The sequence below is a fragment of the Nuphar pumila genome, chromosome 11, assembly GCF_984573655.1.
Source record: "Nuphar pumila chromosome 11, dmNupPumi1.hap1.1, whole genome shotgun sequence".
Taxonomy (NCBI): domain Eukaryota; kingdom Viridiplantae; phylum Streptophyta; class Magnoliopsida; order Nymphaeales; family Nymphaeaceae; genus Nuphar; species Nuphar pumila.
The window spans coordinates 96,064,563-96,208,741 of NC_143259.1; the positions used below are offsets into that span (position 1 = coordinate 96,064,563).

General features: G+C 37.1%; 2 protein-coding genes across 3 annotated transcripts; one reads left to right on the forward strand and one right to left on the reverse strand.

The window, feature by feature from the left end:
* Positions 1 to 18,840: 18,840 nt before the first annotated feature.
* Positions 18,841 to 22,686, forward strand: LOC149822551 (uncharacterized). Its single transcript, XM_089981631.1, has 5 exons — positions 18,841 to 19,258; positions 19,481 to 19,982; positions 20,249 to 20,450; positions 20,619 to 21,047; positions 22,156 to 22,686. Exons 1-5 carry the CDS (start codon positions 18,895 to 18,897, stop codon positions 22,528 to 22,530), a joined length of 1,872 nt encoding a protein of 623 aa, XP_089837757.1. The 5' UTR covers positions 18,841 to 18,894; the 3' UTR covers positions 22,531 to 22,686.
* Positions 22,687 to 25,279: 2,593 nt separating this feature from the next.
* On the reverse strand, positions 25,280 to 96,842 carry NOV (Histidine kinase-, DNA gyrase B-, and HSP90-like ATPase family protein). Of its 2 annotated transcripts, XM_089981629.1 has the most exons (13): positions 96,258 to 96,842; positions 84,392 to 84,729; positions 67,376 to 68,144; positions 55,374 to 55,484; positions 53,891 to 54,068; positions 50,155 to 51,926; positions 36,412 to 36,624; positions 33,884 to 36,151; positions 33,407 to 33,516; positions 29,683 to 30,082; positions 29,279 to 29,596; positions 28,911 to 29,168; positions 25,280 to 26,793 (listed from the first exon to the last, which is right to left on the reverse strand). In XM_089981629.1, the coding sequence occupies exons 1-13, from the start codon at positions 96,816 to 96,818 to the stop codon at positions 25,717 to 25,719; spliced, it is 8,373 nt and encodes a 2,790-aa protein (XP_089837755.1). In that variant the 5' UTR covers positions 96,819 to 96,842; the 3' UTR covers positions 25,280 to 25,716. The 2 variants fall into 2 exon arrangements, with proteins under 2 accessions (XP_089837755.1, XP_089837756.1); XM_089981630.1 differs by lacking the exon at positions 84,392 to 84,729 and having other exon boundaries at positions 96,258 to 96,376.
* Between the last annotated feature and the right edge of the window lie 47,337 nt (positions 96,843 to 144,179).

Here is a 144,179-nt window from a genome sequence, read left to right on the forward strand (position 1 = left end):
CTCTCGATGAATGAAGCCCCCTTTTACACCTCCTTCTCGTTGTTTCCCCCCATCGATCTGAGCTCGACAACAGAGAGATTGACCACAACCGACCCTGCCCTCGCGACTGTAGCCTCCGATCACTGGAAAACCAGCGAAAAAAAAGGCACGGTCCTTCTTTGAATCTTGGTGAGTAATCGAATATGGGTTTGATTCTGTGTATTGGTTTGAGATGAGAATCTAAGGAAACCCTTTAGATGGTTGTTTTCTTTGCTTTCAAGAACCAACGAGGTCTTCGCTCTACTGGGTAGAGCAGTTGGTGCACGACACTTTCTATTGGGTCGTTGCAAGTTCGAAACTCAATAGAATGGTTGTATAACTGGTAGGATTCTGTAAAATTTTTGGGGATATCGAGTGTGTCGGGTGTGTGTGCGTGTGGGAAACCAAAAGAAATCCACGATTTAGAGTTTCTGTTAACCCTAAACCGAAAACCCCAAATCTACGATTTGGGGGTTTCGGATGTGTAGGTTTACTGCGTGTTGAGCATGTTGTGTAGGGTTCTCGGTCGATTTTCTTTTGGGTTGTTTGTGGGTTGATTTTGAATGTGGGTGTCAAATTTTCTGTTGCAGGGTTATCGTAAACCCCAAATCCATGATTTAGGGGTTTCGGATTTCCCTTGTGAAGTAGGATTTCAGTTACCTAGGGGGTTTTCTGTCAACCCCAAACTGAAACCCCCAAATCCATGATTTGGGGGTTTCTGATTCCCATCGTGAAGGGGGGGGGGGGGTGCTCGATTTTGATTTCTTGCTCAAAAGGCGATTGGTTCAGGATGTCTAGTATAAATGATGTTCCATTAGTTCAGACTGCTAAGGGTGTCCAAGTAGTGTGAGTTCCTGTTCGTGGAACTCTTGTACTACTTTTATAGTTTATTTCCCGGGCTTGTGTTTAGTATAAACCCTTACGATGCGGGAAGTGTGTATCCTTGTTTCGTTTTTGGATAAATCTTTAAACAATATCATGTGGTTGTGATTCTCTGTTGTCAATTCCACGTTGTTGGTTTTTTTTTCATTTCATACACCTTATCTGTCTGGGGTTAGGCCAATGAATCTTGTTCTAGTATGGTGCCTTCAGGTTGCAAAACATAATGCTTAATTTATGCTAACTGTTTCAACCACGACTACCAGTCATGGTGCTTGTCTGCTTGGTTATATTGGACATGGTCCATGCTATTTACGTTTAGAATGCTTTCCTTTCTGGTATGGATCCATAGCATTATGTAAACCAAAAATGTTTATGAAAGCTTATGCATAGTCAGTTGGGATTGGTTGACAGACTTAGTCAGTTGGACTGAATTGACTATTTAGCTAGGAGGATGGCGGGTCTGGGATTGGTAAGCCCGACCAACTTCTCTAGGAAATGTAGAATCTTACACTTTTTGACAGGTGGAGATGCAAAATGATTATCTTGGCATTGCATCATTCTGATTATGCAATCATGTGTTGGTTGTTGATATTTTTGTGAGCATGTATGCTTGATGAGTATATGTAATTTATGTGCACACTCAAAGGAGATATGCATTGGTGAATACACGTATGTGATGTAGGTAACACACATAATAAGAATGCATATGATTGAGAAATGACATGCTTATGATTGGGTTTATTTTGCATGAGTGCACATGCATTTGGCATTTTGGCCTAGTGTTATGAATGAAACACTACTTTGGTTTGGTTATGTGATGCATCGATGGCCTAAATATACCATTATCGGCTTAGAGAGCCGTGGGTTGATTCCTTTTCATATATGTTATGATTGCATCGCTTAAACCACACAAGTCGGTATGACACACTACTACATTGTTCTAGTTGTCTTTACGGGCTGGAGTCCTGCAAGGGAGGATGCGGGTCTTCACTTTACTTTTGCATATGGTGTTGCAGACTTAAAGAATTGACTTTAATAAAAATATAAGAAATAAGAACAGTGTGATATATGTTCTGAGATATTCCATCTGGAGAATGGAGATCTTAGAGATCCGGTCTTGGGGAGACTGTGAGGATACAAAAACTCTGTGTGATGAAATTTTATCCCCTGAACCCGATATTGAGGTTCCTTCTCCTGGCCACGGTTTTAGGGAGAGTTCACCACTTTACCTTGAGGTGGTGTGTATGACATAACTATTGTTGTTAGTACCAAGGAAGTGGCACTTGTGGGTGTGGGGTGTCTCTTGTGTCCCCGACATTAGATGTAGAGGTCTAATGTTCCGAAGGTGATTCGGTTGAGGACTAAGTTTGGAACCCAATAATAAAATATAAATTATGTGTTAAGCTACTCTAGGAACCTAACTTGACCTCAGGGATTGTATCCGTTTCGTGTATCCGCGGGCAATGGTAATTAAAAAAAAAGATAAACTTAAAGTTGTATGTATTTAATAGGGCATGCATATGGAAAAAGAGAAACTTAAATGAAGATAACAAAAGAAATTATGCATTGCACATAATCATACATTTTCCTGCTATGTACTAGATCATGTATATTTGAATTGTTCTCTAAATCATGATATGATGGTGGGTGTATGTTATTTACTTCCTAAATGCATGTTGAAAGACTTTGTTACTTAGTTCTTGTTATATGCTAATACTTTATTGTTCCTTCATCGTGAGTATACGAAACCTATTGTATGTATGGTTACTTAAATTCTGCAAATTGTGATATTCTGCACTCGCTTAAATTAGCACATAAAATCTTATCCATGTTCTTTGTCTCACTTGGTTTATTTAGAAGTAGTTGTGCTCAAAATTTCGGTTCTGACACCCTACTTTATTGGATTTTCGCAGGAAGAGGTGATCAGTGAAGTCGACAATTGTTTGGAGGCATGAGAGTCACACTTGGGTCTTGATAGTTTCACGAGTGAACAAAGTGGCTCTTTCGTTTTGTCTTTCAGTTCTATTTTTGCTTTCCAGTTCTTTTATTTCAGTCAGTTCTTTGGCTACTTCCCATTGAATAAACATTGTCTCTGAAATTGATTCTTAATTCTTCAATAACGAATTTGATTCGGTTCTTATGGATGATGATTGTAAGTTCATTTGTGGTGTGTGGGCTATCCAGTTGGAATTGGAACTGTGAGGACCCCGGGTCTCTGGAAAGCTTTTCGTACTATCAAAAAAAAAATCTGTATTTTCAAGGGGTATGAGTTGGGGTTGTTACAAAGACATACATGATAAACAAACAATAAATCATGCATTCAATCATATATTCATGGTATACATCAATCATGATAACATAATGCATTCATTTTAACATATAAGGGCAGTGTGCAATCATGTTAAATTACTTAAACAAGACCAATCCATAATCTTACATATGACTTTTACAGGAGTCTTTTAATAAACATGTTCGACTCCGCATTTCAACATAATATCGAACGAGTGCAACTCGGCATTCCAACATAATAGCAAATGAGTGAAACTCCACATCCCAATATTTTATCGAACTTTGAATAACATGTCTTATATATCTGATCGGGTTCTATGAACCCTAAGCTCCAATATGAGCCAAAACATTTATCGCATGCATACATAACTTCACATCATGCATGAACACATCATAACATGCATTAACACCGCAGTCGCGTGTATCATCGTATTTCAACATGCATTAAATACGAGCATTTGGGTTTTTCAAAAGTCAACACACTCGTATTTGAAAACTGACAGGTGTATAACGGAAAATCAGTGTAGTCAAAACATTTATCTTAAACAATACCCGAGCCTCAAGTCGAGATAATCCAAATTTTCTTAGATGCATATTAAAGGACTCAATTTACGTGCAACCTCAATCTACATAATCGAAGTCCTACAATTTCTCAGTCAAACTATACAATTGCATATTTTAGAATTGTTTATTGCATCAAAATTCATTTTTTAACAACTTAAAGTTTGAACAAGCATGATTATTGTTTTGCAACATGGCGCATGCATATCTAACATTTCATAACGTTCAAAAATCATGTATATATTCATCGAATTTAAGTCATGCATGCGTATTTCATATGTAAATTTTATAATTCAAGTCATGCATGTATATTTTATAAATATATGCAATTCAAGTCAAACATGCATACTTCATATATAAATATATGCAATTTAAGTCATGCATGCATACTTCATATGTAAATATATGCAATTCAAGTAATGTATGTGTACATCATAAATAAATATATGTAATTTAAGTCATTTTTGTGTACTTAATACATAAATATATGCAATTAAGTCATGCATGTATACTTTATATATAAATATATGCATTCAAGTCATGCATGCATACTTAATAAATAAATATATAGCATTCAAGTCATGACATACTTCATACATAAATATATGCAATTCAAGTCATGCATGCATACTTTGTATGTAAATGTATGCAATTCAAGTCATGCATTTTGTCTTCATATGTAAATGTAGGTAATTCAAAGCATACTTGTGTACATCTTACGTAAAACTTGTAATTAAATATTATGCATGCATGATTCATATGTAATTTAATAAAAAAACATGCATTTTCAGTATTATATATATATATAGAACGTATATTTTATGTACATAATTATATATTTTAATATTATATAATTGCTATATAATTGACGTAAAACCCTACACTAACTTGCAGAACTTTACAACCATGAGTTATCGTATTTTTCCTATCTCGTAATGCAAAAAATCTCTAAAATACCAAGAGATTTTTCTACGAGAATGTACTATATGATATTTTTCTCTGTATTTGTGTGAAAAAACACAGAAAGAGAACATCGATCAAAACTCTAAGGAAAATATGCACACAGGACCTATACTATCGATCATACGATTAGCAAGGCCGCCGACGTGAAGTGGCAGCGGTGGAAAACATGTTGACCAGCGCGAGGCTTGACTGAACCGAGCCACTATCAGATGCAGGTGGCAGAGGCACAAACAGGCGGCGTCGGCGTTGTCCTAGTTGCGTCTGCATAAAACCAGCAAAAGGACCGAAGATGGTGGTGCTGGGTTATGAGGCGTCTGCAAAAAAATCAAAGAGGAAGAAGATGGATGAGGAAGGTGGGGGTGCAAGCGTCAGTGGCCTAATATCTGCAGAAAATAGGAAAAGAAGGAGAAGGTGACATCAGGTGTGGAGTCTGCAGGAAAGCAAAAAAAAAAGGAGGGAAGATGGTGGTGTTCTGGTGACTGTGGGTTATGCAGGGTGGCAGTGAGATGCTCAGGTGCTGGTGGTGCGGTTGGGCGTCTGCATCGAATAGAGGAGGAGGTCTGAAGGGGAGAATAGGAGATTGAGATCGGTTTATGTAAATGACTTGCTTCAAAGGGGGTTTCTACTCACGGTTCATTGTATCTGGTGAGTAATCCCTCCTCCTATATATAAAGAAGGGTTGTTGGGAGTTTACTTCCCTTTGGGTAGCCGTTTACCTCAGCAACTGATATTTGTTTCACCTGGAGCTTATCCAGAATGAGGGAATAATTCTGGATAAGGCCCTGATTCAGGGCAGTTTCATCCGTCAAAGGAAGAGTGGCCATGGTTACTAACATCTCCCACTTGGCCATGTGAAACAAAAAACTGGATGTAGGATTTGGCTTCCCACTATTGGAGTATTTTCCTTGCATCAATATCCTGGAATGAGTTCTATATTTGAGTTTCTCATCCAGACATATGTCTATATTAGACATATCTTAATCCCATACAGGATACACGTTCTGAAAACATTTTTTCTGATATACCCTTTTTTAAAGGATCAATAATCAATCAAATGTAGGTAAGTAGCTGACTTTGATTTCATTTCTTTCAATCATATCATGAATGTAATAGTATTTTATCATTATATGTTTACTTTTTGAATTATCAGTTCCACTCTTTATAAGAGAGATGACAACCTAATTATTTTAATAAATTTGTACTGGCTCGTTGGTTATTTTCTAATTTAAATCATTAATGAAGCGACTTATCCAAACAACAAATATGGCAGTTGCATTGCATGCATTATATTCAACTTCTTGAGTATGCTGATCTACGCAGCCTTATTTTTTACAAGACCAGAAAACTGCTCTTCCTCCCAGGAGAAAAACATATCGAGAGGTGGATTTACTATCATCCCTACTGCCTGCAAAGTCAGCATCAGAATATCCAATTAATTCTAAAGAATCACCTTGAAAACATAATTTCATGTTTATAGTCTATTTTAAAGATTGAAATATTTTTTTTACTGCTTGCTAGTGTGGCCAACCAGGATTACTCTGGTAGCGACTAACGAGGCCAACAACTAAGTTGATATCTGGCCTGGTGCAAAGCATAGCATATATCAAGCTTCCGACAACTTGAGCATAAGGGCCATTTAGTCTTTCATGTAATCTGGACTATCATTTTTACTCAACTTAACACCTTTTACCAGAGGTGTTCTAACTGGTTTATAATCACTCATTTTTAATTTCTTGAGTATATGATTTAAATAACTTTCTTGACTCAAGCTTAAAAGTTTGGAGCTTCTATCATGAGTGATTTTAATTTCAAGAACGTAGTATGCTTCTCCTATGTCTTTCATTTCAAATTGTGAATTTAACCATGACTTAGTTTTGACAATCATATCATTATCATTTTTAGTCAGAAAAATATCATCCACATATAGTGAGAGAATAACAAATTTACTCTCACTTTTTCAAACATAAACACAGTGACCAACTTATTTTCCACAAACCCTAATGACGTAATAGCTTTATGAAACTTTAAGTACCACTGACGTGGTAATTGCTTGAGTTCGTATAGGGATTTTTCAACCTATATACATTATCTTCTTTGCCTTTTATTGTATAGCCTTCAGGTTGCTCCATAAAAATGGTTTTCTTAAGCTCATCATTAAGAAAAGCGGTTTTAACATACATTTGATGTAGATCTAGGTCGTAATGAGCTACTATTGCAAGAATTATCCTTATCGAGGTGAATTTTATAACCGACGAATATGTATCACCATAATCTATTCCTTCTTTCTGAGAAAAACCCTTAGCAACTAATCTTGCTTTAAATTTTTCAATGTTGAAATCAGATTTGAATTTCTTCTTTAATACTCATTTACAACTAATGGCTTTCCATTCTTTAGGTAAATCAGCCAATTCTCAGACCTGGTTTTTCTCAATGGACTCAATTTCCTCATTCAAGACTTTTACCCAGTTTGTTGACTCACGTGAGTTTATTGTCTCAATATATGATAGGTTATCTTTCACGTTATCCATGTCTAAAGCATAACACAGTTCCTCTGATAGATAGACATAATAGTCATCCAAGTAAGATGGAGCTCTAGACCTTTTGTATTCAATCTGAGACGGTTGAGAAGAAGAAGAAGGAGTGATTTCAGAAGGTTTGCTGTTACTTATAGGTTCTTGTATGTCATCAAAATCATACTGCAGATCAAGAGGATCGTCTTCATTTATTTCTGGAATAACTTCTTCCATGTTTTGATCTTCCAAGAAGATAACATCTCTACTTTCGATTAAACCCTTATCTAGGTGATAGAATCTATAGCTTTTAGATCCTTTAGGATATCGGATAAAAATACACCTTATAGATCTAGTATCCAGTTTATCTCTTGATCGTTCTACAGCTTTTATATGAGCTACAGAACCCCATCTTTGAAGGTGACTTAGACTAGGTTTTTTTCCTATCCATGACTCATAAGGGGTTGTGACAATAACTTTACATGGAACTCTATTTAGGACATATGTTGTTGTATATAAGGCTTCTCCCCAAAATACTTTGGGTAATAAAGCGTTAGATAACATACATCTAACCATATAAAAAAGAGTCCTATTAAATCTTTTGGCCATACCATTTTGTTAAGGTGTGCTCGGAGTAGTAGTTTGCAGTCTGATCTCATTGACTTTGCAATATTCAACAAATTCATTTGAAGTATATTCTCCTCCCCGATCAGACCGTACAACTCTAATCTTCCTACCAAGTTGTTTTTTGACTTCTTGACAATATTCTTTAAATTTATCTAATGCTTCAGATATATAAGTTATAAGATAAACATAATTATATCTAGAAAAATCGTCAATAAATTATATAAAGTACTGGATTCCTTTATGCGTTGGAGTCCTGAAGGGACCACATATGTCTGTGTGTATGATTTCTAATAATTCAGATGCTCTAGTGGCATTTTATGGAAATGGTTTTCTTGTCATTTTTTCATAAATACAAGGTTCACATCGATGAAATGATGATTCATCAAAGTCTGGTATTAATTATAATTCAGCAAGTTTTTTAATCTTTTTTTAAGTTAATGTGACCAAGTCTTTGGTGCCATACGTTTACATCCACATTAAAGACAATATCAATATAGGTGGAAGTCAAAGTGATTTTATTCATATTGAAGTCACAAATTTTGAACAATCTCTGGTTCTGATCAAAGACCCCATCAAACAGGACTCGACCATGTTTTCCTATAGTGACCTTTCCTGATAAAAAAATGAACTTCAAAACCCTTGGCAACAAAGACCGTGACAGACACTAGATTACGTCTCAGGGATGGTACAAACATGACATTGGACAATAAAACATTATTTTTAGAGGTTTCAATCTGATATGTCCCAACATCCATAACATCAGGGTAGGTGTCGTTGCCCATGTACACTCGATGTTCACCAAGCCCGTAATTCGCATCACATCTTCTAGGGTCATGGTGATCTCAAAAGAATCAAACTGGAATGTGTTCATCTTATTATTCCACTTATTCACCAGGTGGGTCATGGTGTTCCAACACATTTTAAAAGAATGATGGTCTAGAAGGCCGCTGAAGTGCATATTTCGTAATCAATCTTTCTGATATTTGCTCAGTTGTCTATACCACGACAGAACTACAGGACACTGACAATGCCTTCTGAGCTTTTCACTGGGTTCTCTACTTCTCTTGTGACCTCCCTGTAACACAAAATAGAATATTATTCGTATCAAATCAAAATTAGTCTCATTTGTACTTTTACACGTCGTTGTACACAATAATCGCTATAAATAATAATCGTTGTACACTCGCTATACATAGTAATCGCTATCACAATAATCGCTATACATAATCATACCTATAACAGTAAATCATTCACAGTAATCATTATCACAGTAAATCGTTCACAGTAATCACTATACATAATCATACCTATAACAGTAAATCGTTCATAGTAATCGCTATACATAATCATACCTATAACAGTAAATCGTTTATAGTAATCGCTATCATAGTAAATGGTTTACAGTAATCGCTATCACATTAATCACTATACATAGTAATAACTATTACAGTAAATCATGACAGACAAGATCAATTTACGTACCTTGATCACACTTTTCTCCACTTCATCCCCTCCCTCTATCCTCTGCCTTTCTTCTTCATTCCTTCGCTCCTTCGGTTCCCTACTCTGCTTTTCAATTTCTTCCTTCATTCCTATTTTCTTCTTTTCTTCCTCCTATTTTTTCCTTTTCTTTTTCTCTTCCTCCTGCTTCTTCCTTTCTCTTTCCTTCTATTCCTCCTTCTGCTTTTTCCTTTCCCTTTCCTTCTCTTCCTTTCTCTTTCCTTCTATTCCTCCTTCTGCTTTTTCCTTTCCCTTTCCTTCTCTTCCTCCTTCTTTCTTTCTCTTTCCTTATCTTCCCCGTCCTCCTTCTTCCTTTGCCTTTCCTTCTCTTTCTCGTCCTCCTTCTCCTTCCTTCGCCTTTTCTTCTCTTCCTCATTCTGATGCTTCTTCCTTTGCCTTTCCTCTTTCATCTTCATCATTTGCCTTTCATTCTCTTCCTCCTTCTTCTTCAATTGCCTTTCCTTCTCTTCCTCCTCCTCCTTATTCTTTCTTTCCCTTTCCCTCTTCTCCTCCTCCTCCTTCTTCCTTTGCCTTTCCCTCTCCTCCTTCCTTTGTCTTTCCCTCTCCTCTTTCCTTTGTCTTTCCCCCTCCTCCTCCTCCTTCTTCCTTTGCCTTTCCCTCTCCTCCTCCTTCTTTCTTTGCTTTTCCTTCTCTTTGCCATCCTTCTTCTTCATCTTTAGTTCTTCCTCATGCTTTCTTTGATCTTCAGCCTTAATATCTGATGGATATTGCTTCACATAATACAATTCCAATGCTTTGTCCCTTTCTTTATCATTCTCAATCTTCATTATATTTTGGTACCTTTCATAACGTGAATATAGATGGGATTGGTGGATCATTTCAGTAACTCTCATGAAATCGAACAGCACAAGATTTCTTGTTTGACGAGCTTTAGACATTGCTAACCTGTACAACACATAAATTTAACCGCATCATTATATGTTACAACCGTCTCCCCAAGTATATAATATTACAAATTATAACATTCGTTAAATAATCACCAACATTACAAATCGTTGTAATATTTGGCTTTATAAGTAAACATCGGTGTAAGATTTAGCAAACTTAAGTACAAATTGAAATAACTTCATAAATACACATCGCTACTGCTTTAAATGTATAAATTATTGCTGCTTCAAACTTACAAATCATTGTAGAAATTGCAACTTTCATAAGTACATATCGTTGTAACGTTTGGGCTTCATACGTAAACATTGTTGTACGATTTATCAAACTTAAGTACAAAGTATGGTAATTTCATTAAATTGTTACTGCTTTAAACGTATAAATCATTGTTGCTTCATAAGAATAAATCATGCTAACTATTTTTCGACGCCCAGAAGGTGGATAGGTACAAATCGATTTGTTTCAGTATGAAAATATGTATTATTTAGCATAAATAGTAAAACCAGTTGTAAGATTTAGCATTCAGATTTACAAATCAATTCGTTTGCATAATGAAACCTTACACGAAACTCATCAAAATGATACGAGTTTTGGTAATCTGATAGTGGAGGAGAAACACCTAGAAGGTAGATGCAGTCGATGATGGCAACGATGCTGCCACTGCACAAACGATGGCAAATGATGCTCCGGCGACAGCAGACAAAGGCAAAGGTTGCTCCGGCGGCAACAGATGACAACAAAGGGTACTCTGACGGCAGCAGACGACGGCAAAGGGTGCTTCTGTGGAAGCAGACGATGGCAAATGAGGGTCTGGTGGGAGCAGATGACGACAAAGGGAGCTTCTGTTACAGCAGATGATGCAAAAGTTTACTGCTTAGGGCAAAAATAGAACATTTGGACTTTGAAGAGTTAACATCATTCTCGAACCGGTGTTTCACTTTTCTAGATGGAGGTTCTCGAACCGTTGTTTCACTTTTCTAGATGGAGGACATTTTTGTCCTTTTTTTGAACCGTCGTTTCTTGGCGAGAATGGCAGAAAAGGGTACTTAAGTCTTTGCAACTGCACCAGACTCCGATCCCAAGTGATGCTGACACACACGGGGATACGAGCCCCACAAGCTTATATATGTGGCGCTTATTCAGACCCCCAAACACGCACTGTAGCAAACAGTGCGTCTTCGGGGGGAAACATATAACCTGCTTTAGTTAACTACATAATATTGTTTCTCTCCTTTTTCTTTTCTTAGATTTTCCAAACTCTACGGTTAGGAGATTGGTTGATGTGAGATTGTTGTCTTTGTTTCTGCAAGATGGTAATTCAATTTCTTCTTCTTAGTCTTGTAGAAAAATCTCTCTTGGCATTTTTGATATTTTTAGCATTAAGAGGTAGAAAAAAATTATAACTCATATGATTGTATGATTCTATTACATAAATGTTAGTATAGGGTTTTATGTCAATTACATAGCAATTGTATAATATTAAAATATATAATTATGTACGTAAAATGTTCGTAGAGCATGTTGAGGTATATATATATATATACACTGAAAATGCATGGTTTCTTATTAAATTATGTATGAATCATGCCTGCATAATATTTAATTGCAAGTTTCACATACGAAGTACGCAAATATAACTTGAATTGCATATATCTACGCATGAGGAAGGTATGCATGATTTGAATTGCATATATTTACATACAAAGTACACATGCATGACTTGAATTGCATATATTTATATATGAAGTATGCATGCATGACTTGAATGACATATTTACGTATGAAGTAAGCATACATGACTTGAATTGCATATATTTACATATGAAGTATACATGCATGACTTGAATTGCATATATTTACGTATGAAGTATACAAACATGTCTTGAATTGCATATATTTACGAATGAAGTACACAAGCATGACTTGAATTGCATATATTTATGTATGATGTACGCATGTATGACTTGAATTGAATATATTTATAAAGTATGCATGCATGACTTGAATTATAAAATTTACGTATGAAATACACATGCATGACTTGAATTTGATGAATGCATACATGATTTTTGAAAGTTATAAAATGTTAGATATGCATGCTCATGTTGCAAAACAATAATCATGCCTTTTCAAACTTTAAGTTGTTAAAAAATTAATTTTGATGCAATAAACGATTCTAAATTATGCAATTGTATGGTTTGACTGGGCAATTGTAGGACTTCAATTATGTAGACCGAGGTTGCACGTAAATCGAGTCCTTTAATATGCATCTAAAAAAATCTAGATTATCCTGACTTGAGGCTCGGGTATTGTTTAAGATAAATGTTTTGACTACACTGATTTCCTGTTATAGCCCTATCGGTTTTCAAATACAAGTGTGTTGACTTTTGAAAAACCTAAATGCTCGTATTTAATGCATGTTAAAATACGATGATACGTGTGACTGTGATGCTAATGCATGTTATGATGTGTTCATGCATGATGTGAAGTTACGTATGCATGCGATAAATGTTTTGGTGCATGATGGAGCTTAGGGTTTATGGAACCCGGTCTGCTATATAGAACATGTTATTTAATGTTCGATAAAATGTTGGGATATTGAGTCCCACCCGTTTGATATTATGTTGAAATGCAGAGTCAAACCCGTTCGATATTATGTTGGAATGCAGAGTCAAACCTGTTTATTAAAAGATTCTTGTGAAAGCCATATATAAGATTATGGGTTAGTTTTGTTTAAGTAATTTAACATGATTGAACACTGCCCTTAGTTGTTAAAATGAATGCATTATGTTATCATGATTAATGTATACCATGAATATATGATTGAATGCATGATGTATTATTTGTTTGTCATGTATGTCTTACTTCTTTATAACTATGTGATGTTATCGTACCTACCAAACTGGATATAGTCTGATTCCTTATCATTTCAGGTGAAAAGTAGATTGTAGTTATGAGCAATGACGAGATGACACGAACCAATCTTGAAACCACATTCTGTCTATGTTTGTTTCTTGAATGTGCTTGATGCTTAGAGATGTTATTTGTTATATTAAATAATTTTCAATTCGGTTATGTTTTGAAGTCCTGTTTGGAATGAATCATCTTTGAAATTCTACCTTCTTTATTTTAAAATCTATATGTGTGAGATCGGACCCAGAATGAGATCAATCTCTTGTTGTGCTCAAGGTTGCTAACTTAGATCTTTCAAATAATTTTTCGTTATGCGATCGATTTGACTTTGAAAAATAATCCACTACAAAAATTTTAAAAAATTTCTAAAATTTTCAAAGTTAAAAATTTTGGAGCTTTACCTGCATAGGCTCAAATCCATCACCCAAAATAAAGCTAAGTGATGGTCAACCAACAAACCCAATAAAAAGAGGAGGTGTCCATTAAACAAAGCCAATAAGATGTTGTCAACCATCAAAATCAATAGAAGGTAGAGGTGGGCACCCAACAAAACCTATAAGATGTGGCTACTCAACAAGGCTAATAAGGAGGGAAGGTCATCACCCAAAGATGAATAAGAGGTGCAAGTGCCCCCCAACATGAGTATGGGTGGGCAACGGGCCGAGCGGCATGATGGGCCAAGCCGACTTGGCCTGCCATGGGGTGGGTTTGGGCCAAGGGTTTAGGCACAAGCCCATTAGGTAGTGGGCCAAAACCCTGCCCATTATATACATGGGCCGAGCCTGGGCGGGCCTGCGGGCTATCGATCTGGCTCGATGGGCTTGAGTCCTTTATTAATTTTTAAAATATAAAAATTTTAAAAAATTAACTATTGCATAGTAAGTTGGTAACTATTATTATTTACCTAATTAGTTACATTAATTTTATAGTAACTAGAAATATAATTAATTGGGTGCATGTAAAGTCAAAAACTTATTAATTATTACTATTTACAAATGGATTTGGGTCGGGCTAATCCGGACCCGACCCACTTCACATTGGCCGTTTAGGCCAATGAGACGGGCCGTGGGCTGCTCTTCTAACTCGAGCCCATTAAGAATCAGGCCAAGACCCTGCCCGTTAGTAAACGGGCCGGGCCTCACTTAAAGACCGACGGGCCGAGCTCTAAACGGATCGGGTTCAAGCCAGACCGGCCCAATGCCCACCCCTAAACAAGACCAATAGAAGGTGGATGTGACCACTTAACAAAACCTATAGGATGCAAGATGCCCATCCAATAAGACCAATAGGTGGTGGCCACTCAACAAGGTCAATAGAAACAATTTCACTGTGTTATTTAGGGGTGTCAACTGGTCGGATCTGATTAGAACCCAAGTGGGTCCAAACCCATATCTGACTTTGAAGTGCAAGTACCGGGTCCAAACTTGGCTCTAATTCGGTCGACCATAAGAAAAGCATTACCTGGGTCCTATAAAGATTACATGAACGAGACCCACTCCATACTGTATAAAATAATCTTTTTTCTCTTTTACATTGAAAAATCACAGTTCTTAATTAATCCAAACTCGGATCAGCGGGTCTAGTATGAAATTTCATAAACCATACCTGACAAAATGTACTAATTGGACTCTTTGGGTTCAACCCCGATTCTAATTGGACCTTCCTCTTTATCATGAAACCCTAACCCTATACGGTTTTTGTCGGTGACTAGTGAATTGGACGAGTAACCTAGAAGACGAATAATCAAGAACACTAAGCTAGGAACTCGGCCCTCAGAAAAGACAATAGGTAGCCAAAAATCTAAACCAAACAGGTTCAGCTGAGACGTGACCTAAGAAATACCTACCACCATAATGCATGAAAATGAGTAATATTTTTATTTTTTATACATCTTCATGGTTAAATCTGCCCTACTATCACTAACAAAATCACAGACAGAGACATATATGTAAATAAAATAATCCCGCAAAAATGGACCTGTTAACAACGTTTTTGGCTTAAAGACCCAACACTAGATTCGTGAAATGCAAATCTATGTCCTAAACAATATTTCTATCAGAAAAATTTAAGATTCAAAAGAAATAAATCATTATTTAAAATCTACTTAGAACAAACTGCTATTACAAGTACACGAAACAGTCCAATCAACCTAATAGGCCACTGAAACTAGATTCGAGTCCATAAAAAAAAAACAAAAATATTAGAATTTTCAACTACAAAAATTACCATAAATCTTAAATATTTTTTTAAATACTTAAAAATAGTTTCTGAACAAAAAAAAAATCTAGAATTATCATATAAATTTTGAAACCTCAAAATTAATATTTTTGTCCTGCAAGGCTGGTTCAAGAGATGTGTTGCTGCATCAGTTCTCCAGAGCTTAAAAGGCTTTCATCCTTTGAAGCTTGCTCATCATCAGTTGGATCGCCATGATTCCTCAAAAAGATGTTTAATATTAAACACATCAGAGGTATTATAATGTGATGGCAATTTCAACCAGTAAGCATATTCGTTAATTATTTCAACAATTTTTAGGGGACCAATGCAATGATTTTGCTAAAATTCCCAAGCATATCATTAGGCAACGTTTTTTTAGTCAATATAAGCCCAAACACAATTAAGTTTTGGGCATTAATCACAATTTGCTAATTTTTTTTAAAAAAAAGCACATAAAGTGTAGGCATTAATAAAATACAACCTTAAGTTTTGAATTTTTTTAAAAAGGCACCTATTTTTTTTTAAATTTACTAGTTAACTCTTCAAAGACTCCTTCCCTCTTTTTTAGGTGCATTTTTTTTTTAAATTGTGATGTTGAGAGTAAAATAGTAATTATACATCACAATTAGCAGCATAGTAAATTTCTGAGACTTTTTAATTAACTACGATATTTTTAGGTGTGTTTTTAAAAAATTTTGAAAACTTAGGTTCCTTTTTTATTAATGACCAAACTTTAGGTGCCTTTTTGAAAATTTCTCTTTTGTAAATAACTCACTAGGTTTAGAGTCCAACCCATAGTGGGTCTTCTCATTTTCAGGGGGGATGAGGGCCATGTGGCGCAATCTGAATGCTCATATCAACGGTCAGGATTGGCATACTACCTAATCTGCCTCGGCCAAGGCCCGAACCAGGCATGGATGCTTAAGCGCCAACTGGCTCCAGACCGAAACAGCATTGCTTTTTTATTTAAGATGATCCACTTTCACAGGGACCGAAACAGAATAAGATCCCTAATTGGATTCGGAGCAGATTTAGGCTTTACCGAATCTGACCTAATCAGATATTGCATAATTGGACTCAGAAGTAGGACAGTTTGATTGTTAAGCTCTTTACTCTGCCGACTATGATTAAATGGATATGAATTTAGTCACATATTTGATCCAAATCCGAACAATTGACATCCCTACGGACACACGCTCGGGCAGCACTCAGGCCAGGCCCTTTAGGCCTGACCTAATTAACGGGTCAGGGGCCAAATCGCCACACATAGGGATGTCAAATGTTATAAAATGCATTGAGTTTGGCTCATAATATGACCAAATCCAAATCCGATTAGTCAAATACGTTACAACAGGTCCTATCTGATTGACTATCTGATTTGGATTCACTGTGCAGTTTTGCATTCAAATCTAAATCCGAACCGAGCTCAAACCCAGTGGATAGTCCAATCTGATTAGATATAAAACATATCCGTTTAGCTATTCGGATCTGGATTTGGTATATCTTTTCTCATCCAAAAATGAATTCAAATCCTTATCCCATTACGCAATCCAGTTAGAACCAGTGCCCCTAGATCCAACCCGAGTGTCCCACCAGTTTACGTCCTTAGTCCGCATGAGAAAATCTTGGTTTGAGACTCCTCACTGATGGGAGGTTTCTGGGGGTGTCAACAGGTCAGGTTTGGTTCGGACCCAGGTGGAACCAGATCTGGCCCAGATTTTCGGGTATGGTATGTCCTGTTCTGGGTTTAATCGGACCCACTATAAGAGAAACCATACTCAGATCCGATAAAAACTACATGAACCAGACCCGGGCCATACCCAGTAAAATAATATTTTTTATCATTTTTATATTGAAAATTTGCAGCTCTTCATGGGAACTCGGGTCAGGCCCAGTCTGGTGTAAAGTTTCAAAAATTATATCCGGATCCATATATTCATCGGACCATGGAGTCTGGACCCGAGTCTTAATCAGGTCGTCTTATTTATCACCATACCCTGACCCTATATGGTTTGGTACGGGTCGGGTCCGGGTAAACCCGGCCCGTTGACACCCCTAGAAGTTTCCGCAGGTTAAATATGAAAAAATAAATAAATAAAACAATCAGCTGTCTCCCATAAGATCCAGAACGTCCATATTTGGTCAGAGTTCACGAGCTGGGTTCGAGCAGTGACGCCAATAGAATAAAAGCTCACAACTGGGTTCCACCAAAACAACGACGGACCGTCCCTGGGTTCGGGCGACATAATGATTCGGAGCACGAAAGCCGTCAGATATACGTGCCAACGTGTCTACCCTTCCTCTGGCCGTACACGTGTCCGCTTAGAAGGTGTTGGACTTCTTCACTCTCCGAAATACGCGTTTTACCTCCGTTCCTCCGCCCATTGGTGCCTGGGAAACCGTCCTTTCTGTAAGAAGGAAAAGTCCCTCCCTGTGTTCTTTTCACGCTAAGAAACTTGAAGACTATCATTTGTATCAATGGGTCGGGTATGACCCGGTCTAAACCCGATCCTGATCCAGTAGCTTTATGGTTTGGTAACAAAAGAGGGGTCCCATTAAATATTTGGGTGGTCCGATTAACATATGGACTCAGGAAATTTCATAGCAAGCCTGGGTCCGAGCCAAGTTCTGCAATTTTTTGTTCTTTTCTCTTGAATCTAACCGTACTGTAATCTACATGCTTGGTTTTATAATAACCCTCTGTTGAATCATCCGATTTTGATGCATAAATACGATATTTTAAAGCTTTAAAAACAACTCATAATCTTCATCAATATTCAAGCATTAAAAAAATGCATTTTTCCATCGAAAATACATTGATTCCTAGCAATTTCACCATGCCAAGAATATCCACATGGTTGGATTTACAAAAGAAAAAGTGTTGAAAATGCTCATATTTTTTAGTTCTCATATTATAGTGATGAAATTATTGTTTGTGCAAACTCAGTATGTAGGGATTAATTTCTAATCCATCCCAATTATCCATGAAACTTGATCCAGACTCGCTTGGATAAGATCTGGACCGGATCCTACCGAACCTGGATCTTCAACCCAGGGCCCCACCTGAGGTCTGATCCATGTTGACCCCCAAGGAAGCATTCACGATTGAGTCAACGACGTAGACCGTCATTCCCAATATTTTTTCATGCATCAAGTGTGCTTTCCACCACACATCTTGATGAACAAACGCCGGATGGACGGTTAGGAACCCCTCTAACACGTTGTCATGTAGAACGTGGGCCTCGGGTCCCACCACGAGTTCTGGCAGACGAAGTGACTTCAAAGGAGGAGATACTTGGTATCACTGCCATCACCACCACCACCTTTTCTTAGCTCACCGTTTTGGGTGAATACTGGGGCAAAACAACAAACATGAGCTCCTTGTTTCTCTTGCCCACACCTCCCCAAGCCTTTGCTCTATATTTCCCACCTGCACTGCCTCCCAACCAACACGAAAAACCATTGTTAGTGCTTCTCTGCAACCATTGTCTGATCTTCTTTTTCCCTCATGAGTCCTCTCCTTGTTGAATCAGCCCTGTTGGCTCCGGCCGTCGGCACGCCGGAACCCGACAAAGGGTTCGATCTCGAAGCTCTAAAATCGGCTCTGATCGATACGTTCAGCGACGAAGAATACGACGGCGATGAAACCGAGATAAATTCCGGCGGGTTCGATCCGTCCGGCTTGTTCGATAAGGACGCCGATGACCACGCCAAGAAGTGCGCTTGGCTGCGCGCTCAGGTCATCGGCAACGACGCCGAGTTCGAGACTCCGTTCGGCTCAAGACGGATCACGTACGTCGATTTCACGGCCTCCGGCAGGTTCCTGCGCTGCGTCGAGGATTACCTCTTCAAGGAGGTTCTGCCTTTCTATGGTGAGTCCCAATCTGAGTTTACCACAAGAATAAATCCATATTTTAGGTGGTTTTTTTTTTTTAGTGTAACAATTGCACGTCAATTTTTTATTTTGTTGGAAGGTGTTCAAGTACAACAAACCCCCCCCCCAAAAAAAATAAAAAATAAAATAGAGAGAAGCACGTGTGCCTTCTGGATCCCACACGTATGGTGGTCCTTACGTGTAAATAATGTTGCAACAGGGAACACGCACACTGTGGACAGCTACGTAGGTCTGCGGACGACGAAGGCGGTGCAGGAGGCTTGCGAGTACGTGAAGCGGTGCGTCGGGGCAGGCAAGGGCGACGCCCTCATGTTCTGCGGGACGGGGGCCACGGCGGCCATCAAGAGGCTGCAGGAGGTGATGGGCGTGACGGTCCCCTCGGTGGTGCGGGGTTGCGTGCTGAGCTGCCTCCCGGAGACGGACCGGTGGGTGGTCTTCACGGGTCCCTACGAGCACCACTCCAACCTCCTGTCCTGGCGCCAGAGCCTCGCCGACGTCGTCGAGATCGGCCTCGACGAATCGGGCCTCATCGACGAAGCCTCCCTCGCCGTCGCCCTCCAGTCGCCGCTGTACGCCGGCCGCCCCAAGCTCGGCTCCTTCTCCGCCTGCAGCAACGTCACCGGCATCTGCACCGACACCAGGGCCCTCGCCCGCGTCCTTCACCAGCACGGCGCCTTCGCCTGCTTCGACTTCGCCTCCAGGTTTTGGTTTTTACTTTAGATATCCTTTCCTCAAAATTCTCATTTACGAATCGTATCTTAAAAGACACGATCCGGTAAATTTTCACTTATCTATCGTGTCTTGTCTGACACGAATCTGACACGTGACAGCACCGGCGTTTTGTGTGGGTGGGGGAAATAGGAAAAATGTTTGTCTGAATAAAAAAAAAGTGCCGGACGGTGTCCAGTCGTATCCGTATCAATGTGATGTGGAATACGTGGCTGACGTGATTGTGACTGTTTTGCAGTGGTCCTTATGTCAATATCGAGATGAGGTCGGGCGAAATCGATGGGTACGACGCTGTTTTCATCAGCCCGCACAAGTTCGTGGGCGGACCTGGCAGTCCGGGGATTTTGGTGATCAACAATGCCCTTTACCGTCTCAAAGGCGCCCCGCCGTCCACCAGCGGCGGAGGGACGGTGCGTTTCGTCAACGGGTACTGCGAACAGGTACTGGGAAAGAAAAGGACATCACTGCCTCTATGACTCGTCGCAATGACGCAAGTACCCTCGTTCAGAGAATGGGTAGAACCGGGTCCAAACCTAAAAGGACCAGACCCATCATCCATTCCATATCGGTTGCTAACGAAATGAAGCGGGGCAAATTTTGTCGTGCAGGACACGCTGTACTGTGAGGACGTTGAAGAGAGGGAGGACGCGGGGACGCCCGGGATCGTGCAGAAGATAAGAGCGGCACTGGCGTTCAGCGTGAAGGAGTACATGGGGCACGAGCTCATCTGCTCGCGGGAGCGGTCGCTGGTGGACGCCGCACTGGACAGGCTGTCGAAGAACGGGCGCGTCCGCGTGCTGGGCAACACAGCGATCAAGGAGCGCCTGCCCACGATCTCCTTCCTCCTGCACCCCGGCAGCGCTGCTGCTGCTGCACCTTCAGGGAAGCACCTGCATTGCCGCTTCGTCACCAAGCTCATGAACGATCTCTTCGGGATACAAGCGCGCGGTGGGTGCGCGTGCGCTGGCCCCTACGGCCACGCGCTGCTCGGCATCGACAGGGCAAGGTCCAGAGCCATCAGATCAACCATTGAGAAGGTACGCATTGCCTCATGCTGAAAATATTCGGGTCAATAAGAGGATACACTGATCTACCCTTCCATCTTCTGTTAGGCCCCCACCTAAAAATGTACAATGTGATTGCGCCTGATGTGTTACCCTTTTCGAATACAGCCCATCAGCTGAGGGAGGATCAAGTGCAATGTAAGTGTTGTAAGTGTGCTGCTGCACCTGATCACCCTTCATCATTGCTTGGGCTCTGACGGGCTGTATCTCAAAGATGGAGGGTGATAAGGTAGAGCAGTACATTAAAAGTGTAAAATCACATTGCACTTTGTGCACCTGTGTTGGGGCCAACAGCAAATGGTGGGTGATCAAGTGCAGCAGCACACCAAAAGTGTTCAATCACATTGCACATAATGTCTCTATTAGTATCATATAGAAAGTCGTAGTTGGAATAATTCCAGGATCCAATCCAATTAATTAGTAATAAGATGGCGTTCAGGGTTTGAAGTTAGCTACGAGATAATATTGGCTACCCTCAACTGTACAGTACGCTCTTGTGGGAAACAACCCATCTTGCATTTTCATGATTTCTTTGTGGGTCAAGCCTAATAGATATGATATATATGATTGGTTTAGTTGAAAACGAGTTTAGGAATATCTGATCACATTAGGTAAAAAGATTTTTTTAAAGGGCTTCAAATTTCAACTGTCCACAATGCATCAAAATTTTATGATCGACAAAATCATGTTTTTACTAGTAAATTTGATCAAAAGTGCATTTTTACTAGTAAATTTGATCGTGTTCAACGTATCTGTGGGGTCAAATTGATCAAATAAAGCCTGCGCCCATGAGTTTGAGCCAGAGAGTACAGTACACTAGAGCGGAGCCAATATTTTCTCCATGGCTCCCTTGCATATCTAATTGGCTGGGCTAGACCAGCCCATCACAGACAGTGCACATCACTAAACTTGAGATGGTAGGAAGAAAACTCTTTCTTTTTTTAGCTTGCGTCCAAATATGTCTTCTTAACTTTAGTAGCTGCCATCATCTCACAGAGTTGATGTTTAGTGTCTTAGTGAACCAGGATAAAGCATACAGAAAATTCGAGCGGTTACTGAATCAACACATGCTTTGGTGCAGGGTTACAGTGCGGTGAAACCGGGATGGACCAGGGTGAGCTTCTGTTACTACACATCTGTAGAAGAGATAGATTTTGTGATTGATGCGATCGAGTTCGTGGCTGCTTATGGTCACCGGTTCCTTAGCCTGTACCGCTTTGACTGGAAATCCGGCGACTGGAGTTTCAAGAAGATAGGATCTGAATACAGGCATATGATCAAATTACAGGGACAGATAGAAATCCAGGCAAATGGTGAAGAATCAGGAATCGCAAATATTAAGTATGCAGAATACCTGGAAGTTGCAAAGCGCATAGCCATGGCCCTCCCGGATTTTCCGACCAATCGGCGAGTGCCGGAAGAAATAGATCCACGGCTTGTCAACTTCATTATCTAGTCCACAGCAACAGAACTGGCTTTACGCGAACCACATCTATGTAAATGGTACAATAACACCAAGAGATATCACCTCTGAAGCAAATATACAAATTTTTGGTTTGTTAAATAAACGGATTATGTTTACTTGGAGGATTTATTGGAAGTTCAAACACAAGTTCTTTTGAATATTTAGACCCAAGTCATTCCTAAAAAAAACATACACCCGAACCATTTCATTTCCATGGACTGAAGAAATTGTTTATCATGTACCTTCTAATTTCCAATTCGAGCACCATTTCCTCAGTTCTGTAGGACTGAACCGTCAGAAATAGGATACCAAAGTCCTTCCATGGAGGAAGGGGGAGGTGGGTCGCGTAGTGCATGGTTCCTCACCCAAAGACAGTCTAGCATAGGCGGGGGCTCGACCAAAGGGAATCCAGAAGAGGCATGACCGGACAATCATACTGTTTTGGGTAGCCATTCCATGATCCAATCCAATAACAAAAGATTAAGCAGCTCAATTAAACCTTGTATTAGAACAACATTTGATAACCATCCATGATTCAACGAAAGCAGCTTACCAATCATCAACAAGCGGTTGGTTAATACCTCATGAAACTGCCCTGATTCCCAGCAGGATCAAAGCTAGTGTGGCTCAGTAGTTATGGTGGTCTGAAAAACTAGACACTGGATGCAATTTAAGTATATCTGAATATGCACAGCTCAATTTTCAAGCCAAAGCATGCAGTAAGGAGAAACACCTATACGACATGCACCATAATCATAGGGACATGTCTGTTATGGTTGCATTGCAACATAAGCAAGGACTTACCTTGCAACAAATCACCAATTTGGAGGGTAAGGTTCAAGACCATGGCGACTTAACAACCCACCAGCCATGGACCAAAGAATCAGCTTGACTAAAAAGCAACTTATAACTTTAGAAGCAGAGTCAAATAGCATCGTGGTTTTCTGTTCTGTTTTAAGTTCGACTGGTTGAAAGCATGTTGGAATCTGGTCTTTCATACTATTGTTTGGAAGCTAATAGTTCTTTCATAATCAGATTTGTCATGGAGCTGAAATGTACCCACTCATTAAAATGAAGGAATGCTCAAACACTAATGACTAGTGGGACGATATGATTGTTCCAGAAGGTCCAATGTTTCATGACTTTTTAACAATCATCGACGACAATTAACTATGGATTTGATTATGATTGTTCCAGACGGTCTCTCTCTAGCTTTCTGGATTGGTACCAAGTACAAACGTCTCATGCATCCAGCACACCATAAATGGTGAAAAGTGCACCAAAAGGGAGAGCTAAACTCATTCCTGCAAACATTTCCTTGTACAGATGAGAGTTATTATTGATGTTTCCAGTGGCACGAATGGTACCGACAATATAGTATATAATATGACAATAATTTCTAAAAGACCTACATGCCAAATAAATGGCGATAAGTGGTTCAATACTTCCATAAAATATGGTGATTGACTCTTAACTATATGTTTCTTTATAATTATTAACATGTTAAAACCTCATATTGTTGTTCTAATAGTCGATATAGACATGTAATAAAACCGTATTTTAACACGTAATAAGATCTTAAGTTACAATATAATTCAGTTGCTATTAGAACATCTGTATTTACAATTTTTAGAGTTTGTTATTGATACTCAATAGTATGTTTTTGTATATATAAAGTTTCATATAATCACTATGGCAGAAGGGCATTTATAATCACTAATTCATTACTATCTGAAGATCAGGTTGTTATTACTAAATACTAGTAATAATCAGTCTAGGAAAGAAGACAATCCTTCTTCTAGCAATAACTTGCTGCCTGAAAACTAATCTAGACTGATTACAGACATCTAGAATAGGAAATTCCAGTGGGAGGATAAGCTGTAATTCTTAATATCACACCCTATTTACATACTTTACCTGGTTTTGCTCTATCAACTGCCTTGGCACTTTGTCATCTCTCTTGTCTAACACCATTTCTCTTCAAACAAAAAGACATTTCCGACATGTATACACAAATTTATGATCCTAGATCTTTTTATTTTTTTATAACAAATTATCATCATCATCCCCATTCTTGTTATATTCATTCGAAGTCACTGCATATATATTGTAGTAATGTCATGTCCATGCCGGTGACATCACATGTAGGGGAGAATGATATCATTAAAGCATATGGAGATGCAAATGAGGGTGAGATGGAAGACTTCTTTTCTCTTTTCCCTTCAGTTTTAAATATTAACTTCACTGTTCAGAGGTCAAGCGAGAAAAGAGGAGAGATCCAGATTTCTTGAACATGTCAATATTACAAGAGAAAACCTGAGAGTTGGTATATAAAAAACAGAATGGAAAATGGAATGTAAAAAGGTACAATAAACTGAAGATATTTTGCTCTAAAACAAAGAAATAATAGGTTCAATCCTTACCTGAACATGAAAGCATGACTGTTGATGCATGGGCAAGAAGAATAAACAAAACTGTGAGCAGCAGCACTTGGAGGGTATCCAAATGGGGTGCTATCCTGAAATTCCTTTTGGGCTCCAGTACCATGTGAAAAATAAGGTTGGGAGAAGCGCAGACCAGAATTTGCAAAAATGTGACGCTCACTGAACCTCAAAAATGTGTATAATGTACATGATTCAATAAATATCACCAAGATATCCCCCAAGGACAGAAGAAATTTAGCTTCTGTTGTGAAACTCCTTTGGGCCCAAAACACCATGTGAAAATTAAGGTTTGGAGAAGCAAGAACCAAAAATTGCAATAAATACACATTCCCACTGAACTTCAAAAATGTGTATAATACACATTATCCAACAATAATCACTAGGATATCGGCTAAAAGAAACATATTATATACAGAATTACAAATAATAATAGGTGCACCATAGACCACCCGGTTTTCCAAAATCACCCAGACGTCATGGCATCATACTTTTATATGCATAAATAAAATCAAGTTGGATAGGCCCATTATTTTTCAAGGTCTAATGAATTATGCATTATACCTGCACATATATCATCAGAATGGAAACTCTTGGATGCTTACTGCAGCAAGTAGGAAAAACCAGCATGACAGAAATGTGTGCTCGTCACTGAAAAAAACCAATAAAACGAGTGCAAGTTTCATGTGAAATTGGGTAAAATGGTTTGTCCAGCAGAAAATGGATACACCTACGTTTAATGGTTTCTAGGCATTAAGATTGCCAGCTTCAATATATCCTTCTGACATAGTTTCACAGGATTCTTGAAGAGGGAGACCCTTGCTTGCTTTAATGGGCCCAATACGACTCGTGCAATGCTGTATGAGTCACCATTTTGCATTGCAAAGTGCCACTCTTTTGCTGATATCTCAAACCAATCTTTGTCAGCAGAGCTGGTAGCTTTAACTTCGATATATTCCACCAAATCTTTTTTTTCATCAATAATTATGTCATAGGGAAGACCTGTCTCCTTTTCTTGATTGACCCACTTTATGGCAGCTGGACCATGTTTTTCTGCGAAGTACTTAAATGCAATTAATTCGCCAACTCTTCCTGTCCTAAGCATATGCCTCCCACTTGGGTTTCCAATGCGAAGCTGATCCCTCTCACTAAATGCTGAGGAGTCAGTGTCTAGACTTATTGTGGAATCCACATTAACTAGCTCACTTAACTCTGAAATTCGTTCTTTCTTTTGCTCAACCTTTGGAACCTCAGTCTCCAGCAAAGCCTCAGTATGATGTGAACCCTTTAAAGCTAATGCAACTCCAGCTGTGGAGTCATACTGCACAAGTAAATCATCAATCTGAATGGTAAGGTTATCTTCAAATATATTTGCTTGATATGGGATAGTAGTTTCAGGCTCATTATGTTTATGTGCATGCCGACGAAATTGATTAAAGCTTGGACCTGTCCTCCAATCTGTAGGGGGCCAATGCAAACTGGTGCCAGGTTTCTGTAGTTTTTGTTTTGAAATTGATGAGGACTGCATGGTGGGTTGTGCAGTTGATGATGTGATGGCAGTATCATTCACCTGAGATGGTGAACCAGATGTGAAACTCCAGACCTGTTCATCATCAGGAAGCTTTGGGACCATCTGACTGTTGACAATAAATGATTCAAACTGCTCTTCAGTGGTTCCAGATTCTGCCATGCTTGTGATCATGTGAAGAAAATTTGCAAGGTGTAGGTCCGAAGAACCACCAAAGAAAAGGCGAGAAAGCTCCAAGAATATGGAGTGATATTCTGCATCCTTGGTTAGGTACAATGTGTTTCCCTGAAAGGCGTGTTTTAGATGATTAATATATGACATTTTAACTGTAATAACAGAAAGAGACCAAGGAAACTCATAAAGGACTAGAAGGAATCAAAGACAAGAATGCAGTATGAAAACCACAGTTAGATCCCTTAGCAAGCATCCTGATCCATCCCATAACAAAGCGAAACCCAAGCGTTGAGCAGAAAGATTTATTCAAAAAAGTGTTACATTAACGGACACAAACCACAGTTAAACAGCTTCAGAACAGTTGAATGATAATACATTCCAACTGGAACAAACAACTTTTTATAGGTAGTTGTTCCACTGAGCTTATGGCACCTGTTTCTTTCTTTGATTGCGGTACTTCATAAGGGTGGACTCCATCCATTGAATTTATAGTTTTCAACTCTTCCGGCTGTATTATCGCCAGTAACCATCTGGATGTTTTCATAAATTTGTTCAAATTCTTTCCTGGAATAGCTAGAATTGTTACCATCCTATATTTTCTTTTTCATTCCAATTGTCTGATTCTTTCAAATATCCTCTATAAAAAAGGACTTCCTGACTAGGCATTAATCCATGAATTTAGCATAAGTGCTTTTATGCTTGGAAATTTGTAAATATTCTTCTCATAATATGTCACGTCTTGGAATAAATATTTTGACTTGACGGAGATTAACATCTGTAATCCTCGTGCATATCAGAATAGCCAACAAATATGCAAGGAATAGAGTTGGAATCAAGTTTCGTTCTGACTTCCACGAACACCCAGAAACCAAAACCCTTCCTAAAAGAAAAATGGGCTGATGTGACCTCCTAGATGCTTTTTTTTTTCAATCAGCAATTTAAAAAAAAAAAAATCTGCATGTGTTTGATGTAAACGGTTGCACGGTTATGACCAACTTAATCAAAACCTGAAGCTAGTGCAGTATTGAGATCAGGAGCATGGGAGCACAAAGGCGAAAAATCTTCAACAGAGAGAGAGAGAGACTCATCTGTACGTACAAAAGTCAGTTGATATTAATTATTCATAAACTTTATATACATCTATAACATAAATATAATATAATGTGCATTTCTGCACACAACTGTTGCTCCAGGAAGAAGTCCAACCTAAGGTTCGTCCAGATTATTATCTTTGCTAGTTAGATATAAATCAAAGTACTCATTTATGCACACATGCATGCAGGAATATAGCAGTTTAAAACTACAATTCTGCATTGCAAAATTGCAATATATAAACAATTACTATGAAATATAGCTATAATATCAATGAAAAGAACAAATGCAGCAGCAAAATAAAAGCTCTACCACTAAAGAAACACAAACGAAGTCAGTCACAATGTTGACCATATCAAAAAATGGCTTAATTGTCTCTGAAGTTCAGTGGAGTGTCTACTGTGATGCATCAACAAGGGCATTCAAGTGAAGCGTCTTTGTGCCATGGTGACCAAACACGTTCGTAACATAATGGTTAATAAGAAGGGCACAAAAGCAATAGACGCATGCTGAGGCTTCCACAACAAACAAATGGCAGGTCAAAGTGCAATGCAACCAAGACAACTAACTAGCACACCCTTTATATAAGTCTCTCAGGCATAGTCACCAATATAATTGACATTTTGGAAATCCCACAATATAACCATAAGTGTCTCAGGCAGTCACCAATATAATTGGATTTCGGAAATCCAACAACCATAAAATATTCAGTCTATGGAACTCCGATGAAAATTCCAATAATATTACCATGATTTTCTATAGGTTTTATTTTTTACAGCTTCCTAACATTAAAATTCCAATTTATCACAAGATTTTCCCTTGACAAGAAAATCCTGTGAATGAGCTTTGTAACTGTCGTTTCAGGTGAGGCACAATAAGGGCATCCACAAGAACAGTCAGAACAATACCTTTCCTTTGCAGCCAAACAGTTAATGAGAAAGGCACATAACGTTCATTTGAAGCTTCAATCAACAGACAAGCATTTTATAACTTAAAAAATGATATTTATGTGCAGAAAAAAATTGATATCGTGAAAACCTTTCACCAACATATATAAAGTAGTCAACCAAGATAAGGAAAAACTATATGGCGTAATTAAAATTTAAACCATGAAATGAGAATAGCCAAATCCATACATGCAAGAGACAGCTGCATTCAAACCGCTTCTTTGAAGTATTTTCACATCCTTTCAACATGCGCCTATAAAACAAGCTTTCAACTGTGATAACCCTTAGCTGACTTGGGCCCTGAAACTCAGACTTTCTAACAGAGATATATGTTTCAGGATGAAATTTGTATAGGTAACGTTGTGCATAAGGGAGAATCCAAGCAATAAGCAAAAGCTTCTCTTCACACTCTATCAAACCATAAAATATTGCTTCACGAGTAACTATCTGCCAAAGAATCAAAATAGTGAGACTCGAAAGAACCTAACAAATCAATTGGTAAAATTGTTCCATAGAACACAATTTTGCAAAACTTTTGAATAGAATAGTAAATACACCTCTGATAGAACAGGAACCCCGATGGTTTGCATCAAAGCTGCAAGTTTCGTAAGTATCAATCGATTTTCCTCACTATTGAGGTGACCGAGATACAAAAAGTAAATATTATTGTGGTAATTAAATTGCCGCTTCAAGTCCTCGTCATCACACCAACAGATCAGCCCAAAATCTGGATGGAGGGAGACCCATTTGTCCTGCACGGTAGGGAGCACAGTATTTTCAAATCTAAGAAGGCATTCTTTCAAGTAAGAAATTTCTTCTGACCCCACTGATCCAGATTTGATATCATCAGCCCATTTCAGAAGGACACACAAAACCTGGCAAGGGAAAAAAACGATAAATATAATATCAGCACCTTATGGACTATCTGAAAAGCAACTGTATCATCCAGCATGGAACTTACAGCATTCGCTGCCTGTGAAGGTAATGCACAGCTTGATAACTTTAATAGAATCTTCAGATAATCAGTGAATTTCGGTGTTTCCTTTACATGGCACTCTTTCACGAAAAAGTCATGAAGATGAGGGTATACATGACACAATGCCAAACATGACGCATACTTCAAGTCACCAATCAAGGCATTTTGAAAGTTTAACTCCCTTATTAGGTCCATACACCCAGTTGAATCTCGCCAGAAGACTTCTTGAGGAAACAAAAATGTTCCACCTAAGACCTCCTCACTTTTTGAGGAATTACAAACTGGAACAAAAACAAAAGGGCCCGATAACAGCGCTAAAATTTCCACCTTCGCAGTAGACATCTCATTCCAAATGAACGAATAAAATCTAGACATTTGCCCAACACTGACAATAAGAACACAACTGTTAATTGTATAAATACAATCAGAATGAAATGAAGAAAAAAAATTAGGTGAATCCATCATACATGAATCACCCAAAAAAAATATTTAAAAACAAAATTTAAGAGAAAATTAATAACATCAGAATGATTAGCAATAAGTAAATACAAGATAAAATATTCTTCTCAATTTCTTACTTGATTGCAAACTATCCCTCCAGACAGATTGTAAAACCAGATGAGGACAGTAGCTAATTGGTGAATTATCATCCTATATTAGGGCATCACAGACAACTAGCCCCAAACTAAATGGTCAACCAGACAATGACTACAGAGTATGGCAGACAACTTGTTCCATTCCTCATAGTCAAGTAACAGGTAAGATCAACTGTACTAAAAGTTACTGGAATAAAAAAATACTGCATTCTGTTCCTTATAAGAGCAACAAACAAGGAAAAAAATAAATAGCATGGGAGAATATCTCCCAGACATCATTTGAATGTATAGCCTTAATCAACAATCGTCTTCTTCCAAGTAAGTAATTTCTGAAGTTAGTAGGATTTCTCCCCATGCACACATGAACAACCCTTCACTAGAACATCTGAATACCAGATATTCTAGTGTTTCTGCATCATTACATAGAGGAAAGGGCTAACCATATTTTACTAACAAAAGAAAAAAAAAGGGGGGGAAAGGCAAACTCATACTTTAATTTCATGCAAACTGCTTTATTTTAGTTATACTGTACATGAACCTTTATATTCTTACATTTTGCAAGCATTTTACTGCTTTTATATTTCACTATCATGACCGAGAAATTTATTATTAATAAACAGTGACAACCTCAATGCTTGACTATCCAAAAAAAGTCATTTCAAATATTTTGCTTAATTTCTAGACTGTGATTGAAGTCATAGTGCAATTTCGCCTGGCACGAAAGAACCATTTTATCAGTTCTTTTCTACTTCAAATAAAACCACCTTATCATGAATTGAAAGAGACACTTTGAGGGGGGAAATTGCTAAAATTAGCTTTTTTAGCTAAATACAAGAATATTGGCTAAGCAAGGGTGTTTGATAACATCAAATGGGTCAATTGGTATTAAGTTAGGAGCTTACTAATTCACTGTCCTCTAGGGACACTAATTTAGAAGTCAGTTGATGTATTTGAGCATGTAAAGGATGCAAATTTGCTTTCAATCTATTGGATGATATGGTTGAGAAAATAGGAGATCAATATTATGCAAGTTGTAGGAGAAAGTGTAGTTAAACTGACCAGGAATATTTCACTATTTTGCCTTCGAGGGTATTTTGGTAAATTTTTGTTGTGGTCTCCATGCTGGGTACTTTTGTAATGTTGTTACTGCTTTGTTTTTATTGTAATAGGTTTACAGGTGGCCGTATCTGTAATTCTGTGTCATTTTTTGTCTTTGAGGGTATTTTGGTAAATTTTTGTTGTGGTCTCCGTGTTGGGTACTTTCGTAATGTTGTTACTGCTTTGTTCTTATTGTAATAGGTTTACAGGTGGCCATATCTGTAATTCTCAGTGTCATTGTTGGCATTCTCAAGACTCGGGTTTTGGATGGGCCACAATCAATTCGGCAACTCGGGCAAGTCATGGTTTTTATTTAATTTATTAAAATAAATAATAAATATATAAGTGCATAAGTTACTATAAATAATAATAATAATACAGTCACACAAAAGTTTGTGCCATTCTATATATGTATACATAATAAAAATAGTAAACATATAAAGAATGGCACAAACTTTTGTGTGACTGTATTATTATTATTATTTATAGTAACTTATGCACTTATATATTTATTATTTATCTTTACCACATATATATATATACACTTAGTTGTCAAAGGTGCTAGGCGGTGCGCCCCTAAAAAGACTAATTCTAAGCGGACTAGGCGGTACCCCAAATAAAAAAAAATAAAAAACATACAAAATATGTAAACAAACTACTAAAATTAATAACATGCGTGTATACAACATAAAATCAATCAACAATAAGCAATAGACAAATAATAATATATCGTCGAACACTTTAAAGTGTGAATATTCTGTGTGTGAACTGTGGGTGCATGTGAACTTGTGAAGTGTGAATTCTGAAAAAGAACAATAAAACAGATCGTATGAACTACGCACTGTCACGCAGATATATAACTTGGAAATATAGCTCACAAAGAAAAATCATAACTCAGACATCAACCAAAAATGTAACACAGAAATATAACTCACAAACAGTATATAAACAGATTATATATAACTCAGATACAATCAAACACAGAATTAGCAGTCAGAAGAAGAAAACAAGAGCATTCCAAGGAAAAGATATGAGCAATGGATAAACAAAGGAAACAAAATCAATATTATTGTATTTAAGGAAGTAGATAAAAATGATGAATGACAAGCAATGATGTCTTTGTCAATGACGATAGTGACTCCCCTCATGTGTTTACATGTGGGGAAGACAACTCAAGCTTCAAAGAACATCGAGGGTCCAAGCACTCATTTGAAGAAAAACAAAAGAAAAAAACACAGAAAAAGGCAAAGTAGTAAGTGCTAAGTGTTGAAGTGTATACAGAAAAAACTGAGGAAGACAATCAAAATGTAGAAGAGGAAGATGCAAGAGTGCTTGTATTTTCTTATTCTTTTAATAATTTTAAAATTGGCATATGTATTACTGAACATTTGGATTTGGGTTTGGTACTTACTTTTAATCCATACATTTGACAGTCTTCTCTATAATTTTGAATCACATATTCACAATAGTGATGAATGATTGGTAGTTATAACGTTACAATTTGTATCCTTGTTCTTTCATTATTTTCAGCAAGTTTTTTTCACTTTTCAAGAGGAAAAAAGATTGGATCTCCAGTTGTTGCCCAGGCATCAGTTTGTCCTTGGAGACTTGATGCTTATGCCTAGCATTTTTTACTACTTTGCTTCTACTACATGTAATTGCAAGATTATATTCATTTCCCATTCTAATGATTGATACTTTAAATGCCATATGACATCAGCATGAAGCTGTAAGAGTGCTGTAAAATGAAAACAATTGGCATCAGAATGAAGCAGAGATCATGAACCAAAACATGTACATGCCCTATCAAATAGTTGTCATACATGAACCAAAAAGGTTGCTATCAAAACCCTTCCCTTCCAATGACTAATCTCATCAAAATAACAATAAATATAGAAAGAGAAGGCAATATGAAGAATACCTAACCACAAAAGAATGGAACACCTTCCAAAAGCTTATTATACTTCTAAATCACAAATTAATATAGGTGATAAACTTCAGCAGGAAAGTAATACCTGGCATTGAAATAATTAGATGTTTGCCAAGTGTGGAGCATCACCAGAGCATCATCAATTGTAACTTGAGTCTTGAATCCAATTGCATCCAGGAAACTTTTATTATTCACCTGGCCAATGCATAAACAAAAAGAGAAAGGAAGAAAAAGATGAAAACCAAGCACAAATAGGAATTTATCATTAGGCTACCAACCAGTTGCCTGTTGCAGACAACATAGCAGGTTGTTAATGCTTATAATCATATCAACTAATAGCCAACTAGGGATGCAAACAGATCATATTTCGGATCCCAAAATACACTGGGAAGTCGGATCCGGGACAGCCAAATTTTGCAAATTTGGCTTCCTGAATCTGACCCGTTTGCAACCCTATAGCCAACCACAAATAGGAACAACATATCATACACATCTTTGGAAGAAAAACCTCCTTTTTAAATATAAACATCAGTAACATCATCTAACAAAAGAAATGACCAACCTGGGGAACAGCATAAGATGCAACTGCTCCAAGAATAGAATGCACAACCTCACAATTGTAAAACAGGTCAGTGGGAAAGTGAAGATCTTCATCGACACTAGATGCTATCCACCTAAATTGATGCATGCTTTTCACAAAAGAAGATTTGATTGGTATTCTTTCATTAGTTGAGTTAACTGCAAGGAAGCCTGTTACTTTTGTCCTGAAAATGTCGTCCCAAAGCATATCTATAGTGGACAAAAGATGCATGCATTTTTCACGATCTTTGTTTGTGGATAAGGCAGATAACAAATCCACCAATTCAGGGCATTCCCAATCTTCAACGATTGTCCCTGCCGAATCCAGGTGCCTTACCAATGTGGAATTATTTGAAACAGGGTCAGATAACTCCATCACCTTCTTACTTACATGACTGATTTGCACAAAATCAGTTACACCCAATTGTTCAAAAAACTCTCTCCATTTTTGGACTTCAAATGACAAAGATTGGATACTGGGATGCCTCAAATATATGCAGTCTATTTCATTCCATTTAAACTCTGTTTCCCCTATCAACTTCATCACGTCAACAGGATTTTTGAACTCCTTGCTGAAGTGTATTGGTTCCAGCAGAGGGCATTTAAAACCATTGTTTGTTAAAACAACAGCCTTCTTCTGCAGCTCTGAGATTATGTAAGGCCTTTCAAGCTTGCAACTGCTGCAATTGGACTGAAAGTGATGCATGATAAACCTCAAGTATTCAACCATCAATTCCTTCTCCCTGACAAGTATTTTATCATCAGAAATCCCGGGCAAGATGTGTGTCCTAACTAATTCATGCGCTGACAGCCGTTGAACCCCAATTTTAAGAAGCATCTGTACAAGCACAGAGACTCGTGCCTCTCCAATATCAGTATTCCTAATTCCCTCAGAAAAAAGAGCAGGATCTACCATTCGAAGCTTGGCATACAGATTGGGAAAACCTTTACAGAGCTGATCACCTTCATAACCACTAGATGAGGTGTCACAGGATAACCAAATTGGCCCTTCTGAAAGTGAACTGTATGAACCATGTGAGAGTGGAAGAAATGGAATTCTTTTAAGATCATTGATATAATGAAATTCTTTCTTAGAATGGAAAGCAATTTGCGAGTCAGAAGAATAGACCAATAGGGAATCATGCAAAGCATACAACCATGCGGCTAACCAACTCAGACCAAATGACTTCACAGCATCATCGGTGTTGCATATAGATTTTATAATATCAATTAGAATATTGGGTCCATAACTTTGAACACCCAATGCCTCCGACAGTGAATCTGACAGAATAAGTTCCCTATGCATATAACCAAGCCCAAGATGGTTATGCAAAAGCTTCTCTGGCAAAAGTGACCGAACCTCGTCATTCCAGCCCCTTAGTGCTCGACAAGGAGGAACCCATTTCACATCTTGTGAATCTAAAAGCAGGCAATTTGACATGCGCAATCTTGAAATAATTAATTGAGGAAGATTGGAGAAAAACCCATGAACTTCACCTATGAGTGGAACAAATGCCATGTAGACTGAAACAGCTTTTCCTGGACTATCCTGAAAGCAAGGAAGATCACAAAAGGATCTTTCTGCACTAATGAATAAGCCCGGGAACTCTGACAGTAACCACTGGTTCCAAGGACTATTTCCATCCACTTCCTCCCTAGAGGATGGCAGCACAAAATCACCCTGAAGAATGAACTTTAGACCATATGTTCTAAGAGGGAGGAAAGCAAAAACAGGCTGCTGAAGTAGTTGTGGCTCATACTCCCCATTACCAGATTCTCTCATTGTAAAAGCTAGTGCTATCTTGGTAGTCTGCACACCAGGACGTAAATTGTTCACCTGTAGCTGTGATTGGACAACCAACCAAATCATCTTTTCATCTCCATGAGTAACGCTAACAATGCCATTACCAACTATCTCTCTTCTAAAAACTGTAAGTGAATCACTTAGCATGTTCTTCAGCTTTATACATTGGAGACGATGAAGAAATAGCAATAGAGAAGGATGGAGATCTGAAAACATTGACAATATAGATCTCATAGCAGCTGCTTCTTTAAATACTGATTTGAATGGAAGCACGATGCAAGTATTCCAGGAAGTACTGTCTGTCTGATTATCAGTAGATACATGTGTCCCAAGCAAGTTCATATCACATGGAGGAATAACAGTCGGTAATACAAACCCTATCTGGCCTTCACTTACGTCAAACTTGACATGAAATCCATTTGAATGAATCTCTGGGGCATCCGTAACCTGCCAGTACCAGAACGCAGTACATCAAACCAACAAAAACTTACAAGACAAAATCAATTGTACAAGCAACCTCAAAAATTCTAGAGCTAAAAAGATATTTATGTGATATTGCAAAATTGGACTAATGGCTAGGTGATGTCACATAATCACATGGCATTAGTCAAACGAATAATAATGACATTTGTGACAATATGCTGAGTAATAGTAGTGCACATTCACAATAACAGAAATTATGTGTTGTAGAAAGTCATTTGACCCACCCGAAATACTGATTTGAAGCCAATACCCTTATGGCCAATGTATCCTGCAGCAGATTCTTTCTTGGTTGAGTTTCCCACATCACAAAGTGCCTTGATATTCTGAGCAGTAAAACCCTGCTCATTATTCAATACAACAATTCCACTAGGCTGAACAACAAAAACAAGTGTAGGATCCACATCTTTTGAGTATATGTTATCATCTGCGTTTTGAACCTGCAGCAATTAGTGAAACATCATCAAACTGGACAGGAATATGAAAAGAAAGGCACCAGACATAAACCATCAACAGACCATTTTGAACAGTTAATCACAAACCCTACTGTGCTTAATAGGAATCCCAATTGGATGGATTTCGGATCCAAGTATAACCATTATCCTACCTATGCTGTTGCTTATGGTAACTCTCATATGAATCAGTCAGATCTGGTAAATTTAAGTCTAGAATTTTTAGATCCAGGACCAGATTCAGAAAAACATAAATTTTTCATATACAAGCCAGAATCAAGTCGAAATAAACTTTTTTGCCTTTTCTAATGGAAAATAGATACTTTTCAAGTTTACCCCCTTTTACCAGACCTGGTATCACAAAGTACAAGATGGATCTAGATCTAGGGCTTTGTTATGAGAGTCAGATCTAGAACCAGATTTGCTTTGCCAGCAGCCCATATAGTTTGGCTTAAGCATGATCCAACCCATATTTGACCGATTTTAATTCCTACTGTATTGAAACGAGATTTGCTCTCCCAGCAGTTCACAAAGTTAGGCTTAAGGATGAACCCAACCCATATTTGATCCATTTGAATTCTTACTGCAGGAAATTTCTCAATAAAGAAAGAAAAATCAGACATACAATATCTAATCGGAATGGAAAGCATCATAAAGTCAAGAAGAAACAGAAACTTAGTAATTCTTCACCCACTACATATTAAAAATAAAATGAGGAGTATATAAGAGGCGCCTGTGTTCGGCAGAAAGAGCAGGTTTAAACCTTAAGCAGCTAGGAATGGGTGCAAACCTAATTTGAGGACACATAGGAGCCCAATATAAGAAAATGAAATATTTAGCATCTGGAAAGGAAAAGCATGATCAGAGACAAATAATAAATGGCATATTGGCATGTGAAGAAAGACATACACTCACATCACTAACCATGGCCCCATATATGTGCTTGTGTGTGTGAGAGTGAGTGGGGTCATGCTTATTGATGTCAAGGCAGCATGCCATTATTTCCCACTTGCCATGTCTACAATCATATTCCTGCTCCTAGCTACTGGACTTTAGCATGATTATCATTGGGAGATGGTATTTGGTTGCTTGTGTGTAGGGGCGGGCAACGGGCTGGGCCGGGTGGTCAATCGCCGGGCCGGGCCAAAAGCCCGGTTCAAGCCGCGGCCCGTTGGGAAAACCCCCGGCCCACCTGTTAGACCCGTGGGCCTATTATATATATACACACACACACATGGGCCGAGCCAAAAGCCCGGTTCAGGCCGGGCTTGGGGGCTGGGGCGAGCCAGCCCAACCTCTACTTGTGTGTATGTGTATATATTTATATATATTATATATTTATAAATTTATATTTATATATAGAAAAAAATATGAAAAGAGTTGGTTTTGTTTTGTTTTTTTATATATAAAAACGTAAAGAAAATATAATAGCTTTTAAAAGTATGAATAGAAAAAGAAAAATTATATTTAAAATATAAAACTACAAAACTATCTTGATATTATCGCAATAATATCATGACATAGAAATTGTCAAATATTTTACAATTATCATGATATGCTTTGCTTTTGATCTTTTTCCACTCACACACGACAACTTAAAGGCAAGTGCCCAACAGACGTGTGCACAAAAGTGCAAAAGATAGTCTTCAGCAGCAGCCATGACCAGTCTTTATTGGCAGTTGTAACCGCTGCTAAAGACTTTTTTCTGCCAATGGGGCATGCAGTGCACATCCGTTAGCGTTCAACGATAAAGAGATTCAAACTATATATAAAATCAATTGTTAGATCTAACTGTACAGATGCGTTTAACATGGTTTATTCACAAAGTAGGTTTAATCACATCCAATACCACCATAAGATTCAAGATGGTGAAAATCAACAGCTCACAGTTTACAAAGATAAGGATGGTCTAAAAATGGCCCAAAACATCATGTCAAAGTCAAGTTCAACATATGAAAATAGTAAATCAAACATGCTAAACATGATCCAAAGATCAGTTTCTGCTTTCAAAGATTAGATATGCAGGCAGCTCAAAGACCCAATGAGGATGAAGAGTTGTGTGGAATTGCGACAAAATCAGGTATTTTTTTCAATAGCATCTTTCGATAGATCTTTTGTTTGAGCCATCGGTTGAGCCTTTTCCAAAGGGAGCTATTGGTTTTGGCTCCTCTTAATGGGCAAAAGTTTCTGCTTGGATGGTTTCTGTGGACCAAATCTACACCCAAAACAACGATAAAAGAAGCATCCATTTTAAGCAAGCTGCTACTATCATGTGCAAATCAGCGGACGAAACACCAGCACATCTTATGTGTTTTCTGACCCAAATTCCAGCTTCCATCTAAATATGCATGGCCAGATATCAAGTAGGCCCTGGAAAATAAGAAATGCATAAGGGTGATTATGGGCCTTATTAACTTACAGGGAAGTGCATGATGGTACCTTGTTTGGAAATAGTGGTTGTTCCCAGCCTAGTGACCTGTGTAACAGACCCCTAAAAGGGCATCACACCTGTGTCACACCTAGTGTTGTAAGTATCAATGTGAATCGGCCGATTCATATCAAAGTGTCCCAAAATCAATTTGATAAGGGCCAATTCAGCCCTCAACCGATTTTTAATATTTTAATAGTTTTTAAAATGTTTTAACATTTCAAATAATTTATTTTTATTTTTTTAAGATTTTTTACATTACAAAACTAAAAAAAGGCCAATTTAGCTTGATTCCGTTCAAGTCTACATAGGCTGATTCTCTTAATTGATTCAAGACCAAAACCAATACTGACAACATTGGTTGCAGCCATGTCAGTGCAACATTTGGACACGGTTTCCATAGTATTAAGTGCAGCCAGCTACACCAAGGTCTAGTTCTATTTGAAACTAGACTCGGTCAACCCAGATGAGTCAAATTTTGTCCACATTTTAAATATATATATAAATATGTGTAAATAAATAAGTATATATATATATGCACCTCCACACCCATGTGTGAAAATGTCTATAGAGAAAATATGTGCAAAAAAGCACAATATTCTTTATATGAGAAGTGTGCACAAAGGCACAAGGGGAACACTCACAAGTGCACAAAGGCACATATACACATGCACAAAGGCATAAAAAAACTTCTTTATTGAAATACCAAAGAAAGCTTTTTCTAAAAGCTTGAAACAACTAAAGGGGGATGACCCCTATATATACAATGAAGGAGTCATGGGGGGGCTCCAACATATACGTTGGAGCCCCTCCAACAGTTATAAATATAACCGTTGGAGGGGGCTCCTACGTATATGTTGTGGGCCCCCTCATGGCCAATATGAAAAATAAAAAAAGAAAATAAAAGAAAACATAAAAATAAAAATAAAGAAACAAATTACAAACATATTCTCAAAAGAGAATATGTGTAAAAAGACAGTTATACCCCTATCAGGTATTTATACATATTTATATATATAGATAGATACATATGCATATCTATATATATGCATCTCTCTCTCTCTCTCTCTCTCTCTCTCTCTCTCTATATATATATATATATATATATATATATATATATATATATATATACAAAAGAGGTAATTACATATTACAATTTAACACCATGTTCTTTAAAAGTCATATCACACCTGCACCCGCACCCGCACCCATGTGAAATTGCTGGTGACACTTCAGGTTAGAGATCAGGGACAGAATGTTTAATTGGAAATCTTCTAACACAAAGGCTCTTCAACACCATATTCAAAGGGATATTCACTGGTGCATAGTAAAAATGGCTAATTTATCTTGGATCGGCATTTCAAGAACAGGGATTATTACATATTTGTGCTGTAACTCTCTCCAAGTCATGGCGTCTTGTCACTTGGATTGACAAAATGTTCATGTCTTCCCAAGAAAACAGAGAGAGAGAGAGAGAGAGAGTCAGAGGGATCTATGTAAATCAATAGGGCCCCACCATAAGTAATGGAGTAAAATCCCTAGGAGCATATCCTCCCTAGAGTGCCCTAGGAGCATATCTTCCCTAAGAGAGTGTATGTGTTTCTGCGTATAGAGTGACCTAGGAGCATATCCTCCCTTGTCTTAGCCTTCGGATCAATTTAGACATAACAGCTGTTAGGGAGTAAAGCCTTGACAAATTTAACCAAGACCTAGACAAGCAGTTCTATTTTCCAACCAAAACATACAGAATTGCACAAACTTTTCAATTTCCCTTGGCATAAAATTTATTCGTTGATTTAAAGTTACATAATGAAACCATGTTGAACCTAGGTTTCACCCAAGTGTACAGATGAAGTTCAGCTTGGACACAAGAAGGTCATGGCCAAGTTTGATTTGAAAACATTGATAGAAGTAGGAGTGATAAAGGAGGCGAACAAGTTGAGAATTCCTTGTTTTGGCACAATACAACCTCCAGCTCGAGCCTAGGCTCACTCCAGCATGAGCTCAAAATAAGCGCAGACTAGGGATGGCAGTGGACCGGGGGAAAGTGGGGCCCCGCCTCGCCCCATTTGGACCGGGGATGAAGGGTATGAAACGGGGATGGAGGCAGGGACGAAGGTTAAAATCCATCCCCGTTAGGGGATGGAGGCTGGGATGGACGTACACTTTTTCCCGCCCCGTCTCATCCCCGTTTGAACCGGGGATGGAGGACATGAAATGGGGATGAAGGCGGGGGTGGAGGTTAAAATCCATCCCCGTAGGGGATGGAGGTTCTAATCTTGAGGCGGGGCGGGGGTGGAGACCTTGTCCCCCGCCCCGCCCCGCCCCACTGCCATCCCTAGCGCAGACAGCCATTTGGAACAGAAAACATTATTTTTGATAAAGTATGATAAAGAAGATAATTGAACTCCATGGTTCCAGTATATAAGTATATGCACAACAACAAATTCATTTACACATTCTTATCGTACAAGATCCTAATACTAAATCCTCTAAAAAAATATTTATGATTTATGTTCACAAGCTTACCCAAGCTTAGTTGTCAAAGGCAGCGCCTAGGCAGAGCCACACCCCCGAGCTTTTGGATTTGGGCGATGGGGCTCTTTTATGCCACCTAGCTCGCCTAGGAGGCACCTCGGTTGTTGTCGACTAGGCGTGGGACATTTATGTCCTTTTTTTGCTTTTATTTTTATTTTTGTTGACCCAACCCTGGTCGCCAAGAGGCAACAGTAAAAGGCATAGCGCTCCTCTCTCTATCTATCTATCTCGGTTTGTTGCAACAAGAAGAAGAATAAGAAGCATGGGGTCATGCCCTTCTCTGAGCTCTCGCCCTCCTCTATCTGTTTTCTTTTTGGACAGGTACGCAATTTTTTTTCTTCTCCTTTTCCTTATTCTTTTTTTTTTCTTCTTCTCTTCTTCCTCCTCCCTCTAGTTTCTTCTTCCTATTCTCTTTTTCCCCCTTTTATTTTTTTTCCTTCTTCTTCCCTTTTTTTTGCCCCATTTTTTTCTTCCCTTCTTATTCCTCCTCTGAGCTCTCGCCCTCCACTTCTGTTTTTTTCTTCCTTTTTCTTTTTATCTTTCTTTTCTTCTTCTCTTCTTCTTCCTCCTCTGAGCTCTGCCCTCCACTCTATAATATTCTTCTTCTTCTCTTTTACTCCCTTTCTTTTTTTTCCTTTTCTTCCTTCTTCTTTCATTTTTTGTTTTTCTTTTTTTCTTCTTCGTCTCTTTTATCACGAGCACCAAGGATTAGGGGAAACAAACAAGGGAGAAGAAGAGAGAGCAAAGAAGAAGGGATAACTTCATTAGCTTCAAAAGGAATTCAAATACAACATATAGGGGACATCCCCTTAGGGTTACACAAGAAGACAAAAACAATTGACTACAATACCTAAGGCTATGTAACAAAAATACCCCTTTATTAGAAATGTATGTACAAGATACTTAAAGCAAAGTAATATGGCATTTCCTCAACAATCCTCCTCATACTTGAAGTGATGAGAACATAATCAAGCCAAGCTTGAAAAGGAATGATTGAAAAACCTTCAAGGGCAAAGTTTTCGTCAAACAATCAGCAATCTGACTCTGAGTCCCAATATATGCTAGAGATATGACTCCATCGAGATATGTGAGTAAAGTGACAATCTATCTCAATATGCTTAGTCCTCCCGTGAAATTCTGAATTTTTTGCAATATGAACAGCACTTTGATTGTCACAATACAAAGTAGTTGCAGTTGATATGTTCACTCCCATATTCTGCAACAATTATCTCAACCAAATAACCTCTGCAATCACCTGAGTCATAGCACGATAATCTGCCTCGGTAGTGGATAGGGAAATCCTTTATTGTTTCTTGCTTTTCCATGATATCAAAGAATCACCTAGGAATACACAGAATCCAGGGGTAGAATGCCTATCCTGAGAAGCTCCCACAAAATTTGAATCACAATAAGCTTTCAACTCCAATGATGATGTAGCAAAAAAGAACAAGCAATAATGCATAGTACCTTTAATATATTTGATAATCCTCAGAACAACTGCCAAGTGGGATGACCTAGGAGTACTCATGAATTGGCTTACCATGTGAACTGCAAAAGTAATGTTTGGTCGTGAGATAGTCAAATAAATCACACTCCCAACCAGTTGCCTATAAACCGTAGGATCACTGAGTAATTCACTATCAGTATGCTTTAATATACAGTTGGCTTTCATAGGAGTGTCCACTTGTTTTCTATTAAATGCAAGTTTTGTTTTACTAATCAAATCTATTGTATACTTGTGTTGGGTCAATAAATATCCTCTCTTAGAGTATGCAACTTCAAGACCTAGGAGATATTTCAATTTTTCCAAGTCTTTCATCTCAAAAATTTGGGCTAGTTGTGTCTTCACTTTGGCAATCATTGTCCTGCCATCTCCAACGATGATCATATCATCTACATACAGTAAAAGAAGACATTGACCCCTATCAAAAGATGTCACAAACAAATCAAACTCATGATAGCTTTGTCTAAATCCTAAGCTCCCCATTGTTGCACTGAATTTTTAAAACCAAGCCCTTGGGGCTTGTTTTAACCCATATAGAGCTCTCTTCAATCTGCACAATATGCCCTCCTCATCAACAACCCATTGAGGGAACTTCATATACACTTTCTCCTCTAAGTCCCCATTCAAAATGGCATTTTTAACATCCATCTACCATAAGTCCCATCCCCTAAGTGCTGCCACTGCCAACAGGGTTCTTAATGGTAGTCATGTGAGCCACTGGTGCAAAGGTTTCAGCAAAGTCTATCACATACTGTTGACTGTAGCTTTTTGCCACAAGACGAGCCTTATATCTTTCAATAGATTCATCGGCCCTTGTCTTGATTTTATACACCCACTTGCATCCAATTACATTTTTCCCATCTGGTAGTTTAACTAGTTCACACGCTTTCATCCTTTCCAAAGCCTACAATTCATCTGTCATTGCCTTTAGCCACTCTAGATCTAACGCAGCCTCAACATAAGATTTTGGTGCATAATAAGATTGAATCAAGAAAAAATGATGAGTAACAGAAAATTATTCATAGGAAACAAATCTAGAGGGAATGGAGGGTCTAGAACTTCCACGCACCTGAGAAACGGAAGAAGATGAAGGTGTTAACTCATTCAGATCGGTCCGGGAGACATTGGGACTTTAGTGAGGCAAGGGCTCTTCCTCTGGATCACGCTGATCAAGAAATGACTATGTAGAAATCTCCAACGGTCTCCTGCTATATGTAACCAATTCCTTGTCATCACCTTTTTCTGAAACTTCTGAGAAAGGTACCACTAAAGACAAAGAAGACTCCATGTTCTCCCTTAAAATGGCACATGTTTTGATGTTCATACTTTTCTGCTCATAAGATCAAAACATTTATAACATTTTTGTCTTTTACTATATCCTATAAAACAACACTTCACAACCTTGGGGGACAATTTACCTCTAAATTGTTGAGGAACAAAACAAAACATGTACTCCCAAATACTCTCAGCATGTCATAATCTAGTTCTTTTTCAAACAATCTTTTATAAGGAGAGACTTTTCGAGCCACCTTGGAGGGCATTTGATTTATCCAGTGCACAATTGTTCTCACTACTTCTGCCCAAAACTGCTTAGGCATTCCACTGTTGAATAGCGATGCTCCGGTGGTTTTCAATATGTGTTTATTCTTCCTCTCTACCACCCCACTTTGTTCTAGAGTATAAAGGCGAGACCTCTAGTGTACAATCTTTTTTTCAAATATCAATTCATGCATCTCATTGCTCACATATTCTCCTCCTGACTCATAACGTAGGATTTTTTATTTTAGCTGCAAATTGGGTCTCAACATACACAAAATATTTTAAAAATGTCAAACAATTCACTCTGATTTCTCATAAAATATATCCATGTATATCTAGTAAGATCATTAATAAACGTCAGAAACCCTCCTTTTGACACTAAAGGGGAAGGACCCCATACATCAGAATGAACTATCTCAAAAGGACATACAGACTCAATTTTCTTAGAACTAAATGAAAAATCATGCCTTTTAGAAAACCTACAACTCTCACAACACTTGACATCGCTAGAGACACCACGCTTACAAGTCCTTCCAAGTAAACCAATGGATAACATAAATTGAAGCCTAGAACTAGATACATGACCCAAGCATTGATGCCACAATACCAAAAAATCCAAAACTGCAACACAAGCTGTACACCCACCAGCATCTCTTGAACTCTTATCTAACTGATCCAAAAAGTAAAGGTGACCCCGCCTATGCCCAGTCCCAATCCTCCTCCCTGACAACCGATCCTACACATAACAACCATTAGGAGTGAAAGTTACATCACAATTATACTGGGTAATTTTACCAATGAAAAGTAGATTCATGACAAGAGAAGGAACAAGAAATAGTTCATAGACATTAAGTTTTTCACACAGATGGGACTCAAAAGTAACAACTAACTTTTGAAATAGTCAACAAGGAGCCATTCGTAGTGTGAAAGGCACCACAACATGGTTTATAATCTATGTAACATAGACACGCCTAAAAGGATGTTGTACCCGTGACGACACGAGTATGGCCACTAAGCGCAGTGCGGATACGCTGGGTCCTGCACTGCGATGGGTCAGGTCCAACGAAGAAACTGTAAGGAAACAAGTTCCTTCAAAGATGTTCACTCAATCACCAAGAGTGGACACTCAAGAGAGTTCCACCAAAATGAACACTCAAAGAACCACAAATGGGTTCACTCACATACACCTACTAAAAGGAAATAAAAACAAAAGATAAAAAATAATAATTTTATTTATCTCAACATATGCAAGATGCATTAAATTGTAGTGGGACTTTGCCCCATATTTATACACAAGTGAAGGAGACCATAGAGTCGTTAGGTCTCCAACGGTTCCCTATGTTGACTTGTGAGCATGTGTTGACTAGTTCAAATGCAACCAAAAAAATAAAGAAACTATTTCTAGTTATTATTCCTAGTTACTATCTAGTTATATTACATATGACAATATATATATACATTTACATTTTTAACACTCCCCCTCAAACTTACAGTTGGATAACCGAAAGTTTGTCCTAGAGAAAGTGAAATCTAGGAGCAGCAAGAGATTTGGCATAGGAATTCCTCTCGTACATAGTGAGAGTCTATCTCAATGTGTTTGGTTTGTTCGTGGAAGGTTCGGTTACTGGTAATATAGATAGAATTTTTGTTGTCACAACATAGTCGTAACGTGATGCTCCTTTACTCTGAACACCCATGTCAGCCAACAATCTCCTTAGCTAGACTACTTTCATAATAGTTGTAGTCATGACTCGATATTATGCTTCAGTTAAAGAGAGATAAACTTTCTGTTGCTACCTGCACCTCCAAGAAATCAACAATTCACCTAAAAATACACAAAAATCAATGGTTGAGTGTCGGTTATTTGTGACACCTCCACATTCAACATTAGCATAAGCAATTAAATCTAAAGATGAAGAGGCAAACAAGAAAAGTCCTCAAAAAATATCTAATAACACGCAAAACAGCTCTCATATGAACAGTGGTAGGAGTGTGTTGAAATTGGCTTGTTGTGTGAACTAAATGCGCAATGTCAGGTCGCGTAATTGAGAAATATGGCAATGCCTAGATAAGTTGTTTTGTATGGTGTTGGATTTTTCAAGTGGTTCCCCATCAACAATCTCATTTTGACATTAACAACTTCGAGAATGTCAACCTTCTTATCATTTGAGATACCAGATCGGGCAATAATATCTAAAGCAAACTTAGATTGAGTCAGCAAATAACCTCTAGAAGAATAAGCAATTTTTATACCAAAAAAAAAATTTAAATCCCAAATCAGTCATTTCCAAATGTGTTTTTAAAAGTTTTTTATCACTCCGTAGTTACTATTCTTAGTTACTATTTAGTTACATTACACATGACAATATATATAATATATATGTACATTCACATGTGAATTTAATATTGTTAAGACTTTAATTGTGTTTAAATTATTTACCTCTTTTTATTTACATTATCAGTTGCATGGTTTGTTTATTCAATTGTTCATTTCTTCTTATTTGTAAATTTTTTATTTTATGTCTATGGTTGTTAACACCGCCTAGGCACAGTCTAGCACCATTGACAACTAAGTACCCAAGCTGAGCTAAGCCAGGCATCCCTTCTTTCAAGCTCAACTGATTGAGCATAAGAAGCTCATTTTGAGCTAATGCAAGCCTATTTTACAAGCCCAAACGAGCTCAATATCAAGATGAACCAAGCTAGCAACAAGCAGCTTGGTTCGTCTACCAGCCCTACCTAGAATCTAAATAAGACCTAAGGGTTCAACATATCCATGGGTGTTCAACTTGGATTAGAGTCTGCCATTCAATAAACCCCTTTAAAGGTCAATTATAGTTGTTGAATCTACATAGCTAGAAAAGCATACCAATAAAAAGCATGTGCACCAGGAGCACCCTCAATAAAAAAAGTACACATATTTACATAAATGTTGAAGTTGATGAACTAATGATAGCTCTTGCACAAAATGCTATATAAACAACAATGTTCAAAGCATCTGAGATGATGTTTTCCTCTGCAATTTCATGTGAATTTACTTATACTACCCATTTTATGATGAGCATTTGGTCACTAATGAACACATCAAATATGATCATTCAAACTATTCCCGTAAAACTTCATTTTTATACACTTGCTCATTTTCTCATATTTCTTGTAAGTTCAGCTGAGCAAAGGAATTTGGTCCACTTTATGGACACTTGCTTGAATATGCTTATGGTACAACTAAAATTCTTAGTAGTAGTTTCCTTCTACCCATGTTCATGACATATTGGTTATCAGTACACAGATCTTTCTTTCATTTCTGACCAAATTAATCATATTCCAAAATATTTTTCTATTAAGAATCTTTTTACGGAAAAAGTCTCTCTCTCTACTATGAGCAGAGCCCAGCCATATGAAAATACTGGTATTCTAGAGATATCTGTCCTTTATTACATAATCTTGGTCTTGTTGCATGCAGGCTGATAACCTTGGCCTCTATAAAAGGAATGAGATTACAACTCATTCTCACCAAATTTAAACTTCACATAGTATCAAAATTGGGCTTTGATTACCCATTAATTATCCATTAACCAAAGGAATATGAAGAACATCAAGCAGGATGCTCAGGCAAAGATAGCTAATTCATTCATAACCCACAGCTATTGATGTCTATATAGAACCCCAATGAAGTTATAGACCGGTCATGGCAAAAAAAATGGAGAGCAAAGTGAATTGCAATTACTACAAAAGATACAATAACTGGCACCTTTTATTTCTCATTGAGTTTTCACATACCCATGAAGCGAAGAGTAGGTGCTTGTGAATCTACAATCATTACAAGAATATATAATGGTTCAACTGACTGGTTTCTCAGTGAGATCCAAATATCCCCAAATTAAGTTAAGAAAATGAGAGGAATACAATTTAGTTTGGCCAATAACATGCAAGTGGGATGAGGTTCAAAGACAACGATGATGGTGACATTCTTGACCACAAAGTTTTCACTGACTATAACCAAATCAATTCCAACTACTGAAGCACCTGATTTAATAAATTAAGATAAAATAAGTAATCTGTGCAGTTTCCCATTTAAAAAACTCCCATAGTATGGAGGTGGAGCCAGGAGAAAGACAAGTTTCGCATTTAAAAAACTCCCATAGTATGGAAGTGGAGCCAAGAGAAAGACAGGGAGAATCACTTGAACTGATAACACTATGGTAAATTACTGATACAAAGAGACATACAAATGGTATACAATGATCAATACACCTAACAAGATATATTTGAAATGGTCTGCTCCGATAAGAAGACTAAGATAAGATAGTAACCTTTAAAACGGAAAAAGTTTTGCCCATCCGTAAGCCTACAAAGAAACTGCTATACAATAATTAACAAAAAAGTAATTTGTTACCCTATAAGCCTACAAGTAACATAGCAACAAAATAATAAAGGGAAAATTGACCACATGAGAATATCAATAAAATATGTGATTCTGATAAAAATGGAAAATAAAAGAGATCCCTGATTAGCGACATTAATAGTCACATGCAAAGTAATGCCGATTTGACCCAAAAAAACTCTTGGTAATGATTGTGAGAACTAAAATATTTGAAAATTGACGATATTCTATTAATAATCGAACAAAGAATATATCATGTGAGATGTTCTCTTATTTATCCAACATTAACAATATCATAAGCACATTTGCCCATTGTACATCAAGAAGCAATCAAACTGCAAACAAATGTCATCCAGAATATTTCAGAAACTTGAGCAGCAATATGAAAACGAAATGAGAAGAAAATAATGGGAGGCAGACGAAAATGACAATTCACTCATTTTGATTAACCACATCTTTATCAAGCTAAAAGCACACACAATCACACTACATATTTTTCAAGGGTAAATTGATAATTTATCTTAGACAATTGGCAGAACCAGTTTCATACTTGGCAAATGCCTGGCAACAAGTCTTGACCAAGGAAAACCTTAATTCACATTTGCCAACAGGAAATGGGAAAATGCTAAGACAAAGTTGGTTAATTCCCATGCTTATCAATCTCAGCATGATGCTCCGATAGCCAGAAAAATCAAGTGCTAATTAGTCCAACAACTGTTAAGTTGATAACAGTATGTGCACTTCTGTTTTGTATGTGCTCTGAATGACAAGCACTATATCCCAGCTTTCCTTCCTCAGAGGCTACATGTAATACAAGATCATAGGTCTCCAAAAGTGACGGATTGAAAAAGAAAAAGAACAATGTTTTCTGCAAACGTTACTGAAACGCTTTTGGCCGCAAGTCCCAACAAGCACATGGAACAGTGTCAGTCCATACCTTTTCCAAGATTAGAAATGCCAAACAAATAAAATGAGGAATACCCACAAATGCTAAAGCCATTTCAAAGAATATACAATTACATAGCAATTGAATGTTTGTACTAATAGTTTTCATCTGACAGCATTGTGCATGAAAAGGGAGAAAAAAGGCCATCTCCAGTAAAACACCATGAAATATATACTTACCAGCTCAAGTAGAAAATGTGAATCTTGTGAATATAAGTCCTGCGAAAGGCAACGTAGAGCCCGTCCTAGGCGAGCATGCTGCTTTTTCAGCAAACTAGCCTCAGCATAACCAAGACTTGAATCTAGTCCAAATTCATCTCTTCGAATGGATTCTATGACATTAAAAGCATCAAGGTCATTGCTGCCTTCGGGGGCAACAATTGGATCATCACCAAATTTCACAATGCAATCTCCATTACCATCTTTCCTACTGTCTGCCTTACAAGCTCCAGCATGAAACTCATCTACATTAGCAAATAGAATGCCACTAGATACACTTCTGTCAATTCTTTTGCACCCATCATCCACACTAGAAGCAGGATCCTCAGAGGATCCATTATTATGGCAACCAGAGGAAACAGCATAGTGATCTAAAGCAGTGAATGCATGGTAATTCTCAATCCAGTCTATTATTCCAAGTGAAAAGCCAAGGTCATGAAGCATCATAAGCTGATCAATTTGTGTGCATTCACGTAAAATGATTGAATAAGCATCTGGGATGGTGGAACGCAGACCAGAAAGGAAGACCTCAGCAGCACAAGCACGAAATTCTGATGGTAGATAAAATAGGAAATCCAGAATAAAACTAGCAGCAATAGTGACTCCCTCGCCCATCAGACTTTCGGTTAAGACATTGTTTATTTTAACATCTGAGCGTCTTCCCTCAAAACCGAAAGAGCTAACACAGGGATTCTTGCTGCAAACACTTTTCATTCTGAGATTAGAGGACTCATGCTTATTATTAACTTCCAGGCGATCTGAACTATTCTTTAATATAACTTCAATTGCATGGCATGCATGGCATTTTAAAAGGGAGACTGGTGCATGATCTATTCCACCATACAAAGCCAAAATGGACGTGAAACTAACTGCCGTTTTCCAGGAGGAAACTTGAAGTGCAGCTTCCAGGAACCCATCCACGGTAGCTGAATGATCAATCCGCATTATTTTACCATCTTTTGTCACTATACAGGACAGCTCTTTAATATAGCATTCACTTGAGAGCCATTCCAATAAAGGACCTAGTGATGGAGCATACAGTATGTCCCAGTGAGACCAAGCAAGAAGATCTAAAAATATAGGTGCTTTTAGCAAGCATTCTATAGCATCTTTTCCAGAGACTGCTCCAAGAGAACCCACCTTTTGCCTAGTTTCTTGAATGGGCTTGTCAGTGGCAAGTGCAAGACTATTTTTAGGTGACAAAGAATCCTTAAATAATGATGTTTCCAACAATACAACAGAATATACAACATAATTAGAAGCATGGCATTTCTTCTTTCTGATAAGATCTATAAATTCTTCATCAAAATCATTTCCTGTTATTTGCAAGCTCATCAAAGGAAACTGCTTCCTAATAAGCATGGAGATGATTTCCTTGGCGAGAGTACTGCTAATATTCACATCAAGGGTGGCCTGAGAAAGAAATTCTAACAACTGCCCTTTACATACTGAAACTGAAAGAGGATGCTTTTCAAGTTCCTCTCCAAGAAAACCATTACGAAGTTCAGATGGAAACAAAGGCATATATTTGTCTAAGAACTCAACAAATCCACCATGACCTAGAAGACCAAATTTTTCAACAGAGAACTGCTTCATTATCCATATCTCGCACTCACGAATCTCTCTTAAAGATATGCAATTTTTTCCCGAAGCACTGTTTCTTTCTCCTCGCATAGTTGTGTCAAGTCTAAAGTACTCGGTGATCATTTTAAATATATCATCAGCATTAACACCTGAAATGCAATGAAAAATAGTCAGAATGATGAATAATTAAAAAATAATCATTGGAAAAAGATACAATATACATGACCAACCTACATACAGGACAAAATCAGAAATCACCTGCTTACCTGTTGGTAGATGACCAAAAACCCTTACGAATCAGGTGATCTATTGTGGAGTCAAGCATGGTTAGGCAGGGTAGACTGTAGTGAACAAAGGATGTTTGACCAACTTAACTCACCACTGGTTCAAAACCCAATAAACAAAATTTGTATGCTCAAGATCAGAAAGTGATTTCTTAGAGTTGGTGTATTTGGCAGGCTCCTAGTAAGTATTGTGCCATTGGTAGATGGTGTATTCTGATTGGTGAATATGAAGAAGCATAAGGTTGGTAGACTAATCAGGGCTAGGTTTAGAGTTTAAATAAGTGATATCACCAACAGGGACTGATGAGAGTGACTTCTCGAGGTGGTTGCTTGCTCTATGATGACCAAGACCAACAGTGGCTTCGAATTGGTGGTTACAATTGAGGTGAAAATGCCTCTCCCTAGGTAACATTAACATCCAGGCTAACAAATGAGGTTAATCATGCCAGGTCTTTAGGAGATTTTCAAGACTTAAACAGGGTTTTGGAAATGGGATACGGTCATTAGCACAAATACTAGATATGTTGTAATTTTCCATAAAAACAAATCATCTGTATTTTAACCTTTTGCAATCATTGGAGTGGCAGGCAGCATAAAAGGGTATAAGCTCAAACAGAAAGCAGCATAAAAGAGTGCAAGTTTCATAATATTAAAACATAGGCTGCAAATAGGATTGAAAACAACAACCAAAATGCACATAAATAATAAAGTAATAAGTTTAAATTGCCTTCAAGGAATGCAATGTTTCTCTTTTACAGATACCAGTGTCACACAGTCCAGAGAACATAAAAAGACTATGAAAATCACAACTAATTGAGTGTGTAGGTGCAAATACATACTTTCTATTGTAAGAAACATATAGAGCTCTAACCTTGGCCAACAGATATCAGCATAAGATAAGACAGTTGTACATTTTTTACCAAGAAAAATCAATCAATGAACTAAAACCCTGCATTACAAAGCAAGCTAGACAACTTGTGATTCTACCAACTAGAAGAAAGCTAATCTCACACAACCAAAAGTGACTCAAACAAAGACCATGAACTTGGTTGTGGCCTCTAAGTCTCAAAAGTCTAATATTCACAAATCTCCATACTCTCTTGTGTTCTCAATAAGTTCATGCCTACTGATTATTCAACTCAGTGGCACTATAAATATGCAGGCTGAGGGATTGAACTAAATCAGCACCCAAAAGCTAATAGTTTTTAAAATCTTTCAATACAAACAGCTTGGCCAATTTTCTGAAGTCTTTACATACAAATCTTGATGATCAAGTTTACCACTGATGTCACGAAGTCAAACATTTATCACACATGGACACTTGACCACATGTGCCCACAACACGACATGGCATAGCACAAAGCACTGGACACAACATGACACTTCATACGCTGTTAAATTTGAGCTTAACAAAGTGAACGGAATGCCTGAGACTTCAGCCTTTTTTATGATCTTGATTCTTTATTTTTGTAGCTGAACATTTTTCCTTTTAAATTTTGTCATTGATTATATGTATTACAAAATTTAACTTGGATTTATCATTGAGCAGCCTACAATCGTTGTTCAAAGATTTGGACTTAATATGATACTCATGTTTTATTGCTTTAGATTATAAATTTTCATGTGTATGTCTTTATATGATGTACGATCCTCACCATGTCTTAGTTTCAAAAAACTCCCATGTCACTGTCATCTCCCATACTCAAGGTCCATGTCTATTTGATATCAAGATGCAGACGAACATTAGGTGGTGTATAGGTGAACTTATTAATGATCGTTTATCTCTAGATTCATGTCAAACCAAAAACAATGAAAAATGAGTTACTTACAAATTTCAAGTGCTTGGAAGTGATCATTGCTGCTTGATGGAACCTCCACTTTCACAGAAGGCTCCAACTCTATGTTTTCCATAGGTTGTATGCTATTTTGTTTGGTAAGTAGATCGTCAGCAATAACTTGGAATGTATCATATAAACAATCCCACATTCCACACTTCATAGAAGTCACCTACAACATCAACATAAACACCATATTCAAGTTTCAGCATTTTCTGATCTGTCAGGTGATGGAGGCAATTATGGAGAAAATGTCACATACTTATATGCCTTGTGGTAAAGGAAAAACTTTCCAGCAAATCAACCTAATCACAAGGTACAATTTAACCCTTTGCATATGATACAACTAACCAGTGAGGTAGACAATTAGTCAAACCAGATGCAAAAAACTCAAAGGGGGAAAAAACATCATCAGAAGATGAAATTTACTACATTTGAAGAAACAAAGAACAGTAGATATAGGTTTGAAACCCACAGAAACTAGCTACGGCTGACTGGTATACAAAAGCCACTTTGAGGAAATAAACAAGATACAAGCAAAATTAAAAGATAACTATTGGTTAAATTGGCATTGCTTCTTGAACTAAACAGACCTAGATATTTCTAAAAGATAAGTTGGGCCATACTGCTGGCCAACTCTTTTTTGTCAGGCCACCCCATCCCATCATCTGGCTTATGTTCTTCATGTAGCACACAGCATGAATGACCATGAAATATGTAGAAAATCTTCCTCGGCTTATTTTTAACCATTTTCCATTGTAGGGATGTAAAAGCTAGATTTAGTTAGTTCATAAAACAGGTAATAATGCAACAGAAACATATTAGATTATCATCCTCATGTTGCCATTCATGAGGACAGCGCATACACACACTGAAAGAGAAATAGAGTGATTAGAGCCAAGCCCCACCATACTATGAGGCAAGTTATTTAGAGGCTTAGCTACTAAATAAGGGAAAATACCACAAACCCCCACGGAAAAAAACCCAAACCATCCTCAGTAACTCAAAAAGATTATAACAGAAAGTTAACTTTGTTTTATGAGAAGAAACAGAAAGTGAACTTGATGGTTATATTGATAAGAATAAAAGAAAGTGGCAAATAAGAACTGAAAAATATATATACCTTTAATTACTAGCGTGATATGAACAGGAAACCAGAAACCCAAAATAAAATCTAAAGACAGACAACACATTTTATTTGCTCTAAATTGTTAGCAGTGAAAACCCTCCAAAGATCACAAGTTAAAATGACAAAATAGCTAACATGTGGCTCCAAAGTTGAACTACTTAGTGACAATGACCATGGTTGCACCAAGTAGAATAAAGATAGCACCTCATCCAGAAGGCTTTATAGGCGCAAAAGACAAACATAAACTGAAAACTTGCCCGATAAACGAGAAAAATGATTATTTAAACTATTATAACAAGTATAAGATGACTAAGTGAACAAGAAGAAAGCAACCCAAGAAAGACTTACTGCAATGTTTAGCAAGCCAAGCCCAGGATAAGATGAAAATATCCCTTTGATCTTTCTCTGTTCGCGTTGCGTAGATGATGCCTTATAGAAGAGCAACATCCTATTGAAAACCTGCAAAAAAGAACAAATAGAACTACCAAAATATGGGTATTGAAAAGAAGACACTAAATTGATAAACCAAATTGGAGAAAACAGCAGAAAAAAGAAGCATGTGACCAAATTTTGTGAAAAACAGGCTTTCAGGCAAACAGATAAAAGGTTATAATACAACAACAACAACTACGCCTTCATCCCAAAACAATTGGGGTCAGCGAAGATAAAAATAAAAATTCATAATATACAGGAAATACAAAACATAATAATATATAGTGTTTCCATATCACAGCACATGTCTATTCCAAAAGGAGTCATAATCCTCACAAATCCAGCTATTAAATTATCTGACATGGAAAAAAATTGCACAGTTTCATTCAAAACCCAATCTTATTTATTAATTTAATCAGTAATCAAAGCATTGCACCAAAAAAAAAGCTCATGTAGGGCACCATATTGAAACGTATTGACATGGACACTAAGAAAACCTGATCAGCACCTCCTATCCAAATATTTAAAAAATGTGAAACAAGTGCACAGGTGCACACAGACACACTCAAACCCTTCCCAATATATACATATGCACGTGCATTTATAAATACATACATACATACATCTGCATATATATTCATATTCATGTATGCATGTAAACAAATATTCACAACTACAAACAAAAAAAGAACCAAGAGACGAAGAGACAAAACAGAGCAGAGAAATATGCACCCATGCACATATTATCACAAGTAAATTCAAGCTTGTGCACTACTGAACAGCAGAGCAACAATTTTCTGATAACTTCATGAATTTGTCAAATAGAAAAGAGGAAAAATGCAATCTGAAGAAGAAAGAATACAGAATTTAGTAGAATACAATATCATTAGTCTGTAAATGAAACATTGCTCAGTGTGAATGCCCTTGGAAGTCCAACTGAATGCATGAAACATGCAAGAGAAAAACAGAGAATTTGACATACATGTTTCTGTCAGTCCTGAAATTATACAGCCAACTTGAAATAAACAGCTTCAAAACTCAATGGAAACTGTCAGTTACTGGATCATGACTTTGAATGAACTCAGCATTAATCTGTGACGTTGAAACTAGTTCTCTTACATATGAGAAGTGTAGTGAAACTAGCGGAAGCACAAAAAATGCAAAGCAATCTTTAGACAAGGAGCCAAGAACACAAGCACTTAGAGTGCAAACATAACCCACTAAGGGGTAAAGTGCCTAAACGGCAAAAGCAAATATTATTGAAGGAGAAGAGAAGTGGGTTGAAAACCCCATAGCATTACAAGAGGGAAAACCCTCTATTTATAGAGGATCAAAGGCAAGAGCAAGGGACCACAAGGGGGCTCCCTTCTAGTCGTTGGGAGCCCCAACGACTAGATGGTGGGGCCCCTTGTGGTCCTACAATAATGAAAAAAGAAAAAGAAAAGATAAAAAGAAAGAAAAGTGAAAAACCTAAAAAGTAAAAAGTACATGGATTTTACCAAAATACCCCTATCGGGTTTTTGGGTGTACAGAAAAAAAGAAAAGAAAAATATGTATATGTATACATATATGTATATATATACTTATATATATGTATATATATACTTATATATATGTATATATATACTTATATATATGTATATATATACATATATATAAGTATATTTATAGATATATGTTTATATATACGTATTTTAACATGCCTCCTCAAATTTTACTGGGAGAAGGCCGAAAGTTTGCTAAGAAGAAACAAAAAACGCGGAGTTGAAAGCGCTTTGGTGAAGAAGTCAGTCAGTTGATATTCTTAAGTAACATATGGTAATGTGATAGTTCCTCTAAGATATTCGTCTCGAACATAATGACAATCCATTTCAATATACTTGGTCTGCTCGTGGAATGTATGATTGCTTGCAATGTAGATCGCGCTGGCAATCCATTTCAATATACTTGGTCTGCTCGTGGAATGTATGATTGCTTGCAATGTAGATCGCGCTTTTGTTATCACAACACATCTTTGTGGAAGATGTAATGAGAACGCCCATGTCACAGAGGAGACTTCTAAGCCATACGATTTTCATAGTTGTCATTGTCATGGCCCGATATTCAGCTTCAGTGGATGATAGTGAAACCTTTTGCTGCTTCTTACATCTCCACGAAATAAGAGATTCACCTAAAAAATGCAAAACCCAGTAGTTGAGATTCGATCATTGGGATTTCCTCCCCAGTCAGCATCAGTAAAAGCAGTTAATTCAAGAGATGAAGAGGAGGATAAAAAAAGCCATTTAGAGATGGTATTCTTGATGTATCGCACAATTCGCATCACGGCCGCCATGTGAATTGTAGTAGGCGCATGCTGAAACTGGCTTGCAGCATGAACCGCATGAGCTATATCAGGATGGGTGATGGATAAGTAAGTAACGGATTCAATCAATTGACGATAGGGGGTGGGATCCTCAAGTAGAACGCCATCCTCCAGTCTCAACTTTGCATTAATAACTTCAGGAGTTTCAACTTTCTTTTCATCAGATACTCCTGACTTGGTACAGCTAATTTCATTTGACATAGAATATATTCTCGCAGAGAGTATGCCACTTCAAAACTTAAAAAATATCTCAAAAATCCAAGGTCAGACATATCAAAAGTTTTCTTTAACATGGACTTAACATCATTTACTTCCTTTTTGTCACTTCCAGTGATGATCATATCATCAACATACAGAAGTAGAATAACAATGGAGTCGCTTGTTTTCTTGACAAAAAGAGCACTGTCAGTATAACAAAAAATAAATCTCAAATTGATTAATACATTACTAGAGCTTGCTTAAGACCATATAAAGCCTTTTTTAATTTCAAAATTTTACCATTTAAATTCATGCCAGGAGGTTGTTCCATATAAACTTCTCCACTCAAGTTTCCATTTAAAAAGGCATTCTTAACATCAAGTTGAAAAATAGGCCATTTTTTAATAGAAGTTATTGCAATAAGAGCTCGAACACTAGTCATTCGAGCAACAGGGGCAAAAGTCTCATCCAGTGTTGTTAAAAACGCACCTCAAAGCGCAAAAAGCGCACCTCGCCTCGAGGCGAGGTGCGCTTTTCGCCTTGAGGCACACTTAAAAAGCACAACAGCCTCAAGGCGTACGCGTCATGCGCCTTGAGGCGTACGCCTTGAGGCGAGGCGCGCCTCAAAGTGAGGCGCGCATTAAAAATCGAATGGCCCGGACCCGAGTTCGACTCAGATCCGGGCCCGTATTCTCGAAAGATCGAGAACCTGTGTCTTTAAAAAAGACACAAGCGCTTCGGGGCGAGGGAAAGCCCTCGCCCCTTCTCTCTCCACTCTGTCCCCTCTCGTCCACCGCCACTGCTATCGTCGGCCACCACTCGCCGCCGGCCACCACCCGTCGCCGATCATCGCCTCTGCTGAGAAGGGATCGGCGACCCACAGCCACCGCCGTGCGACCACTCGCCGCCGCCACTGCTGTCACCGGCCACCACTCGCCGTCGACCACCACTCACCGCCGGCCATCGTTTTCCTTCAGGAACTTCTTCTTCAGGGGAAAGGCGTCGAGGTGCGAAAATCCCTTCTCCTCCTCTTTCTTCTTCATCATCTTCTTATTCTTATTCCTATTATTCTCATCGTCAACTTTGTGGTTTATTGATTGTTTGGAGTAAGATTTGATTGGGATTAGTCGTCGCCTCATCGGTGTTTTTTCCTTTTTCTGTTTTTTGTTGGTGATTAGATTGATGCTCCTAAAATCTATCATGTATAGATCGATCGTGCGGTCCCTTGTTTTCCTTTTTCGGATAAGATGTGTCGGTTTTCGTGAATTGGAATTGTGAAACCTTTGCATGTTTTTTTTTGTTTATTAATTAATGCCTTTATACTGCTTCACGAGGCGAAACTCTCTTTGGATGTACGACCTTTTCTAATTTTATTTGGATAACTGTAGCGATGATGATTTCTTGGTATGCAATCAAATATGCAATGTCCTGAATTGTTTAAGCATGCATTGATTTGGTTTTTATTTACTATGTTGCAATTGTAGATTTGTGGTGTCATTCCTTGAATTTCTTATATTGATAAATTTCGTGCTAGTTTTCTTCTTTAATTCACGAGAACACGCAATTGAAATTCTGATAAATTGGTGTGTGTAAGGAATTTTAGCAAGGGACCTTTTACATTTCCCGTGGGTGTAATTTTTGCTCATACTCTAAATATCTTATCACTTATTGCATGCATTACTTAATCAAATGTTCTGTATCAGTGTGCCTGAAACTCCAAAGCATTTTTCTTCTGAAACGATTTTTTGGGTTTTCTTCTACCCTTTTCGTTTTTTATTTTGTTTCTCTGTCTTTCTTTCTAGTTGCTTTTCGTGATTTATACGTAGATGTGTTTGTTTCTGAACAATATGTTCCTTCGTTTTTATGTTATTTTGCATCTAAATATGAATAAAATGATACCATTTTTATCTTTAAATGTAATTGGTATGTTTTCTTTCCCTGTTGACTGATATCGTTCATTAGAATTAGTGGGTTCCTCTTTTTATTAAGTTTCATCTTTTTTTTTTGGTGTTGATTTGTGTGAACTCATCTGATTCAGATATTTTAAGTTTCATTAAAATATGTATTTTTTATCCCTGTCGAATTGCTGGAATCAAAAGATCTCAGTCCTCTGATTGGGAATTTTCCATATATTCCCCTTTTCTTATGTTAAGCATATGAAATATTCAAACATAATGGTAACCTCTGTTTAGCATATTCAATATATGTTTTTTTTTCGACATTTTCACAATTTCTTGGGGTTGATCTCCGGAGAAGTTCTTGATATACCTTCTTGTTGAATTCTAGGGATGGTTATTTTGTTGGTTTAACATGCTCTTCTTTCTTCGAAAAAAAGGAAGACAGATTTCGTTGGTGTTTTATTTGTGTTTTTAAGGATATTTTTTGTCTTTTGTTGGTGCTTTTTTGTGATGGTATTCATTTCAATCGATGCAAAATTTGTTTGGAGTGCCTTGGAGTTTGTTGGTGTTTTCTTTTTGTTTTTGAGAAGAAATCTGGGATCCAAACCACCTCCACTCTATCTCTACTATGTGTGTATGGCTATAAGTGTGCATTATTGAATGAACTTTGAGACCCAATTAAAAAACTGACCTAATTATATTTATTATTTTTTTCTCGTCAATTATGTTTTTTTCTAGGATTCGTATATAGCTTATACACCAAGATTGTCTATTTTGCATTTGTTTTCATGTAATGTGGTCAGCAGAATGCATGATGTTAATATATATTTTGTGTTATGTATTTTTGCAGTTGAACAATGGCAAAAGATGTAGGATGGGATCATGGAGTTAAAGTTTCAAATCCTACTAAAGATCCCAAACTCGTAGGACATGTAATTTGCAATTACTGTCATAAACAGACTACAGGAGGCATCTATAGGCTAAAACATCACTTAGCTGGCACAAAGCATGGTGTAAGCATGTGCGAAGCGGTTCCACCTGACGTGAGAAGATTTTTTCAGAATCATCTAAAGGATCAGAGGCTAAAGAAATAAGAGTTAGAGCAAAACAAGTTGGATATCGGGAGAAGTGTTTATTTTGGATCATCAACCGACGATAATGTGAATAAAGAAGCTAGTGGATCAGGTAGTGATGCAAAAACAAGTGCAGCTGGTCCTATGGACCTTTTTGTGAACAAAGAAGCACGACAAACCACAATAAACACTGTTTTCAAAATGGATGAAACAAAAAATGTATGTTGTGTCATTGGTAGATTTTTTTATGCAAATGCCTTATCATTTAATCTTTGCAACAGTCCATATTTTGGTGCAATGGTAGAAGCTATTGCAAATTATGGGCGAGGGTTCAAACCACCTTCTTATCATGAGATCAGAACTTGGATTTTGAAGGACGAGGTAGATTGTACTCATGAAATTTTGAAAGAGTTCAAAAAAGAGTGGCCAAAGGTTGGTTGCAGTATTATGACAGATGGGAAAGGAAGAAACTTAATTAATTTTCTTGTGAACAGCTCATCTGGGACGGTATTTTTGAAGTCCGTTGACATCAGCGACATGGAAAAAACTGGTGCAAATTTGTTTCAGCTGTTTGAAGAAGTTGTTAAAGAAGTTGGTGAAAGTAATGTGATGCAATTCATTACAGATAATGCACCAAATTATGTGGCAGTTGAAAATATGTTAACAACAGGAAAAACATGTTTTTGGACACCATGTGCAGCCCACTGCTTGGATCTTATGTTAGAAGATATTGGAAAGATATCAATTTTTAAAGATACAGTGGAAAAGGCAAAAAAAAATTACAAGATACATTTATAGTCATGCATGGGTATTAAATTTAATAAGAAAATTCACAAAGAAGAAAGAACTTCTGCGTCCAGCCGTCACTCGTTTTGCCACAACATATCTTACACTTCATAGTATTGGATGTTATAAGAAAGAGTTAAAGTCGATGTTCTTATCTTCAAATTTTAGAACATCTAATTACTATAAGAAATCTGATGCTAAGAACATTTCTTGTATTGTTCTTAATGATCATAAGTTTTGGGCTGCCATATCATATGCAATTAAAGTTACACTACCTCTCGTCAAAGTGTTGCGACTCGTTGATGCAAACGAACCTGCTATGGGATTTTTGTATGAGGCAATGGATAGAGCGAAAGAGGAAATTGCTTCAAACCTTGACAATGTCCAAAGAAAATATAAACCTATTTGGGATATCATTGATAGACTATGGGACTTGCAACTTCATAAGCCTTTGCATGCAGCTGCCTATTATTTAAATCCACATTTTCATTATGCTGACAACTTTAACCCTGATGGAGAAGTTATGGGTGGCTTTTATAATTGTGTTAAAAAATTAGTTTCTGATGCAAATATTCGGTTGAAAATTACAACACAAATCTATGCATTTAAAAAGGCAAAGGGCTTGTTTGGCAGAGAGGCAGCTGTTACAACAAGAAAATTAAAAAGTCCTGGTAAGTTTGAAATTATGTTGTTATTTGTCAATATTTTTTTATGTTTTTGTTAATTATGACATTCTTAATGTTTTTATCATTTTTTTATTATTTTATTTGAATGCAACTGATTGGTGGAGTTCATTTGGGCACGAAAATCCTGAGTTGATGAATTTTGCAATTCGAATTTTAAGTTTGACATGTAGTGCATCGGGCTGTGAGAGGAATTGGAGTACTTTCTCATTGGTTTGTGACTTTGTATTTTATTTTTGAAATACATTTTTATATGTTTAATTATCTTATATTTGATTATCAATGATTTGAAATTATAGGTGCATACAAAACAAAGGAATAGACTTGAACAAGAGAAGATGAATGCATTGGTTTTTGTAATGTACAATATGAAATTAAGAGAGAAATATGAAGAGGAGGGCTACCAAAGACCTTATATGTCTAGATCATATAGACTCAGACGATGAGTGGATTGTGGAGAAGGAAGATCCAGTGTTGCCAAGTGATCCCAATTGGTTGGAGGATTCATGGTTGGATCTGAACTTCGACATAAATGCCATTGAGCATGTGCCTATTGAAAAAGTCACTTCACCTCATATTTCACAAAGTGGTTCTAGGCAAGACATGTCTTCAAGAGATCGAGGTAAAGTTATATTCCTTTTACCTAGCTATGAATATAAATGTATTTTTTTAATTACATAACATAAATATTTAATACATGTTTTTTTATTGAAGGAAAAAGAAAAGCAAAAGAAGTAATTGAGGACGTGGATAAAGAAAGTATAGATGATGAAGAGTCAGAGAATGAAGATGAAGAAGCACCTATTTATATGGATTCTTCAGATGATGATATTGAAGACTTAAATATTGATGATGACGAGACACAACAAGAGCCTAGGCCCTAATTCATATCATAGAGCTATTGGCCATTTATATGTTTTTTGGGACTTTCAGTTGTAATTGTGAATGTTAACACTCTCATTTTGAAGAATTCTGGACAAATACATTAACATTTGGTTGTTAATGTTAACATGCATTTTTTAATTATGACATGATGTTGTTAGTGCTAATATGCATTTTGTTGTTAATGTTAGTTTTTTATTGAATGAATGCTCATATTTATGCAATTAGATACTTATATAGATCAAGTTGTTGCATTAATGTTACTTTTACATGTTAATCTCATATTTTTTCGTATTTATTTGAGATTTTTTATTTCGTGTTGGTTGGCGCTTCATCAATAAAGCATTTCTTATTTATTTATAATTTTAGATCATTTTTATAGTTTTTTTTAAGTTTAAAAAAAAAATTGAGGCTTACGCTTTGCGCCTCGAGGCTTACGCCTCGCCTCAGATTTTGGTGGAGCGCCTCGCTACGCCTCAACGCTTTTCACAACACTGGTCTCATCATAATCCACCCCATATTCTTGGGCATATCCTTTGGCTACTAATCGAGCCTTAAATCTTTCTAAAGAACCATCACTCTTAGTTTTTACTTTGAAAACCCATCTACATCCAATGGGTTTCTTGTCATTAGAAGGATCAATAATTTCCCAAGTTTGTGCCTTTTTTAGTGCATTAAGTTCAAGTTTCATTGCTTCATTCCAATGAGCATATTGTTTAGCATCGCTATAATGAGATGGTTCATGGAATGAGTGAAGAGCTAACAAACAAGCTCGAAAATTTGGAGAAAAAGAATCATAAGATACAAATCTATTAGGTATTTTAGAAATACGATTTGATCTTCTTTGAGAGGATTCTTCTATCGACTCGTTTTGAGAGAATTTGTCAAGGACACAAGGAGGATTACTTTCATTCCTTCTAGAATAAACTTGTGTGTGACTTGGTATATTTTCTTGTAGGTCATGTTGCCCATTATCTGGAGGTTCAAAATGATCATCGAAGAGAGTTTCACAAGATTCAATAGTTTTAACATGATCATCTATATTTTTTCCTTGGGGTAACAAGTCAAATAAAAATGAATAATCAACATTTTCATTTAGGTTATGTGAAAACCCATTTTCTTCTTCTAAGAATGTGACATCTTTTGATATATAAAGTTTGTTATTTAATAGGTCAAAACATCGGTAGCCTTTTTGTTTTTCGCCATATCCTAAGAAAATACATTCAATTGCCCTTGAAGAAAGTTTGTCGTTTTTGTGAGTTAGGACAAAACATTTACATCAAAAAATTCTTAGTCTTTTATAATCGGGAGACATATTGTAAAGTTTTTCAAACAAAGAGAGATTTTTCAAAGAGAATGAAGGGGTTTTATTGATTAAATAAGTTGAGGTTAGAACCGCTTCGGCCCAAAAAGATTTTGAAATGTTCTTGGAAACTAATAAAGTTCTTGTGGTTTCTATTATGTGTGTCTATGCTTTCTTTCCGCAAGACCATTTTGTTGCGGAGTGTTTGGACAAGAACGTTGATGAAAAATTTCATTTTCTGTTAAGTAGTTTTGAAAGTCATTGGACATATATTCGCCTCCGAAATCGGATCTAAGAATGAATAGGTTTCCTAAAAATTGATTTTTAACCATTGCATGAAATTCTTTGAAAAAAGAGAAAACCTCAGATTTGCGATTTAGGAAGTAAATCCACGTAAATCTAGTGAAGTCGTCAACAAAGACTACGTAATATGAAAAACCTCCTTTGGATACAACAGGGGAGGGTCCCCATACATCAGAATGAACAAGCTCAAATGGCTGAGTGGGAACATAATTTCTTTGAGGAAATGGAATAGCTTTAGATTTCCCAAAAATGCAATCTTTACAAGTCATATGTTTGTCTTTACAAGTATTGTCCAAAAAAGAAAAAAGATACATCTTTAAAAAATTCAGATGACCAAGTCTCTTATGTCAAACCTCAATACTTTTGTCATTTACAAAATTACAAAATGACTTGATGAAAGAGTCAAAAAGTCCATAAAATAAAGATCTCACCTCCTATGGCCTTGCCCAATCAGCTTTCCTAACTGGAGATTTTGCACGGTGCAATCTTTAGGTGAGAAAGAGACTTGGCATCCATGATCGGTAATTTGAGAAACAGAAAAAAGGTTTAGGTTAACTTTTGGAACCACTCTTACTTAGTTTTGAGAGGATTTTAAATCAAGTGTTTCAATACTTTCAATTTTCAAAGATGTCCCATCGACCGTTGACACATAAGAATATATGGGTTTGGAAAAAACATTAGAAAGAGTTTTTATGAGATGTCATATGAAAAGAAGCACCGGAGTCTAGTATCCACATACCTGGAGGTGATGAGGAATAGGCTATGACGGCTCTTGATGTTGATGGTGAGGAGGCCTTGAGAAGATGTTGGAGAACTTCGGAAATATGGCTAAGAGTTTCTTTGATATCTCCTCCATTGGCATTTTCTTCTTCCTTCTTTGGAGAATTTTCTCCAACCGCGGCCACCATTCCTTTGAGCTTTGGACAAACCGGCTTAATATGTCCCGGTTCATTACAATAGTGACAAATCACTCCCTTTCTATACTCATTATTTTTTGAAAAATGGAGATGTCTATATGTTTTTACATTGGATCCGGGCCTAATAATTTCATCATTCTTAATACTTAAGACAAAACGAGTTTCCTCTTGGCATACTTCGGCAAGAGCATCTTCAATAGGTAAGGCTTTACTTCTATGAAGAAGAGATGCCCTAACTTGTTCAAATTTCGGCCGAAACCCATGAAGAAATTGAAAGAAATGCTCATTTTCAATTTGTTCTCTTCTTAGCTCAATATCTTTTGGAGCCACCCACTTGGGCTCAAGAAGAGCAAGTTTATCCCAAAGAGGGGTTAAAGCACTAAAGTAATCGCGGACACTCATATCCGCTTGTCTAGTAGACCTAATTTTTTCTTGACAAAAAACTTGTCTAGCTAGGTCTTTTGGGGTATACATACCCTTAAGAAAGAACCATGCCTCATTGGCTCTTCTAAACTTAGCAATGTTGGCACAATTCTTGAGGTCAACATTGTTCATGAACCATGCCAAGATTTTGGCATAGTTACTTTCCCAATCCTCTACTTTTGATTGGTGATCATTGATAGCTTTGATGCGTTCATCGCCATCCAAAGCTTTTTCAACTCCACCTTCAATTTTAGTGAGCACAAAAGAAGGTTCGGGAGTAGTTCCCATAACAAAACCCCAAAGTTTTTTACTTCTTAAGTGGTTTTCCATAGCGGAGGCCCACATAAGATAATTGGATCTATTGAGCTTAAAAGAGAGCTTCACTTTTTATTCGCGATCCATAGATGCCAAGAATAACCTTCGGTATCTTCAAAAAAATTTAGAGGCATGCTTCCCAATGCACCCACAAGAAGAGAGACAATATCACCAACTAGAAGGCTCTTATACCATTTTGTGAAACTAGCGGAAGCACCAAAAATGCAAAGCAATCTTTAGACAAGGAGCCAAGAACACAAGCACTTAGAGTGCAAACGTAACCCACTAAGGAGTAAAGTGCCTAAACGGCAAAAGCAAATATTATTGAAGGAGAAGAGAAGTGGGTTGAAAAACCCATAGCATTACAAGAGGGAAAGCCCCCTTGTGGTCCTACAATAATGAAAAAAGTAAAAGAAAAAAAGAAAGAAAGAAAAGTGAAAAACCTAAAAAGTAAAAAGTACATGGATTTTACCAAAATACCCCTATCAGGTTTTTGGGTGTACAGAAAAAAAAGAAAAGGAAAATACGTATATGTATACATATATGTATATATATACTTATATATATATACATATTTTAACAAGAAGATTATTAGCAGACATCTAATACCAGTAGAAGCCAGAATGTTACTCAAGAAACATGAAAAGTGAAAAAGAAGAACAAAGGTTAAAAAATAATTATCACAGGTGGTGCACAATGATCATACAGAGGCCACTAAACAGAGGAAGTCAAAAGCATAAGCAATGTTTCACAGGAACAGGTTCGGTTAACAAACCTCTAAAACAGAAAGCTCTCTACAGGACTCCTTCCAGGTTGTGATGAACTTTTCAAGAGCATTAGCTGTGAGCTTGAAATCATCTTGTTCTTCTGGTTCATGAGATCCCAACTTGATGTGAGGCTTCTCGCATGGCTTGTCGATGGTAAGATGATTAGATTCTTGATCTTTCCTCTGATGAGATTTGTTCTTATATGCTTTCAAGTTTTTGTCAACTGGTACGTTGAAATCACATATGACTGGATCACCTTCATCCTTTTTTGATGATTTATTTGTGGAATAAAGATCGTTAACATTACTGTCAGATTTTCTTTTCTTTCCAGACAGATTTCTACTTTTCACATTATCATTTTTTGAACCATGAATTTCAGCATTTAGTCCAAGCCGCACCCTCTCCTCTTCTGCTGATGGATAAGGGCAGCTACCTTTGGTTCCAGAAGATTTTACCTCAAGCCCACATGAATGATTATCTTCTTCACTGTCATCATCTTCAACATCATCACTTGAATCTTCCGAGCTAGAAGAAATAAATCTGATATGTTTAGGCCTAAAATCCTTGTTGACAGAGGAAAATGACTTGATACGTTCGGACATGTCATTGAACCGTTCATCAAGTATTTGTTTCTGTAACTGGATATACTGTGGAGGTTGTCTCCTCTTCTCCACTTTCATAGTTCGTGCATCAAATTTTTGTTTCAAGGTATGAAGGAATTTCTGATATGCAGCTCTTTCTGTTTTCCTTGCTTCTTGAATCAAGGCAACATACAACCTGAAAGATCAAATTTATAGTTAATAAGATAAAAAGACAGTAAATGATAGAATATGCTTAAAATAAAAGCTATTCAGTAAAAAACGAAAATAAGGACAAGTTATTTTCCCATAAAAGATATTTTTCTATATGCAAAAAATAAGACCCATTTAGTCAAAATTAAACTCTTAACTTTTTTATAAGCATATTGATATTGGTTAATAATTTTACAGATAGCACATACAATATAATCACAATTTAGAGAACAAGTCAGGCAAAAAGGGAACCAGAAGGCTTACAAGCTATGTCACATAGGTGCGGGTACAGCGATACGGCACTTTAAAAAAACTTGGGTGCGGGGATGCGAGAGGTTTTATATATATATATATATATATATATATATATATATATATATATATATATATATATATATATAAAATCTTTTTATCCAAGTTTGACTTGGACCTATGTCACATAGGTGTGGATGCAGGTGCGGTCTGTCTATTTTATAAGGGATAAAATATTTTTTTTACCCAAGTTTCACTCAAACCTAGACCAGAGTCCAGACCCCAGCCTGATTGAGACCTAGGTCAGACTCAGGTCTGATTCAGATCTGGATCAGACACAAATCTGGGTCTGACCCAAGAATGATATATATATAATTTCAATCTTGACTTTGACCCAAGTTTCACTCGGACCTAGATCAGACCCATGCCTGATTCAGACCTGGGTCAGATCCAAGCCTAATTCAAAACTGGTCTGGGTCGGATCCAAGAATGATTCAGTTATAACACTAAAAATGCGCAATCGATCTTTTTTCCTTTATGGATGTGATCAGAAAGATTTATTTAATAGAAAACGGGTTTTGAATCACATGATTGTGACATAAACCAGGTTTTTAAGGGCTTCAAAAATTAACGGCTCATGACATACTAAGATTTCATGAATCAAATAATCATATTTTTAGTTTGAAATAAAATGATCCAAGGTTTGATCCTTAGCAAAAGAGCCACAATGAAGATATCTATGTGGTCTGTTAGATAAAAGCTTTTAACCAATAAATTTTCAGCTCAATAGTTATGTGCTGTCAAAAGCATCAAACATTAACCTATAAACAAATTCGGATCAGATATCGGTCCAAACCCGATCAACTTGAAAACCGTACCTTGTGTGTGTCCCCTATCTTAAAATCCCTAATCTCTACAGCTGTTTCCACTCTCCCAAGAGGAAGAACAGAGAAACCCTAAACCCCCCTCCTCTCTTTTCCTGAGATCTAGGGTTCCTCTTCGATCTTCTCTGCAACAAGAGGGATGGGGTGAGTGAGGACGAAGACGGTGAACAAATCGTCGAGGCAGGTGATCGAGCGGTACTATTCGAGGATGACCCTCGACTTCCACACCAAGAAGATCCTGGAAGAAGTGGCCATCATCCCCTCCAAACGCCTCTGCAACAAGATCGCGAGGTTCTCCACCCACCTCATGAAGTGCATCCAACGCGGCATCTCCCTCGAGCTACCGGAGGAGCGTGAGCGTCGCATGGACTTTGTCCCCGAGGAGTAATGAAGCGCGGAGAAACATCGCATCAGGTCATCCTTTGGTTTTTTTTCACAAAAGCGGAGGAGCATTACACTCTCTCTCTCGATCTTGATGTGAAGAAAAACGAGGAGTCATTGATGTTGTTGCCCCTCTCTCTCCATGCGAAGAAGAAGAACGAGGAGGTACCACTCTCTCTATCTCTCTATCTCATTGCTTCTCTTTTCCTCCCCTCGTTCTTCTTATTCGCCCGCTAGTTAGGCTGGAGACAGAGGAAAATAGGGGAAAATAGCAAGAGAGAGAATTGGGGTTCGAGTTGGGTTTCAGTTGGACCCGACCCAGGCCCATCATGCAACTCTCTCTCTCTCTCTCTCTCTCTCTCTCTCTCTCTCTCTCTCTCTCTCTCTCTCTCTCTCTCTCTCTCTCTCTCTCTCTCTCTGACGTGTTGGCCGCACCGGGTGCAGCACCGACACCCGCGTCGCGTCGACGAGGTTGTGAGGGGCCTTTTGCCGAGTCCCTGTGACATCTTAGAAGTATAATTCTTTTTTTAGTAATACTTGATCTTTCTTTAGGATCACAAACATTTGTCGCCATGTTTTACCCTACAAGAACGCCTATCATCTCAGTCAATGTCATGCCATTAATTTTGCAACAGAAACATAGCCATTTTTCCTGGTTCCATTTTTATGGTGTGAACATAGCCGTCTTTCCTAGTTTCATTTTTAAGGTTCACAACATTCACATCAAGCAAAAGAATTATATATATATATATATATATATATATATATATATATATATATATATGTGAATGGTTATGGGATCAAAATTATATATTGATGTGATTTATTACTAAGTTCATCATGCCATGCATGAGTTTCTTACAGTGAAGTTCAAGTGGATTAAATATGGATTAAACTAGCAAGAGTAAATTTTAGATTGAAAGAAAGGGGATGGATTCTGATGAAATGAGCAAAGAACAATCCCTCCCCGTATGCCTCCCTCACACATCCATGAGACAAGAATGAATCCTGGCAAGAATATGCATTCAGTAGCCTGTGAACATCAGTATGCAGGACAAAATATCCATACATCTACGGGGTATAATTGCTATTAAGGAACCTCCCAAGATATAGAGAACCTAGTTTCCAATAATCCATGAGAAAGGAAATAGCTTCTGAATTTTGGAGTTGATATAGTATGGATTGTAGTGAACATATATTATGTCACTACAAGGATGAAGGTTAATAGCGGTGACTCTTTCCAAGCTAGACAAAATCTCGCTGCTATTGATAAAGCAATAACGGCGAGATTTTTGTCCCCGCTAATTGATAGGTAGCAACAAGTACATAAATATCTTGTCGTTATTACTCTACTATGGTCATGAATCTCATTGTTATTAGCTTATCAACAACGGCGAGCTAGATATCCCAACGGTCACAGTTATGTCATCGTTATAAAGTTCATAAATAACGGCAAGATTACCTGGCCGCCTCCACCCGGTGCCAGATTCCGGCCACCCTCTACGGAGCCATTGACGGCCATCCCCTCCCTCCGGTCAACTCTTTCCCTCACCTCTCTCTCTCTCTCTCTCTCTCTCTCTCTCTCTACAATCCTCCACTCAGCGGACCGCCGCCGTCCAGCCCCTCCCTCCGGTCTGCTCTCTCTCTCCCTTGCCAAAATTTCTCTCTCTCTAACCTTCCACCCGCCGGAATCCGTTTATAGGCATTTTTTGTGTTTCTTTTTCAATCAACATTAAAGATGATTCCATGATTTTATGCTTGATTTTAGTTAGAATTTTAGGGTTTTGTTTTTTTAATTAGTATATTTATGAGTGATGTTTGTTAGGATTTAAGAATTTGATTTTTTTTTTTTAATGACATAAATGTTGAGCTATGGTTTTAGGATTTTTTTGTATTTTTTCTAATTACTATTAAACATGAATTCATAAATAATGAATGCTTAATTTTACTTAAAATATTAAGGTTTTTTATCAATTATCATAAATGCATAACTTATGATGTTTGTAGGAACCAGGGTTTTAGGTGTTTTTTTTTTCATTATCACTAGGCATGTAATGAATGTTTGATTTTACATTAGAATATTAAGGGATTTTTAATTAGCATAAAGGAATGATTTTTTTTAGGATTTAGGGTATTGATTTGGATTATTGCAAATAACATGAGTGTTTAATTAGGGTTTTAGGTTTTATTTTTGTGTTTTTTCTAATTACTAATAAACATGAAATCAAGAATAATGAACACTTGATTTTACTTAGAATATTAATGATTTTTTATCAATTATTATGAATGCATAATTTATGATATTTGTTGAAATTAGGATTTATTGTGTTTTTTTATTATCATTAGCCATCTAATGAATGTTTGATTTACATTAGAATATTAAGGGATTTCTAATTAGCATAAAAGAATGATTATTTTTTAGGATTTAGGGTATTGATTTGGATTCTTACAAATAAGATGAGTGTTTAATTAGGGTTTTAGGTTTTTTTTGTGTTTTTTCTAATTACTATTAAACATGAATTCATGACTAATGAATGCTTGATTTTACTTAGAATATTAATGTTTTTTATCAATTCCATAAATGTATAATTTATGATGTGTGTAGGAATTAGGATTTATTGTGTTTTTTTTTATTATCATTAGGCATGTAATGAATGTTTGATTTTTATTAAAATATTAAGGGATTTTTAATTAGCATAAATGCATGATTTTTTTTAGGATTTAGGGTATTGATTTGGATTATTGCAAATAACATGATTGTTTAATTAGGGTTTTAGGGTTTTTTGTGTTTTTTCTAATTACTATTAAACATAAATTCATGAACAATGAATGCTTGATTTTACTTAGAATATTAAGGGTTTTTTATCAATTGTCATAAATGCATAATTTATGATGTTTGTAGGAATTAGGGTTTATTATAATTTTTTTATTATCATTAGGCATGTAATGAATATTTGATTTTCATTAGAATATTAAGAGATTTTTAATTAGCATAAATGCGTGATTTTTTTTTTAGGATTTAGGGTATTGATTTGGATTCTTGGAAATAACATGAGTGTTTGATTAGGGTTTTAGGTTTTCTTTTATATTTTTTCTAATTACTAATAAACATGAATTCATGAATAATGAATGCTTGATTTTACCTAGAATATTAATGGTTTTTTTTATCAATTATCATAAATGCATAATTTATTATGTTTGTAAGAATTAGGGTTTATTGTGTTTTTTTATTATCATTAGGCATGTAATGAATGTTTGATTTTCATTAGAATATTAAGGGATTTTTAATTAGCATAAATGCGTGATTTTTTTTTAGGATTTAGGGTATTGATTTGGATTCTTGGAAATAACATGAGTGTTTAATTAGGGTTTTAGGTTTTCTTTTGTATTTTTTCTAATTATTATTAAATATGAATTCATGAATAATGAATGCTTGATTTTACTTAGAATAATAATGTTACATATAGAAACTGATTATATATATATAAATTGAACTTATATATAAATATAGACATATCATTGATCAAAGATTCTCTTGTTAAATGTAGTGGGGTGGTCGTCTATGAATATGTATCAATCGTGGATACACATTCACGACAGAAGTTTTGAACCTTATACATCTGGAATTGATTGATTCCTTGATGTGTCACGTGCTCATGTTGCTTCCGCTAGTAGGATGTGATGCCCATGTCGAGACTGCCCTTCCCTTTCAAGACTTAATGGGTGATGCCGATAGTGATTTATATTTAAGTTGTATAAAGTTAACAAAACTAACTTTCATTCTCAAGTTGTCATATATCAAAACAATGAACAATTGGAGTAATTGATCATTCGACGTGTTGATTGATTTGTTGAAAGAGGCGTTGCCCGAGTAGAAAGGATTGTCAAACTCTTACTACGAGGCAAATAAATTTGTGAATAGCACAAACTTTAATTACGTGAAGATAGATACATGCGTGAATGATTGTGGGGATTTATGGGAGGAACATGAAAAAAAATGTAACATGCTTAAAGATGGAAACCGCACAAAGGCAAAGGAAAGAAGGTTCATCAAAAGGTGTTATAATATTTTCCAGTAAAGTCGAGGTTACAGCACTGGTTCATGACAACAGAAACATACGAGGTGGCACAAGACCTGACGTGCAAGCAATAAGAACATACTAATTCATCCATCAGAATCTGTAGTGTAGAAGGAGTTTGATATAAAACATATATCGTTCACGACGGAACCTCGCAATGTTCATCACGGCTTGGCAAGCGACATTTTCAATCCATTTGAAAATATGAGTAAGTTATACCGCATGTGACTCATAGTATTATTGTCGTATAATATGCATTTGTGGATGTGTATGAAAGATCCTTTCATTTTTCTCTACTCATCTATCGACCAAAGGCGCCTGAAAATGACATTGGTGTTTACTTGTAGTTGTTAATCAAATATTTGCAAGAGTTATGAAGGCATTAGCATATACGACGCATCAACTAAAGAGATATTTCATATACGAGCAGCAGTAGTGTGGACTATTAATGATTTTCAGGGCCACCAAATGAATTATTTGAAGCTGAACTTAAGGTACAGTTAAGTAACGTTATTGTTGATTTCAGAAAAGTATCAGAAGGTGAAAAAAGGAAAAAACGTGATGACAACCAACAGTATCTAAATTGGACAAAAAAAATATTTTTTTGACTACCATATTAGTCATCACTGAAGCTAAGACACAACTTAGACATAATGCATTTTGAGAAGAAGATATGTGATAATATCTTATATACACTACTCGATGTCAAGGAAAAAACAAAGGACAACGAAAGTGCACGAAATGATTTAAGACTCAGAAAGATATGTCATCTCATGCACTTAGACAAAAGTGATGCAACATCGAATAAACCATATGCATATTACACATTTTTCGAGTAAGCATAAGGAGTTTTTTGATTGGTTGAAGGATATGAAGTTTTTTTATGGCTATGCATCTAACATTGGGCAATGTGTAAACATAAACGATGCTAATTTTTTTAGAATAAAGAGTTATGATAGCCACGTCTTCTTCCAACACCTACTTCTTATTGCAGTTTGTGGACGGCATGCCTTTAATCCGTTTGAGCGATATGTTCAGACTATTGTGTGCAAAGACATTGAGAAAAGATGTTTTAACGCAGATGAAAAAAAATATTTCGATAATCTTATGCGCTTTGGAGAAAATATTTTCACCTACATTATTTACCATCATAGTGCACCTAGTCATTCATCTACCACGTGAGGCCGAATTTGCTGGACCAATACAATATCGTTGGATGCATCCGATAGAGAGATTCCTTAGTAAATTAAAGCGAACTATGAGGAACAGAGCATGTTCGGAAGCTTCTATTGTTGAGGTATATATTTCAACAGAATGTACGACCTTTTGCTCAATGTATTTTAGTGGTATTGATACTAGACATGATGATAGGCACAACACAGCAAGGTCACCTGGTTTATCTTTATTCTCACATGACATTCGCGTGAAATCCAGAGACGTATTACCAATTGTACTTTCATATTTAAAATGTTCAAGAGCTCATCGGTATGTGTTGAACAACCGCGTTAAATTTGAGTTGTATCTAAGAGAACACAAGCAGATAATCCACGACTTATGCAACAACGTTCAGGAAGCTACAATACGACATGACCAAGACTTCGCAAGTTAGTTTCTACTGAATCACGATAATGCTTCTCCAGAATTACGAAGTCTCGCAAGAGGACCTGAGCACAAATCACAATCCTATCAAACTTGTGATGTGAATGGAATCAGGCTTTATACACAGTCTCAAGGTCAAGACCCTAATTCTGGGAACAATGGGGTAATGATTACGTCTGCAGGCAATGTAGGAGAGCCTAATATAGACTATTACGGTGTTCAAAAAAATATTATCGAATTTAAATATGTAGGACGAAATTGGATGTATATGTTTAGATGTGATTGGTTTAATAATAAGCACATATGTAAGGACAAATATTTTATATGTGTCAACATGTCTCACCGAGTATACCAGAAGGATCTCTTTATTTTAGCCTCTCCAGTTATGCAAGTATTTTAAATTAGAGAGCCTACAAATAGTGAAATGCATATAGCACAGAAGATAATACTAAGAAATGTGTACGAGATTCTACCATCTTCAACTGAACGGAACGAAGAACAGGACAACGATGCGTATCAAGAAGCCGATTGCGGAGAGATCGATTCATTACTTCACCACACCATCGCCGAAGATCCCATGCCGCTACACCAAGTTGATTTAGAGGATGATTGAAAGGGTTTTGATAGTTAATATTTGAGGATGTCGTTATACCAAGTGTTTCACCGAAAACTATTGGAAGGTAAATATTAGATATATATTTATAAGTAAATATATATCTAATGTTCAAATTTTTTAGATTTTCATCTACTAATTGATCTTCCTTTTGTTAACAACGTGCGTCAAAGAAAAATTTGGCGAATAGAGCAAAAACTGACGATGCTACATACCAGTGGATCGCCTTCGTACCTCCAAAGGTATCAAAAAAGATAAGTTTTTGTTAGATTTTCATCTGTACCTGCATTAAGAGAGAGAGAAAACAGAAAAAATGGAGAAAGAGAGAGAGAGACGAGAAGGGGAATGCAAATATCGATTGCGGCTGTCACGATTTCACCTAAGAAATCGTGACCTAATGTTGGTATTAATATACTTAAGTATACACAGTGGGTCGGGTCGGGTTTGGTGTAATATTCGAACCCGGATACAAATATAAAACAAGCTTATACACTTACACAGGAATGAACTCGAGTCTGGGCAGGTGAATAGTGAATTCGGGTTTGGTACAGGATCCAGACCTGAAACACTATTCACCTTTTTCACCCCCCCCCTCAAGTTGATCATGGTTATGGACCATGCACAACTTGCCTTTAAGCGTCCAAAAACGATCCTTTGTTAACCCTTTCATAAATAGGTCCGCAACTTGTCTTTCAGTATTGACGAACTCAGGCTCAATCTCTTTTTCTTCGACTTTCTGTCTCACGAAGTGTTGGTCAATCTCAATGTGCTTAGCACGACTGTGATGTACTGGATTGAATGACATGTTTATAGCATTTTGATTGTCACATAGCAAGATAGTGTGGGAGATCTTTTCTCCTACTTCAGTCAGTAGATGTCTGATCCATGTGACTTCGGCAGTAGCAGCAGCCATAGATCTATACTGAGCCTCAGTACTTGATCTAGCGATAGCCTTTTGTTTTCTACTGCTCCAAGAGACTAAACTTCTTCCAATGAAGACGCAATATCCTGATGTAGATCTTCGTTCATCAGGATCTCATGCCCAATCTGCATCACGATATACAGTGAGTCTATGCTCATCTTTGCCATATGGTTGTGGTGAGTATGTCAGTCCATCCCCAATAGTCCCTTTCAGATATCTAAGGATCCTCTTGACAGCTTCCATATGTCCAGTACGTGGCGCATGCATAAATTGAGACACTTGATTGACTGAATAAACAATATCAGGTCTAGTGAATGTGAGGTACTGTAACATTCTTATTATGCTTCGATACCTGGTGGGATCATCACACAGATCTTCATCATGGACGCTAAGTTTTTTATGAAGCACACTCGGAGTTCCCAGAGGTTTGCAGTCTTGCCTGCCTGCCTTGCGGAGAACATCCACGGTGTACTTGTGCTGAGTGAGTGTCAAGCTATGAGTCTGATTATCAACTTCTACACCAAGAAAATAGCCTAGAGCTCCAAGATCTTTCATTTTGAACCTCTGACCTAGTAAGTCTTTTACTTCTTGGATGTGGACTGCAGAGTTTCCTGTGATAACAATATCATCGACATAAATTAATAACAGAGTGGTCACAGTCTGACTTCTGAAAATGAACAATGAGTGATCCAGCATGGAACGTGAAAATCCATGTTTATGAATCTCTAGTGAGAAGCTATCAAACCAAGGCCGAAATGCTTGCTTCAGACCATAGATAGCTCTCTTTAACCTGCACACATGGGTTTTACAATTTTATTCTTGATATCCAGGGGGTTGCTCCATATACACTTCCTCCTTCAAGTCCCCATGCAATAAAGCATTCTTTACATCAAGCTGACTCAACTTCGACCCATGTTCAACAGCCAGAGAGATAACAATCCGAATTGTTCCCATTCTTACAACCGGACTAAAAGTCTCATCATAGTCTTGCCCTGCTTCTTGAGTAAATCCTTTTGCTACGAGCCTTGCCTTGTATAGTTCAATGGTTCCATCTGGCTTGTACTTTATCTTGTAGACCCATTTACATCCGACAACATTTTTGTCAGGCGGTCTGGGAACAACTTCCCAAGTTCCACATTCATGCAAAGCTTGCATTTCATCATTCATGGCTTCTACCCACTTGGTAGAAGTGGTTGCCTAGTAGTACATAGTGGGCTCATCTTCCTTATTGAGAGCAGTTAAGAACAGTCGAAGATCCAAAGAGAAGTTGTTATAGCTAACCCACCTGTCAATGGGATGTCGTATGCGGCTCGATTTTCTGACCTCAAGAGTGTGAGGAGGAGTCAAATTGCTGACTGAGACATGATCTGAATGGTTTGATGTTATCGGTCTTTGTCTAGAATAGACAATGCCTTTGTATCTGCCCGGTATTTTTTCTGAATTTTGTGGCCCCGACGTCTCAGTGTTTTCAGACATTTCTTCTTCTTGTTGCACGCAATCTGATGAACATGCTTCACTGAAACTAGCAAAAAGTTCTGAACTCAACCAAGGGTAGTAAACTTCAGTTGATATATTCGTTGCATCAGCTTTGTCATCAAAATTTTGTTCATCAAAGACAACATTTCTTGAGATTCTGATATGTTTGTTGGTGGGATCATAACACCTATATCCTTTGTAGTCATCTGCGTATCCCACAAACCTACACTTCTGGGCCTTGTCTTGAAACTTGTTTCTCAGGGACCGGTCAATATGCACATAGCAAACACATCCGAAAACACGCAGATCATGATAACTAGGATGAGCTCCAAAGAGGCAGTGATAAGGAGACTTATTTTCCAGAACGACCATCGGCAATCTATTTATCACATGCACGGCAGAATGAAAAGCTTCTATTCATAGGTTGATGGGAAGATTGATGTCATGAAGCATACTCATGGCACTTTCAACGATATGTCTATGTTTTCGTTCAGCAATCCCATTTTGTTGAGGAGTGTGAGGGCAGGACCAGAGTTACCGGAAGCGCCTAGCTAAAAGGGGAAGCGCGCTTCCCCGAAGCGTGGGGGGAAGCGTCCCCCTTTTTTGGGAAGCGCGCTTCCCTTTAATGGGGGACGCGTTTCCCTTTAATGGGGGACGCGCTTCCCTTTAATGGGAAGCGCGCTTCCCCCACGCTTCCCCAACGCTTCCCCCACGCTTCCCCCACGCTTCCCCCACGCTTCCCCCACGCTTCCCCCTCGCTTCCCCTGTTTTTTCAAATTTTTTGTATTTTTTATTTTTATTTTTTTCGCTTCCCCCTCGCTTCCGAGACGCTTCCTGGGTCGCTTCCGAGACGCTTCCTAGGTCGCTTCCGAGACGCTTCCCGAATCGCTCCTAAGTGGTCCCACGCTTCCCCGCTTCCTAAAATTTTGAAAGTGCCTCGCTTCCCGCTCCCGCTTCCCGTATCGCTTCCCGCTCCCGCTTCCTCAACTGGCAACCATGGGCAGGACACCCTTCTTCCTATTCCGTTATCTCGAAGAAAAGAAATAAAATCACGGGATGAAAATTCCCCACCTCCATCACATTGGAAAAACTGAATGGACTCAGAAAATTGGTTTTTGACCAAAGAAAGAAAACTTTGAAACAAAGAGAAGACTTCTGACTTATTTTTTATGAAAGTGTATCGAGAATAACTATCAACAAAGATTAGATAATATCTGCTTCCGGACCCAGAGACAATTGGGGCGGGTCCCCACACATCAGAACAAATAATCTCAAAAGGTTTTGAAGCTCTCTTATTAATGGAATGGAAAGGCAATACATGACTCTTGCATAAAAGACAACTGAAACATTTATGATTGCTCTCATCCCCACTAAGGCTTTCTTTTGGAATGAGATTATTAGAAACAAGTTTCTCAATAAAATGACTCCCACAATGTCCTAACCTACTATGCCATAAGAATGACTTATTACATTCAGAGATACTAAAAACACTAGCAGAAGAGGATGAACACGACTCAAATGGAAGCTTCGAAATCAGGTGAGAAGAGCGAACATCATGACATGGAGCTTCTTCAAAGACATACATGTTGCCTCGTCTCTTTCCTTCAGCGAATGTTTCCCTCGTGCGTAGGTCCTTGACCTGCACAGAGAAGGGAGTGAATTCAACTGAAGCATTATTATCATCAATAAGTTTGGAGACAAAGACAATATTTTTCTTAATGTCTGGAGCATGAAGAACGTCAGAAAGAGTAAGAGTGGAATGTGACATGGGAATGACAGTCTTTCCAACATGTGAAACAGGATGGTGGGATCCATCTCCAGTGACAATCTTACTTTTTCCAAAATAAGAGATAGGATTAGAAATTTTACCTGCATCGCCTGTCACATGAGTCGCTGCCCCGGAATCAACAAACCAAGTGCCTTCATCACTCTGCTTCAACTTTAACTCTGACAAGGCAGATATCAGCAAATCTTTAATCTCTCCACTGTCTCTGGTATTTGTGAACTTTCTCTTGGTTTCTATCTGTGGACTCTTTCCTTTATTCTCTGGATTATGCCAACAATTCGCCTTGATGTGCCCCTTTTTGTTACAAAGAAAGCAAGTAGGGATGGATCTTGTTCCCTGCGCATGAGTAAACATGTTTGGAGTGGGAAGTAAACCACGCCCTCTGCGTCCACTTCGCCCTTGTCCTCCTCGTCCCCGTCCTCTACCATAAGTCACTCCTGTAGCAAAAACTTCTTGTGAATTTGGATGATTATGAGTTTCTTCAGAGAATCCCTTCAGAGTCATTTCATACTGGATCAATTTGGCTCGTAGCTCATCAAAGGTAGGAAGAACAGGGAGGCACAATAGTGAAGTGACTATCATATTGTAGTCAGATCCCAATCCACTCAGGATTTGTTTGACCATATCATTGTCACTAACGGCACACCCTATAACTGCAAGCTGATTTGTGATGACCTTTATCTTGTTCAAATATTCCATGATGGTCATGGAATCTTTTCTTAACAATTGAAATTCCCTTTTTAGAAAAACTACTCTTGCTTGAGAAACCTGCGAATACGTCTGAACCAGTCGTTCCCAGAGTTGTAGAGTTGTACAATTGTCAGGAATGGCAAGAAGGATCTCTTGAGATAGGGTTGATGTGATGTATGCAACAACTGATTGGTCTTTTCTTTCCCAATTGAGAAACTCAGCATTCTTGATATACACGATTGAACTCGCCCCTTTATTATCTTTTTCTTCTCTCGGAATAAATTTTGGTGGAACTGGAGTGGTTCCATCCAGGTGGCCTAAGAGACCTTGACTCCTTATGAAAGGAATAATTTGCCTTTTCCAGATCAAGAAATTTGAGGTATTCAACTTCTACGAAACAAGCTGCTTGAGAAAACTTGAAGAAAGATTTGATTGAGATTGATAGGGATCCATAGAGAATAAGAATCAACAGAAATGTTCAACCCTCGTTCAACACCTTTTTTTTCGGCGGCTGTCAGAGGCTCACAGACTGTTAAATTCAAAGAATGAAGGAACTTGAACTTTTAGAAGAAGACTTACTCAAAAAAAAAATCACACGTTAAGTATCCCTTTTTCCTTTTTGTTTTTTTTTTGCTGGTACAGTAAAGAATGAGGGATTATACTGCACAGCAGATACAAGGAATCAAGAGAAACATTATAGCATCCGAATATACAGAGATAAACTTTGGAGAAGGTAGAATAAAATGGAATCAAATAATCAATAGGGATAAATTTAATGACTCACGTGAATCAATTCACGAGTTTAATGGCTGGGAGAAACTTGATGCCTCACGTGAACCAGTTCACGTGAAATGTTGTTGTCCATCAACGATCTGGATTCACGTGAATAGGGTTCACGTGAATCACAGATTCACAAAGGGAGAACTCACGTGAGGTATGAGTACACAGGGAGTTTCAGAAAGAGGAACAGACAGAAAAAGAGGAGACGAAGGAAAACAGAAAGAGGAAGAGAAGCGAAAACCTCAAAATTTCTGATCTTTGTCATGAGCCAGAACCTTCTTTTTGCCTCTAGATGGATCTACGCTCTGATACCATGTTAGATTTTCATCTGTACCTGCATTAAGAGAGAGAAAACAGAAAAAATGGAGAAAGAGAGAGAGAGACGAAAAGGTGAATGCAAATATCGACTGCGGCTGTCACGATTTCACCTAAGAAATCGTGACCTAATGTTGGTATTAATATACTTAAGTATACACAGTGGGTCGGGTCGGGTTTGGTGTAATATCCAAACCCGAATACAAATATAAAACAAGCTTATACACTTACACAGGAATGAACTCGAGTCTGGGCAGGTGAATAGTGAATTCGAGTCTGGTACAGGATCCAGACCTGAAACACTATTCACCTTTTTCAATTTCATATTCCATAGGTTTATTTTTTTCATATGGTATAGTGTTGATCTAATAAATTCTTAATTTGTTGTTTGCAAACCGAAATAGATAGGCAGGAACTGATGACGAGTGCATTCTACGAAGAGACGCACACTCATTCAGATCTCGAGACATTCATTTGTAGCTAGGGGTATCAATGGGCCTGGTTTATCCGAACCTGACTCGAACTAAACCATATAGGGTCTGAGTATGGTGATAAATAAAAAGACCCGATTAAGACTCGGGTCTGAACTCGAAGATTCGATTAATAAATGGACCCAGAAATAGTTTGTGAAATTTTATACCAGACCCGAACCTGATCCGAGTTTCGATTAAGACCCGCAATTTTTCAATGTAAAAATGATAAAAAGTATGGTTTTACCATCGGGTTCGAGTATGGTTTTTCTTATAGTGGATCCAATTAGACACTAGTTTGGACACAACGCTACCTGAAATTTTGGTTCAAGTCTGGTTCCACTTGGGTCTGAACCAAACCCGACGCGTTGACACCCCTATTTGTAGCAAAGCAGAAGACACCTTTGTATGTAACTCACACCTTGTTTATGTGAATATTAGAAGTGTATATGGTTGTTACAAGCTTAGAGAGGATGTAGAGAGTTTGTATTTGAAGTGTGTTTTTTGCAGGTTTAGAGGATACAATTTTTAAACTCTCTTTGTTTATTTGTTTATGTGAATATTAGAAGTGTATATGTTTGTTACAGGCTTGGAGGATGCGAGAGCCCATCAGGTTTGTATTTGAAGTGTGTTTATTGGAGGCTTGAAGATGATACAATTTATAAACTCTTTGTTTACTTGTTTATATGAATATTAGAAGTGTATATGTTTGTTGCAAGCTTGGAGATGGTGTAGGGGGTTTGTATTTGAAGTGTTTTTGTTGCAGACAGGAAGAGAATACAATTTGTAAACTCTGTTTGTTTACTTGTTTATGTAAATATTAGAAATGTATATGTTTGTTGCAGGCTTGGAAAGGATGTAGGGGGTGTAGCGGGTTTGTATTTGAAGTGTGTTTCTAAACTCTCTTTGTTTACTTGTTTTGGTTGAATGTAAAAAAAAATGAAACTAATTTTTTTTTGCTTGCAGGTTTATAGCGTATAACGGTGAGATCTCTGTCTTGTTGTTATATGTGAGATTCTTATTTCGCCAGCCTATAACGGCAAGTAAATTCACCACGTTATAGCCTATAACAAGTTAATTCGCCCCGTTATAGCCTATAACGGCGAGTTAATTCGCCTTATAGCCTATAATAGTGAGCTATGAATCTTGTCGTTATAGGCTATAAAGGTGAGAGTATCTCACCGTTAAAGATTGTCATGTCGTTATTGGTATTCCCAATTCCGGCGAGATTCTTCGTTAGTGCTGGCTTACCCTTTAATGGCGAGCAATAAATGTTGTCGTTATTACTCAACAAAGGCCCATTCTTTTCGGCGACTTATCGGCAAGAATTTTTGTTGATACAGGTCTATAGCGGCGAGAAATAGGTCAATAGAGGCGAGATATGTCGCCGCTATTGACCTACATCCTTGTACATAATTTACACTATGCACATATTGCACAGGGGAAATCGAACCCAACCTGATAGATTATGGATTCCATGATGATGCATTGTTTACTATAATGTTTGTATATTCCATAATGCTATTTACATAATGCATGCATTAGTGTCCTATACAATTTGAGAGAGAGAGAGAGAGACCTAAACATTGGTCAAGCTGTGATGAATAATCTTAAGAGTCAAGACAATCTGAAACTTCCAAAATTTAATGACCAAGTTCACAAATCAAATTGAAATTAAATCCACTAAAAAGAGTTCCTAAAATTCTCTGACACAAGCCATGTGATAAGTAATGTGCAATATGAAGAAAGGTAGATAGTAAATTTGGAGGAAGTATGCTAAAAATGTATAAACCAATATCCAGATGCAAGCCTAAAGTTATTAAAAGTCAACTCAAATATTTGACATATTTTAGGTGAGTACTTTTATCCAATTCATGCAATATCTTTCTAGAATCATTTGAAAGATTTGCTAGGAACATAAATGACTAAAAGTGATTATTTTCATAATTAAAAGCTTAGAAAGCACACAAGAGAGGGAACACATACCCTAAACCATGAATGCGTATACAGAGCTTTTCTGGTATATTAACAGATAATTTCTCCGTCAAGAATTCCAAAAAATTATCAACATCGATATCTTTTTCTTTACATGTAACTAAAAAATCTGAAAGGTAACAAACTATCTCATCACTTGAAATCTTGAAAGCTTCTTTTGTATCTGAAGGCACTGAAAAGTAATGTTCAATAAGTGGTTGGTGCAGCAGAGAACCCATCTCAAGTTCTTCAAATTTCTCCACACCTTCACTCTTGCAAATTGCAACTTCCAAATCATATAAGCTAACGATTCTCCTCACAGCAACAAAGCAATGTATAAATGCATTGACCTACATTCAATAAAACATGCACGAACTATGAAAACTACCAAAACATAATCACACAGAAAACTAATATATCGGGGAAAACAATGGAATATGACTAGCCAACAAAATCTATAAGAGACTAGCAGATCCATTATAATTCTGAATTGTGGAATAACATAGCAAAGAGGCCAGACAGGTATGTGTGGATGCATGAAAATATGCTTACCCTTTTTTGGTAGATTAGTAACTAATACATAATGCATATTACACACATGCACAAATGCATGTATATGCATCATTAAATTGATGCATAAACATGCACCTGTGAACATAAAACAACCAGGGTATTAGCTAGTCAAAAAGAAAATGTGGAAAGGGACATACACGCAGGTATGAACATACACACACATGCATATATATAATGTCCATGTACAGTTATGTATTAGTTAGTCATATATCAAAGAAATTGAAAGAGGCGGGCAGGTGTGTGCGTGTGTATAGCATACAAAAGTACATACATATAAACATACACATAATAAATATGAGATTTATATACACGTGAGCTTATCTTTGGCATTATATAGGACCACACAATCCACTAGCCCATTAATATTCTAATATTTGCACTGAGTTTTTTTTTTGTGAATTTAACCATACATGTATGATTTCCACAGCTCTTTTAGTGAACAGGTATTAAATTAGAAGACAATGATGCTTGCAGATTTCCAAAAAGATCCTCAAAATTAAGCACCACAGGTCCACAATGCACCAAATTTCTTCTATGACTAAATCATTAGATTCAAAGTGTTCCCTTGCGACTTACATTGTACAGTTGCGCTTAGAGTCTGTTTTGCTTTTGTTGAGTCTGATGTAAGCTGCCCGGTTCAGGTGAATCAATACCCCGAAGGGGCGGGCAAAATTGTAAACGAAGTAAATGTGTTGAGCTTTCTTTTGTTCACCCTCGCTGTGATTGCTTCTTGTGATTGCAATTTTTCTCCCTCTATTCTCTCTTGCTCTCTTGCACTCTGATTACAAGCTTTCGCGATCGGTAAGCGAGCTGACAAGTAGGCTTGCAGCGGTGGGGAAGGATCGTCGCGCCGCGCTGGGCCATTGAAGGAAATAGGTCCGTGACAAGTGGTACCAGAGCCCGTTCTCGTGCTGGGGAAGGGACTCCGTAGTCGATGTCGACAGACACGCCGACGGGTTGTGATTTGTGAGCAAGACATCGTGACGCCTTATCAAAACTTGCGCAACACCAAAGGCAAGGCAGTTGTCGAAGCTGAGGAGATGGGTTTACCTCGAGGCCAAGAAGAGTTGGCTACAACTGTTAACAAGCTGGTGGAAGATGTGACTTCGCATGAGGAAGCGATTTCACGCGCATGTGAATCATTCAGTGGATTGAATGATGTGGTGGCAAGCCTGCAAGAACAGGTAAACTTATTAATGGGGCAGGTCACTTCGTTGACGACTACAGTGACCGACTTGCAGACTGAAGTAGGGGATCTTCAGTTGAAGAACCGTACGTTGCAGCGGACGGTGACCCTAAATGGCGGAAATGGTAAGAGGCCATCAAGGATTGATGTGTCAAGACCAGCGAAATTCAATGGTTCTCGTGACAGCAAGGCCATTGAGAACCTCTTGTTCCAAGTAGAAGACTACTTGGATATCTAGAATGTGACCCTTGAAGATCTGAGGATTAAGGCTGCAACGGCCTTACTTGATGGAGATGTTATCGCTTGGTGGAGGCAGAAGCGCAGCGACATGAAGAGGGGTCAATGTGTGATAGACACCTTTGACGATTTCAAAATGGAGTTGCGCAACTATTTCATGCCAAGAAATGCACAGAGGCAGGCGTACCGAATGGTTCGTGAACTCAAACACTTTGGTTCGTTGCAAGACTATGTTAGAACATTCCAGAAGCTTATGATGGAGATACCTAACATGCTAGAAGACGATATGTTCAACTGGTTCATTGTGGGACTTCAGCCATGGGCACAGTCTGAAGTGGAAATGAGCAACCCCCGTATTTTGGAAGATGCATATGTGGCGGCCGAGCGCTTAATTGACACTCAACGCAAGCCTTTCACTCCATCAACCAAAGTTGGGAAGAAGCCTGACCACGGAGGCAAGAAGGATGAGCAGCGCAATGATAAAGGTGAGGCGTCGACACGTCATCAATCCAAAAAGAAACAGAACTTCACAAAGCATAACAACAACAACAAGGGTGCGGTTGTGACATGCTGGTTCTGTGACGATAGACATATCGTCAGGCAGTGCCCAAAGCGCCTCATAAAGGACGACAGGCAAGTCAATGCTATACAGGAAGAATGCAGCGATATTGAATGCAGTGACACTGAAGCGATGCAACCAAGGATGGGGGCCATGCGATCTATTAACGCGGCTAGAAGTTGCGCAGGTAAGAACATGCAGGTCAGTAAGGAACTTATGTACTTGGAAGTCATTATGAATAGAAAGTCTACTTCAGCAATGATAGACTCCGAGGCCACACACAACTTTGTCTCATGGGAAGAGGCAGAACGGTTGGGCTTGAAGCCTGGGTCAAAGCAAAGGACCATCAAGACGGTAAACTCTGAGGCCAAGCCCATCCTTGGCGAAGCAAGAGATGTAGCTACTCAAGTGGGGAGTTGGGTCGGGAAAGCCAACTTCTCTGTAGTGCCCTTGGACGATTTCAAGGTGATTTCGGTATGGAGTTTCTACGAAGCCAGAATGCTATGATGCTGCCAAAGTTTAACACGTTGACGATCATGGGGTCAGACTTGTCCCACACAGTGCAGTGTCTTACGCAGAAAGGCAAGTCTTCGATATTATCGGCAATGCAGCTGAAGAAGAGTGTCAAGCATGGGGAACATACATTCTTAGTTGCAGTGCGCACAAAAGAAGAGAAGGTAAAAGCAGCAGTGTCACCGGCCCTAGCCCCACTATTAGAGGAGTTTCGGGGGGTGATGCCTCCGGAATTGCCGAAGCGTCTTCCACCAAGACGTGAGGTCGACCACAAGATTGAGTTGACCCCGAGAGCGAAGCCTCCCGCAATGGTTCCATATCGTATGGGGTCAGCTGAGCTGAAGGAGCTGCGAAGGCAGCTAGACGAGATGTTGGACGCAGGCATTGTTCGTTCATCAAAAGCCCCATTTGGGGACCCAGTCCTTTTTCAGATGAAACATGATGGCTCCAAACGATTATATGTGGATTACCGTGCTTTGAACAAGGTCACGGTGAAGAACAAGTACATATTGTCATTGATAGTGGACTTGTTCGATCAGCTAGGCAGTGCCTGTATCTTTTCCAAGCTAGATCTGTGATCGGGTTACTGGCAGGTGAGGATTGCTGAAAGTGATGAGCCGAAGACAACTTGCATCACCCGCTATGGTGCTTACGAATTTTTAGTAATGCCATTCGGGTTGACAAATGCTTCAACCACGTTCACGACTTTAATTAACCGGATCTTCTACCCTAACTTAGACAAGTTTGTGGTAGTCTACCTAGATGATATCGTGATCTAGAGCAGCAACATGTCGAGCACTTGCAAACAGTGTTTCAGGTGTTGAAGGAGAATGACCTCTGTGTCAAACGAGAAAAGTGTCTCTTCGGGCAGGAGGAAATCAGCTTCCTTGGCCACGTTGTGGGGCGTGGTGTGCTGCGTATGGATGGGCAGAAGATAAGGGTCATCCAGGAATGGGCTCCACCAAGCAAAGTGCCAAAATTGCGGTCATTCCTCGGTTTGGCAAACTATTATCGGCGTTTCATCGAAGGTTATTCCCTTATTGTTGCGCCCCTTACAGATTTGTTAAAGAAGAATCGAGTATGGCTCTGGACAGGAGCGTGCCAAGATGCCTTCGATGGCTTGAAGAAAGCCTTAGTGAGGGAGGTAGTGTTGCGACTGTCTGATCATTCGAGACCCTTTGAAGTCCATATGGATGCCTCAGACTTTGTCATTGGCGGAGTTATTATGCAAGATAGTCATCCGATCGCATATGAGAGTCGCAAACTAAAAGATGCAGAGAGGCGTTACACAGTGCATGAACGTGAGATGACCGTCATTGTGTATTGTCTCAGGGCCTGGCGGCACTACCTTTTGGGTGCTGAGTTCGTCGTCAAGACGGATAATATGGCCACGGGCTATTTTCAGACGCAGAAGAAGTTAACGCCTAAACAAGCTCGATGGCAGATGTTTTTGGCTTTGTTCGACTTTGCCTTGGAGTACAAGGTTGGAAAGACCAATGTTGTGGCGGATGCCCTGAGCCGTAGGGCTGAACTGGCAGTTGCGCGCGCGGAGCCTTCTGAAGTGCACTTAGAGGGCGCATTGCTGAGCCGCATCCGCAAAGGTACGCAGCAGGATCCGACCGCACAACACCTTGTTTCTCTGGCGCAGGCAGAGAAGACTCAGCGATTTTGGCTACAGGATGACCTACTCGTGACAAAAGGGGGACGCATCTTTGTGCCGCAGTGGGGAAGCCTTCGTCGAGAACTACTTAAGGAGTGTCATGATACACTATGGGTCGGCCATCCTGGTCAGGAGCGGACCTTAGCACTCCTTGATCGCAGCTACTATTGGTCGCAGATGAGAGACGACGTTGAGGGGTATGTGCGGACATGTCTCATCTGCCAGCAAGATAAGGGGACAAACCAGAAGACTGTCGGTCTCCTTGAGCCTCTACCAATTCCAGAACGTCCTTGGGATAGCATCTCCATGGACTTTATTGTTAGTCTGCCAAAGGTAGAGGGCCTCAGTTCTATTTTGATTATGGTGGATCGTTTCTCAAAGTATGTCACCTTCATCCCAGCTTCCAATGAGTGCCCTGTAGAGAAAACTGTAGAGTTGTTCGTAAAACATGTGGTGAAGCACTGTGGCATACAAAAGAGTATTGTGAGTGATCGCGATGCTCGCTTCACGGGCAAGTTCTGGCGTGAAGTATTTCGGCTACTTGGCTCTGATTTGCTATTTTCAACAAGTTTTCATCCGCAGACAGATGGGCAAATAGAGCATATCAACGGGATACTTGAGCAGTACCTTAGGCACTTTGTTAGTGTCAAACAGAAAAATTGAGTGAAGCTCCTTAATCTGGCACAGTTTTGTTACAATCTGCAGAATAGCGAGTCTTCAGGCTACAGCCCGTTTGAGATAGCTATGGGGCAGCAGTCACTGACCCCGCACACTCTTGCCGCATAAGAAAAGGGAAGGTCATCATTCACCTATCAGTTTGTTCACGACTGGCACGAGCAGAATGAGTTGGTGAAGGCATTCTTACACAAGGCGGCAAAGAGAATGAATAAGTGGGCGGACAAGCATCGTCAGCCCGCGGGGTTCCAAGTTAGGGGACCAAGTGTTGAAGCTATATCCTGGTCGTACAGGCATCTTCCACGGGCGACACCATAGACTGCTCAGAAAGTATGAAGGACCCTTCACCATCACAAAGAAGGTAGGCAAGCTGGCATACAAGCTGGAGTTGCCCCAAAACTTAAAGGTACACCCGGTGTTTCACGTGTGCAACCTCAAACAGTTTTATCCGGATGATGGAGACCCGGAACGCAGTGTGCCATGGCACGCTCCCATTATGCAAAGGGCCCCGGCAGCACAACGAGCCGAAAAGTGCCTCAATCAGATCCTTCGCCACAAAGTCAACTATTTGGGGGAGGCGAAGAAATACTTGGTGCAGTGAGAAGAAACAGCGGAACCAACGTGGGAGTCTGCATTCCGAATGAACAGACGCTACCCGACTGAAGTCAGAGCTTACCACGAAACAGATGGCGTCGAGGACGGTGCATGATTTAAAGGGGGGAGCATGTTCCCTTGCGACTTACATTGTATAGTTGCGCTTAGAGTCTGTTTTGCTTTTGTTGAGTCTGATGTAATCTGCCCGGTTCAGGTGAATCAATACCCCGAAGGGGCAGCCCGTATACTTTAACTGTAATAGCCTGCGGGCAAAATTGTGAATGAAGTAAATGTGTTGAGCTTTCTTTTGTTCACCCTCGTTGTGATTGCTTCTTGTGATTGCAATTTCTCTCCCTCTATTCTCTCTTGCTCTTTTGCACTCTGATTACAAGCTTCTGCGATCGGCAAGCGAGCTGACAAGTAGGCTTGCGGCAGTGGGGAAGGACTGTCGCGCCGCACTGGCCCATTGAAGGAAATAGGCCTGTGACACAAAGTGTGTTTCTTATTAAAGAAACCATCACAAACAGATCTAGAGGTCTAATCATCTAAGTAAATAATATAAATAACTTTGATTTTTGTTTTTGGGAGTAATAATAACATCAATAGCTTGTAAAACCTACGTAGGTGGGTGGGTGTAGACATACATGTATATATATATATATGAAGAGTGCATTAGTTAGGAACTTAGGACCTGTTTTCGTTGGGCCCATGCAAAGTCACAGGTGTTCTTTGATAATCATAACCTACAAAAATATGGTACCCGGACACTCCATTTTGCCCTCCGTACCCATGTCGACAAGCATCGACACCCGGATACGCCATTTTACTCTCCGTACAAACAAGTTTGTATATAATTTATAATTTATAATTATATTTTCAATTTATAACTTAATATTTTTAGTATATAATATATATTTTAGATATAGCATATATATTTAGATTAAATTCAGTTTATTTTGAATTTATTGTGTATTTATGTGATATTTAATATATATCTATATATAGTTGTGTCCCCATACCCACATTTTTTGGAATTGTCGTGCTACCCTCCATACCCATACTTGTACCGTGCTACCCTCCATACCCATACTTGTACCCGCACACATACAGAGGTGACATAGCTGCAAAAGCATTTACCATAGTTTTCTAAATAGAAAGCAGTGTTGTTAAAAACGCGCCTCAAGGCGCAAAAAGCGCGCCTCGCCTCGAGGCGAGGCCCTTTTCGCCTTGAGGCGCACTTAAAAAGCGCAACAGCCTCAAGGCGTACGCCTCATGTGCCTTGAGGCGTACGCCTTGAGACGAGGCGCGCCTCAAACTGAGGCGCGCATTAAGAAATCGGATGGCCCGGACCCGAGATCGACCCGGATCCGGGCCCGTATTCTCGAAAGATCGAGAGCCTGTCTTTAAAAAAGACAGACGCTTCAGGGCGAGGGAAAGCCCTCGCCCCTTCTCTCTCCACTCCGTCCCCTCTCGTCCCCCGCCACTGCTCATCGCCGGCCACCGCTCGCCGCCGGCCACCACTCGCCGCCGGCCACCACTCTTCCACCTTCTTCTTTCCTTTGCTGAGAAGCCTTCGGCGACCCGCCGGCCACCACTCTTCCACCTTCTTCTTTCCTCTGCTGAGAAGCCATCGGCGACCCGCCGGCCACCACTCGCCGCTGGCCACAACTCGCCATCGGCCAGCGACTCACCGCCACCGGCGTCCATTCCGGCGACCTCTGCGCATTCCGGTGACAGGTAAGATCTGTGTGTTTTTCCCCAGCTTCTTCTTTTGTCATTTGTTCTTTGTGAAACCGTGTAACCTACGTTTATGGGGAACCTAGCTCCACTCATCCCTATATCATCCTTTGTGGTCATAACTCCCTCTGGGATCTCATTGGTACTAAGTTATTTTGATCAATCTGGCCCTATCGATGGGTTCAGCACGATTGATTTAATAGAAATCAATCTTTTGATAGTGTTCTTTAACAAAAAAAAACATGATTTTCAATTTATTTTGACAGTGTTCTTTAACAAAAAAACCATGTTTTTATTAATGGTTATTGATTTTTGAATCAGCAAAAAAGTGTTGCACATAAGTCGGATTCTGTCTATTCAAATGTCGATCTTCACTAAATGGATGATGTAGATCACATACACAGGGTCCAATTTGATGAAAACAACTTGCATCAGTGAGGTCCTAATGACAGGAATGGCGATATGGATGACTGGAACCTAAATGTGGTTATGGGTGCCATGCAAAACACTATGCTTGCTTCACTAAATGGAGGAAAAGAGGGATTGAAAGTGTGTTGTTATAGCCTAGACACGAGCAGGCCGATACCATCGGCTTTTTGGATGTTAAAGAAAAAAAAGAATCTGTGTATGTTTTTGTCTGTGAATTAGTATAAGTCTGAATTCTCATGTTAGTTTTTTATTGAATGAATGCTCATATTTATGCAATTAGATACTTATATAGATAAAGTTGTTGCATTAATGCTACTTTTACATGTTAATCTCATATTTTTTTCGTATTTATTTGAGATTTTTTATTTCGTGTTGGTTGGCGCTTCATCAATAAAGCATTTCTTATTTATTTATAATTTTAGATCATTTTTATAGTTTTTTTTAAGTTTAAAAAAAAATTGAGGCTTACGCTTTGCGCCTCGAGGCTTACGCCTCGCCTCGGATTTTGGTGGAGCGCCTCGCTACGCCTCAACGCTTTTAACAACACTGATAGAAAGCATGCATTAGATTAGGAATTTTTTCATGCCAATGTATGTTTTTGAGAGAAATAAAAAATCAAGGGTTAGTGCATTAGTTAGGACACGTTTTCATGGGGCCCCTGCAAAAATCATAGTAGCGGGTGTTTTGGAATAATCAGAACCTGAAAAATCATTTACCATAGTTTTCTAAATACAAAACATGCATTAGATTAGGAATTTTTTCATGCGAGTGTATGCTTTTAAGACAAATGAAAATTTGAGGGCTCACGCAGCTCTAAAACTTGATGATAAAAGATTGATGTTTCTTTTTTTTTTTTGTTAAACCAATTCAGGTTTAGATTCAACTAGCAAAATCATATATATATATAGAGAGGGGGGGGGGGAGGTGGGGGGGAGAAAGAAATTGGCTATGTCACCTGGGTATGGGTGCAGATACGGGTACGAAGGGTACGACACGGCAATTCCAAAAAATGTGGGTACAGGGACACAGATATATATATATCACATAAATACAAAATAAATTCAAAATAAACTGAATATAATCTAAATATATATGTTATATCAAAAATATATATTATATACTGAAAATATGAAGTTATAAACTGAAAATATATTTATAAATTATAAATTGAATACAAACTTGTATCTACGGAGGGTAAAATGGTGTGTTCGGGTGTCGTCATGTGTAGACACAGGGATACATGTGTCGAGACGGGTACGGAGGGCAAAATGGAGTGTCCGGGTACCATAGGAAATTGGTAGGTGTGCATTGATGTCTAACCTTCCTAAATGATCCAATCATTTGATTGGATGATCAAAAAGGTCCTGGAGAGGTGATTTAACAGTTTGTTTACTGAAAAAATATGTTTTTTATCATGTAATTGCCATGTGTATGAAGGATTTTCAAGGGCTTAAAATATCAATGGCTCACAATGTACCATAATTTTATGCCTAAAAAAATCAGGATTTTAATTCAGAGGCATGTGAACCAAGGTATCATTACTGATCACATCTTTGGGGTCAAATTGATCGAGCAGGAGGTTGTTGACATGGCTGCACAGCAGTACACACCCACCAATCGCACAAGTGCACATTCCTCTTTGACATTAATGGAATCATCGAAAGGACAGAGAAACGAAGTTCTCTGAAAAGCAAGGCCTTTATAGAATGGCTGGCAAGCAATAAGTGATGATGTGTCTGTGTACCGTCTCAGTAATAACTGAAATTATGAAAGAGGTGGTTTGGACTGATCCCAAGGCCATGGCGGGCGGCAACAAGACTGTGATGTATTCATTTGGTAAGACGGGATAGACAGCAGTGGCTCAAGTAGACCTTGTGAAGTTCTTTTAGCATGTAGATGTTCTAGACAACTTGACATGCCTCCCAAGAATGAACAAACAATATTATATATATATATATATATATATGTGTGTGTGTGTCACAGGGACTTGGACAACCGGGTGCCGCGCTCGCGTCGACGCGATGCGGGTGCGCATGAAGGTGTGGCACCCAATGCGGTCAACCAGACCCTGGGTGTGGTCAATGCACACATGGTCATTTGTGCCCAATTTTTGGACAAAAAAAAGGCCTGATGAAAAGGGCTGAGAGGAGGAGGATTAGGGCACCCGAGTTTTCCTCCTGCCCGAGTATTCCTCCTGAAGTCGACGACCCCGACCTCGATGCCAACGCCGACACCGACGCTCTTCGACGACTCTTTCTGACCCCTCCTCCTCAGGTACTCGCTCTCTCTCTTCTCTCTCACTCGTTGCCTCTCTTCTCTTTGTCTCTCTCACTTGCTCTCCGTCTTGAGCATGTAGATTGCGTCTTTATGGTGAGATTTAAAAAAACAATAAAAAACCTACAAAAGTCTCAGGTTTATACTCTGTTAAACATATTTTTAGTAAACTTATTGGTGTCGTTTCTTTTTTCTTAGTGAATGAAGACTTAGAATTTTGCACTCAATATTATAAATGACGGATAAATCTCGATTGTGTGCATAATTGATTGATTTTAATAAGTTATAACTTTTTTTGTGTTTTCAGGAACTTTTTTTTTATATTGTGATAATTGTTTTTTATTTCATTAGTGTTAATGTTGTTAAATGTTAAAACTTAAAAATTATATATATATATATATATATAATTTTTTTTGCCGCACCCCCACACCCAAATTTTTTGAAAGTGCCACACCCATATATATATATATATATATATATATATATATATATATATATATATATATATATATATATATATATATATATATTGTTTATCTATTTATGAGAGCAGGGATCATCCTACCCCCAAAAGGCTAGGTCCTTTCGAAATTCATAATGTGAGGTGTTTTCACCTTCATCTGAATAGGAAGATCAGCTTTATCATTACTTAGATTTATTAAAGGCATGCTTTGGATCAAATTGATTTAATGCAAAAACTCGAATATTTTATCATCAAGTTTTAGTGTGATATCAGTCATTGATTGTCACTAAAAAGCACATATGAGCATGAGATACTAATCTAATACGTGTTTTCTACTGTATATGTGTGTGTGCGTGTGGAGCAATTGATTTGCCCTCCCTAATTGATTATCATCTACTCAGTATAGACCATATTATTTTTTGATGTTTGACTGTGCGGTTTGCAAATCAAACCCTACGAATGTAATTACACACACAAACACATGGATGGGTACCACCATATTCACACCCAACCTTCAATTTCCGTTCCCTCAACCTTCTTATTTAGCTTTGTTACCTCTGCGCTAGTCCTTTCCATGAGGCTAATTCTCAACTTTATTTAGTTTTTACTTTCTCCGTGAGTCAACTCATTTATGCATTGCAGAACGTGCAATATGTTGCAAGTCACTCAGGAAATCCTAATTTAACAACCGTCATGAGAGCAGGTACTTCAGCCCTCCTTCTCCATCCACAGGAACAAATAAGCATGACGACCACTCCCATATTGATCTCTGCTTCCACCTTTCCAACACCATCCGATCAACATCCACCATCAACGCCAAAACACACACGAACACCATTGGACCAACCTCCACCACTAACACCAGCACAACATTGGACCAACTACCCATGATGCACGATAAAGCAAAGCAGCAAAGGCAACAACAGCGCCAAAAAAAAGCAAAATTTCAGAACCAAACGCAGCAATATAACCGCTCACCTTCGACTCCGTCGAGATGATCTTCTTCAATCCCGGTATTTTCTGGAAATGAAATCCTAACGATTCGAAAGAATCGGCATTAAGCCTGAGGAGCGCCGCCTGCGCAACCTTCCAAGCAGATATACCCTCCCCAGCCGCCAGCGCCTGCTGGTGAGCCTCATGCACCGCTCGCTCGATCGCCTCGAGAGAATCTTTGCTCTTAGCTCTAGGCTTAGGGTTAGGGAGGCGAGGACCAGGAGACCCACCCCAACGAGGGGAAGGAACGTCGCCGAGCGCAGCGGGTGATGGACGAAAGGATGCATCAACAGCGTCAGTGGGGTTGAAACTAGGGTTAGGGTTTCTGAAATACTGAGCAGGACCAAGAGACCCAGCACCGCCGAAGTAGAAAGGGAGGCCATCAGGAGTGATGGGGAAGACGGGAGACTGAGGGGCGACGAACTGTTGAGGAGGGAGAGCGAAATTAGGGTTTCCTGGAGCCGAATAGAATAGAGGGTTGTAGAGCGGCGGTTGTGGTGGCGCTCCGGCGGTTCTTGGCCAGAAAAACTGTCGGTGGTCAGCCATAACACACACACACAGAGGAGCAAACTCAACCGCCCTTTTTGAAAGGCAAGGAAGTTTTAACCTTTTATAGTGAGGGTTTTCCTCTTCGACTCGGCGAGACGAGTCGGCTGAAAGGTTTATTTTAAGCACTTTCTCGCAAAAATATCGCGATAAATTAGAAAATGTTGTATATAAAATTTAGGAGAAAATCTATTTCGAGGCCAACTTTTGCCCTCATGTCGAAATATGGGCCTCATGTTTTTAAAATTCCAGATATGGGCCTTATGTTTCTAAAATTCCATATATGGGCCTCTGTTTTTCTGAAAACTGCCAAACAAAGGTCTGCCTTTGTTATTGCCTATTAACTCAGGTTAAAGCATAACTCAAATTAGAATAAAAACCTTTATAATCAAAATGTTCAAAATAGTCACCCTCTTTGTTTTGTTTTGTTGTGGAAGTGACAGATCTCTTCAATTCCAAAATGACAATACAGAAAACAAAATAAATTACATTTTCAAAGGTGATGAATGTTATCCCTCATGTCCATTTCTTCATTGCCCAAAGGGAGGTGGCTGCTAAAAGGACAGTCAAGGTTTGATTCTCATGGGTGTTGCCCCTTTGTGCAAGCCAAAGCATAGCATAAGCCTCAGCGGCTGGGGTCCTAGGCTCAGATGACGACTATAGGTATGGCAGGTTGTGCTAGAGCCATCAGATATTCGCGTCGGGTGTGGTTTCTTCGGGATATAATTAAAAAAAAAAAAAAACTCATGGCCCATTTTGATAGTTTTCAGAAAACCTACTACTCATATGAGAAATTTTGGAAAAATGAAGCCCGTTTTTCGAATTAGAACCAAAAGGTTGGGCACTAAATGAAAATTTTCTTAAATTTGAAGGGTGATGTGCTCATTGCATGGTTGAAGCATGCTTTCTCAATGTGCATGTAATGCTCATTCGACCACAGCGTGGTTAGTGGGGCGGTTGTGAGGGTGCTGAGATAAGGGTACTAGATCAAACCTCATTGACACATGGGTGTGTCTGTAGCTTTTGGAGGTGGGTCACGTAAGATAAGATGGTCGTGAGGCTCCACCCAGGATTTTTCTAGCATCGACAAGGGTTCCTCATCATAAAAAAATGTCCTCCTGTGACCTAGTGTGAGAAGAAAGATCTTTTGGCAACTGGTGGAGCTAATTGATGTGGGAATTAAGAAAGAAGGTTTTTGAAACCCAATATTTTTATACCTAAACGCATAAACCAAGCTGCAATTGTCTATACAAATGAACATGAAATTGAAGGAATTGAAAATAAAACTTGGACTAAACTGAAAATAAAATATAGAAATTAATTCATACTTTACTCCGATTTTCCAAATCCAGCACTTTCATTTACTTAAAAAAATGAAACAAATTGACTATTATGATAACCTTCCCAACAAATCAAGCTTATCATAAAGATATAGGTAAAAGACAATGATTCAATACCCAAATACAAAAGGAAGATCCACGTAACAAAAATAAACCGAAAATGATCGTATTGTACAGTTAATTTGACCCGATTACCTAAAAACCCTATAATTTTTTATATTTTCTTGATATCTAAAATCGCAAATCTCTAGTTTTAAAAATACATTTTCACCCTTCACACGTGATTTCCTAAATATATGTGAATTTCCTCTCAAATATGTGGTTATTTTTTTACAAAACAATCTTTATTCTCAGATTTGATCTGAAGTCAAAAACTTATATTTTTATAGTAGTTATAAATATGATAACTTTCCTATTTTGAGTAAGAATCGAAAACCCTTCAAAAGTTCTCATTTCTATATTCCAAAACTGGAATAGAAACATGTCCTGCAGACTGGAACAGTCGCAACTATGCCTTTTATGTCTATTTTATGTTATTTTCCAACCATATGCTCTGAAATCAAGAAAAATAGAAAAAAGAACAGACATAGATGAGGACGTTAGCTTTCCAACACCACTAAAATCACTTTGATCCGATGAGGGGTCGGAGAAAAATGTCATATGGAAGATAAACTATTCGGTTGTTCCAGTATGCAGAGCATTTATTTCAATTTTGAAGTTAAAAAATGAGAACCCTATATTAGTTTCAACTCTAACTAAAAATTAAAATTTAAAATATGAAATAAACAAGTGTTTCCACGACTCTACCACCAAGTCAATTATGTTCCACTTAATCTATCTTTCATGGTGACATATCTTTATGGCTAATGAATGGAAAATATTTCTCCTAGGTGATGAATCAAATGTTTTATTTTATAAGAGAAAAGACATCTCTTTTACAACAATGTCTTTGTCATTTGAGCAAACGACATTCTATTATTAGACAAAAACATATCTCATTAATAGAATAGATTTGTGGGGTTTACTTACATGGTAACAAGTGACAATTTTACCTCACTAGTTGTGTCATAGCCAATGGGGGCTAAGCTTGTCTGGTAGGAGCAGTTAGTACATGTCACCTTGTGTTGGGACATAGTGAGTTCAATCCCAATGGTATATGGTTGTATAACTAGTAGGGGTATGCCTAACCCCAAAAGGGTGGTGCACACTCAATGTTTTGGGTTTGAACTACAACATGAATGCCTATGTGTAAGTAGAAGCTAGGTGTACCTCTTGAGACTGGGGATGACCTCAAGGGTTTTGCCGGCATCCCCATGAGGGTTCACAATCAGGATTTTTCTATCTAAAAAATAAAGAATATAAAAATTTTGTATGATGTTAGTAATGGGATAAAAATGTAACTTTTCAAAATAACTGATAACTTGAAAATGTCATGTTTTTTAGTGGTTATACTCACCTTTGAAAATATTGCAATGAAAATGACATTTTTAAAACATTGCTTATATTTGTTGCATAGGTTGGTGGACATCGTTTAATGTCTTGCCCATGGCAAAGGTTCTTGTCTCTAGTTGAACTGAATTTATCTAGGGTTGAAACAGGAAGATCCATTGTTCATGGCAGGCTATGCTCCAAATTTCAATTCATCAATTGCAATGTCCCATAGAAAACTATTGCTTGTGTAATTTTTACTATTTGTTATAACCTCTTTGTGGGTTTTCTATTTGTATTTTCGCTTGTTTCATTACATGGTATCTGAGCCTACGGTTTTTGGGATTGTATAAGACTTCTTTAAAGATCATGATTACAAGGAAAGAGACTTATCCAAACTCTTCTACGAAGATCCTGATTGCAAGGAAAGAGATTTTTCCAACTTCTCTCTATTAAGATAGGCAAAAATGAATCCACGCTAATGGTTGCATTCAAGCTAAATGACTCAAATTATTTGATGTGGGCTGTCGTTACAAAGCATTGTATTAAGGGACAAAAGTTATAGGGACATGCAAGTGGTACTTCATGTGAACCACAACTCACTCTCACTAAAATAGATGGTGATGAAGCAAGAAAAAAAACACTCAAAGATCATATCATCAAGGTGGACAATTGGAAAGCCAAAAATACCCAAATTCTCTCTTGGTTCTTTAATAGTATGAAACTAAAAACTTCGGCAAGTATAGTTAAATTAAAAAAAGCATGTGAAACTTGAAGTTTTCTCAAAAAAATGTTTATGCAAAAAGATTTGGCACGAAAATATTTTATTCAAGAAAAAATTTGTATGATTAAACAAGGTGATAAGGGTGTGAGAGATTACTATGGTACCCTTTCACCTCTTTGGCATGAATTAGCATTGCTTGAGCCTAAGTGGGATGGTCCTGCTATTGAAGTGAGGCAAAAGCAACTTGTGAAAGAACATTTGTTTTCTTTTTAATTTGGGTTAAGATCCGAGTTTGAGAAAGTTAGATCCAATATCTTATATAGGACTGAAACTACATCTCTTGACGATGCTTTTGGAGAGATATACGAAGTCGAGACTCGACTTGGCATGCTCATCACATATTTCCCGTCAATTATGCAATAACCAGGGTGTTTTTGTAGTCCGCCCAACATTGTATGGCCTCAATGTCGAGCATCGCAGCTATCGACGCAAGCAGCGGCGGCATCAATGAAAGAGATGGTGGTTGTGGAGATGGATCGAATGATGGAAGGGCAACAGAGAAGAAATCGCTCATCGGGGATTTAGATGAGGTTATAATGTTGGACGTTGGGGTAATTCTTTTTCTTGCGCTATGGAAATGATAGTTAGATGTTTTTTATTCCTTATTATTATTATTATTTTTAATGTTAGTTGTGGGATGATTCACTAAAATTTATTGCTCTTTAGTTAGTTCTTGTCAAAAAGGAAGTAGAAAATTCAAAATATCAGCACTTGGTTTTTTTTTACTACTTTTAGCTTTCTGAATCCATAAAAGAAAAAAGGCTATTCTATATTTAAAAAAAAAAACTAAGTTCATGTGTCATACTTGCATTGGGCATTGATTGTACTTGTATCTTTATGGCATAAGTTGGTTGCCATTGTTTATAGTTTTTTTTTTCAAGGCAAGTTGGGGTTAGGCTAACCCCTACCAGTTATACAACTATATCATTGGGTTTTGAACTTGTAGTGTCCCAACACAAGGTGATGTGCACTAGTTGCTCCTACCAGACAAGCGGAGGCCCCTGTTGGTGCCATTTTTCATAGTTGGATGTAAATAGATGAGTTTTTTTTTTATATCCCCAAAAAGAAAGTGTCAAATTTCTATCCACCAAAATTAGAATAAGTTTATCCATGGCTTGCTCACAACAACAGTTCACATAAAATCTCAAGTATTCCTTGCCTACCAAAGAGTATGTTTATCTTCGACCTTTCTAGGTTTCGAACTTGAGAAGTCCCTTTAATTTGGTGGCATTAGGAACCGGCCTTTAGCCGGATGAGTGAATGCTCATGGGTGGAATCAGGTTCAGGCTTGTGTTACTACTACGGGCTATGTTTGTTCAACTCTCATGAGAATCATTCTCTCACCCAAATGAGAGAACTATTCTTCTTCAGCCCTTTGTCTCACATAGAAGCAAAAGTGAGAGAATGATGCATGATAATTTGACTTCCATTTGCTTTGACAATGACTCTTTTGTATCATTTGGATCCACAATTGGAATCACGATTCCAAATCACTTGATTTTGAATCAACTTTTGTGGGCATATAAAAAATGCCCTAGGTGTTATTACGGAGATTTTCTTGGCAGATGAAATTTCAATAATGTTTTAAGTTTTTTTTACAATACACTCAAAATCAGTAATAAATTTGCTTTATCACGATAAACACAAATTTACCACAAATTTCACATTTTGTGAGTTTATCATAGCAAAATCACGACAATTCAAAAGGATGCTGGCTCCAAAGGGGTTTGGCGTAGTGGGATGGGGCTTACACTGCTAGGCAGGTGATCTAGATTCAATCCCATGTATGTCACCCCTTGGGCAAGCTAAATCATGGTGACTCCTTAGGGGCAAGGGGTAAGCCCACAAAGTTTTACGTTGTCAAGACAATGATCGCAATTATGGCAGACAGAACCAGCGTGACTAGGTCTCTGATCTTAGGGGTGTATTTTCATATAAACATAAAAAAGGATGTTTACTTTGTGTCACGAATTTGGACTCCAACATGAAGGCCCTGATGCATCTGAATCAAATTTGATTCTTGTGTTTGTTTCACTCAAGGTGTGTTTGAATGCCTTGGATCTTAGTGCATATGGTGGATATAATACCTTTGAATTTTGTTTGCTTTTTACTTTTAAATTCAAGTAAAATTCAAGTTGAATTTGAGTTAAAATCAGGTCAAATTCAGGCAAAATTCAAGAATTCTAATTGAACTAAGACTCTAGTTAGATTCATTAGGAGTCATAGATCTCGTAGGGGATTTGGTTTAGCAATTTTAGATTTGGAAAAATTGTGTTTTTCAAAATGGATCTACTTTTATTTTGGGTTTTCAAACTTGGATCAGATCCCGAATTAGATTTTTCAAAATTGTATGGGTCGTGTTATTTACCCAACCTACAGTCCTTGTAGGGCCTAATAGGTCACACCCAACCCAATGGGGCACCAATTGTCAACATAGGGCCGACAAAGATTTTGGAGGTGCCCAAGGGTATTTTTTGTTATGGATTTTGGATAGGTCAAATATGGATCCAATACGGATTTGGATTAATTAATGGATTTAGACCCTTAATTTAAGTAGTGGATTTGAATTTAATTGATGTTATTTGGATCCAACTCAATTGAGTTGGATATAACTCATGATATTTGAATTCAATCTCATTATATTGGATCCATGTGAGACTCCACTCATGTGGGACGTACTTGATGCCTTACAGTCCACATGGATGAGACTCTCAACCATATGAGAAGGGTCTACAAAGTGGGATGTCCCCATCTCTCTGAGTCTTAATTAACTAAGCTACTTTACTAAGGAAAAGTCAGAAGTTTAAGAGTTTCAAAACAACTAAGAATTTTAAAATAAGAAGGAAAGTTAGAAGAGGGATAAGATTAAGAGACTTCAAAAATTATTGGACTCTCTCTCCACCCATATGGCTTTGAGGGAGAGAGCCCAAACCAAGTGTGAAGGAAGGAGATGCGGGCATGTATAAAACCTCCCACATGCGCCTCCCTTTTCCTCTCATTCAAAGTCCTCTCTCTCTCTCTTCTTCCGTATCTCCTTCTTCTACTTGTGTAACCCGCGACCATATAAGAAAACTTGTGGTCTTATGGCAGCCATTAGAGCTCCCTTACGAAGGTGGTGAAGTTTCGCATCAATACCAATCATCTGACGATTTTTTGATTTACGCAATTAAGGTAGAATTTATCTCACTTGTAGTTGTAGATCGAATGCAAGCACGTAGATCGTGTGTCTTGCCAATTCTATGAGTTGAATCAATATCATGCTTTGAAAAAGACTAAAAAATATGTTTTCAATAAAACTATGCACGAGCGCCCTAACTAGAAAATCGGGTAGTGTAAACGCACAATTTTGTGTTCCTACATGATTTAAGATTAATATGTCATTATTTTTGGCATGATCAAATGAATATTTGTGTTATTTCATGTGTTTACAATATATGAGTTATATAGATAGTTTAAAATCTGACACATGTTTATGATCATATGATAATTTTTATGAGTCTACGTGGTGCATAGGTACTGTGTATATGGTTGATGCATGGCTGAAAATCAATATTACTCATTGAAATCTGTGTTTTTCTTATATTCAACATGTTTTATATTATGATGCACATATTGTCATGATTTTCTAACTGACTTATTATGGTAGAAAAATTTAAGCTTCCAAACCAAACTATTTATAGCCAAATCCTTTTAAAGAGACCTTCTAGACATCCCGGAGGTGTTTAAAAAAAATGGGTCCTAGTTGTAATACATAATTGAGGGTTATATCTACTGCAACACAAGTTAAAAAATTTATTCTGCGTGCAAAGCAAATTTTGATAGTCAGTTTTGTGAAAAATCTAATAAATCAATAATTTGGTGTTTTTGGATATATTATGGCTATTATATGGACGAATCTGGAAAAAAAATAGATTAATTATCTGTGAATTCTAGAATCCCACACAAGTCAGATGAAATTCAAGATTTTACAGAAAAATTAGATATGAAACTATCTCATACAGGATCCAGTCTAGAAAATCCAAAAAAATCATATAATGAAGTTTTTTGTGAAATCAGATGCATTTGAAAGTTAACAAGTATAACTATCACTAAAAAAATTGAGCGGCTGAAATTCTTCCCAGATTTGGGTGGTTGCATCTTTGTGAAGCAAAATTCTGTCATGTTCTGACAAAACTGAAAAATAGTTTTTGGTCCATGAATTACTATGGATAAATAAAATTGGATTTCTTTGACTTATCATTAGATATGAGAGCTAACACCCTCTAGTATGAGTGTGAATTTTTTAGGCCTCTGATACGCACTAAAATTCTGATATATACAGTCCTAGGCGTGAGACATGTCATATCTTGTGAACTTGCCTTGTTCTAAATCTTATGCTTGCTTATGATATAGAATGTTAATCATGTATTTTCTAGTATGTGATGTTTCTTGTTTATGTTGTATGCAAACATGTTTATGATTTGTGTATGATGATATATGAGACTACATGTTAGCATATGAGTTTTGAGCATAATAGATAAACTATATAGTGTGCATTGACATACATGTGATATTTTATGTTATTCGTGGTTCATGTTGTGTTAAAATGAGTCTCATGCATCATGTAGAGTGGTATGTAGCATGTAATATATTATAAGTCATATAAGGCATGCATTCACTGGGCTCATGAGTAAGTCAGGTTCAGTGAAACCATGGGTGCTAGTGAGCACCAAGTTAAATATATGATTGGCGTGCACATACATATTTAAGACTGAAGGAGACATTGCTAGCTTAAGGGTACTCATATGGGGTATAATCGTGAGCTCAATCTTGAATGTTATGAATGACCAGTGTTGTGTTGTAGTCCTTAGAGGGGGGCTAGGCTAAGAGGGCCTCAGTGTTGTGAGCACTTAAACAACCTTAAATAAAGAACACCTAATAGCATATTCAAACTATGCCTATCTTGGATATGGTGGTCGGTACACACGACTGAGAAAAATGTTGTTAATGCTTTTGAAAAGCAAAGGCATCTCTATGGGTTTCCCATCCTCGAACGTAGGGACTCGTATTATAAAAAAACCTTAGGTAGGTAGTCCATTGCTCTGAAGAGTAGGAATCATGATTTTGCACGGTTTGCTATGGGTTCATATGGTCACAGACAACCCCAATGAAAGTTTGCATACTCTTCGAATCTTTGAGGTAATTAAAGTACATAGAATAATAAACCTCTCAAATGATTGTTGAGTAGGAGTTAAGTACTTGGAGTGTACCCCTAATAAAGAAAAGAGAAACAATATAACAATGTATTAAAATGTTCGCAAGTACATCATTGTCATATGTTCTGTATGTTTATGTATTCCATGCATAGTTTTATGATTACATGCATAAAAGGTGAATATTGGCCTACTTGGTATTATATTTGCCTATGATCTGGATTTCTAACATGGGTCCTCACTTACGAGTAAAAATCGTTAATTATGAATGCTTGTATGCCTATTGCTTAATGTGAAATCTTGATCCTTATTGTGAATGTTTGTATGCCATGAAATTATCATATTATAAATGTTTTGAATTATGAAAAGATGTATGAGATATTGTTGTATTTTTTTATGCTTATGTTGTGTAGAGTTTTCTACTGGGGTCGGTGTTAATGCCCCTACTTTTAATATTTTTAGGTAGCGAGTAGGCTGGCAGGGATGGCGGGAAACTAAGGGTGGTGCTGAGAGAGTCAAATTTTTTTTAGGTTTCTGTGTGAAGTTAATTTATTTTTATTAGTTGTGATTTAAACATTTCATTGAACTTGTAAACTCTGATTAAGCGAGACTAGTACTTTGAGTTATTTCAATTCAATTAATGGTTTGATTCGGTTAATTATAGTCTTATACATGTGAGTTGTTAACTGTAACCCGCCCAAGGCTTGAACTGCGTTTAAAAGAGTTTCTGTTGTATTTCTTAAAAAATGTGTAAAGAAGATTAAAAAAAATCTAAATTTTTTGTTTCAAAAATTAGATCTCATATTCGAGGATCTAAAATTAGCAAAACCCTTAAAATATATATACCTCTAGCTTGATGGGGGCTCGGGCCAAAGATATACGATTTTGAATCTAAAAAACAAAGGATTGCGAGATCCAAGGCTCTCAATTAAGGGTGTCAACAGGCCCATTTTGCCCCCAAACTTTACCCGAACCAAACCCCATAGGGTTCGGGTATGGTGATAAATAAGAAGACCCGATTAAGACCCAAATCCAGACCCAAAGGTTCGATTAATTGTAACGATCTTGATTTATAACTAAATTTTTTTGTATATTTTTTTAAGTGAACAAAAACACGCAAATCATGATTATTGTTGTTGTACCAAACCATTCACTAACTAAATTGCAGAAACGTAAGTATATCATTATAAATTGAATTGAACAAAAGTTTAAATCATCCATAATAATTCATATTTAGAACTACCCATAAACAAAATGTCTAAGCCAAAACCAAATCTTCTTAACATGAGGAATCAAAACCACCACCTCAACAGGTAGCAAGCAAAGTCCATTAACAACTGAATAGGTGAAGGATCACTCAGCCTTCTCAGAACCTAAAAAATGTTCAAGTAGTGGGGTTAGACAACTCGAGTCTGAGTAGAAAATAACATACTTGCAATAAATGCACGATATCAGAATACATTCAAATACAACCTCACACATTAATCATACAACACAACTTAGCAAGAAAAAAACATAAAATCATGTTAAATAACAAAATAGCAAGAAAACTTATAACACACTCATTCATACTAAGATTTGCAACAATGCAACAAATCATGTACGTGCACGAACATTTATAGGAATGAATGAACATATACAAGATGCATGAACTTACCATTTCAATTATGTAAATCCTTCGTACATGAGTAAGTTCTTATCTTCAATTATCATTTTTTTGCTTAAATAATGCACGCAGTGTTCTATCTATATGCATTTCACATTCTTGTTTCACTTGCTAATTTCACATATGCGGGTATAATATAGATTCTCTCAGTTTAAATGTACAACCCATGTTTGTATATTCAAGCAATTTATTTTATTAACCTATATGATGCCCCAACACTGATATTATATCTAAAGAAAGAAAAAATAAATTCGAGAGGATTCTTAAACTTCTGCAACCTGATATATCAGTATTTCCTATGAGTCTTACCTACCACATCGCAGACAAGTCATAATAGTTTTTCCTATCATCAACTCTTTGTACGAGAGACAAAGAAATCTTTCGTGCTAAAACAATATCTCCACAGACTCACTAGTAGTATCATGCTTACTCTCTCAATAAGCCACAAGAGAACTAATTCTACTTTGATTTCTTAATTAACTTTTTGTTAAGCATGTCAATGCAAATATGAAACCACATTCTTGGTTTATATGCAATAATATTCATGGCACCATATGCATACTTCTGCTTAGTCTCTACCATAAAATTATACAAGTAATGCAATCACCATGCATTTATATAGTTATGGTATATTAACCATTTATATTTATGCATGCACAATTCAAATATGACATTTATCCATAATTCACTTCATGTATGCAACTTATGCATTTTTAGATCATGCTATCACACATGCATATCATATGTTAATTCGTGCATATATTCAATCACATGCATATCAATTACAAATCTCATATAATTACACATGACACAATTATATTCAAACATTGCTATTTTTATGCCTCATTAGGCTTACTGTGTAATCAGATTATCTGCATCAAATATCATAATTTATGCTTCATGTATTGCTTAACATAAATTGTCAACTGAAAAAGACTTAGGCATATGAATAAACAAGTGAGGTAAATTCAGATCTCTCTTTGCCTCTTTTTATAAAATCAACCAAAAATCATATAAGATATATTAATCCTTATTTTTTATAGCATGCCTTAATATGTCTGAAAAACAACCCAACAAACAAATCTCAAAAATCGATCATACAAAAATAATAAAAATTCTATAACCACATATTGTTCTGAAAAAATAACAGATCAGTTTCTGTAATCTATAAAAAAAATCCAAATTGGGGATTTTTTGTGGATTTACTTGTAACTCTTTTTACAAAATCCTTTTTACAGTATCTTCTACTATATGTTGAATCTATCATAAAAATTTTATGCTTTTATCTGATATGTTTTGAATAGGCTTTCATGACTTTTAAAATAACTGGTAGAACAACCCTGTAACTAGAGCCAAAAAATTATGCTCAGTTATAATGGGTGTTTCTCCCTCAAAATAGACCCAAATAAAATAAATTAACATGCTAAAATTAATATTTGGATGTTTAGAATATCAAATTATTTTTATTTATTTTTTTATGATCTGTATTCTAAGAGAAACAAAATTATTTTAAAAATTGGTTATGTCACAAACGTGAACAACAGTACAACATTATCATAATTCATAATAAAATCATAATCCATAGGCTAAACGTGACATTAAAACAAGATTCATCACATTAGATAATGTTATAACATGAATATAGAAAATATACAATAATATTTAGCCCTTTTTCATACTGACCCATCATTACAAATTCATAAATCTCATTGGTAAAGCATAAAACAACATGGATCTAATTTCTAACTCATATTTAGCATTAGTCGCATGATAAATAAATCAAATCATGATACTCTAGACTATTACAGACATGATAGCATCAATATTCTCTTTTCTAACATGATATAATCCATTAACATACTCACAACAATCTAAATCAAACAAGAAAATCAATCTACAAAAATCGATTTTGCCTTTTTGAAACTAGATTTCTTCAAAAATATTTTTATCAAAACCAATTCACCAAAACACCATTTTGGGTTTTCAAAAATCTTTTTCCTATAGATCCATAGCCATAGATGGTTCTATGCATAAATCACATGTAGATATAAGCTCTGAACCAAAAGAGGGTATGCCAATGCATCCTGGAATTGAATACTATATAAGTAGAAATCTTCTACCAAAAATGCTTTTTCAGTAATGAAACTGTCACTTTTTCCTCTACACGCACCTCCTTTCGAGCTGTTTTAAATCTTCTCAAAGGTGGTTGCATGTCTTTAATGGAGCTTTGGACCACTTCTAAGGTTTAGAAGAAGAATGAGATGTGAGGAAGAAGAGAGAAAGAGTTGCACTTCAAGTAGGAGATATAAGTTAAATAGCACCATGATAGGGGCATTCCCTCCTATTGGGTCTTCTTCTTGTGTCTAGAGGTTGAACTCTATCTCCAACAACCCATAGACGGGCCCCACTAGGTGGGACGTCCCACCTAAAAGACTCTCTAAGCGAGTCTTCAAACTCCATACAAACTCTTCTTCTAAAAATCTTTTAAATCCACTAGGTCTCTTAAGAGTTTTTCAAAAATCAAATTTCAATCTTTAACTAACTGTAGGGTCCACTAGGGAGGGGGGGGGCATCCTACCCTCTCTAGAGCCCTCTTGATTCAATTAGAGAACCTTTTTCATGAGGTTTCTAGAAGATAAAGTGGGCCCCACTTAGGTGGCGCCCTACTTGGGTCCAATCCAAGTGATCTGTATAAAAAACCCTAGACCGTATCCAATCAGAGTTAGATTGGATCTAGGTACCAACATTAATTTTACATCCAACACTTAAATTAAAGGTCCATATCCATAAATGAAGTACAAATTAATATTAGATCCAAATAGTAAGGTTTTGATCTGAATATAATTCATCCAAGATCTATAAAAGTCATTGACTACCCCTGTGGGCCACCACATAGGCACATGGCACCCCATTGGGCTGGGTGTGACCCTCTGACTCTAATAACAAACCAGGTTTGAGTTCAAAACATATCCCAGACAATTTTAAACAACTAAATTCTGAACCTTATCCAACTTGGAAAACCCAAAATGGAGGCCGATCAATTTTAAAAATTATATTTTTTGAACCAACCCATAACCAAAATCACCCAATATGAACTTCTACGAGATCTATGACTTATAACAGATCTAATTAGAGACCTAGTTCAACTTAAACTCTTGATTTTTGCCTGAATTTAACTTGATTTTAACCTAAATTTAACTTGAATTTTGTTGGAATTTAAAAGTTAAAATAAATCGAATTTGCAGGTATTACATTAATACATGAACCTGAGTATAGTTTATGAAATTTTATACCCAAAACGACCCGAGTTTTGATTAAGACCCGCAAATTTTTATGTAAAAATGATAAAAAAAATATGGTTTTACTAGGTATGGTTCGTATAGTTCTTAGTGTGTCCTAGTATGATTTTTCTTATAGTGAACTTGATTAGACCTGGGTCTGGACCCGATAGAATACCTGAAAATCTGGTCCAAGTCTTGTTCCACTTGGGTCCAAACCAAACCCGACCTGTTGACACCCTACTCTCAATCCATCCTTAGAAAATTGTCGAATCAGATTCGAGCTTGATAACACCTTTCCGAGTGCAACCATCTACCTATGGTGTGGTAAACCTCTCCAGAGGCTATATTTGAGATGAAGTATTTGAAGAGAACTATTGGAAATCATCTAGGAGAAGTTGGAGATTCATTTTCTTCGGTACTTGGCGATTCCTTCAAGTACCAGTTCATTTGAATTATTTTTCTTATCTGAGAGGCTAGTGAGACAAACAAGGATGAATTTGTATAGCTCAAAAAAAAGGATAAGATGAAGGTTTCAATAGAATCTGAATGTTCACAAGAAAGACAATTGACAAAAACAGTCACTTTGTGAAGATTTTTTTTTCTATTGGCCTTTATGAAGAAATGTAGGGATTAATCAAGGCAGTCTCTCTCTCTCTCTCTCTCTCTCTCTCTATATATATATATATATATATATATATATATATATATATATACTTTTCATAAAAAATTGAAAAATGGTTCCCTTGGACTCTTCCCAAAGACAACCTGCCAAGCAGTTGGCTGACATACATCTAGTCTCAATTGGTCTCATCCGAGTTAGAAGACTAGACTTAGCCATACTAATTGCCTTATAATGGCAGACAATCGCTGCCTGTGGCACAAAATCTACTATGTTCTCTTAGTCGACTAACAGACTCTACAAGGTGAGAATCATCTCCTAACTTGTGTTGCAGGCTTGATTGTAGGAAGACTGATGAAAGACTTGCTTCACTTGACCAAGACCAATATGTAGGACCAAGTAGAGAGCTAGAGTCACTCGAGTCAACTAAACCACATTCTATGAAGTGAATAAATACAAAGCATGACTTTGAGGCTACATCACATGGATATGGCCGCAGACAAGGGGATACAGAACTGGAGTCAAAATGGAATATCCATGTGACATAGGTTGGAGAACCCTCGCCATTGATGGCATGCTTAAAATGATGCTAAGAGCTATGCCAAGGCCTTCCAGTCAAGTCTTGTGGCAAGCAAATCTGATACTCTGTGCATGCACAAATTATTCAAAAATATACACACATTAGTAAGCTACCACTGTCACAAGCAGGAATGGGAAACTGCATTTCATGTTAATGGAACTAACAAGCCTTTCCACGTAATCAAGAGATTTGTTTCCCCAGATTCCATGAAACACCTCGCCTTGCCAACCTCCCTTTAGATGTCCCTTTCGCTGGCTAAATTTTCTGATAAGAAAATGCTTTCATGGTTAGCAAAACAAACAAAAGCGATATTCATCCATGTTTCCTTTAAATCTGAGCACTAAACTTGCTTCAGTCTGTTCAAATAGCACATTTATGCACACAAGAGAACTAAACGCCCCCAAAAGTTGCCCCTCATTGATGTCATTAATACCGCCTATTGGCACAGGTGTTTGGGAACCCTGTTTTGGGAGATGAGCATTGTGTTGAGAGTGGAGATGAACATTTTCAGCTACATCCTCACAAGGATGTAGTTGACAACTCCAGCGTCATCATCCATTTTCTTCTCCACTACCATCACCCCTCTCCTCTCTCCAACAATGGTTCCCAAACAGAGCCTTACATTATTTATGACAAATACCATTACTTAAAGGTGTTCAAAACATGAGAAAATTTGGTTGGTTTCTGATGCTCAATTCTGCAAGTAACTAAAAGAAATCCAAAATAGTTTCGAGGCCATTAAGCTTGATTGAGATGAACATTTCATGCTAGAATTGTTTATCTTAATTGCTGATCGGTAGAAAGATAGAAATAATAACAATATCCTCAAAACTGATAGATGCTAAGATTGGTGGCCTGGTTTTTTTATTTATGGGAAAAAAAAAAGGTTAAAGGTTTCTATCCCTAGTATTAACTCCAGAGAATGCAAAGACCATATACGTGAATTGCATCTACTTCGATGGAGCAGTGGCTTCAATGGTTGCTGCATCTCTGAAACACTGTGCTACATAAGGCTTCAGTTGCAGAGAAAGCACACTTTGTCACAACCGAATTTCCAGAAGACCTTTTTATAGAAAACATGGATCAAACGAATTCACAACCGAATTCCCAGAAGAGCTCTGATCTAATATGACACACACAAGAGTTGGACAACCAAACATGTGCAAAACAATGGCATGCATGGGCTCAACCAATAAAACAACTGAAGCATTGAGAATGTATTCTCTGTTAGGCAAAGAAGTGTGTGTTCAGGGCATCAAGGATGTTTAGAGACGCCATACCAAGTTGAAGTGATTCCTTGGATAACTAGGATAATCAGTTTAAGCAACTCATTTCAAGTGGCCTGGGTCCATATTCCAAATAAAGTTGCGGTGTTCTCTAGTACTTCAAATACTCAGGATAAACATTGTTTCATAGACAACTAATCTCATAAGCATACAACTTTTTCTTTGTGTTCTTTTAGGCCGCACATGGCAAATGGCTAGTAACTGTTAGAATAAAAACAGTATAATGATGTAAATCAGATTATAATACAACATGATATACATGATATACATGTAATACAATTGATTCAAATCGTAACAGGGTTCAAGCATGTCATGTTCGGTTTTAAACCAAAATCATGTTAATATTCTGTAATAGGCTACGACATATAAAAATACTCTCTTTAGAGAAGATTTGCCTCCGCATACGGTGCAAAAAGGGTTTGGCGTCCTTTCCCCATAATACAATAGCCTCGGCGATCTGGATCGGTGCACTCCGATGGTAGATCACCCTTCGAAGACAACCTCTCTAAATGACTGTTGCAGAACCTCCCTTTTCGAGAAACGCCCTTCAGAGAGGAAGCAAAAGAAAACAAAACAAAGAGAGAGAGAAACATTGTGAAGAGTCTCTAGCGTATTCGTAATTGCAGTCCTCTAACCACGTTTTATAATCCCTGAACAGATACTAAAACATGGAGGAGATCCGTTACCTGTTACGAAGTAATGTGACCCGTCAACAGAACGATCCGTTATACATTTCTGTTTTCCCATTATTTAATCCAAATAAAAACAATTAATGCGAAACAAAACACTACAAGAATTCAGTGGATTAGCGACATACGCTATCCGATGATAATTCATCACTAATCAGTTTAGCGACAGATTGGCGATGGATAACATCCGTTGTAATTTCTCGATCGCTAATTAGTGACAGAACTGATCTGTTGCTAATTCATAATGAATTAACGAATGTCATGATTCGTCATTAAATAAGGACTGATTTGGTTTTACGATAGATACATATCCGTTGATAATCTGTTGCTAAAATTTAACAATGGATACATATCCGTCGCTAAATTTCGTCGCCAATTTATTGACGAATTCACGACAGATTATATTTTATCACAAAACATTGGCTGATTCAGTTTTTGAGACAGATAAATATTTGTCCTTAATCTATTGCTAAATTCATGATAGATATTAGCGACAAATATTATTCGTCACTAATCCATTCTAAAATTTTAAAAAAATAAATAAAAATTTATTTGAAATATAAATATCAAGAACAAATTTCTCATTATACAATTTATATGACCTGTGTATAAAAAACAAAGTACACATAAAAAAGACATATACAAAGCAGGTGAAACAAATTTAGCACAAGTTATAAGTGAAACAAATTTAACAGCCCACTATAATCCTCGCCAAGTTCTAATTAGTTACAAGTGAACATATACAAAGAGTTTTGTTTGAAACAACAAGTACGTGAAACAAAGTCAACACATGAATCTAATCATTATCATGATTTGGAGCATCGTCCTCTTCATTGTCTCGATCTGCCCCTTCATCCATGCCTCCATCAGCTCCTCTACGCTGATCATCTTCAGCATCCTACAAGACAACCGAAATGTTAGTATTGATAAACAAAATATAATGAAACAAATTATATGCAATGCACCTAATCTAAAGCAATCAAAGTAACATGGCTGAATGACACATAGGCTAGCAATAAAGTGAAGGACATTAACATAATTCAGATATGTGTTCTAAGGCTACAAACAACAACAAATAAATAACAACTACGCCTTCATCCCAAAACAATTGGGGTCAGCGATATGAACCAAAAAAGAAAATCATTCTGGGTCTTCCACATGAATCCTTCTCCTCCAATCATTTCTATCCAATGCCATGTCCTCAGTGAGGTTCAAAGCATTCATATCCTTTCCTATCACCTTCATCCATGTCTTCCTAGGCCTACCCCGACCTCTTTTAACTAATATATTTTCCCATTTCTCCATCCTTCTAATTGAAGCATCATTAGGCCTTCACCGAATATATCCAAACCACCGTAAATGATTCTCTCTCATCTTATTTTCAATGGGTGCAACGCCTACCTTCTTACGTATCTCCTCATTCTGAATCTTATCTTTTATTGTATTTCCACACATCCATCTCAGCATACGCATCTCAGCTACACTCATTTTTTGAATATGATGTCTCTTGGCAGCCCAACATTCTGTACCATATAGTAAAGCGGGTCTAATAGTTGTCTTATAAAACTTTCCCTTCAACAGCAATGGCATTCTACGATCACACAACACTCCAGTTGCACTCTTCCATTTCATCCACCCAACCTTTATCCTATGATTTATATCTCCATCAATTTCTCCATACTTTTGAATAATAGATCCCAAATATTTGAAAGAATCATCCACCGGTATTTCGTGCTCACCAAGCTTCACTACACTCCCATCACTACTTCGTTGCTTACTAAATCGACATTCCATGTATTCTGTCTTACTCTTACTCAACTTAAAACCTCTAGCTTCCAATGTCTGTCTCCATAATTCTAACTTAGCATTAACCCCAGCTCTAGACTCATCAATCAAAACAATACCATCAACAAACAACATACACCACGACACATTTTCTTGAATTGATCTCGTAAGCTCATCCATCACTATAGCAAATAGGAAAGGGCTTAAAGCAGATCCTTGATGTAACCCAACCGTTATAGGAAAATTGCTTGTCACCCCTCCACAAGTGCGAACATTGGTTACTACTCTTTCATACATATCTTTAATTATGCTAATGTACTTGAGAGAAACACCTTTCTTCATCATTGTTCACCAGAGAACGTCCTTCGGTACTCTATCGTATGCCTTCTCCAATTCAATAAAAACCATATGCAAATCTTTGTTCCTCTCTCTATTTCTTTCAATAAGTTGTCTAAGAAGATGTATAGTTTCCATAGTTGATCTTACAGCCGATATCATGACAACCTTCCTCAACCTAGACTCAATCACCCTCTCCCAAAGTTTCATAGTATGACTCATGAGTTTTATACCACGATAGTTTGTGGAATCTTGTATATCACCCTTATTCTTATATAGAGGCACCAAAGTACTCTTTCTCCACTCATTAGGCATCTTATTTGTCCTCCAAATCTTGTTAAAAAGATTTGTTAACCATTCTAAACCTTTTTCTCTCAAGCATTTTTAAGACTCAATAGGTATAACAAATTCATAGTGATTCAATCATGCAGATATGTGTTCTAAGGTTGTCAAAAAAATGTCATAGTGATTCAAGCATACATATATGGTTTATAAGGTCGTCAAATAAATGTGTTATGTATCACAATCATGCATATATGTGTTATAAGGCAGTCAAAAAACTTTCATAGTGATGAAATCATGCTTATATGTGTTCTAAGGTTGTCAAAAAACTTTCATAGTGATTCAATCATGCAGATATGTGTTATAAGACAGTCAAAATTTTTTTATAGTGATGAAGTCATGCTTATATGTGTTCTAAGGTTGTCAAAAAACTTTCATAGTGATTCAATCATGCATATATGCATTATAAGGCAGTCAAAAAACTTTCATAGTGATGAAATCATGGTTATATGTGGTCTAAGGTTGTCAAAAAACTTTCATAGTAATTCAATCATGCATATATGTGTTATAAGGCAGTCAAAAAACTTTCATAGTAATGAAATCATGCTTATATATGCTCTAACGTTGTCAAAAAACTTTTATAGTGATTCAATCATGCATATATGTGTTATAAGACAATAAAAAAACTTTCATAGTGATGAAATCATGCTTATATGTGCTCTAACGTTGTCAAAAAACTTTTATAGTGATTCAATCATGTATATATGTGTTATAAGGCAATCAAAACACTTTCATAGTGATGATATCATGCTTATATGTGTTCTAAGGTTGTCAAAAAACTTTCATAGTGATTCAATCATGCATATATGCGTTATAAGGTAGTCAACAAAATTTCATACTGATGAAATCATGCTTATATGTGTTCTAAGGTTGTCAAAAAACTTTCATAGTGATTCAATCATGCATATATGTGTTATAAGGTAGTCAAAAAACTTTTATAGCGATGAAATCATGGTTATATGTGCTCTAACGTAGTAAAAAAACTTTCATAGTGATTCAATCATGCATATATGTGTTATAAGCCAGTCAAAAAACTTTCATAGTGATGAAATCATGCTTATATGTGCTCTAATGTTGTAAAAAAACTTTCATAGTGATTCAATCTTGCATATATGTGTTATAAGGCAGTCAAAAAACTTTTATAGTGTTGAAATCATGGTTATATGTGCTCTAACATTGTCAAAAAACTTTCATAGTGATTCAATCATGCATATATGTGTTATAAGCTAGTCGAAAAACTTTTATAGTGATGATATCATGCTTATATGTGTTCTAAGGTTGTCAAAAAACTTTCATAGTGATTCAATCATGCATATATGTGTTATAAGGTAGTAAAAAAAAATTCATAGTGATAAAATCATTCTTATGTGTTCTAAGGTTATAAAAAAATTTCCATAGTGATTCAATCATGCGTATATGTGTTATAAGGCAGTAAAAAACCTTTCATAGTGATGAAATTATGCTTATATGTGGTCTAAGGTTGTCAAAAAACTTTTATAGTAATTCAATCATGCATATATTTGTTATAAGGCAGTCAAAAAACTTTCATAGCGATGAAATCATGCTTATATGTGTTCTAAGGTTGTCAACAAACTTTCATAATGATTCAATAATATATATATGTCTTATAAGGCAGTCAAAAAAACTTCATAGTGATGAAATCATGCATACATGTGTTTTATTGCTAGCAATAAAAATTCATAGTGATTCAATCATGCATATATGTGTTTTAAGGCAGTCAAATTTTTTTTATAGTGATTCAATCATGCATACATGCGTTCTAATGCTAGCAATAAAAATTCATAGTGATTCAATCATTCATACTTGACGGGCACTAGAGCTCATGTTGAATGCAGACGAAGTTCCCCTATCTCGAAAAAAGTTGCACAACTCATTATGGACAAGGTTGGAAATGACTTCATGTAAAAAGTCACGCATTGTGTCCTGAAGAAGCTAACGAACATCATCCCAAGAAATAGCATGGTCAATCAGACGGTGGGAGTTAATGCTGGTGGGATAACTCTGAGGGCTTTCGCTGTAGGAGGCAACGACTGGTGTGGTGTTTATGTTACTCCCAAACCCGAACACACGACCCTTTTTGGGTTCACCGCTTGCAGTCACTCATGATGCAGGATCAAAAGGCGGATGCTGAGTGGAGTCATCGCCATATCGCTCTACCATCTATTGCTCGTATGACTCCTACAAAGTAATGATTACAGTATGAATTAATAATTAAGAATTATAATATTTATGATAATGTAATTTATGGTAACTTATATATTATAATGTTTATTAATACAATAAATACATACTGTTGTCGCTCTTGCCTTCTTTGATACGAACTTTTTCGTGCTCTTACGTTTATGTGTTTCAACAAACACATCCTTGTAAAGCACATGGCCTCCTTTTTCGGCTTTCTACAAGGTTAAATGATAAAAAAATCAATTAGAAAGTATACATAAATACTTAAAATTTTGACAATACATATATATTGATGAGTTATCATTTTCTTCTGGTGGCAGCCAAAAGTCCTAGAACCACCTGTGTGTAAATGAGCATCATGCATATTCACTCAGTTTTGTATAACTTTTATTGAGCGATTTTAAAATTCATGGCTCGCCTACTTGTTGTACATTGCATCCCAATAATCTGTCCTGATAGTAGAAGGACCATGACCCTTCCACTGCAGTGGATCATCTATCCCACCAGCTGCTTTTATTGCTGCAGTCTTCATATTATGCAACATGTCATCAAATCGATTGACAACCACCTTCTGCCGCACTAGCTGCGCGTCCTGCTCCTTCTTCGCAGTCGCGAAGCCATTCGAAGCCTATAAATAATTTCAGAAAGTTAGTGCACATGACTATAACAAAAAATTAAATATGAAACACATTAGTTATGATAAACGATTATATACCATGAATGAGGACCATAATCTTTCCAACACCTTCTTTGGGTACTCTTTCCATTAAGCAATCGCTCCTGATAGATGATGAAGTAGTGACTTCTTAATTTCTCGTATTACTTCTTGTGGTTCGAACCTCACATTGCACATGAATTGATACACATTAGCAATCGACTATCGATATACACTATTTATAAGATAAGTATTGGACAAGTGACAATGTAATACTTATGGTCGACTATCGATATACACTATTTGAATGAGTCATCGTGTGTCAGACTGAGAAGACTCTGCATCCGGCGTTGTCTCGTGATGTGTATGAGTAGCTAGTGTAAGTGGGTCATGTACAGAAAAAACATCATCTACAGAACAATGAGTTAGAAATTCACACAATATATATATAAACTAATCAACTATACATTTATTTAAATGATATACCTATTGAAGCATTGCGTAAAGACGAAGGCTGAAACTAGCTATCACTGAGCTAGGATCCTATAAAGACGATTAACAAGTAACAATTTTTTTATCAACATATAAGCAAAAATATAATGAATTTCTATATTTAAATATAACACAAAGACATCTACCTAATGATGTCCCATGACCTTCACTTGGTCCTCGACCACTGGGTGCTCGACCACTGTAACCTCCACGAACCATATTCTAACAAATAAAAATGTTATTTGGATTAGTTACATAACTCTTGATCTTAGCATGGACATGACATATGCATGAAATGTAAAGATTTAAAGGTCCTACGTGAATCGGTTTTATAACTATGCATGAACTGTGCATGTATATGCTAAGTATGCATGAAATGTAACATGATATGCAATTCCATGAACATAGATACATAATTAAATAAAAAATAACTTCATACAAGCATGCATACAATCATATCAAACATTGCAATACATTCAAATATGCAACTGCAGCAAACACCTTCCAATATCCCATTAACAATAAGCATGACTAGCATGGTCTCCAAAATACAAACATAAGAGCATATGAGAAAGTAATGTGGTATGTATTATAATATGTATTTCACTAGCTCGAGTATATTTCCTCATCACTTGTTTGACTTTCATATTCTTCTTCTTCTTCATTCTCCTCCTCTTCATTTTTTTCTTCATTGGGTGCCCATCCACTTGGTATATCATTTGGATCACATTCTTCTATATGTGTGCCATCGGACAATGGAGATATGACATACGAACTATGTGTGACATTGTGACCATAAGAGAAGTCATACATATCGTCTGATTGATAGTAATCACCCTCTTCAACAATCTTGTATTTTTGTAATTGATCATACTCGGGGTATAGTTTAGACTTCACCTTGCAAACCGCCTACTATTCATTTCTATCTGACTTTCTTGTATTTATATATGAAGTATAGTAAACTTGTTAAGCTTGCGAGGCTAATATAAATTGTTCATATGTTCCAAACCTTGATTTATGATTTACCTCCACAATGCCTGAGGCTTTGTCGACTCTTGTTGCTGTGGGATCAAACCAATGACACTTGAATAAAGTTACTGTGTTATTTATGCTAAAGTCAACTTCATTATTTTTTCAATAACACTGTAGTAGTCAAGTTCATTTTCACCATAACTGCTACCCTCGACACATACGCCACTATTTATCATTGACTTGTTTACACCATAGTCTTTTGTATGAAATCAATAATCATTTACGATGTACCCATTGTAAGATTGCACAACTTTGGTTGGACCATTTTGTAAATAACATATTCCTTGATCATTAACATTACTATGGTGAACCTACAAGCATAAACAATGACCGTAATCACGACCAATTAAGTAACATATTGTTGTTTACACGGAAAAAATGCATGTCATCATCCTTACCAACTCTTTGAACCATGCCCCAAACTTATTTTCACATTCTTTTTGTACTTCTGAATCAGTAAGATGTGGAAGTTCTTTTCGCAACTCCAGATCAAATCGTCTGCACTTAACAAATATTTATATTACTGAACCATGTACGCATATAGAGAACTTAGTGTTACATATTAAGTATACTTATTTGATGTAGGGGTCGATCGCTGAGCAATTAAAAAGGATATAGATTTGTGTTGTGTCTTGCTCTCGATCTTCCAAGTGTCTTGACCGGCAACTGCCAAAGGCATGCCCAAGTGGTTTAAATATCCATAATTTGTCAGGCACAATAACTTGTTCTCCATCATCATTACGAGGTGGGCAAGTGTAACATGTTGGAATGTGAGGTTCAAAGTACATAGATGAGAAATTTAAAATCGCTTCTAAAGTGTACGCCTCATAAATTGAACCCTCCACTCTTGCTTTATTCCAAACCTTTTTTTGAGGTCAAACATGCATTTGTCAACAATATACATCTCATAATATAATAAATTTCTAATAGCATTAGAGAGAAAAATATAAATAAAAATATATCTTTCAAATGGGTACATCCACCGATATTGCATAAGACCACCAACCCTAAGTTCATGTGGCAAATGTATGATCACATGTTTCATAACATCGAAAACTGCTGGCAGAAATATCTTCTCTAGCTGACAAATAGTAGTGAGAACAGAATCTTTGAGATTTTTTACCTCAGTTACTACAACTTTCGATGCACATAATGTTATAAAAAATCTACTCAACTCGGATAATACGCCACATATAGGTTTGTCTAACATATCATGGAATGCTAGGAGAATCAACTGTTGCATAATGATATGACAATCATGGCTCTTCAACCCATAGAATTGTACCTCATCTATCTTCACAGCCCGAGCAATGTTAGAGATGTATCCATCTGGAAATCTCAATTGACTCAACCACTGACATACCTGCTTTACTTGATCTGGTCCAAACACGTATCTTGCCTTTGATTTCAGTACTTTGCCATAATACTCTTGGAGTTCCAATTCTGGTCTTTTACATATTACTTTTAAATCCATACGGGCCTTCGGATTATCCTTCATTTTTTCTTTAACATTTATTACCGTATTGAACACATTATCAAACATATTTTTCTCCACATGCATCACATTCAAATTATGTCGTATCAATAAGGCCGATCAATATGGTAGTTCCCAAAATATAGATTTCTTTGTCCAATTGTGATCCTTCCCAAATCCAAGGAAGGGTGTCGGACTACAAGCATCTGTCAGTCCATATGGAAAATATCACAATCATCTTAAAATCTCTATGCCAGACAACCGTGTAGGTGGACCTTCTATTTTAGTTGTGCCTGCTGAGAACGAATTTGTTTATCGTCAGGACGGATGGTCGCTGGGTAGAAATTGATGGTGATAATCAAATCAGCACATCTTCCTTTCGTGCGTCAATCTAAAAGATTTTGTATCCTCCATGCAGTATGAACATGCCAACCTCCCATGTATGCTCCAACCAGATAACATACCATATGCAGGGAAGTCACTAATTGTCCATAAAACAATAGCCTTCATATTGAAGTTTTGTTTTTTATGGACATCATACGTGAGAATACCGTCATCCTACAGTATTTTCAGTTCATCAATCAATGACCTTAAATATACATCAAGATTTTGGCTCAAAGAGGTCAGACCAGGGATCAATAGAGACAAGAAAAGATTTTGACATTTCATATACAAGCTTGGAGGAAGGTTGTATGGGGTGACAAATACTGGCCAACATGAGTATGTGGTTGATCTACCCCCAAATGGATTAAATTCATCTGTATATAAACCGAGCCTAACATTTCTCACTTCCATTGCGAAGGTCTGATGAGTACGATCAAAGTGCTTCCAAGCTTCTGCGTCAACATGATGCATGATCTTGTCTTCATTATATCGAACTTTATTTGCATGTCATCTCATGTGTTTAGCTGTCCTCAAAGATATATACAATCGTTGCAATATAGGAGTGAGAGGGAAGTAGCAGAGTGACTTGTATGACACTTCTTTTGACCTCGTGCTAGCATTGCCTCTTGTCTTTGGCTTGAACCAATTATGCCCACATGATGGACATGATCTGCTATTTTCTTAATCTTTGAAATACAACATGCAGTGATTTGAACAAGCATCTATCTTTTGATACCCTATACCTAGAGCGTTAACCATAACCTTCGTATGATAGAAATTTTGTGGCAATTTCTCATCTTTGGGCAACATAGTCTTCACAATAGAGCACATACGGTCAAAACATGATTTGCTCAAATTATACTTTGACTTCAAATTCAATAGTTGAAGAACTGGAGACAAGATAGTGTGACTCTCGCAACCATTCTATAGTGGCTTATCAACATCTCTAAGTAAGTCATAAAATTTACTAGCTGCATCGTTTGTTGCTTCTTCATCTACCCTAGTTGATATATCACTAGGACCCATAGCAGAACCCAGTTCTAGTCCTGCGACATCAAATATCAAATTCACATATAGATTATCGTGCACCACATCCACCCGTACATCAAAATTATTCTAAAATTTTTCACCATGAAGCGTCCAATTCTGCTAACCACTCACAAAACCCTTCCTGTATAGGTGATGTCTAACACCATGAGGTTCTACAAATCAATTATTCTTACACATCGTGTAGGGGCACCTGATCCGATTGATGGGATCCACTGTATTGACACTTGCCGTTGCAAATTCAATAAAACTGTCAACACCATCTATATATTCAAGTGACACCTCATTATCAACTATCCTACGATTCATTCATTCATGGTTTGCAGTCATTTTATCCTATAATGTTACGGATATTATCTTCACCATTTAAAAGAGAATCATAATAATGCGTCGATGAAAAAAATATCAAATTTATCATGCATTTCTAGTGAATATAATGATTTGATATATATATATATATATATATATATATATATATATATATATATATATATATATATATATATATATATATATATATCACGAAGATATTTAAAAAGATGAAATCACATTCATAAATATGATACATTCAATTTAAGCATGTTTTCATAATACAATTTCACATGGAGGGCATAATTAATTCGAAAATAACTTCATGTAAGCATAGATACAATCACATCAAAAATTGCAATACATTCAATCATTCATATCACAACAATGTCAAACATGTACCTGTAGCAAATACACTCTAATATCCTGCTAACTACTACCATGACTAGCATGAACTCTGAACTACAAAAATAAGAGCACGTCTATTTTCATACATTCAAATCATGCTCGGCATGATCTATGAACTCCAGCAAAGCAGTCCCAGATATTCACAACTAAGTGAGTGTGTGAACAAAAAAGTGTTGCATCCAAGAAAGTAAATAACATGTGATGTGCTTGCATCACTTACTCACCACGGGTATTTACCCGATTTGCAAGCTTTTGCCTTTGCATTTTTTCTTATTTCATTTTGTATTGTGTTTTTAGCTGCATGAGATGCTTAGCACTAAGCATCGTGTAATTAGCTCAGCTACACACCTACAAAGAACAAATATACAAAGCAATACAATACATTTCTACGCTATGCCCATGGTGCGAATTCAGTGTATGTACAAACTAACTTTAAGAATCTATCATACAACATGAATAACATTCTAAAACTTTAGTTAAGGATCCTACATTTTTGACACAATGAAAAGTAAAGCGAAACTCAGGGTCCTGAAAGTCCAGTGCAAGTGCTACTCGACACGATTTACTCATCCCTCTCACAAGGAGAGAACGTTACAACGACACACACATAACGACCAACTTATCTAAATACGATCTCACATACGAGCGATAGAAACAAAAATAAACTTTTGTAACCCGATTTGCGAAAAACAACAAGTAGCGGACTAACAAGTCCAACAAAATTGGACAGCTGTGTGGGGTAACCCCACAGTTGCATACAGTCTAGAACATTGCTCCTCATAATGGCATGAAAACCAAGGTATCTAATTCCAAAACATGCATACCATATCGAAAAGAATCAACAATGCAAAAGTACCTCTACTGTTATACACAACAGCCCTGCATGATTCCCAATATTGAGAATCAACACACAATCGAGGCATTCACCAAAACATAGAAGCAAAAACAAACTCAACAGAGGGTTAAAGCAACTAAATAGTAAACAGGAATTCAAAACTAACGCATATATGCAGAAATTCGAGAAAACCTTGATTAGGATCATGCGGTTTGGTTGAAAATATTAGGTTAAACACACCAAGGAAAATCAAACGATTGAAATTGGTTGTGTAATAAAACTAAAACCCAATTCAGTGGTAGCAGACTTGACCAATGTTGTTTTGTAGAAAAAAAAAATGTTCGCCTATCAACATAATCCGAGACTGAATTACTCCAAAGGTCAAAATCCCTATTTCGATGGCCATTCCAAAAAGAAGAGCCATCAACAACACCCGTAATCTGTTAATACCCCAATGAGAGAAGAAATGGGAAGAGAGTAATATATATACAGAAAGGAAAATAGGGAAGGGGGTCACCCAAACAGACCTTCATGATTGGCGGATACAGGTCAGAGGCCCGACGAGATGGATGGAGCTCGACTGGTACACGATCGCTCGCTGCTGTTCCTGCACGAACAAGGGCAGAAAATAAAAAGAAGAAAAAAAAAAAATACAAAGAAGGGCCAATAGGGAATCCAATACCGACCGATGAGAACCGTGACAGTGGAGGGCCTCCGGGTCAGCACTCGTCAGGGAGACGAAGTGAGTCCTGACGACAATGGTGGTGCAGGGTGGAGAAAAGAAAGGAGGGGATGGGAGGTCAGGGATGGCACCGCTCCGGCGGCCTGCGGATATGGAAGGAAGGAGGTGAGGACTCAGGGAGGGGGAGGAAGAAGAGGATGTCAACGAGGGTCGCCGAAGGGGGGACTCTGACGGCTGTCAGTCGTAGGCTGGAGGTCGGACGGGAGAGAAGAGAGGGTGAAGGGGGACAAGGGCTACGGTGAGAGGGGAGGCGCAGTCGGGGAGAAAGAGGAGGAAGGCAGAGAGGGCCCTTTCAGTCGGCGAAAGTGGGGGGAGAGATAGAGAGAGCAGAGTTAATTTCGTGCCCTAGCTGCATTGCTTTACATCAAAAATTAGTGACAACAAAATTTTGTCTCAAAATCGGTAGCTAATTAGCGACGAAAAAATTATGTCGCTCATCCATCGCGAAGTTGCAACGAAGTTTGAGACAAAATGTTTTCGTCGCTAATCAGTCGCTAATTAACGATGGATTTTGAGACAATTTTTTTTTGTCTCAAATTCTACAACTAATTCCAATTTTAGGGACGACTAATTTTCTCTCGCTAATCCGTCGCAAATTTGAGATGGATTATTTCTGTAGCTACTTAACATTTTTCTTGTAGTGAAAAGAACATTGGACTTAGATAATGGATATGTCCTTAAACGGCCAATTACCTAAACCTGAACCCGAGCTTGACTCAGCTCGACATGGTGCGACGTGTGTGTGTGATAGTCATCCCATCCCCTTGTTATTTGGAACAAGTGATAGAATCTCCATGTAGGTTATAAACCCCACAACCTTTTTGAGATTCATCAATATGGGACTATTCCACATCATCAAAGTCCAAAAAGAACTCCATAAAAGAGTGGTCCCTAAATTGCTTTTTTCTTTTAATTAATATACTCTTCTCTTCTTACATCCAACATTCTCCCACAAATTCAAAAAATGAAAATAGGAGGAAACAAATATGCAAGATGGAGTAATCTGCAATAGGATATATCATGCTTTCAGTAATGGTAGCTTCTGGTTTGAACCACTACTTTAGTTGACTAACTTTACCCTCACAGAAACGAAGTGAACTAAAGTCTTGAACTTGAACCTTTAGTGTAGAAGTATCCATTAGCAACAACATGATAAAGGTTCTGGTTGTAATCTTTAGGGGCGGCACGTTAAAGGCTATGCATCTGAATCTTATTTCATGAGTAACTTTAGGAATACCCCAATTCCTTAAACTGCGGCCACATAGTCACACTCACATAGGTGGGCTTCTCCAGAGATGCACTGCTAACATCTTACATAGAAAGCTTTGAACCCATTCAAAGTTTTAACTCTTCCTTTACTGACAGCTACAACATCTTTTCAAAGTAATCAGGAGAAAAGACACAGATACATAGTATCACATTAAGAAGGTGCTATCCAGTTCACCCTATAGCTTGTTATTACCTCATTAAACCTATTTGTCGGATCTCCACTCAGATAGGTTGGGTTGCCACTGTAGAAGAACTACTGATGGGTTTCAGTCCCTTCCCCTCTCTGGATTTCAGGACTAATGACTTATTTAGTCCTTTCGTTAATGGATCAGCTGTGTTCTCTTTGGATCCAACATAGTCTACAACAACCACTAACTGAGATACCAGTTCTCTTATAGATTTTATTCTGACTTGGATGTATCTTCTCTGTTTTTTATTATATTTTATGCTTTTGATCTTTGCAATTGTGGCCATATTGTTACAATGCACAGATATTGCAGGAATTGCTTTGCTCATTAAAAGAAGTTTCTCTAGAAGTCCTTTTAACCATTTAGCTTTCATTCCTGTGATATCTAAAGCATAGAGCTAAGCCTCAAAAGTAGACTGTGACAAGATGGGTTGCTTTACTGACCTACAGGCGACTGCGCTGTCACCCAAAGTAAATATATACCCTGTTACGCCATAACTTTCAGAGTTCATGGCTATCCAACTCACATCACTATATCCCTCCAGAACAATAGATAATCTCTTGTAATGTAAACTCAAAAAAATAGTTTCTTTCAGGTACCTAAGTACCCTGTCCAATGTCTTCCAATGAGTGCGATTTGGACAACTTGTGTATCAACTTAACTTTGTCACAGAGAACAAAATATTTAGTCTCGTACAATTTGAAAAATACATCAAACTTCCAATAATCTGAGAATACCTTAATTAAGACACAAGAACACCAGTCGTATTCTTATAAAGAGGAGTATAAGGGTTATATAGAGTTGCTACAGATCTTCCTTTATCATAGCCAAATTTCTTAAGTACTTTCTCAACAAAGTGAGATTGAGAAATAACTATTCCATCAGCTGAATGAGTCAGCTTTAAGCCTAAGATCACATTTGCAATACCTATATCCTTCATATCAAATTTATTACTAAGAAATGACTTCGTCTCATTCATAATTCTCATAATGGAACTAAACAATAGAATGTCATCGACATACATGCATAAAATGATACATGCATTACTTTTAACTTTGCAATAAACACATTTATCAGATTCATTGATAACAAATCCAAATGATAAAATAACTTTATCAAATTTTTCATGCCATTATTTAATGGCTTGTTTTAGTCCATATAGTGACTTAACAAGTCTACAAACTTTATTTTCATTACCAGGAGTCACAAAACCCTCAGGTTGATCCATATAGATCTCTTCTTCAAGATTGTCATGCAAAAAGACAGTCTTCATGTCTATTTGATAGACTGCGAGATCATAAATGAAGGCTAGTGCAATAAGCACCCTAATTATGGTCATCAGAGTAACCGGAGAATAGGTGTCAAAATAATTTATTTCGTCAATTTGTTTGAACCCCTTGACAACTAGTCTAGCCTTGTACTTATTAATGAATCCATCTGGTTTTAACTTCTTATTAAAGATCCATTAATTTTCACCCAATAGTAGAGCTACCACGAGGGAGGTCAACCAGTTTCCAAGTGCCATTAGAGACAATGGAGTCCATTTCACTCTTTATTGCTTATTTCCAATGTCTTGCTTTAGGTGAAAGCATTGCATCTCAGAAAGTTGAAGGATCATCTTTGATAAGGTAAGTGATATATTCACTTCCTAAATCCTTGGTAATTTGTGGTCTCTTGCTCCTTCTTGGTTCAACCACTTCCTAAGACTCATTTGGTCTAGAGTGGGAACAAGATGGCTCAACCCCCACATATGTCATCCTTTTCACATATTTGGGAATGGAACCAGAAGTTGAAGGTATATCTAAAGAAGTAAGATTATGAGGTACATCAATTTTCATGGGAAATACATCATCAAAGAATGTGGTTTCTCGAAGCTTAAAAATAGAGTTTACATCTATGCTAGATATCTCAGACTTGATTACTAAGAACTTATAGACATAGTTGTTCTCTACATAACCCAAGAAGACAACATCTACAATTTTAGGACCCAACTTCTTTCTGTTGTGCTCTGGGATAAGTACCTTTGCAAGGCACCCCCACACTTTGAAGTATTTTAAGCTAGATTTCCTATTTCTTCAGAGTTCAAATAAGCTACTATCCTTATGTTTCTGTGAAACTCTATTCAAAATATGGCAAGCCGTATTCAAAGCATCCCCCCACATATAGGTAGATAATCCAGAGCTCCCAAGTACAACATTTATCATATCAGTTAGAGTTCTATTTTTTCTTTCTGCAGTCCCATTAGATTGAGAAGAATATGAAGGGGTAAACTCATGAACTATGCCAACGAATTAGCAATATTCATCAAGTTTGTTAGACGTATATTCTCCCCCTCCATCAGACCTCAATTTTTTAAGTTTTCTACCAGTTTGTGTTTTTGCTTCATTCTTAAAAATAAAAAACTTATCAAAAGCTTCATCTTTTAATTTTGGCAGATACACATAACAGTATTTAGTGCCATCATCTATAAAAGTGATAAAGTACTTTTTATGATTTCTAGTTAACACTCCATTAAACTCACAGATATCTGTGTGCACCAAATCTAATATTTCAGAATCTCTAACAATCGTATAGAATGGTTTTCTACATTCATTGTTTTGCTTACACACAAATTTCATACTTTTTAGTTTTATCTATGAAATGTTTAGGAATCATCTTCAAGTTCATCATGCGTTTTACAAAACTGAAATTCACATGACCCAATCTATTATGCTATAAATCAGATGATTCTATATTGTAAACAACTTTAGACAATAAATCAAAAGAAATATCATTCTCTAATTTATTACTGCAAGCATATTTAACACAAGCTTTAAACAAACTATCATCTAAATACCCCTTGCCAACAAATGTTCCAGAATGCAAAATAACAACTTCATTACATTTAAAGTTAAATTCATAACCCTCTCTAACTAGACATGAACCACTTAAAATATTTCTTCTAACTACAGGCACATGGTGCACTCTGTGTAGAGATAGAACTCGTCTGGAAGAAAACTTCAGGTACACGCGTCCAATCTCCAACACCTTTACAACCGTGGAGTTGCTTATAGTCACAGATCTGCCTACAACAGTCTGGTAAGAGACAAAGATAGACTTATCAGCATAAACGTGCACATTAGCCCCAATGTCAACCAACCACTCAGTTGGCTCATAAACATGATAGATTTGAGGGTTAATATAAACATACCCAACACTGGTCCCAACGACCTCAATCACCATATTAACTTAAGGAGTACCATTTGTGGTCCCATGAGCCTTGGCCTTCTTGGAAGGACATTCCTTGGCTCAGTGCCCAACCTGTCCACAGTTTCAGCAATGTTTGTTCTTTATCTTTTTCTGAATTTTGGCCTTAGGTTTGAATTGATTTTTCATTGTAGGTTTAGCTTTTTGGCCCTTGCCTTTAAAAGATCTGGTCATCATATTAACTTTAGGTTTTTCAGTTGGCACCACAACTTATTTTTGACTCCTATGCTCTTCTTCAATGGATATGGCTACCATAAGATCAGCTAGAGAAATCTTTCCTCTACGGTGCTTGAGAGACATGCCAAAGTCTACCCAAGACTTAGGGAAATTTTCTACGATGGTCATAACTTGAAACTTCTCAGGAAGTTTCATATCAGCCTCAACCAAACTATGAAGCAATAGTAGAAACTCATGTGCCTTTTCAATGACCGACTTGCCCTCAACCATCTGATATTTCAGAAGCTTGGCAACCGAGTACTTCTCAAGACCTTGGTCTTCGGTATTGTACTTTTTGTTAAGTTGATCCCATAAGGCTTTAGCAGTGCTCGATGAGGAACTATATATGTCGAACAAAGTGTTGGACAGAGCCAACAAAATACAACCTTGACATATACCATCCTTCTCGTAACAACGACGAGATTAGGATCAGTCTAAGAAACTGAAGGGCATTCAAACTCTAGAACTCTAGAATAAATAACAAGCTTATAGTCGTGAACCAAATTTTCATGCGTTGTTGCCAGCGCTTGAAATTCTGACCAATAATTTTTTCAGGCATACCGGACATGTCTACTTTCGATATAAAACTCGATGATATCAACATGCTTAGAATCTTCTCTAAGATTGTTAGAATAAAAAATAGTGTCATGATGTAAATCAGATTATAATACATCATGATATACATGTAATACAATTGATTCAAATCATAACAGGGTTCAAGCATGTCATGTTCGGTTTTAAACCAAAATCCAGACGAAGGCAACAAATCACACATATGCACAGAACAAAATAAGAACAACAAAATCATGTTAATATTCTGTAATATGCTAAGGCGTATAAAAATACTCCCCTTAGAGAAGATTCACTCTCACATACGGTGCAAAAAGGGTCTGACGTCCTTCCCCCATGATACAATAGCCTCGACGATCTAGATTGGTGCACTTCGATGGTAGATCACCCTTCGAAGACAACCTTTGTGAACGACTATTGCAGAACCCCCCTTTTCGGGAAACACCCTTCAGAGAGGAAGCAAAAGAAAATAGAACAAGGAGATAGAGAGAAACACTGTGAAGAGTCTCTAGTGTATTCGTAAGTCCAACTATCTAACCACGTTTTATAATCCCTGAACGAAAACTAAAACTTGGAGGAGACCCGTTACCTGTTACGAAATAACGTGACCCGTCAACGGAACGATCCGTTATCCATTTCTCTTTTCCCATTTTTTAAACCAAATAAAAATAATTAATGCAGGACAAAAAGAATATTGGACTTAGATAATGGATATAGACCTAAAGGGCCAATTACCCAAACCCAAACCCGGCTCGGCACGACGCACGGACGTGTGTGTGTGGTAGCCATCCCATCCCCTTGTTCTTTGAAACAAGTGATAGTGTAATATCCGAAAATTTTCTAAGTTCTTTTTCTATAATATTGTGAAATTCTTGAATTTTGTGCCAATATAGAATCCTAATTTCTTTAAAAATGAATGTTTGAGTATATTTATAAGGCTTAAGGGGTTTAATTATGATAAGATGTAGTAAGTATAAACCCTACACGTTTTGGATATTAGAGGAAATTCTAGGTAATGTCTAATTGAAAACGTTTCTCTTAAAAAGAAAATGTTGAATTTTCTTTAAGTAAATCTATTTAAATAATGTGAATTAACAAAATTAGATTGTGAAGATATACATATTAATATGCTTAATAAGTTGGGATTAGTTAATACTTAATGTCTTCACATTTTTACATGACATGTGGTTATATAAAACAAAAACGATTTTTGTTATTGGAATTTTATGGTTATCTAATTATAGTTTAATAAAATAAATTAAACCCATTTTATTAATTTAGTAGGAGTCCATAGGTGGGCCATCCCATCCTATGTGGCATCTTACTTCAAATTTTATTTTGAAAATAAAGGTATGGTGTTTTTCAAGTTTATTTAAAGCTTGAATAGTCAAAGTGAAGATCAAGGGCTCCAAATGACTTTCATTATAGTGATCAAGGGCTGAAATTAATTCCAGCCCATAACTTAACTCATGAGGGGTTATAAAACTCTCTCATAGCCCACACACTCCTCATTTGGGCTGGAAAAAAATTCTGGAGCTTCTCTCTCCCCCCAAAACCCTCTTCTCTCTCTCTCTCCTCTCTTTCCCTTCCCTTTTTCCTTTTTTTTTAGGGTTTCTTTAGCTTCTTCAGTGCAAGATTCAGACTTCAAGGGGTGTGTGGAGGTCATCTAAGGTCTCCACCTTATTGGAAGAAGGAGCTTATCGGTGGGATCGAGCAAAAAGATTCATTCATCCATCAAGAAACACGTTTTTTCAACAAAAGGTAGGGTTTCTATGCTTTTCTTGCAAGAACAGAGTTCTTGGCACGGATTTTGATGCTTTTTTATGAGTTTAGAGCATGATCAAACCCTCCTAACCATGGGTTTGACTCAGATCTAATGATCCACAACAAAAACACATTTTTCTCTAAAGAAAACCCCTTTTGAAATCGGGTTTTTCATAAAAATCGGTTTCTCGAAAAGTAGATTTGTAAAAATAGCTAGTATTCGATTTATGCCATGATTTTTATACAAATATTGGTTTGGGTTGATAGAATATGATTTGTTCCATCTACAGTGAATATTTTAGATTTTTATGAATTTTATTTCATGCTTTTTTTCTATTTCTTTTGATTATTTCAAGATTCGGGTGACTTGGTTTAGCTCACCCGAATGCAAATCTCGGAATTTCCAGGTTTTTCACTTGACCTCCATTCAGTAAAATGGTTGTTTCTCCCTCGTCCAGAAGAGTTTTGACGAACAAATTATTGTGTTGGAAAGCTAACACAATTTCGCATCTACTGTAAAAATTTGGGCTCTGTCCATGGACCGAGCACGTTTCTGTGACAGTCGAAACAAAAACTGATAGGTCTGTAGTAAAACATTCATAACTCCCTCATACAAAGAAATTTTTACAAACAGTTTGCGGCTATGGATAGCTAACAACATTTCCTATATACTGTAGAAATTTCAGCTCTGTTCATAAAGCAAAATTTTTTTGCGTGCTCTGTATCAGTCGAACAGAGTTATGGATTCGGTAAATTCAAGGTCGGTCATTAGCCCGAGGTTCAAGAGATGCCTAGTTTATATGTTTTTATGCAAATTTTTGTATTTAATTAGCATATATTATGTGAATAATTACGCAGGTATGATTTTACGCAAAGTTTATGGGATTATGACATGAAATGTTAATAAAAGCATATACATTAAAGATTAAGGATCAAAAGGTCCAATGAATACAAGTTTATGTTTTAAATTCTAAAAATGTGTTGACTGCATATATGTTCATGATATCGTGACGATATGATTGTTTCATTGATATGGATGTTCATATATATTCTCTTTGTTGCATTGGCCATGTACATGCATATGCCTTATGATGTGTGAAAATGAATAAGATATTTATGCTACGCATGTGCTCAAGTGTCTGTTACAAGTTTAATTAAGTGATTTTGTCCAATGCTTTATAAGAATGCATCCTTGACCATAAAGTAGTTTAAGTTTGATGTTGCATAAAAAGTATGATTGTAATCAAGTAATCATGTGACATTAAAACTCAAGATACTTGCTTGGAGAGTAGCAGGTGATACAAAACTTCGTGGGGCAAGTCTGTTACAGGCACAAAAGGTTGATCCTCCCCTCCCATGACTTTAGGGAGAAAACCGCTGCATTAGACTGCAGCGTAGAGGTTATAGTATTCATAAGGAAAAAACTGATGCTTCGGGTTGAAAGGTGTTGGGAATCTCTCTCGTATTAACGTCCCTCACCCCGTCTTAGTGAATGGACCTGGCCAGGCTAAATCCACCCCTGTATGTAAAACACGTCCCGTGTCATGGTTCTGATCTGAGAATGTCTGCCTGCATCGTATCAGCAGGGCTAAGAAGTGATAACTTAAATGGTGTGTGCATTAATTTGGCATCGCATGCATCATCTAATTAAGAAAATATAATTAAAGATAAGAAAATATGAATGCATTGAAGGGCTTCTGCATATGGTAAGTCATGCATATTATCTGTTTATGCATTTTGTATTTTGAATGTATGGATTAATATTTTTCTGTTAAATGTGAAATTTTTAAACATGCATGATTAGTTGTATGATTGTTTAAGTTAAATTAAATGTTAAACCATGAAATCTCTATTGAAATCTTTGTCTTGTAATTCCGTCTTACAAGTTTAGCATATTTCACTCTACTGAGACATGTTTTGTCTGACCCTATATGGTTTAATGTTTTTCAGGTGAAGAGTAGGTACTTACGTGCGAAGGCGAAAGGTTGCGACGGGGACTGAGCCTATCTTTCCTCTGCTTTATGGATTCCGAACTCTGATTTCATTTTAATTCAATTTAAGGACAAATGTGATTAATTTTGGATACTGTGGAACTTTAATTTTATCTCATGCATGGTTAATTAGTTGTTAAATTTTAAATTCCATAATTATATGTTTGCAAGCGTTCATATGTAGTAGCATGCCAAGTTTTGTACCCAATGTGTTTTTCCGCTATTAACTGCTAAAAGATTTAAATATATTTCAAAAAAAAAAATCCACCATTTTTTCGGGTTACAAAAATTGGGGTGTTACAGATAGAATCTCCATGTAGGTTATAAACCCCACAACCTTTTTGAGATTCTTCAATATGGAACTATTTCGCATCATCAAAGTCCAAAAAGAACTCCATAAAAGAGTGGTCCCCAAATTGTTTTCTTCTTTGAATTAATATACTCTTCTCTTCTTACATCAAGCCTGCTTGATCTGATAAGAAAAATAGAAAGTTTAAAGCTTAGTTTGACAAGAAATTTAGAAAAAGTGTCATCCAAAATGAATTTTAAAAATGTCAGATTAAAATTCAAATAATGTTGATGGCGGTCCTAAAGAGTTTATCACATGAAGCATTAAAAAGTTTATATGCAATACAATAAGCTAAGGTGACTTTTTTCTTTACTTTCCAAACTCGTATATATCTTATCATAGTTAATACAAGGAAGCAGTTAGTACCTTGGTAGCTATGTCACATGGATACTCCATTTTCCATATCTTTTTATATGCAAGTCATATTGAAAACTTCACAAAAATGGTTGTATTCCATGATCCTTAGCCATATACATGTGACACATTGGTAGAGGATTAATCTAGACTAGAGTCAGTTCAGCCAGCTATATTGAAAGCAAATAACTCAAACGTAGCACAAGTGATTAAATCCTCAATAGCTAGGTTCTGCATAACGCATTCACAAGAAATATGTTGCTAAGGAGCCTTTTCTCTTATGTCACATAGGTGCGGGTGGGGGTACGATGATGCAACACTTTAAAAACATAGATGCAGGGGTGCAGGTGTGTGTGTGTGTGTGTGTGTGTATATATATATATTTAACACTAATGAAATAAAAAACAATTGACTATAATTCTTATCTCCAAAAAAGTTGTCATTTCTCACCAACTTTTGATATTTCAAATCCAAAAAAGTTCAATACAACTACAAATTGACTATGGTTTAAGCATTAACAAAATCATGTAATTGTCAAATATAGATGAACCACAAAAATCACATGACAAAGATGAAGAAAGTTTACAAAATTTTCATCAATTAATGGACTTCTGAATCACACATATATGGACCAATACTGGTTAAGAAAAGACCCAGCACTAGGTGGTTGGGAGGCAGAATACACACACACAAATTATATGGATACACATTATTTATAAATCATATAAAAATGGATGAGTTCAACATCATCACCCCATGGAATAGAGGCCTTAATAGCTTTTTATACAATGAAAAAATTTATCATCCAAATTATATCAGCATGCATGGGCCAAATTTAGTAAAATGAGGGGGTGACTGTGGTATATAACATCATAAAATAGTTACACTTGAGAAATAACTACATGATAAAAAAAAAGTGTGCAAGGGGAGAGAATTGAAAGAGAGAAAGGTACACAAACAGAAGGGAGTGGGGGTTTAGCCGAGAAGAGCGAGTGAGACAAAGGAAAAGAGATTGAGAGAGAGAGGGGGGCGGGGGTTTAGCCGAGAAGAGCGAGAGAGATGAGGGGAGAGAGAGAATGGAGACATACCTCCTCACCATGTCGGAATCGCCACTCAGGATCGGTCCCTTGCCGCTGCTGGGTTGGAGACGTAGAAGAGGAGGCATCAGGATCAGGAAGGGGCAAAATATTTTTGCCCTAATCCCCCTTCCAACCCATTTCATCCGGCAATTTTTTTTCAAGTCCAAAAATTGGACACTTAAGACCCTGGGTGTGTTGATCGTACCAATGAACATACATTGGAGAATAGGCAAAAAAGGGCAAACTCTGAATATATGATAAATGAATTTCATTTTTCAACAATTAAAAAGAGAAAAACAATCATTCATATAGATGAATAGCATGATGACTATTCAATCTAATCCTAACCATATTGTATCTTATATTGAATGTACTCTGATATCTTAATGTGTTTCATCAATATAAAAATTTCAAAATATTGAAATTTAAATTGTCAGCAATAACTTTCACTAACACCGAGCCATGACTAATGTTTCTAATAGTACCTAGAACCCAAACTCGGCATATCACAAATGTGTTTGATCAAACCAATTTTGATTTCCACAACCACTGTCTTATACAATAATTTCAATTTAACATCATCTCCTTATATTATAAGTTGCTTCTAATGATCATAAAATGATTCCATTGATACCCTCCAATGAAAATTATTCATCAAGACTTTCATCAGCAGTAGATGAAGGGAAAATATACAAAATTTGTCCAAGGCATCAAATAAAAAACCCATATTGGAATTCTTGCCCATGAATGCAAGGGAACACTAAAAAAAACAATATTAAGTCAAAAAGAGTGTAAACTAGCATTATCTTTTAAATGTGTCACCCATATCACCAGGGAGAAATACACACATAAATGGGTACCTCCATAAATTGTTCTAGCAAAACATAAAAACATACATCCGAAAAGGTTTCAACATTTGCATTGCGTCCCATGATATTCTAACATGACAAACCTTTTCCCATAATTTTTATTTCTAATGAGAAGTTTATTTCCCTATGACAATAATGAAGTTTTTATATTTCCTGCAATAATATTTGTCTATGGTTTTAAGTAGCATAATTTACAAAGTCTTATATGTAGAAAATGCCACATTTAAAAAAGCAAAGCATCTTGTTTTCTATTTAAAAACAAAACATATATCAAACACATACAAATGGAGGGACACTACAAAAAGATGCAATGAAATAAAAGCTCGAATTGAGACCCTATAGATTAGGGCCCAAGTGGATAAAAGACAGATAAGGTAAGTGCCTCTATATACAAAATCTCAATTTAAGTGGTTCTCTACACTTCTGCTACATCTCAAAGGAGAAAAGGGAACTTTTCAAGAGCTATGGCTTTCTTGTTTCTAAAGAAAGTCTGTTTCTTATTGCATAAGCTACTACTTTCAATTAGTTCGAACAAGACGTTCTCATTAAAAGTGGCAGGCACAAAATTTTCATTGCCATAGGCCTATGTCATAGGATCTCTTTCAACTAGAAACAAAATACTTAAAAGTTCAAACTATTAGTTCTTCCGTTGACACTTGTAGGCTAAACCAACCAAAGCAGGTTATATGTTCCCCCCCGGAACACGCAGGTGCGTGTTCTCGGGTCTGAATGAGCACCACATATGTAAGCACATGAAGCTCATTTCCCCATGTGTGTCAGCATCACTTAGCATTAGAGTCTGGTTTGTTTGCAAAGACTTAAGTACCCTTTCCCGCCATTAGTGCCATGAAATGACATTTTGAGTAAAGGACAAAAATGTCCTCTCGCCAGAAGAAAGAAAGGGTTAAAATCATCATCGTTTTCGCCCTAAGGAGTAAACGATTCTACTTTAACAGAAGCTCCTCGCAATATGTCACCCTAAATGTGTTGTCTCACCCTTTGACGATGCACCATCTGTTATAACAGGAGCTCCCTTTGATGATGCAGCGTTTGACATCGTCTGCTGCCGCAGGATCACCCTTTGTCGTCGCCTGCTGCCGTCGGAGCACCCCTTTTTGTCATCTACTGCCACTAGAGCACCCTTTTTCATTGTCTACTGCCATCAGAGCGTAGTTGGACCACCGTTGCCACCATCGACTGTGTCTACTTTCTAGGTGTTTCTCCTCTACTGTTGAATTAGCAAAATTTGTGTCCTTTTGATGAGTTTTGTGTAAAGTTTCTTTATGTAAACAAATTGATTTTCGTTATATAAATCTGAATGCTAAATCTTACAACTGGTTATACTATTCATGCTAAATAACACCTATTTTCATACTGAAACAAATCGATTTGAACCTATCCACATTTTGGGCGTCGAAAAATAGTTAGCACGATTTGTTCTTATGAAGGCCAAACATTATAATGATATGTACTTATGAAGGCTAAATTTCTACAACGATTTGTAAGTTTGAATTTAACAATAATTTATACATTTAATGCAGTAGCGATTTGTTCAATGCATCGACGATTTATACGTTTCAAGTAGTAGCGATTTAGCCGATTTATAATTCATGATTTATACATTTAAAGCTGCCACGATTTATACATTTAATGCAGTAGCGATTTATGATTTACAACGATATGTACTTATGAAGGGTTCAATTTCTACAATGATTTCCTGTTAAATTTATGTGTTGTACAGGTTAGCAATGACTATAATTCGTAAGACAAGAAAGCCTTTGTCGTTGGAGGGGATGACTCTTGGAGAAATCATCCGCTAATCCGATATATATGAGGGTTATGCAAAGTACCAAAATATAATGAACATTGACCATGAAAAAGACATGAATAAATTATTGGATATTTATTATGCAGAGCTTGATCCATCAAATATTGAAAATGAAAAGAAAATGAAGAAAGATGAGGAAGAACTAAGGATGAAGAAGAAGAAGGATGACAAAGAGAAGGAAAAGCAAAGGAAGAAGGAGGAGGAGAATGAAAACTACACGCACTTATGAGGCAAAAGGATTTCTTCCTGTCGACCACACAAAATTAAATCCACATGAACATCATTCTTCATGTTATTTGTCATGATCGTCCATTGCATCGCACTATACTATGCATCGAGTTGTTATTTACCGTGCCAATTAAAGAAACGACTTATCCTATATGTGTGTTGACGATAGCGATTCACGTGACAACGATTTAATGACAGCTACGACGATGTGAAGCGATTTCAAATTTAATCGCTAAATGAACAACGATTTGAATACGCAAATCACCACCGCAATCGCGCAACAATATAAATGTCGCACGTACACGTTTCAATATCATAATACAAATATCTTACAAATCGACACTAGTAAACACTTAATATGTTACAAATCGATATACATGTCGCATAATATATTATAAATCGATACAAAAATTCAGCATAATAGCTTACAAATCACGATTTGCATTTTACTATTCCAATATTTTCTATACAAAGGCAAATCATTGTGGTCGACATATATGTCATTGCGTAAATTGCATAAATCGTCAGTCAGAATCTAGGTCTCACAAGGCATATCGATTTTTGACAACGATCGGGATGTGGAACGGCATTTACTGTTGAATCCTAAACATTACAACGATATGTACTTATAAAGGGTGCGATTTCTACAACGATTTGTACGTTTGAAGAAGCGATTTATACGTTTAAAGCAGGAACAATTTATACGTTTGATAAAATAGTGATATATACTTGTTGATGATAGCGATTCACGTGACAACTATTTAATTATAGGTATGAAGCTTTGAAGCAATTTTTATAGAAATCGCTAAATGAGCAATGATTTGAACACGCAAATGGTCACCTCATGTCGCTACAATGTAAATTCCTCACGCACAATTTTCAATTACACACTACAATATCTAACAAATCAACACTAGAAAGCACTTAGTATTTTACAAATCGGTACATATATCCCATAATATATTACTATACCTAAACCTATACTCTAAACCCTAAACCCTAAAACCTTAATATCTTACTAAACCCTAACCCTAAACCCATAATATATTACTAAATACTAAACCGTAAACCCTAATGCCTAAACCCTAAACCTAAATCCTAAACCCTAAACCTAAACCTCAACCCTAACCCTAAACCCTAAACCCTTTAACCGTAAACCCTTTAACCCTAAAACCTAAACTCTAAACCATAAACCAAAAACCTATACCCTAAACCCTAAACCCTAAACCCTAAACCCTATACCTAAACCCTAAACCCTAAACCCTGAACCCTAAACCTTAAAAACCCTAAACCCTAAACCCTAAACTCTAACCCTAAACCCTTAAGATATTGTTTTGATTATTAATATCGATTCAAGATATTGTTTTGATTCTAAATATCGATTTTTAAGATATCAATACGAATTTCTAAATCGATTTAAGATATTGTTCTGAATCTTAATATCGATTTCTATGTCGATTCTTAATATAGATTTAAGATATTGTTTTGATTCTTAATATCGATTTAACATATTGTTTTGATAATCAATATCGATTGTTAAGATATCAATAGGAATTTCATATCGATTTAAGTTGTTGTTTTGATTCTTAATATCGATTTAAGATCTTGTTTTGATTCTAAATATTGATTTTAAAGATATCAATACAAATTGTCAAATCAATTTAAGATATTGTTCTGAATCTTAATATCGATTTCTATGTTGATTCTTAATATCAATTTAAGATATTGTTTTGATTCTTAATATCAATTTAAGATATTATTTTGATTCTAAATATTGATTTTTAAGATATCAATAGGAATTTTCATATCGATTTAAGATGTTTTGATTCTTAATATTGATTTAAGATATTGTTTTGTTTTTTTAATATCAATTTTTAAGATATCAATACGAATTTCCAAGTCGATTTCAGATATTGTTCTAAATCTTAGTATCGATTTCTATGTTGATTCTTAATATCGATTTAAGATATTGTTTTGATTCTTAATATCGATTTAAGACATTGTTTTGATTCTAAATATCGATTTTTATGATATCAATAAGAATTTTCATATCGATTTAAGATGTTGTTTTGATTCTTGATATCGATTTAAGATATTTTTTTTTATTCTAAATATCGATTTCTATCCTGATTCTATATATCGATTTATAAGCTATCAACAATAATTTTCATATCGATTTGTATGATATTTGATCATCGAATTGCGTTATACTATGGCAATATTTTCGTAACAAAGGAAAATCTTTATGGTCGATAAAGACGTCATTATAAAATCTTTTATTATAAAACATGAACCGCCAAAAGTGTGAACTGACAAAAAAATCTTTGGTAGGTCCCATAAGCATTAAAGTCCTTGGCTATAAAAGGAGCTCTTCGCAATATTTCCCCCTAAACTTTCCACAAAAAATCTAATGCTTCATCTTCTTTCGTTGGAGCACTCTTTGTCATCTCGGTGAGTTTTTGTATTGTGCATGTTACCAATGGCTTACATTCCTAAGAGAAGAAATGTTTCATCGTTAGCGAAGAAATTTCTTGACGAAATCGTTGAACAGTATGCTTTGTATGAACAATTAGAAGCGTACTACAGATTAATAAAGATTGAAAATGATAAAAAAAGAGAGCAATTAATGGTAAAGTATAGAGCGGTGCTTAATCTGTCCGATATTGAAGATGATAATCCAACGAAGAATGATGAGGAAGAAGTACAGATGAAAAAGAAGAAGAAGGATGACAAAGAGAAGTAAAATGAAAGGAAGGGGGAGGATAATAAAAAAAAGCAAAGGAAATCAAGGCAAAAAAAGGAGGAGGTGAAGGATAGGGGAAAGCAAAGGAATAATAAGGAGACGGAGGAAGAGAAGCGAAGGCAAAAAGAAAAGGAGGAGGTGAGGGAAAAGCAAAGGAAGAATAAGAAGGAGGAAGAGAAACGAAGGCAAAAGAAGGAGGCAGAGGAGAGGAAAAAACCAAGGAAGAATAAGGAGAAGGAGGAAGAGAAGCGAAGGCAAAAGGAGTTGGAGGAGGAGGAGGAGAGGAAAAAGCAAAGAAAGAATAAGGAGGAGGAAGAGAAACAAAGGCAAAAGAAGGAGGAGGAGAGGGAAAAGCAAAGAAAGAATAAGGAGGAGGAAGAGAAACGAAGGCAATTGAAGAAGAAGGAGGAGGAGGAGGAATATAAGCAAAGACAGTTGAAAAAGAAGGAGGATGAAGAGAAGCAAAGACAATTGAAGAAGAAGGAAGATGAAAGGCAAATGAAGCAGATTTAGGATGAGGAAGAGAAGGAAAGACAAAGGAAGGAGAATGAGAAGGAGGACGAGGAAGAAAAGGAAAGACAAAGGAATGAGATGGCGGACGAGGAAGAGAAGGAAAGGCAACAGACGAGGAAGAGAAAAAAAGACAAAGGAAGGAGAAGGAGGACGAGGAAGAGAAGGAAAGAGAAAGAGAAAGAGAAAGGAAGAAGCAGGACGAGGAAGATAAGGAAAAAAAAGGAAGAAGCATGAGGAAGAAAAGGAAAGGGAAAAGAAAAAGCAGACAATGGTTGTTAATACTGGAAGGAAGGAATAAGTACAAAAGCAGAGGAAGGAAGGGGATGAAGAGGAGAAAAGTGTGACCAAGGTACGTTAATCACTATTGTATATCATGATATACTGTTATAGGTATTATTAAGTATAGTGATTACTATGAATAGCGATTACTATGAATAGCGATTACTCTGTATAGCAATTACTATGTATAGCAATTATTATGTATAGCGATTACTCTGTATAACGATTACTGCAATAGCGATTACTCTGTATAGCGATTACTGCGATAGCAATTACTATGTATAATGATTAACTGTGATTTGATATTTTGTGTTACAGGTAGGTCAGAAGAGAAGCAGATCAACAGGTGAAAAGCTGAAAGGGCGGTGTCAGTGGCCTGTAGTTCTGTCGTGGTTCAGAAAGCTGAGTGAATATCAGAAGGACTGATTATGAAAGATACACTTCAGCAGCCTTCTGGACCAACATTATTTTGAAATTTGTTGGAACACTATGACCCACCTGGTCAATAAGTGGAACCATAAGATGAACATGTTTCAGTTTGGGGGTTTTGAGATCACCATGACCATAGAAGATGCAACACAAATTACGGGTCTTAAGTGCCATGGAAGTGTTGTCCTAACACAGGATTCAAACTATAATCCAAGGGACAATTGCACGACCCTTCTAGGAATGTCGATAGAGGAATGGCGTGAGTGTATTTCTAGTGGAAGCAATTTTTCATCGATGAAAGTTTATTTTTTCTGTAATAAATGGAAAGGCTGGTCCGCTGCATGTGTATCTGAAGCAGCTGACCAAGACTTGCGCAGCTTCATTCTTCCTTTTTTTGGACTTACTTTATTTTCCGATTGTTCTGGTTCGAGAATAAGTTATTTGTGACTGCAGTTCCTAGAAGACTTAGATAAAGTTGACAACTAGACATTGGGTGCTGCTATGCTTGCATACTTGTACAATCAACTTTACCGTGCGA

Excerpts from the sequence above, each read along its gene's own strand:
- NOV (XM_089981629.1), bottom strand. The coding sequence starts at position 96,818 with ATGGCTGACCACCGACAGTTTTTCTGGCCAAGAACCGCCGGAGCGCCA. Across the intron at positions 68,145-84,391 it reads ATACGCATTCATGGTTTAGG|GTTGTATGTTGCCTTGATTC; the intron begins GTATGTGTTCCC and ends TTGATCTTTCAG. Across the intron at positions 33,517-33,883 it reads CATCTTATGCTGTTCCCCAG|GTGAATAATAAAAGTTTCCT; the intron begins GTTGGTCATTTC and ends TGCATTGGCCAG.
- LOC149822551 (XM_089981631.1), top strand. The coding sequence starts at position 18,895 with ATGAGTCCTCTCCTTGTTGAATCAGCCCTGTTGGCTCCGGCCGTCGGC. Across the intron at positions 19,983-20,248 it reads TGCTTCGACTTCGCCTCCAG|TGGTCCTTATGTCAATATCG; the intron begins GTTTTGGTTTTT and ends ACTGTTTTGCAG. Across the intron at positions 20,451-20,618 it reads TCAACGGGTACTGCGAACAG|GACACGCTGTACTGTGAGGA; the intron begins GTACTGGGAAAG and ends TTTGTCGTGCAG.